The sequence below is a fragment of the Lithobates pipiens genome, unplaced genomic scaffold (assembly GCF_037356315.1).
Source record: "Lithobates pipiens isolate NorthernLeopardFrog02 unplaced genomic scaffold, aLitPip1_a1.2 Scaffold_27, whole genome shotgun sequence".
Taxonomy (NCBI): Eukaryota; Metazoa; Chordata; class Amphibia; order Anura; family Ranidae; genus Lithobates; species Lithobates pipiens.
Genome location: NW_027507788.1, coordinates 1,188,382 through 1,323,140, shown reverse-complemented (window position 1 = coordinate 1,323,140; position 134,759 = coordinate 1,188,382). Strand labels below are relative to the sequence as shown.

General features: G+C 51.4%; 3 protein-coding genes and 1 long non-coding RNA gene across 10 annotated transcripts in view; 2 read left to right on the top strand and 2 right to left on the bottom strand.

The window, feature by feature from the left end:
• Nucleotides 1-128, top strand: part of ZNF362 (zinc finger protein 362) — a 31,929-nt gene extending 31,801 nt beyond the window's left edge. For all 4 annotated transcript variants that reach the window (XM_077456006.1, XM_077456005.1, XM_077456003.1 and 1 more), the window contains exon 8: nucleotides 1-128. This exon is cut by the window's left edge and continues 620 nt beyond it. The gene's annotated coding sequence lies outside the window, so the exon portion shown is untranslated.
• Nucleotides 129-14,298: 14,170 nt separating this feature from the next.
• On the bottom strand, nucleotides 14,299-79,253 carry PHC2 (polyhomeotic homolog 2). Of its 4 annotated transcripts, none has more exons than XM_077455992.1 (16): nucleotides 79,063-79,253; nucleotides 74,530-74,632; nucleotides 49,873-50,037; nucleotides 47,094-47,165; nucleotides 44,348-44,509; nucleotides 43,990-44,082; nucleotides 43,647-43,881; nucleotides 33,305-33,645; nucleotides 32,127-32,256; nucleotides 25,870-26,078; nucleotides 25,756-25,782; nucleotides 22,617-22,752; nucleotides 22,272-22,386; nucleotides 17,509-17,644; nucleotides 15,972-16,248; nucleotides 14,299-15,076 (listed from the first exon to the last, which is right to left on the bottom strand). In XM_077455992.1, the coding sequence occupies exons 2-16, from the start codon at nucleotides 74,599-74,601 to the stop codon at nucleotides 14,922-14,924; spliced, it is 2,325 nt and encodes a 774-aa protein (XP_077312118.1). In that variant the 5' UTR covers nucleotides 74,602-74,632; nucleotides 79,063-79,253; the 3' UTR covers nucleotides 14,299-14,921. The 4 variants fall into 4 exon arrangements, with proteins under 4 accessions (XP_077312118.1, XP_077312119.1, XP_077312120.1 ...); XM_077455993.1 differs by having other exon boundaries at nucleotides 74,530-74,629; XM_077455994.1 differs by lacking the exons at nucleotides 74,530-74,632; nucleotides 79,063-79,253 and adding an exon at nucleotides 57,439-57,647.
• A 2,573-nt stretch (nucleotides 79,254-81,826) lies between these two features.
• LOC143933061 (uncharacterized) overlaps nucleotides 81,827-134,759 on the bottom strand; it is a 154,442-nt gene continuing 101,509 nt past the window's right edge. The window contains exon 3 of the long non-coding RNA XR_013262989.1: nucleotides 81,827-82,216. This is a non-coding gene — a long non-coding RNA (uncharacterized LOC143933061). The remainder of the gene's footprint in view (nucleotides 82,217-134,759) is intronic.
• The window catches only part of SLC2A1 (solute carrier family 2 member 1), a 131,089-nt gene continuing 81,714 nt past the window's right edge, over nucleotides 85,385-134,759 (top strand). Inside the window, exon 1 of the mRNA XM_077455998.1 lies at nucleotides 85,385-85,901. Coding sequence (XP_077312124.1) covers nucleotides 85,536-85,901 — 366 coding nt within the window. The 5' untranslated portion in view covers nucleotides 85,385-85,535. The remainder of the gene's footprint in view (nucleotides 85,902-134,759) is intronic.

The following is a 134,759-nucleotide window of genomic DNA, read 5'->3' as shown; positions in this document are numbered from 1 at the left end:
TGGCGTGCGAAGTCCCCAGCCTAGCACTTTGAATCTCTCGCATTTTATATTGGTTCGTGTTTAACTTTTTTATTCTCCATTTTTTTTACACATGAGAAAACAATAAAACCCTATTTATTGGCCAAGAATTTGGTGCTGCTAAAACAAAGCAAAACAAGCCGTGAACACATTAGAACTGCGTTTGCTGTTTTTTAATAAAGATGCTGCAGAATTCAGCACCCATCCTGGGAAGGAGACGGAGCGGCTGCCTAGATGAGGAGAAGTCGGGGGTTTCCCTGCTTGGCTGCGAGCGGAGTGTCAGGAGGAGGCACAGTTCCTCTACTTGTCTGGGGGTGGCTTGTTGGCCTAGATGAGGGCAGGATTCTTCTGTGGGTGTAGTGTTGGCCCAGATGAGGAGGTGGGGGTTTCTGTACCTGGCTGCAGTCACAGTGCTGGCCTGGAGTAGTAGGAGGGGTTCTTCTCCCTGGCTGCGGGCACAGTATTGGTCTAGATAAAGAGGTAAGGTCTATCACTATCTGGTTTTGGGGAGGGGAGTTTTGACCCCAGGGAGTAGGGTTCCTCTCCCTGTCTGTGAACCGTTTTGGTGTAGATGAGGACGTAGTGTTCCTCTCCCTGGCTGTAGGCAAAGTGTTGGCCTTGATGAGAAGGTAGGGTTTCCTTGCTTGTCAGGAGGAGGCACAGTTCTTCCCCATGTCTGGGGGTGGCATGTCGGCCTAGATGAGGAGGGTAGGATTCTTCTGTGGGTAGAGTGTTGGCCCAGATGAGAAGGTGGGGTGTCTATCCCTGGCTGTGGGCAGTGTCAGCTTAGACATGAAGGTGGGGTTCCTCTCCCTGGCTGGGGGCACAGTGCTGGCCTAGAGTAGTAGGAGGGGTTCCTCTCCCTGGCTGCGGGCACAGTGCTGGCCTAGAGTAGTAGGTGTGATTCCTCTCCCTGGCTGCGGGCACAGTGCTGGCCTAGAGTAGTAGGAGTTATTCCTCTGCCTGGCTGCGGGCACAGTGCTGGCCTAGAGTAGTAGGCGGGGTTCCTCTTCCTGGCAGCGGACGCAGTATTGGTCTAGATAAAGAGGTATGGTATCTGGCTTTGGGGGAGGGGAGGTTTGGCCTAGATTAGGAGGTAAGGCTTCTCTCCTTGGCTGTGGACAGTTTTGGTGCAGATGGGGTTCCTCTCCCTTGCTGTGGATAGGATGTTGGCGTAGATGTGGAGGTGGGGTTCTTCTCCCTGGCTGTGGATAGGATGTTGGTGTAGATGAGGAGGTGAGGTTCCTCTCCTTGGCTGTGGACATTGTTGATGTAGATGATGAAGTGGGGGTTCCTCTCCCTGGCTGTGGATGGAGTGTTGATGTAGATGAGGAGCTGGGGTTCCTCTTCTTGGCTGTGGACAGTGTTGGTGTAGATGAGGAGGTAGGGTTCTATTCCCTGTCTTTGGATGGGATGTTGGTGTAGATGGGGGTGGGTTTCCTCTCCATGGCTGTGGACAGTGCTGGTGTAGATGAGGAGGTGGGGTTCCTCTGCCTGGCTGTGGGTGGGATGTTGGTATAGAGGAGATGGGGTTCCTCTCCGGGGCTGTGGGTGGGATGTTGGTGTAGATGAGGAGATGGGGTTCCTCTGCCTGGCTTTGGATGGGATGTTGGTGTAGATGAGGAGATGGGGTTCCTCTGCCGGGCTGTGGGTGGGATGTTGGTGTAGATGAGGAGATGGGGTTCCTCTGCCGGGCTGTGGGGGGGATGTTGGTGTAGAGGAGATGGGGTTCCTCTGCCGGGCTGTGGGGGGGATGTTGGTGTAGATGAGGAGATGGGGTTCCTCTGCCGGGCTGTGGGGGGGATGTTGGTGTAGATGAGGAGATGGGGTTCCTCTCCCGGGCTGTGGGGGGATGTTGGTGTAGATGAGGAGATGGGGTTCCTCTCCCGGGCTGTGGGGGGGATGTTGGTGTAGATGAGGAGATGGGGTTCCTCTCCCGGGCTGTAGATGGGATGTTGGTGTAGATGAGGTTCCTCTGCCTGGCTGTGGGGGGGATGTTGGTGTAGATGAGGTTCCTCTGCCTGGCTGTAGATGGGATGTTGGTGTAGATGAGCAGATGGGGTTCCTCTGCCTGGCTGTGGGGGGGATGTTGGTGTAGATGAGGAGATGGGGTTCCTCTGCCGGGCTGTAGATGGGATGTTGGTGTAGATGGGGTTCCTCTGCCGGGCTGTGGGGGGGATGTTGGTGTAGATGAGGAGATGGGGTTCCTCTGCCGGGCTGTGGGGGGGATGTTGGTGTAGATGAGGAGATGGGGTTACTCTGCCGGGCTTTGGATGGGATGTTGGTGTAGATGAGGAGGTGGGGTTCCTCTGCCGGGCTGTAGATGGGATGTTGGTGTAGATGAGGAGATGGGGTTCCTCTGCCTGGCTGTGGGGGGGATGTTGGTGTAGATGAGGAGGTGGGGTCCCTCTCCATTGTTACAGGTGTGTGGGTGCAGTGACTCAATAACTGAGAAAATGGGGTTTATCTCAGCGGTAAGGTGGGGTGACAAGTCTACAGGAGCGTGACAATATTTTTCTGGTTCCAGTTGGACTGTCGGGGTGGGGGAGTGTTGTCTATCTGGCTGCAGACAGGACAGTGGCCTAGGTGGGGAGGTGGAGTTGATCTCTAGGGTGGTGTGACAGTGTACACGAGGAGGCAGTTTTGTCACGTCTCAGCAGATGACCTCTGTTAGAGATGGCAGTGATGGGAAGTCTGTAGAAGTGAAGATTGGGGTTTAGGAAGGGCTGTGCTCGTCTGGTCGATGTCTGGAGTGGAGATATAGGGGAGGAGCTGAGAAGATGAAGGAATAATCTTCTCCAATGAAGAGATTTCCAGCACTAATCCTGGTATCTGCCTGGTGCTCCATGTCCTGAGATCTGTAGGCAGGTTGGTGCTCCATGTCCTGAGATCTGTAGGCAGGTTGGTGCCCCATGTCCTGAGATCTGTAGGCAGGTTGGTGCTCCATGTCCTGAGATCTGTAGGCAGGTTGGTGCCCCATGTCCTGAGATCTGTAGGCATGTTGGTGCTCCATGTCCTGAGATCTGTAGGCAGGTTGGTGCTCCATGTCCTGAGATCTGTAGGCAGGTTGGTGCTCCATGTCCTGAGATCTGTATTCAGGTTGGTGCTCCATGTCCTGGGATCTGTAGGCAGGTTGGTGCTCCATGTCCTGAGATCTGTAGGCAGGTTGGTGCCCCATGTCCTGAGATCTGTAGGCAGGTTCTTCTGATCTTCACATCAGATGCCAACAAGCTTGATGGCTGAGCAGAGTGAGGGCCGCTGTCTCGGGCCCAACGAACGTGGGAAAATAAACTCAGTAAAGGATCTCGTTACATCCCACCTTGTCCCTGATAAGGATCTCATTACATCCCACCTTGTCCCTGATAAGGATCTCATTACATCCCACCTTGTCCCTGATAAGGATCTCGTTACACCCCACCTTGTCCCTGATAAGGATCTCATTACATCCCACCTTGTCCCTGATAAGGATCTCGTTACACCCCACCTTGTCCCTGATAAGGATCTCATTACATCCCACCTTGTCCCTGATAAGGATCTCGTTACATCCCACCTTGTCCCTGATAAGGATCTCGTTACATCCCACCTTGTCCCTGATAAGGATCTCGTTACATCCCACCTTGTCCCTGATAAGGATCTCATTACATCCCACCTTGTCCCTGATAAGGATCTCGTTACATCCCACCTTGTCCCTGATAAGGATCTCGTTACACCCCACCTTGTCCCTGATAAGGATCTCATTACATCCCACCTTGTCCCTGATAAGGATCTCGTTACATCCCACCTTGTCCCTGATAAGGATCTCATTACATCCCACCTTGTCCCTGATAAGGATCTCATTACATCCCACCTTGTCCCTGATAAGGATCTCGTTACATCCCACCTTGTCCCTGATAAGGATCTCATTACATCCCACCTTGTCCCTGATGAAGATCTCATTACATCCCACCTTGTCCCTGATGAAGATCTCATTACATCCCACCTTGTCCCTGATAAGGATCTCATTACATCCCACCTTGTCCCTGATAAGGATCTCGTTACATCCCACCTTGTCCCTGATAAGGATCTCGTTACATCCCACCTTGTCCCTGATAAGGATCTCATTACATCCCACCTTGTCCCTGATAAGGATCTCATTACATCCCACCTTGTCCCTGATAAGGATCTCGTTACATCCCACCTTGTCCCTGATAAGGATCTCGTTACATCCCACCTTGTCCCTGATAAGGATCTCATTACATCCCACCTTGTCCCTGATGAGGATCTCATTACATCCCACCTTGTCCCTGATAAGGATCTCGTTACATCCCAGCTTGTCCCTGATGAGGATCTCATTACATCCCACCTTGTCCCTGATAAGGATCTTATTACATCCCACCTTGTCCCTGATAAGGATCTCGTTACATCCCAGCTGTCAGCCATTAAAGTGTCAGTAAACCCGCATCATATAAAATGATGAATAAACGGTGTAATCCATGCTGGTCATCCTCACTCATCACTATGAGATTCCTGTTCTGTATTCTGAAAAAATCCTGGCTGATCCCGCTGCTCTCTATCTCCCCCCTCCCCCTCCTGTCCATGTCCCCAGTTCAGCTAAGGATTTTGCAGCTGTGGTGGCAGCTCTGCACATGCTCAGTTGTCAATGAGTTTCTATGCCGAGCATTTCCTCCCTATCACATATGAGCAGACCATGTGACTATAGAGTCACACATGTGGGCGTATACACAATAAACGGCCACCCCCCTTCCTCCTCCATGCCAACTAACCAGCTAAACACAATGGGGGAGGCGGGATATTTACATTGTAGCTTAATGGAGGCTTCACCTCCCTCTTATTCTTAGATACAGGCTGGAGGGAGCATGACACAGCCTGTGATTGGCAGAAATGTTATTGCCAAAAAATAATAAAGATTTTATTTCAAATATATATATATTTGTATGACAGTTTAAAACCGTTTATTGATATTATGTATTTATTTTTACTCTGTGTTCCAAAGGCTGTTATTTTTTTATATCGAACATGTGACCAGCGGCAGAGGACTAGAAGCTCCTCCTGCTTATGTTTCCCTGCAGGCAGGCTGGGAGAGAGCTGGGTCATGTGACAGCTGGATATCCAATAGACCCCTTTCACACTGAGGCGCTCTTTGTGTATTAAACCCGCCCCGCTAGTGGCTGAAAAACCCCACAAAAATGGCGGTAAAGCGCCGCTAAAAGTAGCTTTGCTTTACAGCCGATGCCCCGGTGTGAAAGGGGTCTTGGGGAAAAAGGGACTTGCATGTTTTTTTTATTATAATAATTCCAGTGATATCCACATACAGAGCTAGAAGGGAGAATGTACATTACACAACGTGTGTTTAGTATCACTAACGCTGAGTACATGGTGCTCTGCCTCCCTCTGCTGGTCATTCATAGTCAGTGATATTCTAAAGAAATGCTTACCCTAGACACAAAGGGATATCCTAATAGTCTTTTCCCATCATACAGTAACCGCAGTGAAACGTTTTTTTTCCTCTTTCTTTATAAATCACATTGGTTATCTCATTTTCAGTGGTGGAATCTTTAAAGTATCTATTGATGGGGGAAAATATACATTGCTAGAAGGATTGGAATATTTATTAGTGAAGGGCATCAGGGGATCCATTGGTGGAGAGGATTCCAATATTCATTGCTGGTGAGGATCTGGGGTATCCATAGGTGGTGAGGATCTGGGGTATCCATAGGTGGTGAGGATCTGGGGTATCCATAGGTGGTGAGGATCTGGGGTATCCATCGGAAGAGAAGATCCGGGGTATCCATTGGAGGAGAGGATCTTGAGTATCCAGCGGAGGAGAGGAGTTTGGGTATCCATCAGAGGAGAGGATCTGGGGTATCCATCAGAGGAGAGGAGTTTGGGTATCTAGCAGGGGAGAGGATCTGGGGTATCCATCGGTGGAGAGGATCTGGGGTATCCAGCGGAGGAGAGGAGTTTGGGTATCCAATTGGAGGAGAGAATCTGAAGTATCCATCAGTGGAGAGGATCTGGGGTATCCATCGGTGGAGAGGATCTGGGGTATCCATCGGTGGAGAGGATCTGGGGTATCCATCGGTGGAGAGGATCTGGGGTATCCGGCGGAGGAGAGGATCTGGGGTATCCGGCGGAGGAGAGGATCTGGGGTATCCGGCGGAGGAGAGGATCTGGGGTATCCGGCGGAGGAGAGGTTCTGGGGTATCCGGCGGAGGAGAGGTTCTGGGGTATCCGGCGGAGGAGAGGATCTGGGGTATCCGGCGGAGGAGAGGATCTGGGGTATCCGGCGGAGGAGAGGATCTGGGGTATCCGGCGGAGGAGAGGATCTGGGGTATCCGGCGGAGGAGAGGATCTGGGGTATCCAGCGGAGAGGATCTGGGGTCCATTGGTGGAGAGACAGTCTTTCTCAGCAATTTTCCCCCAGGGGAATCCCTAAAAATTTTAGGTGATGGGAAACCAATTGTTTGGGGGCCAGTGTCCAAAATGCCCCTTACATTAATGGTCAATAGGAAGAGTGGAGACCCCACAGTGAAAGCCAGAATTACACCCTTACAAATGGCTAAAAAATCTAAATTTGTATCTTGCGGCTGACTTTGTGAAGTACTTTGGTGCTTGAGCTACGCAGGCATCATTAAATGGGAGGCCGATCATTCATAGCTCAAGGATTCACTAGCAACCTCTTGAGGAACTCTAGGAGTTCTACAGATCCTTGATTGAGAATAGTTGATCTAGTGCAGTGACGGTGAACCTTGGCGCCCCAGATGTTTTGGAACTACATTTCCCATGATGCTCTGGCACTCTGCAGTGTAGTTGAGCATCATGGGAAATGTAGTTCCAAAACATCTGGGGTGCCGAGGTTCACTGTCACTGATCTAGGGTATCGTTGGAGAGGAATAGAGATGTCCACAGATATTCACTGGTGGGAAGGAATGGGGGTATCCATTGGTGTAGAGAATTTTGTGTAACCATCAGTGGAGGGAATTAAGATATCCATGGTGGGGGAAATGACTGGGGCTAGGGTATCCATTGGTAGAAAGGACTGGAGTATCCATGCATGGCAGAGAGGATCTGGGGTATCCATTGAAGGAGAGGATGTGGGGTGTCCATTGGTGGAGAGGATCTGGGGTATCCATTGAAAGGGGATGTGGGGTGTCCATTGGTGGAGAGGATCTGGGGTATCCATTGGTGGAGAGGATCTGGGGTATCCACTAGAGGAGAGGATCTGGGGTATCAATAGTGGAGAGAATGTGGGGTGTCCATTGGTGGAGAGAATCTGGGGTATATACTGATGGTGGAGAGGATTTGGGATATCCGTGATGGTGGCTTTGTCTCTTCTCTGCTGTAATAGTTGTGAATAGTGTGAGTCTTTTGTTAAGTTGTTTAAGTCAGGCACTTCGTTTTCTAATTCTTTCCTCAGGACGTATCACAAATTCTTGTTGCATGTGTGTCAGGCATGGCTGGGGTGAGGAGTTGGGGGCATGGTGGGATGCCAGTAGTTTTAATATTTGTATTTGGGGGAGTGCTGCCATGTATCATAATACACTGAGTCCTCAAAGTCTTTCAGTGGTAGGTCATTGCTTTTCGTGCAGGCAGTCTTCAGCATACTGTGGTGTATCTCTCCCATTCCCTCTATGGTGAGATGGGTTTGGCGTACCTCTCCCTCTCGCTCCATGGTGGGATGGGTTTGGCGTATCTCTCCATGGTGGGATGGGTTTGGCGTATCTCTCTATGGTGGGATGGGTTTGGCGTATCTCTCCATGGTGGGATGGGTTTGGCGTATCTCTCTATGGTGGGATGGGTTTGGCGTATCTCTCCATGGTGGGATGGGTTTGGCGTATCTCTCTATGGTGGGATGGGTTTGGCGTATCTCTCCATGGTGAGATGGGTTTGGCGTACCTCTCCCTCTCGCTCCATGGTGGGATGGGTTTGGCGTACCTCTCCCTCTCGCTCCATGGTGGGATGGGTTTGGCGTACCTCTCCCTCCATGGTGAGATGGGTTTGGCGTACCTCTCGCTCCATGGTGAGATGGGTTTGGCGTACCTCTCCCTCTCGCTCCATGGTGGGATGGGTTTGGTGTATCTCACCCTCTCGCTCCATGGTGGGATGGGTTTGGCGTACCTCTCCCTCTCGCTCCATGGTGGGATGGGTTTGGCGTACCTCTCCCTCTCGCTCCATGGTGAGATGGGTTTGGCGTACCTCTCCCTCTCGCTCCATGGTGAGATGGGTTTGGCGTACCTCTCCCTCTCGCTCCATGGTGGGATGGGTTTGGTGTATCTCACCCTCTCGCTCCATGGTGGGATGGGTTTGGCGTACCTCTCCCTCTCGCTCCATGGTGGGATGGGTTTGGCGTACCTCTCCCTCTCGCTCCATGGTGGGATGGGTTTGGCGTACCTCTCCCTCTCGCTCCATGGTGAGATGGGTTTGGCGTACCTCTCCCTCTCGCTCCATGGTGAGATGGGTTTGGCGTACCTCTCCCTCTCTCTCCATGGTGGGATGGGTTTGGCGTACCTCTCCCTCTCGCTCCATGGTGGGATGGGTTTGGCGTACCTCTCCCTCTCGCTCCATGGTGAGATGGGTTTGGCGTACCTCTCCCTCTCGCTCCATGGTGAGATGGGTTTGGCGTACCTCTCCCACTCGCTCCATGGTGGGATGGGTTTGGTGTATCTCACCCTCTCGCTCCATGGTGGGATGGGTTTGGTGTATCTCACCCTCTCGCTCCATGGTGGGATGGGTTTGGTGTATCTCACCCTCTCGCTCCATGGTGGGATGGGTTTGGCGTACCTCTCCCTCTCGCTCCATGGTGAGATGGGTGTGGCGTACCTCTCCCTCTCGCTCCATGGTGGGATGGGTTTGGTGTATCTCACCCTCTTGCTCTATGGTGGGATGGGTTTGGCCTCTCTCTCCATGGTGGGATGGGTTTGGCGTATCTCTCTATGGTGGGATGGGTTTGGCCTCTCTCTCCATGGTGGGATGGGTTTGGCGTATCTCTCTATGGTGGGATGGGTTTGGCCTCTCTCTCCATGGTGAGATGGGTTTGGCGTACCTCTCCCTCTCGCTCCATGGTGGGATGGGTTTGGCGTATCTCTCTATGGTGGGATGGGTTTGGCCTCTCTCTCCATGGTGGGGTGGGTTTGGCGTATCTCTCCATGGTGGGATGGTATTATGGTATTGGGGGGCCTAGATGGGGTCACCTATCATCCATTTGTAGAACCTGCTGGAGAGTTTTATGGAATTTGGTGTAAAGTTCTCGGATCGTATTCGGCCCCCTCCCCCTGATTCTGAGCAGTTCACCTCGTTTTCCCTTGGGAGGGGGGGGGGGGGTTGAAGTGGGAGTTTCCTTCCTCCTGACCAATCACTAGGCCAGCCGTCTCTGTACAGACTCTGTATACTGACCCTCGCTCTCCCTGTATACGCTCCTCAGATATCTCTGTATATTCTCCTCGAAGTGTACCTGTTATTTTTATACACATTTTTTATGCCTTAATTATATCTTTATTTTAGCAGTCGTTGTTTTCTTATGATTTGTTGTTAGGCTGAATATTGGCTGCCCCCCCCCCTCCCCCTCCCCCGCTTCTCATGTGTTGTGTAAGGGTCATGCAAGGACTGATCGTTCCCCGGGCATGTTAATAAAGTGTAAATATGCTAATAGACTTATTATTAACACTTTTCTTTTCTATATGAAATCCAAGCCACATGTATTTAGGGGCTAGATATCTCATTCAATAAAAGGGTGGGGGATGGGTTCTCCGTCTCTGCTCACACTTTGCATTATGTATAAAAACAAGGAAATGGGAAAAAAAGTCGCTATTTGTATCTGTTGTGAAAATAAACTTGTAAATGCAACCTTTGTAAAGAAGCGAGCCGCACTTCCTGTCTATTGTTGTCCTGGGATTGGTCCTGGCTCTGGTGGGTGTGTCGGGGGAGGGTGCTGATGTTTTTTTCTGGTGCTGCCAATTACTGGGGGGGAGGGGGGCTGGAAAGTCACATTTAATGAGCTCCTCCTCCTCCTTAAGGGCCAAATTACAGTATATGCGGAGCGCCCCAGGGGCACACCGAGAACACTTGTCCCGTTCACACTGCAACGCAGCCTAGCGATGCGCAACTATGCAGACGTTTTGTTTTACCGCAGAACTCTGCGCCGAATCGCACTGCAGTGTCACAGCACAACGCATCTCGCCACCCTGTATTGCAGTGTATCAAGTGTATGTTTTGTACACGTCACATAAAGCTCGTTTTAAACAAAACAAAAAAAAAAAACGGGAGGGTGCGGTTCACTGAATTGCGCATCACACGACCCCCTATCCAGCCGGCCTGGGAACTGAATCGCTCTGGCTGCTCTGCGATTTTAGCTGCGAGGAGTGTGAATTGGCCCTTAAATGTCTATTTACAAAGATCAAGGTTGAATGCTTTGTTAACGATAAATACCTTTCTTTCCAATCCATTGAGGGACACAGGAAGTCCAGTACTGCCGGGTTATCCTGCCGCTGTAGGGAAATTGGACGTCTTTTCCTCAACTCTACTGCAAGAAGTTTAACGCTTTCTTTTTTTCCTTCGATTCTTTAATTTTTCTTCGTTACACTTCTGCTTGAGCTTCTTGAGCCATTCGGATTGGCCTTTCCCCTGCCTAGCTTTGGTGTGTTGGACCCGACTGGACGTATGAGGATAGCCTGGAAGTCACCTGGAATGTCATCTGTTGACCTCCACACCTCGGCCAACGACATCTTACCATTTGACATTACAATCTCCACCTCAGCCAATCAGAGGAAGCCTCCTTGTAGTCATTTAAAAAAATGACACGGCTTCTCATGAGTGGCAGGGGGTGCAGGAGAAAGTAACTCTCTTTAATTCGTACACAGAGCGGACGTCTCTGGAGCCCCCATTGGAAAAGGAAGTTGCTTAAGTGTACAAAGCAATCCCATTGGGTTCTGGTAACATGTGGAGCACATCTCTCCACGAAGGGGCGGATCGGGCCGAGCTGTGGGAGCTACCTTATTATTGGCACCATTGGCTGTCTTTTGAATTTTATGGCCGTTTTTAATGGTGAAGGACTAAACGCAGACACCCTCCACTGAGTGTTTGTATGCACTCCCGTTCCTTCCATTCAGTGTGGGGCAATCATCACCTCCCTCCGGCTCTGCAAATGAGCCACCTGGAATGCCGAACTCTGCACCAATCCAGTGGCCTCGGTCAGCTACCAGCTTACTGGGGGTTGTAAAAACCTGAGACCGTGCCTCCTACCCTGAGCTTGACTCCATCTCCACCTTGCAACTGGACACAGAGAGGACAGCGCCTCTGCAGCAGGTGACCCCGAACTCATACTCTCGTGTCCATTCCGGCAACATTTTCTCTGCACCTTCCGAGGCCAGGTGTCCGCGTTCTGGAATCCTGCTCCGAAAGGTCCAAGACCCCAACTAAACTTGTGTTAAATCTATTCTTTGGGAGGAAATTTTGTTTAGACAGTGATCTATACTCACTATGGCTCTACTAGTGATCCACCCAACAGAGAAACCACTAGGCCAGCAAAAGGGTGTTCTTACTTTTAGGAAGTTCACTGAACAACAGCTAGAATCCCTCCTTACCAATGTCTTTGCTGGCGGGCCTTGCCATGTTCTGGCCTATTCTGGTTAAACCCCTTAAAAGGAATTTCTCCACCACCATGGTAGACCCTTTCCTCATAGACTGTGTGCTGCAGATGTTTGAACCCTATAAGCTTCAGTTTTGATGGCCTACTAGAAGCATCTAAGCTTGTCTCCTGTCCATACAGATGTGTGGCACACTGGTTAAGGTGCTGGGAACCAAATAGTGCATACAAGGAGTGCCCAACTTGCTTGGTTGCAATGCTGTCTCTTCGGACCTACCCATCAAGGGTATTACTGGGGATGCTTCCCATGCACTTTACCCATGTGTGACTTTCTGAGGTCCAAACCTGGGTGGAATTGGGGCTCACTTTTCAGGTTGTTGTTTCTATGATTTCTGGGTTCTTCCTTGGTAAACCTTACCTTGGTGAGGTGATTGCTTGTCACAACAATCACTCTTTTGGGGTCTGAGTAGAGGGCTATGGCCTTCCTTAGATTGGCATAGGTTCCTTTTCTAGTATCTGGTCCTACTAGGGGACCTGAGCCCTTTCCTATGTTGACCACATCAGGTTATAGGCTTTTCTTCCCTGACGGGAGTTTGTTTGTTGCACTCCTCTTTGGTGGGTTCACACTGACCAAGTTCTCGCTTGGTTCATGGTTTGATAACCCTTTTTTAGTGGGTCTTCTGCACCAGGTGCATTCTGTGTCCTTCCTCTGTTGGTGTAGACAGGTTCTCCTCTCAGGCAGAGGTTCGGCCTCGTCTCGGATTCAGGCACGGTCCTCCAGGCTGCAGGAGGTCTCTTGTTACATTTATTTTATTGTTTGGCCTGTAAACAGTTCTTGCTGTTGCCCACTCCTCAGATGGAATGTCCTAACCATGTCCTGTGTCCCTCCAAAAAAATAGGATTTTTGTATATACTGTAAAGTGCTTTCTTGGAGTCCATTGCGGTACCCCCCCCATGTGTTTTTATCATTACGCTATTGCTTGCCACAAAATTGAGGCACCCTGTGAGGAAGAGGGGTTCTCCTGGACTTCTGTACAATCCTCCAGTAGGTGGCAGTATAACGACTACCTGTGCCCCTCATTGGTCTACAAGAAAAGGGTTTTATGGTGAGTACAGAAATCATATTTGTTCTAATTCTCTATATAAATTCTGTTTGCTAGAAATTGGTAAATATCGCAGAATATCCAGCTTTAGACTTTCTGAAACTTTGTTCCCCTTAAACCTGTTTTAATTGGTTATTGTCCATGTTGGGATGAAATCCCCATTTATATAAACAGATCCGAGGACTGCCCTTCAGAGTGTTACAGAACGGCATTCCTGGGTCTGAAAGGGTTCATGCTGAGCACATGGGGGGGACATCACACCCCCAGAACCCCCCTGAAGATGTCTGCATAGGTGACAAAAGGAACTCCAATTCCACTGGACCTGCCCATGGTTGGGGGAGCTGCGTCTGGAGTGTTGTGGACCCCGTTATCACCCTCCCATCCCATTACACACATCGGATTTGGACTCCTACACCATCAGTACTAGAAATGTCTGGATCCTCCGCGCACTGTCTGTGACTGTATTCCCACCAGCACCCAGAATCCTTCACTTCCCCCCAAATGCCATCTTCTAGGCCCGCCATGGATCTATGTGGTGGTAAATCGGCTGGTTTTTATCACGCTGTGTTGGTGAGTAAAGCTCAGGAATGGAGTTATGAACTTTCATAAATGATAAATGTCTTTTCCTGTAACCGATTTCCAGTAATCATCACTCCAGGACAGAATAGCCGCTGCATAGTGGGGGGAGGGGATGGGGTATACCACACGCTTCACTCCCCTCAATGCTGCAATAATAGTACAGTCAATCCATCATTATTCAACTGCAAAATTTATTTATAAAACAAGAATAACACTTAAAAAAAAAAAGTCATCTAGCACCAACATAGCACCATGTGACCAGTTCCAGGCTGAACAGTAGACGCTGCATCAAAGGGGTCATCAGGTTATTGCACTTCATACATGTAGATGAGAAAGGACTGCGCCCGTCTCTGGTGTCCCCCCTCCACATCGACTGCGCCCGTCTCCAGTGTCCCCCCTCCACAACTACTGCGCCCGTCCCTGGTGTCCCCCCTCCACATCGACTGCGCCCGTCGCCGGTGTCCCCCCTCCACATCGACTGCGCCCGTCGCCGGTGTCCCCCCTCCACATCGACTGCGCCCGTCGCCGGTGTCCCCCCTCCACATCGACTGCGCCCGTCGCCGGTGTCCCCCCTCCACATCGACTGCGCCCGTCTCCAGCGTCCCCCCTCCACATCGACTGCGCCCGTCTCCAGTGTCCCCCCTCCACATCGACTGCGCCCGTCGCCGGTGTCCCCCCTCCACATCGACTGTGCCCGTCGCCGGTGTCCCCCTTCTCAGCGACTGCGCCCGACGCCGGTGTCCCCCTTCTCAGCGACTGCGCCCGACGCCGGTGTCCCCACTTCTCAGCGACTGCGCCAGTCTCCGGTGTCCCCCCTCCACATCGACTGCGCCCGTCGCCGGTGTCCTCCTTCTCAGCGACTGCTACCATCGCCAGTGTCCCCCTTCTCAGCGACTGCACCCGTCACCGGTGTTCCCCTTTTCAGCGACTGCGCCTGACACCGGTGTCCCCCTTCGCCGATGTCCCCCTTCTCACATTGCCGGTGTCCCCCCTTCTCAGCGATGTCGCCCCCCCCCCCCCCAGCGACTGCTACCATCGCCAGTGTCCCCCTCCTCAGCGACGGCGCAGTTGCCGACGCCCCCCCTCCTCAAAGAAGGCGCCTGTTTTGGGTCTCTCCTCTACAGTGACTTTGCCCATCGCCAGTCTCCCCCTCCTCAGTGACTGCGCCCGTTGTCTATTGTCCTCCTTGCCAACTGCACCCGCCATCTTTGTCTCCCTCTTCGGTGACCGCACACAATATTTCTGCTGTTTTGGGTACAGATTACAACAGCCGTATATTAGCTCTGAGAATACTGGGGGTGTTTTATGTCATCTTGTTCAGGGGTTTCCCGCCTTCGCCTAACATGGCGGATTTACAATGCGCTGCTTATTGCACAATGATTGGTGCTGAAAAGGATCCTAATAAAAAAGGACGATCTACAAAATCATTTCTGCTGAAAAGTGAGATGTTCTGGCAAAATAGAATTTCTTCATAAAAATACCAACAAAGTATAAAAGAAAAGGTCTATAAATAACGGCCCTCCAGGCTGGGGGGCTGGGGTGGGGGGTCGGGTGGATTCTGCTATGACCCGGATCCTTTGAAATGGAGTAGAAATGGCGGATCGGAGTGCGTAGTCTCTAGATTGGGGCGATCGCTGTGGTCAGGAGTCTTTCAGCATACTGATGCGGGCGTAGATCTTCAGGGCGGGACCCAGTTTAATGTTCATAGCACTCATCAAGTGGTCCTCTTTCAGAAGAAGCATAGCTTGGCCATCAATCTCCTGAGCCCGGAACTCCTCTGAGATTTCCTGGCAGCCTGGAAAAGCAGAGAAGGACGGGAGGAGATGAGGTGTGAAGAAAGATGGCGGAAGTCACCAACACCCCCCCCCCCCCCCCCACACACACATTTTTGTATTTATTGTTTTCAATCAATGGGTTTTAGTTTTGTGCCTCTTGGAGAATGTTGGGAACATTGAGGGATTATTGTCCCCAAACCATCTCTAGGGCCCCATGTTATTCACAACCTGGTGGGTAGCATCCAGGAAAAAGATGGGGGGGGGTGGCGTTGGGACAGAATGGCTATTGCTCCTTCATTGCACCAATCCCAGGCCACCCAACACAGGACTATTATATGTGAGCAGTGCAGGAGAATCCAATTAAAGGGCTATTTACAGGTTACATCAGGAGCCCACAGTGCGGGGGCCCAGAGTCTTCCCCGCACACAGTGCGGGGGCCCAGAGTCTTCAGAATCTCTATACACAGTGTTGGAGCCATCCTATCAGGAGCTCAGCGCCTCCCATACACGCAGGGCAGGAGCCGTCCTATCAGGAGCTCAGCGCCTCCCATACACGCGGGGCAGGAGCCGTCCTATCAGGAGCTCAGCGCCTCCCATACACGCGGGGCAGGAGCCGTCCTAGCAGGAGCTCAGCGCCTCCCATACACGCGGGGCAGGAGCCGTCCTAGCAGGAGCTCAGCGCCTCCCATACACGCGGGGCAGGAGCCGTCCTAGCAGGAGCTCAGCGCCTCCCATACACGTGGGGCAGGAGCCGTCCTAGCAGGAGCTCAGCGCCTCCCATACACGCGGGGCAGGAGCCGTCCTATCAGGAGCTCAGCGCCTCCCATACACGCGGGGCAGGAGCTCAGCGCCTCCCATACACGCGGGGCAGGAGCTCAGCGCCTCCCATACACGCGGGGCAGAAGATGTCACTCACCTGGCAAGGCGCGGATGAACTCGTACACGTCCTCCACGTTCCACTTGGTTGGGTCGCTGGGTAAGAAGGTGTGGTTCATGTGTGGGTGAAGACCTGTCATTTCCATGTCTCGTTGGCGCTGGCGGGAGAGGGAGGAGCTGGCAGAAATTGGAGACAACGGCTCCTCATAGCTGGAGTTGTCAGAGCAGCGACTGGAGTCCTCTTGGCTGTTGGTGTGTTTGAGGGTGGAGGAGACTGACAGAGGGGCGGGACTGGAGGGAGTGATGGATCCTGATACCTGTGAGAGAAAGCCAATCATAAATGCTCTTTTAGTCAGCAGCTTAGGGGGTGAGCAGGTAGGTGTATTTGGTTAGGTGTTGGCATGTGAAGGTAACGTGTTGTGGGGAGACTCCCTGTCCCAACTTCAATATTTTCTGAGGCACCAGCCTGCAGCAGTGCGCACACCTTCCTGGCTGGATGTTCCTTCCAGGTCAGTGAGGAAGAAGCTGGAGACAACTACAGGTCAGTGCAGGTTCCCTGCTTTTGTGTCCCCCCCCCCCCCCCCTCTAAGTACTAAGCGTTAGAGAGAGAGATTGGGCTGTGATTAGGGTTTGGTGAGGGGGACATATGTATGGGGTCAGCCCAGGGCTAAAGAAATCCTTCAGATTAAAGGTCCACCTAGGGACAAGGATAATCCCAGGGTTCAGGATCAGCCTAGGGACAAGGATATCCCCAGGGTTCAGGGTCATATCCCCAGTGTTCAGGGTCGGCCTAGGGATATCCCCAGGGTTCAGGGTCGGCCTAGGATATCCCCAGGGTTCAGGGTCGGCCTAGGGACAAGAATATCCCCAGGGTTCAGGGTCGGCCTAGGGACAAGGATATCTTCAGGGTCGGCCTAGGGACAAGAATATCCCCAGGGTTCAGGGTCGGCCTAGGGACAAGAATATCCCCAGGGTTCAGGATCAGCCTAGAGACAAGGATATCCCCAGGGTTCAGGGTCGGCCTAGGATATCCCCAGGGTTCAGGGTCGGCCTATGGACAAGGAAATCCCCAGGGTTCAAGGTCAGCCTAGAGACGAGAATATCCCCAGGGTTCAGGATCGGCCTAGGGTTGAGGATTTCCCCAGGGTTCAGGGTTGGCCTAGGATATCCCCAGGGTTCAGGATCGGCCTAGGGACGAGGATATCCCCAGGGTTCAGGACCGACCTAGGGACAAGGATATCCCCAGGGTTCAGGGTCATATCCCCAGTGTTCAGGGTCGGCCTAGGGATATCCCCAGGGTTCAGGGTCGGCCTAGGATATCCCCAGGGTTCAGGGTCGGCCTAGGGATATCCCCAGGGTTCAGGGTCGGCCTAGGGATATCCCCAGGGTTCAGGGTCGGCCTAGGGATATCCCCAGGGTTCAGGCTCGGCCTAGGGATATCCCCAGGGTTCAGGCTCGGCCTAGGGATATCCCCAGGGTTCAGGCTCGGCCTAGGGATATCCCCAGGGTTTAGGGTCGGCCTAGGAGTGAAAGGAGACGCAGTGACTGTCATGCACAGGGGGAGATCCGGGTCTCACCTGCTTTATGCAGTCAGTACTGAGATCGGTCAGACTGCCCTTCCGTGATCTCCTGCGAGTGTGATTCTGAGGTTTCTGCAGTTTGCTTCGGTCGGGATGGAAGAGGCCCACTCGCTTCGTGCAGCCAACGTTATACCTGCAGGAGATCGGAGAGAACGTCTCCATTATACCACGCGGGTGCGACACTCCTCTCCTACAGGCTATGTACAAAACGCATTACCTCCCGTCTCTCCCTCCCTGTACACAGCGCCCCCTCCCTCCCTCCCTCCTGTACACAGCGCCCCCTCCCTCCTGTACACAGTGCCCCCTCTCTCCCTCCCTCCTCTCCCTGTACACAGCGCCCCCTCTCTCCCTCCTCTCCCTGTACACAGCGCCCCCTCTCTCCCTCCCTGTACACAGCGCCCCCTCCCTCCCTCCCTCCTGTACACAGCGCCCCCTCCCTCCTGTACACAGTGCCCCCTCTCTCCCTCCCTCCTCTCCCTGTACACAGCGCCCCCTCTCTCCCTCCTCTCCCTGTACACAGCGCCCCCTCTCTCCCTCCCTGTACACAGCACCCCGTCTCTCCCTCCCTCCTCTCCCTGTACACAGCGCCCCGTCTCTCCCTCCCTGTACACAGCACCCCGTCTCTCCCTCCCTCCTCTCCCTGTACACAGTGCCCCCTCTCCCTCCCTGTACACAGCGCCCCCTCTCTCCCTCCCTCCTGTACACAGTGCCCCCTCTCTCCCTCCCTGTACACAGCGCCCCCTCTCTCCCTCCCTGTACACAGCGCCCCCTCTCTCCCTCCCTCCCTGTACACAGCGCCCCCTCTCTCCCTCCCTGTACACAGCGCCCCCTCTCTCCCTCCCTCCTGTACACAGCGCCCCCTCCCTCCTGTACACAGCGCCCCCTCTCTCCTGTACACAGCGCCCCCTCTCTCCCTCCCTCCTGTACACAGTGCCCCCTCTCTCCCTCCCTGTACACAGTGCCCCCTCTCTCCCTCCCTGTACACAGCACCCCGTCTCTCCCTCCCTCCTCTCCCTGTACACAGCGCCCCGTCTCTCCCTCCCTGTACACAGCACCCCCTCTCTCCCTCCCTCCTCTCCCTGTACACAGCGCCCCCTCTCTCCCTCCCTGTACACAGCGCCCCCTCTCTCCCTCCCTGTACACAGCGCCCCCTCTCTCCCTCCCTCCTGTACACAGCGCCCCCTCTCTCCCTCCCTCCTGTACACAGTGCCCCCTCTCTCCCTCCCTCCCTCCCTCCTCTCCCTGTACACAGCGCCCCCTCTCTCCCTCCCTGTACACAGCGCCCCCTCTCTCCCTCCCTCCTGTACACAGTGCCCCCTCTCTCCCTCCCTCCTGTACACAGTGCCCCCTCCTCTCCCTGTACACAGTGCCCCCTCCCTCCTGTACACAGCACCCCCTCTCTCCCTCCCTCCTGTACACAGCGCCCCCTCTCTCCCTCCCTCCTCTCCCTGTACACAGCACCCCCTCTCTCCCTCCCTGTACACAGCGCCCCCTCTCTCCCTCCCTCCTGTACACAGCACCCACGTCTCTCCCTCCCTCCTCTCCCTGTACACAGCGCCCCCTCTCTCCCTCCCTCCCTCCTGTACACAGCGCCCCCTCTCTCCCTCCCTGTACACAGCGCCTCCTCTCTCCCTCCCTCCCTGTACACAGCGCCCCGTCTCTCCCTCCCTCCTCTCCCTGTACACAGCGCCCCCTCTCTCCCTCCCTCCCTCCTGTACACAGCGCCCCCTCTCTCCCTCCCTCCCTCCTGTACACAGCGCCTCCTCTCTCCCTCCCTCCCTGTACACAGCGCCCCCTCTCTCCCTCCCTCCTGTACACAGCGCCCCCTCTCTCCCTCCCTCCTCTCCCTGTACACAGCGCCCCCTCTCTCCCTCCCTGTACACAGCGCCCCCTCTCTCCCTCCCTCCTGTACACAGCACCCACGTCTCTCCCTCCCTCCTCTCCCTGTACACAGCGCCCCGTCTCTCCCTCCCTCCTCTCCCTGTACACAGCGCCCCCTCTCTCCCTCCCTCCCTCCTGTACACAGCGCCCCCTCTCTCCCTCCCTCCCTCCTGTACACAGCGCCCCCTCTCTCCCTCCCTGTACACAGCGCCTCCTCTCTCCCTCCCTCCCTGTACACAGCGCCCCGTCTCTCCCTCCCTCCTCTCCCTGTACACAGCGCCCCCTCTCTCCCTCCCTCCCTCCTGTACACAGCGCCCCCTCTCTCCCTCCCTCCTGTACACAGCGCCTCCTCTCTCCCTCCCTCCCTGTACACAGCGCCCCGTCTCTCCCTCCCTCCTCTCCCTGTACACAGCGCCCCCTCTCTCCCTCCCTCTTCCTTCCTGTACACAGCACCCCCATACCCCCATCCTATACACAGCACCCTTGTTCCTCCGTCCTCCTCTTAACTGTACACAGCACCCTTGTTCCTCCATCCTCCTCCACACTGTACACAGCACCCCCATCCTATACACAGCACCCTTGTTCCTCCGTCCTCCTCTTAACTGTACACAGCACCCTTGTTCCTCCATCCTCCTCCACACTGTACACAGCACCCCCATTCCTCCATCCTCCATCCACACTTTACACAGCACCCCCATTCCTCCATCCACACTGTACACAGCACCCCCGTTCCTCCATCCTCCTCCACTCTGTACACAGTACACCCGTTCCTCCATCCACACTGTACACAGCACCCCCATTCCTCCATCCACACTGTACACAGCACCCCCGTTCCTCCATCCTCCTCCACCCTGTACACAGTACACCCGTTCCTCCATCCACACTGTACACAGCATCCCCGTTCCTCCATCCTCCTCCACCCTGTACACAGTACCCCCGTTCCTCCATCCTGTACACAGCGCCCCGTCTCTCCCTCCCTCCCTCCTGTACACAGCACTCCCTCCCTCCTCTCCCTGTACACAGCACCCCCTCCCTCCCTCCTCTCCCTGTACACAGCACCCACTTCTCTCCCTCCCTCTTCCTTCCTGTACACAGCACCCCCATTCCCCCATCCTGTACACAGCACTCCCTCTCCCTGTACACAGCACCCCCTCTTCTCCCTCCCTCCTGTACACAGCACCCCCTCTCTCCCTCCCTCCCTGTACACAGCGCCCCCTCTCTCCCTCCCTCCTCTACCTGTACACAGCACCCACTTCTCTCCCTCTTCCTTCCTGTACACAGCACCCCCATACCCCCATCCTATACACAGCACCCTTGTTCCTCCGTCCTCCTCTTAACTGTACACAGCACCCTTGTTCCTCCATCCTCCATCCACACTGTACACAGCACCCCCATTCCTCCATCCACACTGTACACAGCACCCCCGTTCCTCCATCCTCCTCCACCCTGTACACAGTACACCCGTTCCTCCATCCACACTGTACACAGTACCCCCGTTCCTCCATCCACACTGTACACAGCACCCCCATTCCTCCATCCACACTGTACACAGCACCCCCGTTCCTCCATCCACACTGTACACAGCACCCCCGTTCCTTCATCCTCCTCCACCCTGTACACAGTACACCCGTTCCTCCATCCTCCTCCACCCTGTACACAGTACCCCCGTTCCTCCATCCTCCTCCACCCTGTACACAGTACCCCCGTTCCTCCATCCTCCTCCACCCTGTACACATTACCCCCGTTCCTCCATCCTCCTCCACCCTGTACACAGTACCCCCGTTCCTCCATCCTCCTCCACCCTGTACACAGTACCCCCGTTCCTCCATCCTCCTCCACACTGTACACAGCACCCCCGTCCCTCCATCCTCCTCCACCCTGTACACAGCACCCCCGTCCCTCCATCCTCCTCCACCCGGTACACAGCACCCCGTCCCTCTTCCACCCGGTACACAGCACCCCGTCCCTCTTCCACCCTGTACACAGCACCCCGTCCCTCTTCCACCCTGTACACAGCACCCCGTCCCTCTTCCACCCAGTACACAGCACCCCGTCCCTCTTCCACCCAGTACACAGCACCCCGTCCCTCTTCCACCCTGTACACAGCACCCCGTCCCTCTTCCACCCTGTACACAGCACCCCGTCCCTCTTCCACCCTGTACACAGCACCCCGTCCCTCTTCCACCCTGTACACAGCACCCCGTCCCTCTTCCACCCTGTACACAGCACCCCGTCCCTCTTCCACCCTGTACACAGCACCCCGTCCCTCTTCCACCCTGTACACAGCACCCCGTCCCTCTTCCACCCTGTACACAGCACCCCGTCCCTCTTCCACCCTGTACACAGCACCCCGTCCCTCTTCCACCCAGTACACAGCACCCTGTCCCTCCTCCTCCACCCTGTACACAGTACCCCCATTCCTCCATCCTCCTCCACCCTGTACACAGTACCCCCGTTCCTCCATCCTCCTCCACCCTGTACACAGTACCCCCGTTCCTCCATCCTCCTCCACCCTGTACACAGTACCCCCGTTCCTCCATCCTCCTCCACCCTGTACACAGTACCCCCGTTCCTTCATCCTCCTCCACCCTGTACACAGTACCCCCATTCCTCCATCCTCCTCCACCCTGTACACAGTACCCCTGTTCCTCCATCCACACTGTACACAGCACCCCCGTCCCTCCATCCTCCTCCACCCGGTACACAGCACCCCGTCCCTCTTCCACCCGGTACACAGCACCCCGTCCCTCTTCCACCCTGTACACAGCACCCCGTCCCTCTTCCACCCTGTACACAGCACCCCGTCCCTCTTCCACCCGGTACACAGCACCCTGTCCCTCCTCCTTGCTGTACGCAGCAGCCCCCCTTCCCATACTCACCTCTTTGCACAAGCCATGGAACAAAACCTCTTTGAACGTTTAAATTTGTACTGAAGGTCCACTCGACCACAGAGCTCACACTTTAGTTTAGGAGGATCACCATCGCTCTTTGATTCTGGAAATAAAAAGCACAAAAATGGACATCTACAAAATACAAATATCTAAAAGCTGTGATCCATTTAATGTGACCTCACTGTCCAATGACACGGAAGGATACTAAACCAGGTAGTCCCTCTGACCAATCACAAGCCCAGACACTATGCAGATTAGATCACCTCACTGGCCAATCACATACCAAGACATTTCACTGAACGGGTAGCCTCATCGGCCAATCACATGCAGTACCTGGCACGCTGGGCTCTTCTATCTCCGAGTCGGTGGTGGTGGTTGTGGTGTTGTTGTCCTGCTGGGGCAGCTTCTCAGCCAGAAGCCCCTGTTGACACTTCTCCTGTGCCCCCGCCAGTAGAGAGGTGCGCCCCACCTGCTCACAGAAGGAACTGCAGTTAAGTATTGTTACAGCCTGCCATCGTAACTTTCCTGCTATAACCCTACTGAGGTCCTCCTCCCCCCCTCGTGTGTGTCTATCCTCTCACTCCTCCACTGAGGCCGGCATGGCTGAGCACCCCCAATACTGCCTCTTGCAGAGTATACATGGCTTCCAATGCAGATTTCCTCTCTGCTGCACTTCACTGTTCTGGTCAGTGAGTGAATCCTCTGATTGGCAGATGAGCTGCGAGCCGGCTCTCAGCAATCACTAATGTTGTCAGCTGGTGATACCCCCACAAGCTCCTCCCCCTGTGACACCCTCCTGCAAGCTGTCTAATCCTTTTTCTCTACAGTCACCAGTGCCTGAAACATGTCAGGGAAGGCAGGGCTGCACATAACCCTCCCCCGTTAAAAAGGTTACACTGCAAACAGATCTGAGACAATAAGAGTGAGATAAGAAGTGTCTGTGTCCTCCCGGACAATGGAAATCTATAATAAAGACGATCCGAGTCAGCAAAACAAAACTCGTCGTCTACTGCAGGCACTCCGACTCCAGAGCCACAATAATCGCCTCCCTGCACTGTCTGAGAATAAATCACCTCCCTGAACCGACTGAGAATAATCACCTCCCAGCACCGCCTGAGAAATAATCACTTCCCTGCACCGCCTGAGAAGTAATCACCTCCCTGCACCACCTTAGAAGTAATCATCTCCCTGCACCACCTGAGAAGTAATCATCTCCCTGCACTGCCTGAGAATAGTCACCTCCCTGCACTGCCTGGGAAATAATGATCTCCCTGCACCGCCTAAGAAATAATCACCTCCCTGCACCGCCTGAGAAATAATCACCTCCCTGCACCGCCTGGGAAATAATCACCTCCCTGCACCGCCTGGGAAATAATCACCTCCCTGCACCGCCTGGGAAATAATCATCTCCCTGCACCGCCTGAGAAATAATCACCTCCCTGCACTGCCTGAGAAATAATCATCTCCCTGCACCGCCTGAGAAATAATCATCTCCCTGCACCGCCTGAGAAATAATCATCTCCCTGCACCGCCTGAGCAATAATCATCTCCCTGCACCGCCTGAGAAATAATCATCTCCCTGCACCGCCTGAGAAATAATCATCTCCCTGCACCGCCTGAGAAATAATCATCTCCCTGCACCGCCTGAGAAATAATCATCTCCCTGCACCGCCTGAGAAATGATCACCTCCCTGCACCGCCTGAGAAATGATCACCTCCCTGCACTGCCTGGGAAATAATCACCTCCCTGCACTGCCTGAGAAATAAACAGCTCCCTGCACTGCCTGAGAAATGATCACCTCCCTGCACTGCCTGGGAAATAATCACCTCCCTGCACTGCCTGAGAAATAAACAGCTCCCTGCACTGCCTGAGAAATAATCACCTCCCTGCATTGCCTGAGAAATAATCACCTCCCTGCACTGCCTGAGAAATAATCACCTCCCTGCACTGCCTGGGAAATAATCACCTCCCTGCACCGCCTGAGAAATAATCACCTCCCTGCACTGCCTGAGAAATAAACAGCTCCCTGCACTGCCTGAGAAATAATCATCTCCCTGCAATTCATGAGAAATAATCACCCACCCTGCACTGCCTGAGAATAATCAAGTCTTTGCACCCGAGAAATAATTACCTCCCTGCACCACCATAGTCTCTGCTCACCTACCGTATATGAACTCAACTGTAGTGTACAGAAATTGCCATGTGTGATTATATACGACATCTACTTATATATATATTGTACTTGACAACATAAGATGGGGTGTATACATTATATACGATATAAGATGGGGTGTATACATTATATATACGATGGGGTGTATATACATTATATAAGATGGAGTGTATATACATTATATATGATATAAGATGGGGTGTATACATTATATACACGATGGGGTGTATATACATTATATAAGATGGAGTGTATATACATTATATATGATATAAGATGGGGTGTATACATTATATACACGATGGGGTGTATATACATTATATATGATATAGGATGGGGTGTATATACATTATATAAGATGGGGTGTATACATTATATATACAATGGGGTGTATATACATTATATAAGATGGAGTGTATATACATTATATATATATGATATAAGATGGAGTGTATATACATTATATATGATATAAGATGGGGTGTATACATTATATATACGATGGAGTGTATATACATTATATAAGATGGGGTGTATACATTATATACACGATGGGGTGTATATACATTATATATGATATAGGATGGGGTGTATATACACATTATATAAGATGGGGTGTATACATTATATATACGATGGAGTGTATATACATTATATAAGATGGGGTGTATATACATTATATATGATATAGGATGGGGTGTATATACACATTATATAAGATGGGGTGTATACATTATATATACGATGGGGTGTATATACATTATATAAGATGGAGTGTATACACATTATATATGATATAGGATGGGGTGTATATACACATTATATAAGATGGGGTGTATACATTATATATACGATGGGGTGTATATACATTATATAAGATGGAGTGTATACACATTATATATGATATAGGATGGGGTGTATATACACATTATATAAGATGGGGTGTATACATTATATATACGATGGGGTGTATATACATTATATAAGATGGAGTGTATATACATTATATATGATATAGGATGGGGTGTATATACATTATACAGGATAAGGTGTATATACATTATATAAAAGATAGATGTAGTATATATGATGTAGGATTGGTTGTAGTGTACAGGAATGCGGATGTGTGACATTTAGGTGAACGCTCTTATTGGGCTGTACAATGGGAATCTGTGTGTCTGTGGGAGAAGCGTACAATTGATATACAGATGACAGAAGAAGATTGGATGGTAAGGAAAGGTGGAGTGTGTGGACGTCACAGGAAGACGGCAGCTAATATAATAACAGTGCAAACCCACCTCTAGGGCAACTCTGCTCCTGTGTGACTGCAAAACAAGAGTGAAATCCATGAGAGGGGACAGACCTACAGTATACACAGCACCCCCCTCCCCTCCCCCCTTCACCCATCTTACCGGGAACGGCTGGGCCCCCTCCTGGATGACGAAGCCTTCGATGACATGAGTGAGGATTTGGGGTTTGACCACAGCCTGTGGCGGTTTGTTCTCACCGTTTTGGGGGGCGCTGCCCGTGGCGGCCGCAGGCAGAGGAGATGAGCCGTTTCCTGAGGTCATGTCCAGAGGAGGGGAAGGGATGGTCTTGGTCTGGATGTTATGGCCAGGATCTGGAGAAGAGACAGAAGAGGTCAGGGGGGCTCCAGACTACCGCTCAGGGAATACACCCCCCAATACCCGTGACAACACATCCCTCCTGCCGGTCCAGCTAAGGCCATTGTGAGACCTGGGAGGAACCACCGTATGGAAAGTCCCTTCCCGCCCATCTACCCCGGGGAGGGATTACTGGTCAACACACAGGCAGCGTGTCTATGTACGATGGTGGGACTCCCTGGAGAGCCAACTCTTCCCAACTCTACCAGCAATGAGAAGAAAAGTGTTATAAATACAGTAAGGAAACGATATCTCCCCAAAACCAGAGGGACCAGCTGGGGGACAGATCCTGGAAACACTCACACAGGAGGAGGAGGAGGGAAGACGTTTGTCTGCACACCCCACACTTCCTATCTGTGGAAATTACTAAAGACATGCTGATGGCTCCAGCACAATTTCCATATACAGAACCTCCAAACAGCCGGCCACACGAGGTCATCATCTCAGCATAGCCAGTCACATGACACAGGACAGACCCTACAGAGCCCCGAAATCTCCTCCACCAATCACACTACCACCCCGGACACGGAGGGCCTCGAAATCTCCTCCACCAATCACACTACCACCCTGGACACGGAGGGCCTCGAAATCTCCTCCACCAATCACACTACCACCCCGGACACGGAGGGCCTCGAAATCTCCTCCACCAATCACACTACCACCCCGGACACGGAGGGCCTCGAAATCTCCTCCACCAATCACACTACCACCCCGGACATGGAGGTCCCCGAAATCTCCTCCACCAATCAAACTACCACCCCGGCCACAGAGGTCCCCGAAATCTCCTCCACCAATCACACTACCACCCCGGCCACGGAGGTCCCCGATATCTCCTCCACCAATCACACTACCACCCCGGCCACGGAGGTCCCCGAAATCTCCTCCACCAATCACACTACCACCCCGGCCACAGAGGTCCCCGAAATCTCCTCCACCAATCACACTACCACCCCGGCCACAGAGGTCCCCGAAATCTCCTCCACCAATCACACTACCACCCCGGCCACGGAGGTCCCCGATATCTCCTCCACCAATCACACTACCACCCCGGCCACGGAGGTCCCCGATATCTCCTCCACCAATCACACTACCACCCCGGCCACGGAGGTCCCCGAAATCTCCTCCACCAATCACACTACCACCCCGGCCACAGAGGTCCCCGAAATCTCCTCCACCAATCACACTACCACCCCGGCCACGGAGGTCCCCGAAATCTCCTCCACCAATCACACTACCACCCTGGACACGGAGGGCCTCGAAATCTCCTCCACCAATCACACTACCACCCCAGACACGGAGGGCCTCGAAATCTCCTCCACCAATCACACTACCACCCCGGACACGGAGGGCCTCGAAATCTCCTCCACCAATCCACTACCACCCCGGACACTGAGGGCCTCAATCTCCACCAATCACACTACCACCCCGGACACCCACGGAACAATTTCTTCTTCACCTCACCCACCTGCTTTGCTATTCTTGTGTTTTCAGCAACTTCTCCACAGCCAGGAACCAATGTCATAAGAAGACAAAGTGAAGGCTGGACCTCCCAGGGGTCTGTATACCAGCCCTCTTTTAGCTTCACCACAGCGATCTCTGACTCTAGGCTTCTGGCGGAGCAAGGCAGGCCCTTACACCTGGCCTCCAATGGAGCGAGGCTGTCTCTTAAACCTGGCCTCCAATAGAGCGAGATTGTCTCTTACACCTGGCCTCCAATGGAGTGAGACCGTCTCCTACACCTGGCCTCCGATGGAGCGAGGAGATCTCTTACACCTGGCCTGTGATGGAGCAAGGCTGTCTTTGACTACTAGTCTCTACTGGAGGGAAGCTGTCTCTGTCCCCTGGCACTATGTTGCAGTATTCAGTTTCTCGGGCATCTGTATGTAGGTGGTCTGGTCTCTTGGTCCTGTGGTAGGAATGTTTAGGTCTTCTGGCCCTCTTGTGGGATTCCGGTTGTCCCAAGTTTTGGGAAGTAAAGCCGTCCCTAATTTCTCCGTTGACCTTCTGCTGTAGAATGAGGATGTTTGTAAGTCCTACGCTGAGACAGACGCTTGGTCTTTTGTTGGAGAGTTGAGCTAGTCAGAGTTGGGATGTCTCGAAGTAGACTGTCTCTTATTCCAGTTGTTTAAGACTCCGTCTCAGCTCTTTGTACCTAAATATCTTCTGCTTCAGTCCTCTGCTGGAACTGTGGCTGTTTTTGGATTATTTGGTGGGATTCAGGCAGTCTCAGTCCCCAGTTGTTCAGGCCGTCTCTCTTGGCCCTGTGTTGTGGTTCAGGCTGTCTCTCTTGGTCCTCAGTTGTGGTTCAGGCTGTCCTTAGACCTCAGGCACTCTCTAGGTCCTCAGTGGTGGTCCAGGCTGTCTCTCTCGGTCCTCAGTGGTGGTTCAGGCTGTCGCTCTCCGTCCCCAGTGGTGGACCAGGCTGTCTCTCTCGGTCCTCAGTGGTGGTTCAGGCTGTCGCTCTCCGTCCCCAGTGGTGGACCAGGCTGTCTCTCTCAGTCCTCAGTGGTGGTCCAGGCTGTCTCTCTCAGTCCTCAGTGGTGGTCCAGGCTGTCTCTCTCGGTCCTCAGTGGTGGTCCAGGCTGTCTCTCTCGGTCCTCAGTGGTGGTTCAGGCTGTCTCTCTCTGTCCTCAGTGGTGGTCCAGGCTGTCTCTCTCGGTCCTCAGTGGTGGTCCAGGCTGTCTCTCTCAGTCCTCAGTGGTGGTCCAGGCTGTCTCTCTCAGTCCTCAGTGGTGGTCCAGGCTGTCTCTCTCGGTCCTCAGTGGTGGTCCAGGCTGTCTCTCTCGGTCCTCAGTGGTGGTTCAGGCTGTCTCTCTCTGTCCTCAGTGGTGGTCCAGGCTGTCTCTCTCGGTCCTCAGTGGTGGTCCAGGCTGTCTCTCTCTGTCCCCAGTGGTGGTCCAGGCTGTCTCTCTCTGTCCTCAGTGGTGGTTTAGGCTGTCTCTCTCGGTCCTCAGTGGTGGTTCAGGCTGTCTCTGTCCCCCTTGTGGTCCAGGCTGTCTCTCTCAGTCCTCAGTGGTGGTTCAGGCTCCTCAGTTGTGTTGGGGCTCTCAGTCCTCCTGGTCTATTCCACAGGTATGATGTTGGGGGGGGGGAGTTTTATGTTCTGGAGGTTCTGAGGATCTTTGTGGTAAATCCGGCACAGACGTCGGGGACGTCTCAGCAGTTTCAGAAAGAGTTGCTCCAGGCCAGAGCCTCCTGTTGTTGAGGCAAGAAGCTCCACATTGTCCACACACAGCCCCCTCGCTCAGCCTCCATGCTGACTGTGAGCATCAACCAGACAATGAATGAAAGGCGAGTCTGCCTGGACGGCCCCCCTTCCCTCCTCCAATCCCAGAGTCCAGGCGGAGGCAGGGAGGGGGCAGGACAGGGTGGATCAGACACACAGCAGCTGCTGCTACATAAGAATGCCAGCTGTCTCTACTACACTGTGTGTACACAGGACAAGCTGAGGATCCCCAGCAACGCTACACTGTGTGTACACAGGACAAGCTGAGGATCCCCAGCAACGATACACTGTGTGTACACAGGACAAGCTGAGGATCCCCAGCAACGCTACACTGTGTGTACACAGGACAAGCTGAGGATCCCCAGCAACGCTACACTGTGTGTACACAGGACAAGCTGAGGATCCCCAGCAACGATACACTGTGTGTACACAGGACAAGCTGAGGATCCCCAGCAACGCTACACTGTGTGTACACAGGACAAGCTGAGGATCCCCAGCAACGCTACACTGTGTGTACACAGGACAAGCTGAGGATCCCCAGCAACGGTACACTGTGTGTACACGGGACAAGCTGAGGATCCCCAGCAACGCTACACTGTGTGTACACAGGACAAGCTGAGGATCCCCAGCAACGCTACACTGTGTGTACACAGGACAAGCTGAGGATCCCCAGCAACGCTACACTGTGTGTACACAGGACAAGCTGAGGATCCCCAGCAACGCTACACTGTGTGTACACAGGACAAGCTGAGGATCCCCAGCAACGGTACACTGTGTGTACACGGGACAAGCTGAGGATCCCCAGCAACGCTACACTGTGTGTACACGGGACAAGCTGAGGATCCCCAGCAACGCTACACTGTGTGTACACGGGACAAGCTGAGGATCCCCAGCAACGCTACACTGTGTACAGTCACTTGTGCAAAGCATGAAGTATACAATGTCCTCATTTGCACAACTAGAAGGCTGTACCCCGACCTATCACCCGTGCACACATGCACAGAGGGCACAACCCTGAAACACAAAAAGGACTGTACCACCCGTGCACAGAGGACGTGTATCACCCGCTCGCAGAGGACGTATATCACCCGCTCGCAGAGGACGTATATCACCCGCTCGCAGAGGACGTATATCACCCGCTCGCAGAGGACGTATATCACCCGCTCGCAGAGGACGTATATCACCCGCTCGCAGAGGACGTATATCACCCGCTCACAGAGGACGTATATCACCCGCTCACAAAGGACGTATATCACCCGCTCACAAAGGACGTATATCACCCGCTCACAGGGGACGTACCACCCTGGTGCACAGAGGACGTATATCACCCGCTCGCAGAGGACGTATATCACCCGCTCGCAGAGGACGTATATCACCCGCTCGCAGAGGACGTATATCACCCGCTCGCAGAGGACGTATATCACCCGCTCGCAGAGGACGTATATCACCCGCTCGCAGAGGACGTATATCACCCGCTCACAGAGGACGTATATCACCCGCTCACAAAGGACGTATATCACCCGCTCACAAAGGACGTATATCACCCGCTCACAGAGGACGTATATCACCCGCTCACAGAGGACGTATATCACCCGCTCACAGAGGACGTATATCACCCGCTCACAGAGGACGTATATCACCCGCTCACAGAGGACGTATATCACCCGCTCACAGAGGACGTACCACCCTGGTGCACAGAGGACGTATATCACCTGCGCATGCAGAGTGAGTACCACCCGCCCACCTGTATACACAGAAGGCCCCCCAACACATATTCCCCCAAATACAAAGAAGGTGGCACCCCCAAGTGTGCCATCCCAGCATACAGAGGTCGTATAACCTGAAAACACAGAGAGCTGGACCCGTCGGGTGACTTTCCATGCACACAAAGGGCTAATTCCCGTGAACTCACAGGGGTCGTAACGCTTGCCTACACAGGGGGCACACTCCCCACAGTAGTTGGCAATCTGTGTACGATGCCGCCTTCCCTGGCTGTAGGAAAACCTGGAGAACATTGCAGCAGTGTCTCCTCTCTCCTATCTGATTGTTATTTTATGTAAACATTGCTGGGACTCCGGGGGAGGGGGTTCCAATGTAACAAATGTGCGTTCAGTGTTTCTGCGTCTGGTGCTTCATATGCCTGCTACAACGAATGGTAACCAGGGCACCACCCAATGCAGGGTACACTGTGCGCCACCCATAGTGGGTACACTGGATGGTAACCAGGGCACCACAATGCAGAGTACACTGCGCGCCACCCATAGTGGGTACAACGAATGGTAACCAGGGCACCACCCAATGCAGGGTACACTGTGCGCCACCCATAGTGGGTACACTGGATGGTAACCAGGGCACCACAATGCAGAGTACACTGTGTGCCACCTATAGTGGGTACAACGAATGGTAACCAGGGCACCACCCAATGCAGGGTACACTGTGCGCCACCCATAGTGGGTACACTGGATGGTAACCAGGACACCACAATGCAGAGTACACTGTGCGCCACTCATAGTGGCGACAACGAATGGTAACCAGGACACCACAATGCAGAGTATACTGTGCGCCACCCATAGTGGGTACAACGAATGGTAACCAAGGCACCGCCCAATGCAGAGTACACTGTGCGGCACTCATAGTGGGTACAACAAATGGTAACCAGGGTACCACCTAATGCAGAGTACACTGTGCGCCACCTATAGTGGGTACACTGGATGGTAACCAGGGCACTGGGATGAAAAGGAATATTATTATACAGGATTTATTAGCGCGATATTCTCACCGTGCGGCGCGGTCTGATGGTGCTTGGCGGTGTGGTTGGTGGGGGTAGCGACTGGTAGTTGCGCTGAAGGCTGGAGTTGGGTTCTGTGCGGCTCGCAGGGTTTCCGTAGATTATCTTGCTGTGGGGGTGTCTGGGGCAAGAGAAATGGAAGATAAGTCTGACACCGACACCTCTACACACCCCATATGTAATGCCACCTCAACTATACACCCCGTGCCCTCCACACACTCTCATAGGTCACCCCCTTACCTCTGTGTCCTCTCATAGGTCACTCCTTACCTCTGTGTCCTCTCATAGGTCACCCCCTTACCTCTGTGTCCTCTCATAGGTCACCCCTTACCTCTGTGTCCTCTCATAGGTCACCCCCTTACCCCTGTGTCCTCTCATAGGTCACCCCCTTACCTCTGTGTCCTCTCATAGGTCACTCCTTACCTCTGTGTCCTCTCATAGGTCACCCCCTTACCTCTGTGTCCTCTCATAGGTCACCCCCTTACCTCTGTGTCCTCTCATAGGTCACCCCCTTACCCCTGTGTCCTCTCATAGGTCACCCCCTTACCCCTGTGTCCTCTCATAGGTCACCCCCTTACCCCTGTGTCCTCTCATAGGTCACCCCCTTACCTCTGTGTCCTCTCATAGGTCACCCCCTTACCTCTGTGTCCTCTCATAGGTCACTCCTTACCTCTGTGTCCTCTCATAGGTCACCCCCTTACCTCTGTGTCCTCTCATAGGTCACCCCCTTACCTCTGTGTCCTCTCATAGAACATGTCTTGCTTCTATACAGGAAGAAGGGTGGGAGCTGACTACACTACCACAGAGCGGCATCCATGGCTTGGCTGAGAGGAAGTCCTGCCGCACAGAGAAGACTGGCAGGATCACCGAGCATTATCTCAGAATACTTCATAGAATGAAGAGGAATGCACATGGTCCGTGTTCTGGGCGCTCGGTGGGGACATGCCACCTCCTGGTAGGTGTCTTATGCCCACCAATGACTGGTTCACATTCTGGACATAATGTGTTCATTGCAGACTGGAAAATGAACCCCCCTCCCCCATGAGCGTCTGTCACACCCCCTTCATGTACATGGAGATCTGTGCGTCCCATCAGCCTCAGGTCACATGTAGCTCCTGCCATGGCATTGTGCGTCATTGTGTCCCCACCCCCCCAACATTTGGACTCACCGATATCCGAGTATTCGGGATCTGAAAGATGACGGCTGAGCTGGATGGGAGAATCCTGCACTGGACCACGCCATCTTGTCTTCTGAAGCTTGGACCCTGTGGGGGCAGAGGGGGGATGGGGCTGGGTTTTTGCTTTCCTGATGATTCCACACATGAGGACGGAGGAACCAGCGGAGCCTGGGAGGTGATAGGTGGAGAGGAGAGACCCTGGGACACCTGCGGCTGGTGGGTGAGGGGCTGTGTAATGGGCAGCACCGGGCGAGGCTGAAGAGGAGGCGGATTCTGGATGACAATCTGATGCAGAACCGGCTTTGGTTCCGGGGCAAGCTGCGGAGAATAAGCTGTGAAGAGAACATGATATGTACATTATACATCTATACATGTATGTAGGACAACCACACCCTGCTCTGGGGTTCCCCCATCCCAGGGCCAAATGCTCGGGTTACCCCATTTCAGGGTGGAACCCACTTGCTCCTTCCATGTCAGGCCCATACATCTCCCTTCACTCTCCCTGCCCCCACCTCCATCAGTGTATAATTAGGTCGGGTCCGGTGGGGAAAGGGTTAGTGCACTGCTGATCATTTATTAATAAACCTGTGGGGTGAGGGTAGTTTCCATGGAAACGGCTGCCCCATCTCTGATAGAGACAGAAGTGAGATCAGATGCTACAGTCTGGTGACATGACGTGGCCAGTCCATTATTATGGGGTATTTACAGTGCCGTGAAAAAGTATTCATACCCCCTGACATTTCCCACGTTTTGTCACATTACACCCAAAAACTTAAATGTTAATATTTTATTGGGATTTTATGTGATGGACCAACACAAAGTGTCACATAATAGTGAAGTGGAAGGAAAATGATAAAATGATACAAATAAATATGTGAAAAGTGTGGGGGGGGGGAGGGGCATTTGTATTCAGCCCCCTTTGTTCTGATTGCCTTCAGAAGCCACCTAATTAGTAAATAGAGCACACCTGTGTGTCATTTAATCTCAGTATAAATACAGCTGTTCTGTGAAGCCCTCTGAGGTTTGTTAGAGAACCTTAGTGAACAAACAGCATCATGAAAGCCAAGGAACACACCAGACAGGTCAGGGATGAAGTTGTGGAGAAGTATAAAGCAGGGTTAGGGTATAATAAAATCTCCCAAGCTTTGATCATCTCACGGAGCTCTGTTCAATCCATCATCGGAAAATGGAAAGAGTATGGCACAACCGCAAACCTACCAAGACATGGCCGTCCACCTAAACTGACCGGGCCGGGCAAGGAGAGCATTCATCAGAGAAGAGCCAAGAGGTCCATGGTAACTCTGGAGGAGCTGCAGAGATCCACAGCTCAGGGGGGAGAATCTGTCCATAGGACAACTATTAGTCGTCTCTCCACAAATCTGCCCTTTATGGAGTAGAAGAAAACCTGTTATGCCATGTACACACGACCAGACTTTGACGGACTAGGTCCGACGGTCTTCCCGACTGACTTTTGGTGGAGTTCCGACGGACTTTCCAAATGAACGGACTTGGCCACACGCCATCACACCAAAGTCCGATGGATTGCAATGTGATGACGTACGACTGGACTAGAATAAGGAAGTTCATAGCTAGTATCCAATAACTGCCCTAGCGTTGGTTTTTGTCCGTCGGACTAGCATACACATGAGTGGATTTCGATAGGAACTGGGTCCGGTGGAAAAATTTGAAACATGTTCTATTTCTAAAGTCCGTCAGATTTTTGGACAGCAAAGGTCCGATGGAGCCCACACACCATCAAATTGTCCGACAAATTTGTTCCGTTGGACCTTTGCTGTGGAAAAGTCCAGTCGTGTGTATGGGGCTTTAGATTCTGCAAAAGACTTGAGAGCGGGGCGGAGGTTCCCCTTCCAGCAGGACAACGACCCGAAACATCCAGCCAGAGCTACAATGGAATGGTTTACATCAAAGCATATTCATGTGTTAGAATGGCCCAGTCACAGTCCAGACCTAAATCCCATTGAGAATCTGTGGCCAGACTTGAAAATTGCTGATTACAGACGCTCTCCATCCAATCTGACGGAGCTTGAGATATTCTACAAAGAAGAAGAATGGGCAGAAATGTCCTCTCTAGATGGGCAAAGCTGGTAGAGACACCCCCAAAAAGACTTGTAGAGAAAGGGGGTTCTACAAAGTATTGACTCCGGGGGGCGCCATACAAATGCCCCTCCCCCACACTTTTCACATATTTATTTGTATCGTTTTCCTTCCACTTCACAATTATGAGACACTTTGTGTTGGTCCATCACATAAAATCCCAATAAAATATGTTTAAGTTTTTGGTTGTAACAAAATGTGGGGAATGTCAGGGGTATTGGGGATATTTTTATTAATGTATGTTATCAGATGCCGGTGTCAGTTTTGCAGCAATAAGCTAACACGAGCGTATTCGCACAGACGTCGGTGGAGGACCATTGGCTGTGGAAACCTTCCCGTGGACACGGCAGATCTGTTCGCCCTTTAAGGGATGTTCATTTCTGCCGCACCAAGAGACTGGCCACCTCATGGCGACTGCATCCACGCTCCTAGCAAACAGATCTGCGTACATGGGAACCATAGTATACCCATACAAAATGACAGCTCACTGAGCCATGATAGAGTACGGCACGCGTCAGTGGTAGCGGTGGGGATGTCCACAGGGCCATTATCAGAGCCAAGATTGTAGTGTTCACATCAGAGGTACATTGCGTCTCCACAGGAAACTGCCCACATGGCTCTGCACACGTCACTACTGGAATCCTATGTGGATATAGACCTGCGTCTGGTTCTTTTGAAGCAATACAAATGTCTGATTGGCTGATTGTGAAGTCACCGCCTCCCTTTGTTATTCATGTTTTACACTATAAAGAAAGACAGCAGCTCCTAAAGAGGAAGATTTTGCTAAGCGCAATGTGATCCCAGCGTCTGCGTCACTTGGAGATCTAGAAGCGCACTTTCCCGGCATAATACAAGAGAGTTAGAACTGAGCTTTTCAGCACAACGGAATTAGTTGCTTATATGAGAAGTTTATCATTTTCCACTACAGTATGAATACTTTCGCAAGGCACTGTATATACTGTGGCACAATAATGGCTTCCCGTTCACCACGCGGCTTTCCCGAGTCCCATTTATTCTGGAGGATGAAAAGTCAACATGGGAACCTATCCCGGGATTTATACAGGGGCGGCGCCATGTTTCTCCTGTTTATGTCATGGATACAGATTTGTCACCAGCAAAATCATTTTTCTCCACTACCCCACCTGACACTCGTATTTCACTGAACTTCATATTCATAGTCAGTACGGCACTATGATGGAGTCATACAGATACGGGGATGGACGCGGTCAGTACTGCTCTGTGATGGAGTCATACAGATAAGGGGATGGACACGGTCAGTACGGCGCTATGATGGTGTCATACAGATAAGGGGATGGATGCGGTCAGTACGGCACTATGATGGAGACATACAGATAAGGGGATGGACGCGGTCTGTACGGCACTATGATGGAGTCATACAGATAAGGGGATGGACGCGGTCAGTACGGCACTATGATGGAGTCATACAGATAAGGGGATGGACGCGGTCAGTACGGCGCTATGATGGAGACATACAGATAAGGGGATGGACGCGGTCAGTACGGCACTATGATGGAGTCATACAGATAAGGGGATGGATGCGGTCAGTACGGCACTATGATGGAGACATACAGATAAGGGGATGGACGCGGTCTGTACGGCACTATGATGGAGTCATACAGATAAGGGGATGGACGCGGTCTGTACGGCACTATGATGGAGTCATACAGATAAGGGGATGGACGCGGTCTGTACGGCACTATGATGGTGTCATACAGATAAGGGGATGGATGCGGTCAGTACGGCACTATGATGGAGACATACAGATAAGGGGATGGACGCGGTCTGTACGGCACTATGATGGAGTCATACAGATAAGGGGATGGACGCGGTCTGTACGGCACTATGATGGAGTCATACAGATAAGGGGATGGACGCGGTCAGTACGGCGCTATGATGGAGACATACAGATAAGGGGATGGACGCGGTCAGTACGGCACTATGATGGAGTCATACAGATAAGGGGATGGACGCGGTCAGTACGGCACTATGATGGAGTCATACAGATAAGGGGATGGACGTGGTCAGTACTGCGCTATGATGGAGACATACAGATAAGGGGATGGACGCGGTCAGTACGGCACTATGATGGAGTCATACAGATAAGGGGATGGACGCGGTCAGTACGGCACTATGATGGAGTCATACAGATAAGGGGATGGACGCGGTCAGTACGGCACTATGATGGAGTCATACAGATAAGGGGATGGACGCGGTCAGTACTGCTCTGATGGAGTCATACAGATATGGCTGAATTTTGCACCGGTGACAGTGAACACAGACAAAACAAATTTGCTGGGTCCATTGAGGAACACAGGAAGCCTTCAAGGTTTGCTGCCACCTACAGGAGGATTGGACACTGGCAAGCGGCCTGGGAGGATGGTGGACATCTTCCGCTCTGATGCGTAAACTTCCATCCTGTTTTTCCCTCGCACGGCCTTTTCTTTAATCGGACTGTTCTCTGCACTGTTGCTGGTCTCTTGGATTGCATCTGTCTGGCTCAGCCATCCTCAGCCTGGAATCTTTAGTGCTGCATAACCCCTGGACATTGTGGGGATAGCCTGGAAGTGACCTTTGGGCACAGAGCACCTTGCAGTCTTTGTTCTGGTAAAAAGGTAATTGTGGAGAGATTTCCAGGTCCAGATTTGCTGGCATTGCATCAGCTCTCACCACATCTCTGAAGACCCAATTAGGGAATGACCATAGTACATAGGCTGCTGGGTGCCTACAATTTACAATTTGCTTGTGGATTTTCACCTCAGAAGGGGTACCGGTGTGATCACGGACATCATCTTCTGCATGGAGTGTCACACGTGTGCACTCTGCATTAAGAATGCATCACCTCTGCCGGGTCAGCCCCCCCAAATTAACATTTTTGAAAAAAATCTTATGCAGTTTGTTAGATCAGGGTACATCAACCGTTGCTTATGTTAGATCTCACACAGAAGAAGCAATATTAAAGGTTATTTGTTGGGGGGGGGGCAACTAGCCCCCCCACCACCACATACAATTTTCTGGCCAAAAAATCATTCAGGCTAATGGATATTCGTGTAGCGCCACCCCCGTAGGAGCCGCTCTAGTTTGTTCAGTCCGTTACTTTGCCCTTCAACCCCAAGAATCGTCCCAGGCCCCTACTGGCACACCTAGCAATAAGGTTAGTGTAATAGCACAATAAATGACACACAAAGTTCAAACTGTTTTAGCTCTCTCAGGTTTACTTAATCAAGAGAAGAGACTTATAAGGGAATCATTAGTCAGCCAGGTCTGGGATAAACAGCCAAGACTTGGATGAAAGAGTTCTTAAAGCAGTTAAATAACAATGAGCAACAACAAGTAAATGATACCAATGTACATAATAGCAGACAATCAGTAAATTGATTCCTGAGGAAGGCTATTGGTTGCTGTAAGTACTACCACTTCTAAAGAGGAGCCTCTGGCCAGCCTATAATACCTTTAATCCCAATGAGAGATGAGGTAATGTAGACACCAATAACATGTCCCCTTTAGGAGCAATAAGATAACAGTGTTCAGGAGTACAAGGCCTTGTAAATATCTTCACCAGCAGTTGGATCTCATAGAGGACAATAAATTATCCGAGTCTAACAAAAGGGAGTCATTAGTCGGCACAGAGGATTTGATATGGCAGTAACAAGTCCTCTTCGTACCTCCAAACTATAATGCCTGCCTGCAGGGGTCAAAAGTGGGTCATGCATCAGCAAAGTGGGCAAGTGCCCTCTCACCAGTCCTGCGACCAGCGCAGAAAAAGGATGTCTTAGCAGTTGGTTCTTCAGCAGCCTGCTTGGCCACCATGCGATTTGATTGCCTCTTGCCCTAAGATGCCTGCAGTCTTCAACGGAGGCCTCTCTCTGGTGGGACACCTTCCTTTAACCATTTCTGGATGGTCTCTGGAACCGTCTTTGGATGGTTCTTCAGTGGGTGCCTGTAGTCTCTCCTCGCACGTTCGTTCACCTCCCTGCCCCATGGTGATCTCTCCTCAGACCAACATGCTGGAGTCTTTACCTAGCCCCCCTTTCTTGCAAAGCAGGCTGGGTTTGGCAGTTCCACCCCCTGTAGAAATCAATGGGGCCATTTTGTGATGGGACTTCAAGCCCCATGGTCCTCTGCTCCTGCTTGATTGGCTCCCTCTCCCTGCCTATGGGGACACAGAGAGAGCAGAGCGAGCAGGTGCCTGTGAGTGAGCACCGCTAGTCACTCAAGGAAGAGCATCTGTGTCAGTGTATACTCAGTCTGGCAGTAGCCAGCGGAGATAGCAGGAGGTGCGGGGCACAGAGCAGACCCCGCTACACACTCCCCCCATCAAAGTACCTTTGATCTGCCAAAGAAGGTAAATAGTCTATGACCTGTTACATGCTTTTGATATATACGCAGAGAAAAAAAAACAGGTTAGTGTGCAAAGGAAACCATACAATTGACATCTGCATAAAACCCTGGCAGAGGAACCTCCCATCAATTAGCTTAGGAGGGGAGGCTGTCCTGCCTACAGGCCACCTTACCTGGAATGGCCCAGCTAGATGTGCCAGGGGGTGAGTTGGTATTCTCCACCACCAAATCTGCAGTGGAAGAGAGTCCTTTTTTGCAGTGAGAGCAACCTCAAGGGTGGGGGGGGGGGGGGGGGGTTGCAGGCCCTGGCATTTGAGACAGCCACAGACAATCTATTCCCATCTCTTCACCCTCGCTGTTTTCATCTTCTTCAGCAAGGGGTACAGGATCTGAGAGGCCGTGGGTGTGGACTGTGAATATGGCTGTGATGGCACACAAACTGCTTCTGATAGAGACAACAGATGATTGCAATGCCAAGTCTTCAGCGGGCCTGTTCTTCCTTCTGGCCAGATTTGATATACTGGAAGTCCTGGCAGCTTCTTACAAACAACATATGGCTGTGACTTCTAGTGGTTAGCCAACTTGTGCTTTCCAGGGCCACACAGGATTCTCAGCAGTACCTTGTCATCCAGCTGTAGGTCCCGTACTCGTACCCTGAGGTCAAATTTTATTATGTTTCTCTGTCCTCAGGCATATGAGGCAGCTCGAGCCTTATCATAGGCGGTCTTCAGACTTCTCCGCAGGCGATCCACATACCCTCTGTGATTAGTTGCTGAGGCATGGTCGAGGGATGTGCCGAAGGCCAAGTCTACTGGCAGCCGGGCCTCCTGTCCGAACATCAAAGAGTATCCTGTGGCATCATTGGCAGTGCTGTTATAAGCATGCACAATGGCCGCTTTATGCTTGCTCCAGCTTTAAGCTTGATATAGCACCCCACCTAACCCATCTCGACTGGTGTCAAAGTGTAGCTCGTATTGCTTGGTTGTATCTGGATAGGCCAAGACTGAAGCGGTTGTTAGGCTTCACTTCAGCTGCCTAAAAGCCTCATCACACTTGGGAGTCTATTGATCCTGAATGGACTCTCTGGGTTTTCTGGGCCCTCCAGCTGGTCTGACAGGCTTCACCAGATCTGGGTCATTGTCTTCCTCTTTGTCCTTCATCAGCTCATTAAGTGGGCGAGCTATCTTAGTGAATCTCTTGATGAATCTTGTGTAATATGAGCAGAATCTCAGAAATTACCTAAGCTCACATTAGTAGGCCTCGGCGGGGAGGTGACGGCTTCCAGCTTCTGGGGGTCAGGGGCTACTCCGTCGGTAGACACAATGTGGCCAAGGTAGTTGACTGAGGGTTGATGAAACTGGCACTTTTGCAGAGACAGCTTCAACCCCTCGTCATGGAGTCTCTTCAGGGCCTTCTCCAGATGCATTTCATTCTCTTCCAGGGTCTTGCCGAAAACAATGATGTCGTCTAAGTAGACCAACACCTCGAATAGGTTCATGTCACTCATGGTTTTCTCAATTAGCCTTTGGAAGGTGGCTGGGGCACCAGACAAACCTTGAGGCATTAAGTCGAATTCAAAGAACCCCACCGCGGTAACAAAAGCGGTCTTCTCCCGATTCTCATGGTGCATGGGGATTTGGTAATAACCACTCGTTAAATCCAGCACGCTGAACCACTGCGCTACTTAAAGGCTCTGCATGGCATCTTCTTCCTTGTGGTGGTATACTGGTCAGGAATGGTCCTTCGGGTTCATCATTTGGTAGTCAATACACAGCTTCAGCGACCCATTCTTCTCCCGTACCACCACTATCAGGGAAGCTTATGGATTCTGGGACTCTATGGTGATGCCTGCCCTCTTCAACTCTGCCAGTTGTTCATGCAGTTCCTCCAAGTCCCCTAAAGGAATCCGTGGAACTCTTTCCCTGAATGGCTTATGCACTAGAAGAGACGGATCTGGTGTTGGGCACTTTTTGCACACCACACATCAAATTCACTCTTGGAGAATGCAGCCTGCCACCTCAGGAGCTGAGTCCTGGCTCTTTCTTTCCATTCCGGTGAAAGAGAGTATTCTTGGCATAGATCTCCTCGATAGGGATTCCATCCTTTGCTCCTCCCACCAAATCAGAGAGTGGGACTGAGGTGGCCGGTTTCACTTGTACCAGCAACATCCGAGCCAGCATATTCACCTTGGCTGAAATCACCTTGGGAATTATCTCCACTCCCATGTCTTATTTCTATCCACTTCAAGGACAATAAAAGGGCCTGGTTGCTTCCAATTTAGCTTGAGAGATTCTCATAAACAGGCCATTTCACCAGGCTGTAACACCTCACACCAATCCAAGTGCCAGATCTTTCCCACTTCTTCAGCTGGGACCTTCTGTTCTTATACCAGGCACTGGTAGGCTTGTCCCAGCATGGAGTGCACACTTGTAATTGAAGTGCCTGGCTCCAGAACAAGAGGTGTCAACAGTCTTCTGACAAGATCAGTATTGGTCCCTATGATGAGAGAACTCCTACTAAAACCTGGTGGGCGAGGACAGACCACTGCCAGAGTGTCAAAAGTCTCAGCTTTCCCAGTCACGGAGGGATCAAAGGTCAGCTTGATCGGTAGATAGCCATCATAGGGGAGGTTCTGAGTCCCAATGCCCCATATCTCCAGTTCTTCCAACTTCTGTGATGACAAGGTGCTTGAGGTGCCTGTCATAGAAGTCTCTGTATAGAAGAGCCACTTGAGCTCCAGTATCCAGAAGGGCCTTGGTGTAGATTTCCTCTACTTGGATGTGAATAACAGGATAAGGTCCCCCCAACTTGTCAGGGAACATGGAGGAAGTGGTGGCCTTGCCCTGTTCGGTGGCTTGTATCCGTGCTCCTCTCTTGCAGATATTCTGATCTGGCTTAAGTCTATGCTGAGTTCTGGGAATCTGGTGCGTATTGACTCTATGATGCCGGGCACCATGTGTCAAAGGAAACTGGACACTCGGTTGCTTGGAGACATTGGGGGCCCTCTGCAAGGGTTATGGCTTCCTCTACTGTCTCTTCACGTCGCTGGTTTTAGAGTCAGCTACTGTAGATGGGCACCCAGTTGGCTCCTTCATTGGGGCCCTCTGAAGTTTCCCACTGGCTTTTGACGCTGTGCTTCAGGCTTCATTGGGCTTGGGCACACCCGGCAATAATGTACCACATCATTTCTGCATACCTCGTTATGCTCAATGGCACTGTTCACTGGTACATGTAAAATGCTCAGTATTGGCTCCGATATAGATACTAGTATGGTTATCCGTGCACCCCTACCAAATATCCATAATATCCCTCTAATTATGGATAATCAAATGTTAAAACCACTTGATCTTACCGGATCTAATGAATATTTATTGGCCTGGATGATTTGTGGCCACAAAATTGTGGAGGGACCAAACCGTTCTTATGCACCACCGAATATCTCTACTTTTATGTGGAATATCTCTGAACTGATGCGAGATCTAACGTTAAAACCACTTGATCTTACCAGATCCAACAACTAGATTCCAAAATAGATGCTGCAAACCTGCATGGAGGGAGTAGAAGGGATTATCCTGGGCTGGTCTACAGAGGTTTGTTGGCCTGCACTTAGTCCTCCTGTAGGTGGCAGTATAACTCAAAGGTTAAAGACTTCCCGTGTCCTTCAATGGACTCTATGAAAGGAACTTTTGTACAAATTGCTATTTTCCAATGAGATTTTCCTATAGATTCTGACATTTATGACGCCCCAGAAACTCAGAGCCATGAAAATGGTGACAACGAGTCAGCGATTGGAATGTTCAGCAATAGAAAGGAGATCACTACTAGTATGATTGGAGGACCCCATCCCCCGGAGCCTCACCTGGAGCAATGATGGCGTGTGTGGAGACTGTGGTCCGGCCGGTTGGAGCCTGGCTGTCGGTGCCCGGTGACTCCCCCCTCTTGTGGCTGTCTGTTGTATGGCTGCCTACACAGCCGGCAGGTTTGGTGATGGGATGGTGGCTGAGGGCAGCCGGCTTCATAGCCAGGGCAGGCAGCTGTGCCGTATTTACAGCTCCCGCCTCACCAGCTGTACCTCTCACAGTGAGATTCTGCACCTGCAACACAGACAGTAACATCTTCACCATGACGTCACACGAGGGAGCGTGGCGGCACAGGAACTGATACAACCTGGTGGAGAGCACCACGCTCCCCACCAAACTCACCTGAGTGCTGACTGGAGGAGGCTGGGAGGAGCTGGATGCAGAGCTGACATCGGATTGGATGCTGCTGACCGTGGCTGCCGGAGTGAATATAAGCTGCAGGGAGGCAATGGAGAGTGTTAGCCAGGTACAGTACAAAGGGGACCTATTTACCATCACACACCACAGGGGGCCCTACTGATCAAAGTATGAATTCTCTGCACCATCCCAGAAGGGGAAACACAGACTATGTGCAGTTCTCACAGATACCTCCTGTCTGCGTCCCGCCTGTAGTACCCCTCCTCCTCCCAAGTCTTGCATTAGTCTTCTACCAGGGAGGAGAACACACACACACAGTGCGCAGAGCTAGAGTGCCACCTACCATTTGTGCCCGCAAGTACATCTGTGCCTGGCTGGCACTCAGTGCTGGGGAAGAGGCATTTCCTAACAGAACGGCCTGCTGGGTAATTCCGGACGCCGGAGCCGGGGCGGAGCTGACAGTCTGTGGGCGCTGGATGATCTGAGGAGAGCTGGCCAGGTTAATCTGTAGAGGAGACATCAGTCAGACATATACACTGAACCAGGAACACTGTACAGAGGAGGGGGCACCCCGATACCCCAACACTGAACCAGGAACACTGTACAGAGGAGGGGGCACCCCGATACCCCAACACTGAACCAAGAACCCCCTCAGACCCGTACACAGGAGGGGGCACCCCGATACCCCAACACTGAACCAAGAACCCCCTCAGACCCGTACACAGGAGGGGGCACCCCGATACCCCAACACTGAACCAAGAACCCCCTCAGACCCGTACACAGGAGGGGGCACCCCGATACCCCAACACTGAACCAAGAACCCCCTCAGACCCGTACACAGGAGGGGGCACCCCGATACCCCAACACTGAACTAGGAACCCCTTCAGACCTGTACACAGGAGGGGGTACCCCGATACCCCAACACTAAACTAGAAACCCCCTCAGACCTGTACACAGGAGGGGGCACCCCGATACCCCAACACTGAACCAAGAACCCCCTCAGACCCGTACACAGGAGGGGGCACCCCGATACCCCAACACTGAACCAAGAACCCCCTCAGACCCGTACACAGGAGGGGGCACCCCGATACCCCAACACTGAACCAAGAACCCCCTCAGACCCGTACACAGGAGGGGGCACCCCGATACCCCAACACTGAACTAGGAACCCCTTCAGACCTGTACACAGGAGGGGGTACCCCGATACCCAAACTCTGAACTAGGAACCCCCTCAGACCTGTGCACAGGAGGGGGCACCCCGATACCCCAACACTGAACTAGGAACCCCCTCAGACCTGTACACAGGAGGGGGTACCCCGATACCCCAACACTGAACCAAAAACCCCCTCAGACCTGTACACAGGAGGGGCACCCCGATACCTCAACACTGAACTAGGAACCCCCTCAGACCTGTACACAGGAGGGGGGAACCCCCCGATACCCCAACACTGAACTAGGAACCCCCTCAGACCTGTGCACAGGAGGGGGTACCCCGATACCCCAACACTGAACCAAGAACCCCCTCAGACCCGTACACAGGAGGGGGCACCCCGATACCCCAACACTGAACCAAGAACCCCCTCAGACCCGTACACAGGAGGGGGCACCCCGATACCCCAACACTGAACCAAGAACCCCCTCAGACCCGTACACAGGAGGGGGTACCCCGATACCCCAACACTGAACCAAGAACCCCCTCAGACCCGTACACAGGAGGGGGCACCCCGATACCCCAACACTGAACCAAGAACCCCCTCAGACCCGTACACAGGAGGGGGCACCCCGATACCCCAACACTGAACCAAGAACCCCCTCAGACCCGTACACAGGAGGGGGCACCCCGATACCCCAACACTGAACCAAGAACTCCCTCAGACCTGTACACAGGAGGGGGCACCCCGATACCCAAACTCTGAACTAGGAACCCCCTCAGACCTGTGCACAGGAGGGGGCACCCCGATACCCCAACACTGAACTAGGAACCCCCTCAGACCTGTACACAGGAGGGGGCACCCCGATACCCCAACACTGAACCAAAAACCCCCTCAGACCTGTACACAGGAGGGGGTACCCCGATACCCCAACACTGAACCAAAAACCCCCTCAGACCTGTACACAGGAGGGGCACCCCGATACCTCAACACTGAACTAGGAACCCCCTCAGACCTGTACACAGGAGGGGGGAACCCCCCGATACCCCAACACTGAACTAGGAACCCCCTCAGACCTGTGCACAGGAGGGGGGTACCTCGATAATGAACACCAACGTGAACCCTGCCATACATTCACAGCACACCATTACTGTATATATCATTGTGTGAGCTGCAGTGACATCTGGTGGCCATAACGGGCATCTCCTGTATTTGCAATCCATGGACACCAAGCATCAGCCAGACTATTATCAGTATGTAGGAGAGAGGAGAGGAGAGGAGAGGAGAGGAGAGGACTGGACGGAGCGGTCTAGAACACCAGGGGCAGGGCCCCGCCCCATTTTCAGCGCGTTTTCTTTTTCAGCAAAGTGCCAAAAACGCAATTTTCGGCCGATATGTTTCAGCGGCCAAAATTTCGGTGCTACCCCAGTGGTATCCCATCCCCCACACCATTACACCCCCACCACCAGTCTGCCCATTCTCTGACACCAACAAGGCATTTTCCCCCACACAACTGACACACACTGGATATTTTCTCTTTTTCCCGCCATTCTCTGTAATCCTGAGAGGTGGTGTGTGAAAATCCCAGAAATCCTCAGACCGGCCGTCTGCCACCAACAACCACGCCACGTTCAACGTCACCCAGGTCACCTTCCTTCCCCATTCTGATGCAGCAAGTCGTCTTCACCACATCTAGAGGACTAAATGCATTGAGGTGCTGAAGTGTGATTGGCTAATCAGTAATTTGTGTTACCGAGCAACTGAAGAGGTGTACCTAATAAAGTGTCCGGGGAGTGTGTAGTGCGGTGCGGAGTGCAGGAAGAACTCTGAGAACTACCAGCTCTCTTCCTGTGGAAGTTTTATATGCTCATCATCAGGGGTGGGGGGAGGGGAGGGGAATGGTGGGAGGAGGGGAATGGTGGGGTGTCAAGGACTCACCGTTGTCACCTGGGACGGACTCTGCTGGGAGACGGTCACTGTGGGAGCGGCTCTGCTGACTGCCAGACCTGCCTGGGAAGAGAATGAGTATAATATTCAAAGACCGCCCTTTATACAATGGCCCACCCCCACAGAGACCCGCCCTTTATATACTGCTCCACCCCCACAGAGACCGCCCTTTATATACTGCTCCACCCCCAGAGACCCGCCCTTTATACAATGCCCCACCCCCACAGAGACCCGCCCCTTATATACTGCCCCACCCCCAGAAACCGCCCTTTATACAATGCCCCACCCCCACGGAGACCCGCCCTTTATATACTGCTCCACCCCCACAGAGACCGCCCCCTAAATATACTGCTCCACCCCCAGAGACCCGCCCTTTATACAATGCCCCACCCCCACAGAGACCCGCCCCTTATATACTGCCCCACCCCCAGAAACCGCCCTTTATATACTGCCCCACCCCCAGAGACCGGCCTTTATATACTGTTCCACCCCCAGAGACCCGCCCTTTATATACTGCTCCACCCCCAGAGACCCGCCCTTTATATACTGCTCCACCCTGTCAGAGGATCAACAGACTTCAACGTCGGTGCTTCCCTGTGCGCCTGCGGGGTAGACCAGCGCAGAGGCGCACACGGGTGCGCGATACGGCGGGTTTACACATCACCTGATCACTCTGGCAGGCCTATAAAAGGCAACCATTTGCTCTGTGTCTTTGCTGGTTTGTCTCCTCAGCTCACCTGTGTTCCTCTGCTTCCTGTTTACCACTTCCTGTTGTGACCCGGATTGCCTGAAGACTACTCTGATTCTCTCCTGACCTGACCCCTGGCTTGTTTAATGGACTTCCTGCTCTTAGCCTTGCTGGCTCCCAGACTGATACATGTGTTTGACCCTCGGCCTGCCTCTGGATTATCCTCTACATTCAGCCTTGCTGGCTTCTGGACTGATTACTTGCGTTTGACCCTCGTCCTGTTTCTGCACTTTTCTTACCTGTTTTACAGACTGGCTTGCTACTTACCTTCTGCTCCGGTCCATCCTGCACAAGCCCTCTTCCAGACCTTCACATAAGTCAGGTGTTAGAACCACTGCCAGGCGTTTTCTTCAAGTATATCCCAAGGCCATCTCTTCCTTCAGAAGACTTCCTGCATACCAGTCACCTGCTGGCAACCCATGCCCCTTCGTGCCCTGTACCCACTTTTCCACCCTCAGGGGTACTGTGCACCCAGTTGCAAGTGAAGCCACTCTCAGCACTTTGGCCCCTAGCTAGTACCTGACACACCCCCAGAGACCCACCCTTTATATACTGCTCCACCCCCACAGAGACCCGCTCCTTTATATACTGCTCCACCCCCACAGAGACCCGCTCCTTTATATACTGCCCCACCCCCACAGAGACCCGCCCTTTATATACTACTCCACCTCTCAGAGACCCGCCCTTTATATACTGCCCCACCCCACAGAGATCCACCCTTTATATACTACTCCACCCCCAGAGACCCGCCCTTTATATACTACTCCACCCCCACAGAGACCCGCTCCTTTATATACTGCCCCACCCCCACAGAGACCCGCCCTTTATATACTGCTCCACCCCCACAGAGACCCGCTCCTTTATATACTGCCCCACCCCCACAGAGACCCGCTCCTTTATATACTGCCCCACCCCCACAGAGACCCACCCTTTATATACTGCTCCACCCCCACAGAGACCCGCTCCTTTATATACTGCCCCACCCCCACAGAGACCCGCTCCTTTATATACTGCCCCACCCCCACAGAGACCCGCTCCTTTATATACTGCCCCACCCCCACAGAGACCCGCCCTTTATATACTACTCCACCTCTCAGAGACCCGCCCTTTATATACTGCCCCACCCCACAGAGATCCACCCTTTATATACTACTCCACCCCCAGAGACCCGCCCTTTATATACTACTCCACCCCTCCGAGACCCACCCTTTATATACTGCCCCACCCCCACAGAGACTTGCCCTTTATATACTGCTCCACCCCCACAGAGACCCGCCCTTTATATAATGCCCCACTCCCACAGAGACCCACCCTTTATATACTGCTCCACCCCCCAGAGACCCGCCCTTTATATACTGCCCCACCCCCACAGAGACCACCAACTAAATACTGCCCCACCCCCACGGAGATCCACTTGTGTACTGTCAGTGTCCATGTAGTGCACCCAGAGGCGGGGCCCTAGACAAAGAAGTAGCTTTGCCCTTCCCCCATTACTAGGATTGTCATTAATAATGTCTGCAATAAAGACCCGCCCTATTTGTATTCTCTTTACTGTCATGGCTCCTCCCCTAAGCACTGACCTACACCCAATCACCCTCACCCCCAGGGTTTGCTGCAGGAGTATGGGAGTTGTAGCTGGGCCCCCTGCACATCTTCCGGGGCCCCAGGCAAACACCCCCCTACTCTCACCTGCTGAGGGCCTCCCCTGCCTGTTCAAACCCCACCCCCTAAATCACAGCTCCACCTCCAAGTGCAATGTTTACTACTATCTGCCCTCCTCCTACCCTGACTGCAGTGTTCAGTACCATAGCCCCGCCTCCCTGAATAATGTTCCCTCCCCCTACCCTGACCACACAGTGTTCACTACCATAGCCCCGCCTCCCTGAATAATGTTCCCTCCCCCTACCCTGACCACACAGTGTTCACTACCATAGCCCCGCCTCCCTGAATAATGCTCCCTCCCCCTACTGTGACTGCACAGTGTTCACTACATTGGCCCCTCCCCCTGGTGTAAACACTAACCTGCTGTGCTGCGGCCAGGCTCTGGAGCTGAGCGCTGCTCAGGTGCTGCTGATGCTGTTGCAGAGCTGCGGTTTGCAGCATGAGGTGCTGCTGCTGGGCGGCGTACATCTGCTGCAGGTACTGCGCTGCCGTGCTGGGCTGCCGGCTCAGAGCTTGCTGAATCACCTGGGGAGGAAACAATCCGGTCACAGTCCGCTCCCCGCCCCGGTGTTGCCCATAGCAACCACATCACATTCACTACACATCTTCCTGGGAGAAGAGATACAATCTGATTGGCTGTTATATGCTGCACAGATATCCCCATTATTATAGAACCCCGCTGTACACACCTTGTGACCTAGGAAAGCTCTGTCCTGATTGGTTGCTAAGGGTTACCCCAAACTACAGCTTTCTGCAGGAGGCTGAATGTGTTTGAATAGAGAATAATTGTCCGTCCATCCTGTGAGGTCAGAGGTCGGGGGAGTCAATGCCGATGTCATCATCTCCACGCCTCATCCATCACCGGCCTCCCCTCCCCCTCCCTGACAGCTCTTCCATCATCCGACTGACCGGCCTGAGAGCATCCGACCAGAGGCCCCCACAACACATCCGACCAGATGCCTCCCGCAATACATCCGACCAGAGGACCCCCCCCCCCCCCCGCACAGAGACCCCCACAACACATCCGACCAGAGGCCCCCACAACATATCCGACCAGAGGCCCCCACAACACATCCGACCAGAGGCCCCCACAACACATCCGACCAGAGGCCCCCACAACACATCCGACCAGATGCCTCCCGCAATACATCCGACCAGAGGACCCCCCCCCCCCCCGCACAGAGACCCCCACAACACATCCGACCAGAGGCCCCCACAACACATCCGACCAGATGCCTCCCGCAATACATCCGACCAGAGGACCCCCCCCCCCCGCACAGAGACCCCCACAACACATCCGACCAGAGGCCCCCACAACACATCCGACCAGATGCCTCCCGCAATACATCCGACCAGAGGACCCCCCCCCCCCCCGCACAGAGACCCCCACAACACATCCGACCAGAGGCCCCCACAACACATCCGACCAGATGCCTCCCGCAATACATCCGACCAGAGGACCCCCCCCCCCCGCACAGAGACCCCCACAACACATCCGACCAGAGGCCCCCACAACACATCCGACCAGATGCCTCCCGCAATACATCCGACCAGAGGACCCCCCCCCCCCCCGCACAGAGACCCCCACAACACATCCGACCAGAGGCCCCCACAACACATCCGACCAGAGGCCCCCCGCAACATATCCGACCAGAGGCCCCCCGCAACACAGCCGACCAGAGGCCTCCCGCAACACATCCGACCAGAGGCCCCCACAACACATCCGACCAGAGGCCCCCACAAACACATCCGACCAGAGGCCCCCACAACATATCCGACCAGAGGCCCCCCGCAACACAGCCGACCAGAGGCCTCCCGCAACACAGCCGACCAGAGGCCCCCCCGCACAGAGACCCCCGCAACACATCCGACCAGAGGCCCCCCGCAACACATCCGACCAGAGGCCCCGCAACACATCCGACCAGAGGCCCCCCGCAACATATCCGACCAGAGGCCCCCCGCAACACATCCGACCAGAGGCCCCGCAACACATCCGACCAGAGGCCCCCCGCAACACATCCGACCAGAGGCCCCGCAACACATCCGACCAGAGGCCCCCCGCAACACATCCGACCAGAGGCCCCGCAACACATCCGACCAGAGGCCCCCCGCAACACATCCGACCAGAGGCCCCGCAACACATCCGACCAGAGGCCCCCCGCAACACATCCGACCAGAGGCCCCCCGCAACACATCCGACCAGAGGCCCCCCGCAACACATCCGACCAGAGGCCCCCCGCAACACATCCGACCAGAGGCCCCCCGCAACACATCCGACCAGAAGCCTCCCGCAACACAGCCGACCAGAGGCCCCCCCGCACAGAGACCCCCGCAACACATCCGACCAGAGGCCCCCCGCAACACATCCGACCAGAGGCCCCGCAACACATCCGACCAGAGGCCCCCCGCAACACATCCGACCAGAGGCCCCCCGCAACACATCCGACCAGAGGCCCCCCGCAACACATCCGACCAGAGGCCCCCCGCAACACATCCGACCAGAGGCCCCCCGCAACACATCCGACCAGAGGCCCCGCAACACATCCGACCAGAGGCCCCCCGCAACACATCCGACCAGAGGCCCCGCAACACATCCGACCAGAGGCCCCGCAACACATCCGACCAGAGGCCCCCCGCAACACATCCGACCAGAGGCCCCCCGCAACACATCCGACCAGAGGCCCCCCGCAACACATCCGACCAGAGGCCCCCCGCAACACATCCGACCAGAGGCCCCCCGCAACACATCCGACCAGATGCCTCCCGCAATACATCCGACCAGAGGACCCCCCCCCCCGCACAGAGACCCCCACAACACATCCGACCAGAGGCCCCCCGCAACATATCCGACCAGAGGCCCCCCGCAACACAGCCGACCAGAGGCCTCCCGCAACACAGCCGACCAGAGGCCCCCCCGCACAGAGACCCCCGCAACACATCCGACCAGAGGCCCCCCGCAACACATCCGACCAGAGGCCCCCCGCAACACATCCGACCAGAGGCCCCCCGCAACACATCCGACCAGAGGCCTCCCGCAATACATCCGACCAGAGGACCCCCCCCCGCACAGAGACCCCCACAACACATCCGACCAGAGGCCCCCACAACATATCCGACCAGAGGCCCCCCGCAACACATCCGACCAGAGGCCCCCCGCAACACATCCGACCAGAGGCCCCCCGCAACACATCCGACCAGAGGCCCCGCAACACATCCGACCAGAGGCCCCCCGCAACACATCCGACCAGATGCCTCCCGCAATACATCCGACCAGAGGACCCCCCCCCCCGCACAGAGACCCCCACAACACATCCGACCAGAGGCCCCCCGCAACATATCCGACCAGAGGCCCCCCGCAACACAGCCGACCAGAGGCCTCCCGCAACACAGCCGACCAGAGGCCCCCCCGCACAGAGACCCCCGCAACACATCCGACCAGAGGCCCCCCGCAACACATCCGACCAGAGGCCCCGCAACACATCCGACCAGAGGCCCCCCGCAACACATCCGACCAGAGGCCCCCCACAACACATCCGACCAGAGGCCCCCCGCAACACAGCCGACCAGAGGCCTCCCGCAACACAGCCGACCAGAGGCCCCCCCGCACAGAGACCCCCGCAACACATCCGACCAGAGGCCCCCCGCAACACATCCGACCAGAGGCCCCGCAACACATCCGACCAGAGGCCCCCCGCAACACATCCGACCAGAGGCCCCCCGCAACACATCCGACCAGAGGCCCCCCGCAACACATCCGACCAGAGGCCCCCCGCAACACATCCGACCAGAGGCCCCCCGCAACACATCCGACCAGAGGCCCCCCGCAACACATCCGACCAGATGCCTCCCGCAATACATCCGACCAGAGGACCCCCCCCCCCGCACAGAGACCCCCACAACACATCCGACCAGAGGCCCCCCGCAACATATCCGACCAGAGGCCCCCCGCAACACAGCCGACCAGAGGCCTCCCGCAACACAGCCGACCAGAGGCCCCCCCGCACAGAGACCCCCGCAACACATCCGACCAGAGGCCCCCCGCAACACATCCGACCAGAGGCCCCCCGCAACACATCCGACCAGAGGCCCCCCGCAACACATCCGACCAGAGGCCCCCCGCAACACATCCGACCAGAGGCCTCCCGCAATACATCCGACCAGAGGACCCCCCCCCGCACAGAGACCCCCACAACACATCCGACCAGAGGCCCCCACAACATATCCGACCAGAGGCCCCCACAACATATCCGACCAGAGGCCCCCCGCAACACAGCCGACCAGAGGCCTCCCGCAACACAGCCGACCAGAGGCCCCCCCGCACAGAGACCCCCGCAACACATCCGACCAGAGGCCCCCCGCAACACATCCGACCAGAGGCCCCGCAACACATCCGACCAGAGGCCCCCGCAACACATCCGACCAGAGGCCCCCGCAACACATCCGACCAGAGGCCCCCCGCAACACATCCGACCAGAGGCCCCGCAACACATCCGACCAGAGGCCCCCCGCAACACATCCGACCAGAGGCCCCCCGCAACACATCCGACCAGAGGCCCCCACAACACATCCGACCAGATGCCTCCCGCAATACATCCGACCAGAGGACCCCCCCCCCCGCACAGAGACCCCCACAACACAGCCGACCAGAGGCCTCCCGCAACACAGCCGACCAGAGGCCCCCCCGCACAGAGACCCCCGCAACACATCCGACCAGAGGCCCCCCGCAACACATCCGACCAGAGGCCCCGCAACACATCCGACCAGAGGCCCCCCGCAACACATCCGACCAGAGGCCCCCCGCAACACATCCGACCAGAGGCCCCCCGCAACACATCCGACCAGAGGCCCCCCCCGCACAGAGACACCCCGCAACACATCCGACCAGAGGCCCCCCGCAACACATCCGACCAGAGGCCCCCCGCAACACATCCGACCAGAGGCCCCCCGCAACACATCCGACCAGATGCCCCCCGCAACACATCCGACCAGATGCCCCCCGCAACACATCCGACCAGATGCCCCCCGCAACACATCCGACCAGATGCCCCCCGCAACACATCCGACCAGAGGCCCCCCGCAGCACATCCGACCAGAGGCCCCCGCAACACATCCAACCAGAGGCCCCCCCCCCCGCACAGAGGCCCCCCGCAACACATCCGACCAGATGCCCCCCGCAACACATCCGACCAGATGCCCCCCGCAACACATCCGACCAGAGGCCCCCCGCAGCACATCCGACCAGAGGCCCCCGCAACACATCCAACCAGAGGCCCCCCCCCCGCACAGAGACACCCCGCAACACATCCGACCAGAGGCCCCCCGCAACACATCCGACCAGAGGCCCCCCCGCAACACATCCGACCAGAGGCCCCCGCAACACATCCGACCAGAGGCCCCCGCAACACATCCGACCAGAGGCCCCCGCAACACATCCGACCAGAGGCCTCCCCCGCACAGAGACACCCCGCAACGCATCCGACCAGAAACACCCCGCGAGGTTTCCGGCCAGAGCCCACCCCCCGCAACACATCCGACCAGAGACCCCCGCAACACATCCGACCAGAGGCCCCGCGCAACACATCCGACCAGAGGCCCCCCGCAACACATCCGACCAGAGGCCCCCCGCAACACATCCGACCAGAGTCCCCCGCAACACACTTTCGACCAGAGTCCCCCGCAACACACTTTCGACCAGAGTCCCCCGCAACACACTTTCGACCAGAGGCCCCCCGCAACACATCCGACCAGAGGCCCCCCGCAACACATCCGACCAGAGGCCCCCCGCAACACATCCGACCAGAGGCCCCCCGCAACACATCCGACCAGAGGCCCCCACAACACATCCGACCAGAGGCCCCCCGCAACACATCCGACCAGAGGCCCCCCGCAACACATCCGACCAGAGGCCCCACCTGCACAGAGACACCCCGCAATGCATCCGACCAGAAACACCCTGCAAAGTTTCCGGCCAGAGCCCACCCCCCGCAACACATCCGACCAGAGGCCCCCCGCAACACATACGACCAGAGGCCCCCCACCCTGCACAGAGACACCCCGCAACGCATCTGACCAGAAACACCCCGCAAAGCTTCCGGACAGAGCCCACCCCCTGCAACACATCCACACACCGCAACACATCTGACCAGAGGCCCGCCGCCCGCAACGCATGCGACCAGAAACACCCCACAAAGCTTCCGGCCAGAGCCCCCTCCCCGCAACACATCCGACCAGAGGCCCCCCGCAACACATCCGACCAGAGGCCCCCCGCAACACATCCGACCAGAGGCCCCCCCCGCACAGAGACACCCCGCAACACATCCGACCAGAGGCCCCCCGCAACACATCCGACCAGAGGCCCCCCGCAACACATCCGACCAGATGCCCCCCGCAACACATCCGACCAGATGCACCCCGCAACACATCCGACCAGAGGCCCCCCGCAGCACATCCGACCAGAGGCCCCCGCAACACATCCAACCAGAGGCCCCCCCCCCCCCCGCACAGAGGCCCCCTGCAACACATCCGACCAGATGCCCCCCGCAACACATCCGACCAGATGCCCCCCGCAACACATCCGACCAGAGGCCCCCCGCAGCACATCCGACCAGAGGCCCCCGCAACACATCCAACCAGAGGCCCCCCCCCGCACAGAGACACCCCGCAACACATCCGACCAGAGGCCCCCCGCAACACATCCGACCAGAGGCCCCCCGCAACACATCCGACCAGAGGCCCCCCGCAACACATCCGACCAGAGGCCCCCCCGCAACACATCCGACCAGAGGCCCCCGCAACACATCCGACCAGAGGCCCCCGCAACACATCCGACCAGAGGCCCCCGCAACACATCCGACCAGAGGCCCCCGCAACACATCCGACCAGAGGCCTCCCCCGCACAGAGACACCCCGCAACGCATCCGACCAGAAACACCCCGCGAGGTTTCCGGCCAGAGCCCACCCCCCGCAACACATCTGACCAGAGACCCCCGCAACACATCCGACCAGAGGCCCCGCGCAACACATCCGACCAGAGGCCCCCCGCAACACATCCGACCAGAGGCCCCCCGCAACACATCCGACCAGAGTCCCCCGCAACACACTTTCGACCAGAGTCCCCCGCAACACATCCGACCAGAGGCCCCCCGCAACACATCCGACCAGAGGCCCCCCGCAACACATCCGACCAGAGGCCCCCCGCAACACATCCGACCAGAGGCCCCCCGCAACACATCCGACCAGAGGCCCCCCGCAACACATCCGACCAGAGGCCCCACCCGCACAGAGACACCCCGCAATGCATCCGACCAGAAACACCCCGCAAAGTTTCCGGCCAGAGCCCACCCCCCGCAACACATCCGACCAGAGGTCCCCCGCAACACATACGACCAGAGGCCCCCCACCCTGCACAGAGACACCCCGCAACGCATCTGACCAGAAACACCCCGCAAAGCTTCCGGACAGAGCCCACCCCCTGCAACACATCCACACACCGCAACACATCTGACCAGAGGCCCCCCGCCCGCAACGCATGCGACCAGAGGCACCCCGCTACGCATCCGACCAGAAACACCCCACAAAGCTTCCGGCCAGAGCCCCCTCCCCGCAACACATCCGACCAGATGCACCCCGCAACGCATCCGGCAATGCATCCGGCCAGAGGCACCCCGCAACACATCCAACAGAGACACCCCTGAACGTGCCTGGCCAGAGGCACCCCGCAACGCATCCGGCCAGAGGCACCAAGCACCTCGCAAACGTGCAGCCAGGAACACCCAGTGCCCCACAAAGCATCTAGCTAGGGACACCCACACTGCCCACTCTCCACCACACCCCATCTACCCCCATGCACTGTTCACACCCCACCTATCCCCCCCCACACTGTTCACACCCCTTATACCCCATCCCCCCTGCCCAGCATGTACTCACCTCTCCTGGACCTGGCAGTAGGTTGGGAAGCTTTGCCTAGCACTGACAGAGAATCCTGGAGACCTCTGACCTCCCCTTCTGACCAGACAAAGTGCCGAGAGGAAGAGGGTGGAGATCCCAGAGCAGCCCAGCAACTGCCAATCAGCATTGTCCATTCATGAAGGGGCCCCGTATGTGAATGAGCTGAGGACAAAAGTCCCAACAACTACAATGTGACCAGCCTCATGGTGTCATGTGACCAGCCCGGCCCCCAAATGTGTCCATTAGATCTGTAAACACCAAGTTTACAGAGACCCTCGGAGACACCCCACAATCTACAATCCGGGGTGTACACCAACCCGGCTATCCTTCCTCCTCATACATGATCCCTGGAGACACCCCATAATCTACAATCCGGGGTGTACACTGACCCGGCTATCCTTCCTCCTCATACATGATCCTTGGAGACACCCCACAATCTACAATCCAGGGTGTACACGGACCCGGCTATCCTTCCTCCTCATACATGACCCTCGGAGACACCCCACAATCTACAATCCGGGGTGTACACGGACCCGGCTATCCTTCCTCCTCATACATGATCCCTGGAGACACCCCACAATCTACAATCCGGGGTGTACACGGACCCGGCTATCCTTCCTCCTCATACAAGATCCCCGGAGACACCCCACAATCTACAATCCGGGGTGTACACGGACCCGGCTATCCTTCCTCCTCATACATGACCCTCGGAGACACCCCACAATCTACAATCCGGGGTGTACACTGACCCGGCTATCCTTTCTCCTCATACATGACCCTCGGAGACACCCCATAATCTACAATCTGGGGTGTACACCAACCCGGCTATCCTTCCTCCTCATACATGATCCCTGGAGACACCCCATAATCTACAATCCGGGGTGTACACGGACCCGGCTATCCTTCCTCCTCATACAAGATCCCCGGAGACACCCCACAATCTACAATCCGGGGTGTACACGGACCCGGCTATCCTTCCTCCTCATACATGACCCTCGGAGACACCCCATAATCTACAATCTGGGGTGTACACCAACCCGGCTATCCTTCCTCCTCATACATGACCCTCGGAGACACCCCATAATCTACAATCCAGGGTGTACACCAACCCGGCTATCCTTCCTCCTCATACATGACCCTCGGAGACACCCCACAATCTACAATCCGGGGTGTACACTGACCCGGCTATCCTTTCTCCTCATACATGACCCTCGGAGACACCCCATAATCTACAATCTGGGGTGTACACCAACCCGGCTATCCTTCCTCCTCATACATGACCCTCGGAGACACCCCATAATCTACAATCCGGGGTGTACACCAACCCGGCTATACTTCCTCCTCGTACATGACTCCCGGAGACACCCCACAATCTACAATCCGGGGTGTACACCAACCCGGCTATCCTTCCTCCTCATACATGACCCTCGGAAACACCCCATAATCTACAATCCGGGGTGTACACCAACCCGGCTATCCTTCCTCCTCATACATGATCCCTGGAGACACCCCATAATCTACAATCCGGGGTGTACACCAACCTGGCTATACTTCCTCCTCATACATGACTCCCGGAGACACCCCACAATCTACAATCCGGGGTGTACACCAACCCGGCTATCCTTCCTCCTCATACATGACCCTCGGAGACACCCCATAATCTACAATCCGGGGTGTTCACCAACCCGGCTATACTTCCTCCTCATACATGACCCTTGGAGACACCCCACAATCTACAATCCGGGGTGTACACCGATCCTGCTATCCTTCCTCCTCATACATGACTCATGGAGACACCCCGTAATCTACAATCTGGGGTATACACCAAATCTGCTATCCTCATACATGATCCCAGGAGACACCCCACAATCAACATTCCGGGGTGTACACCAACCCGGCTATACTTCCTCCTCATACATGATCCCCGGAGACACCCCACAATCTACAATCCGGGGTGTACACCAAACCTGCTATCCTTCCTCCTCATACATGATCCCAGGAGACACCCCACAATCTACAATCCGGGGTGTACACCAACCCGGCTATCCTTCCTCCTCATACATGATCCCTGGAGACACCCCATAATCTACAATATGGGGTGTACACCAACCCGGCTATACTTCCTCCTCATACATGATCCCTGGAGACACCCCACAATCTACAATCCGGGGTGTACACCAAATCTGCTATCCTTCCTCCTCATACATGATCCCAGGAGACACCCCATAATCTACAATCTGGGGTGTACACCAACCCGGCTATCCTTCCTCCTCATACATGACTCATGGAGACACCCCATAATCTACAATATGGGGTGTACACCAACCCGGCTATCCTTCCTCCTCATACATGATCCCTGGAGACACCCCATAATCTACAATATGGGGTGTACACCAACCCGGCTATCCTTCCTCCTCATACATGATCCCTGGAGACACCCCACAATCTACAATCCGGGGTGTACACCGATCCGGCTACCCTTCCTCCTCATACATGATCCCAGGAGACACCCTATAATCTACAATCCGGGGTGTACACCAAATCTGCTATCCTTCCTCCTCATACATGACTCATGGAGATACCCCATAATCTACAATCCGGGGTGTACACCAATCCGGCTATCCTTCCTCCTCATACATGATCCCTGGAGACACCCCACAATCTACAATCCGGGGTGTACACCGATCCGGCTACCCTTCCTCCTCATACATGATCCCAGGAGACACCCTATAATCTACAATCCGGGGTGTACACCAAATCTGCTATCCTTCCTCCTCATACATGACTCATGGAGATACCCCATAATCTACAATCTGGGGTGTACACCAACCCGGCTATCCTTCCTCCTCATACATGACTCATGGAGACACCCCATAATCTACAATCCGGGGTGTACACCAACCCGGCTATCCTTCCTCCTCATACATGATCCCAGGAGACACCCCATAATCTACAATCCGGGGTGTACACCAACCCGGCTATCCTTCTTCCTCATACATGATCCCAGGAGACACCCCATAATCTACAATCCGGGGTGTACACCAACCCGGCTATCCTTCCTCCTCATACATGACCCATGGAGACACCCCATAATCTACAATCCGGGGTGTACACCAACCCGGCTATACTTCCTCCTCATACATGATCCCAGGAGACACCCCATAATCTACAATCCGGGGTGTACACCAACCCGGCTATCCTTCCTCCTCATACATGATCCCAGGAGACACCCCATAATCTACAATCCGGGGTGTACACCAACCCGGCTATCCTTCTTCCTCATACATGATCCCAGGAGACACCCCATAATCTACAATCCGGGGTGTACACCAACCCGGCTATCCTTCCTCCTCATACATGACCCATGGAGACACCCCATAATCTACAATCCGGGGTGTACACCAACCCGGCTATACTTCCTCCTCATACATGATCCCAGGAGACACCCCACAATCTACAATCCGGGGTGTACACCAACCTGGCTATCCTTCCTCCTCATACATGATCCCTGGAGACACCCCATAATCTACAATATGGGGTGTACACCAACCCGGCTATCCTTCCTCCTCATACATGATCCCTGGAGACACCCCATAATCTACAATCCGGGGTGTACACCAACCCGGCTATCCTTGATCTTAATACATGATCCCAGGAGACACCCCATAATCTACAATCCGGGGTGTACACCAAATCTGCTATCCTTGCTCCTCATACATGATCCCAGGAGACACCCCATAATCTACAATCTGGGGTGTACACCAACCCGGCTACCCTTCCTTCTCATACATGATCCCAGGAGACACCCCATAATCTACAATATGGGGTGTACACCAACCCGGCTATCCTTCCTCCTCATACATGATCCCTGGAGACACCCCATAATCTACAATCCGGGGTGTACACCAACCCGGCTATCCTTCCTCCTCATACATGATCCCTGGAGACACCCCATAATCTACAATCCGGGGTGTACACCAAATCTGCTATCCTTCCTCCTCATACATGATCCCAGGAGACACCCCATAATCTACAATATGGGGTGTACACCAACCCGGCTATCCTTCCTCCTCATACATGATCCCTGGAGACACCCCATAATCTACAATCTGGGGTGTACACCAACCCGGCTATCCTTCCTCCTCATACATGACTCATGGAGACACTGCACAATCTACAACCCGGGGTGTACACCAACCCGGCTATCCTTCCTCCTCATACATGATCCCTGGAGACACCCCATAATCTACAATCTGGGGTGTACACTGACCCGGCTACCCTTCCTCCTCATACATGATCCCTGGAGACACCCCATAATCTACAATCCGGGGTGTACACCAACCCGGCTATCCTTCCTCCTCATACATGATCCCTGGAGACACCCCATAATCTACAATCCGGGGTGTACACCAACCCGGCTATCCTTCCTCCTCATACATGACTCACGGAGACACCCCATAATCTACAATCCGGGGTGTACACCAACCCGGCTATCCTTCCTCCTCATACATGACTCACGGAGACACCCCATAATCTACAATATGGGGTGTACACCAACCCGGCTATCCTTCCTCCTCATACATTATCCCAGGAGACACCCCATAATCTACAATCTGGGGTGTACACTGACCCGGCTACCCTTCCTCCTCATACATGATCCCTGGAGACACCCCATAATCTACAATCCGGGGTGTACACCAAATCTGCTATCCTTCCTCCTCATACATGACTCATGGAGACACCCCATAATCTACAATCTGGGGTGTACACCAACCCGGCTATCCTTCCTCCTCATACATGATCCCAGGAGACACCCCATAATCTACAATCCGGGGTGAACACCAACCCGGCTATCCTTCCTGCTCATACATGACTCACGGAGACACCCCACAATCTACAATCCGGGGTGTATAAAAAATGTTTTTGGCATTTTCCCAATTAATCTCCTATTTTTTTAACAACATGTCCTTCTCCTTCACAGTATTCCTGCCCCAGGTCTAGGGGGGTCACATTCTCACTCAAGCCCAACCAATGGTGGTCCACACCACCAACTTTGTCAAGTCCTGACCATTTCATTGGAGTCTTTGTGCTATTTTGAGGAACCATCTTTACTCACTTATGGGAATCAAACCTACAGCCCTCTGATTCAAACTTCAGGAGCTTCCATGCTGCGCCACAGAACCCACAGACAGCAGTAGTAGTTGCTAGTGCACCTATATCATGTATGTAGAGCAGCCTTTCTCAACCTTTTCAACACAGAGGAACCCTTGAAATAGTTCTCCGGTCTCGGGGAACCCCTGATAAAAATTACAAATCTACAACTCATGATACATTAGTGTGACGGTCAGTGGGAAGAATGGTCCTTATACTTGTGGTCAGTGGGAAGAATTACCCCCTTACAGGTAGCTAAGAAGATCAATGGTGTGACTGGGAACTTATCTGAGAGGCAGAAATTGCCTAATGCTGAAGGAACCCCTACAACCTCTGGAGGAACCCCTACAACCTCTGGAGGAACCCTAGGGTTCCACAGAACCCTGGTTGAGAATCAATGATCTAGACTCTCTAAGCCAGGGGTAGGCAACCTCGGCACTCCAGCTGTGGTGAAACTATAAATCCCATCATGCCTCATGTATGTGATTATCAGGGTCTTGCAATGTCTCATGGGATTTGTAGTTTCACCACACCTGGTGGGCCGAGGTTGCCTTTCCCTGCGAGCCTTTGAAACAAAGCTAGTACCACGTCCGAGAATGCAACTGAGAAATTCACAGCGTCCTACATTTAACAGCAGCACCCCAACACCACTACCCAGCCATACATCTTCTCTGTAGAACTATATACCAAATAGGAAATGATGAGAGTGATTGAAAAACATTTGGTGGCTCAAGAAACACAAAACTGGGTTTTCTGCATGCAGATTTGTACACACAACTTTTAAGCTACAAGACAAGCGCTCTACCGATTGAATTACGAGAGAGAGCGCACAGTCATCTGGAGACCTTTCTATATTCCGGGACGTCATAAATGCAGCACTCATTTTATTGGGCACATATCAGTGCTGGGTTAGAGATTCACTAAGGTAAGGGTTACAGCCTCCAAAACTAGACGCCAGTGGTGACCACCATTTCTTTTTATTCTGCCAGGTTATCTTTATGGGTACGGGATCAGTTAGAAGGCATCTACATGGACATTGGCTGCAAAGCACATCCAGAAGCTGAGTTGATTTTGGCCAACCAGACTGAGTTTCTATTGCTCCCCTGGCAGAAAGCTATTGGCACAAGTGCCGAGCCCAGGCCAATAAATGTACCGTATGTGACGTTCAGATGATCACAGCACTCTGCAATGTCTGAGGAACATATAGGCTATCCAATCTGACGCTCTGTGCTTTGCAAGCGCTGAGAAGTTAACTCCTTCAATAGCAGGCACTGATTGGCATCACAGGTGGGTACTTTTGGGCACTGGTGGGCATGACAGGTGGGCACCGCTAATGGGGGCTGCACTAATAATCACTACCAGGCCTCAACAAGGCATTTACCCTTCAACCTTTTCTCCCAGGCTTTGCATCAGAAGGTTACAAACGTGACTTATGATGCCTCCTCAGTTGGGCCTACAGACCTTTTAACATCATTACCTATATTCACAGGCATTAGCATATCGCACATTTATCTACATCCCTTTTAGGGATGGCCGAACTGTTCGCCCGGCGGTCGGTTCGCGGCAAATTTTGCGTGTTCGCGATTCGCCCGATCGGTGGACTATTGCCGCTGTTTGCCCAGCGGACTTCCGTGTTTACAGTGTGAAAAAACTTTGACCCATGACACATCCATCATGGGGTACAGGACAGCCAATTGAGACATTTCAGCACATGGAAAATTGGACATTCCCCCTACCTTATAAATAAACCTGATCTGGCGGCCATTTTACATTCTGTCTTATGTCAGTTTAGGGACAGGATGCTGTGTGGAGCAGGGAGAGACTGTAGTGACACAAATCACTAGCTATTAGGTCCACAAAAGTCCTTTTAAGGACTGGTATAAGTGTACAGTATATAGGGTTCAGTGCACTGCTGTGCTGGTGATTGCAGCAGCCTGTCTTTTGTCAGTGTAGGGGCAGGACGCTGTGTGCAGCAGGGATAGTCAGTTTAATCACTAGCTATTACTATTAGGTCCACAAAGGTCCTTTTAAGGACTGGTATAGGTGTACAGTATATAGGGTTCTGGTGCACTGCTGTGCTGGTGATGGCTGAGTGCACTACTGACTGATTCTGCAGCTGTCTTTCGTCAGTGTAGGGACAGGACGCTGTGAGGAGCAGGGACAGCAAGTTTAATCACTAGCTATAAGGCCGCGTACACACGGGCGGACTGTTCGCCCAACTTTGTCCGCTGAACAGTGTTTGGGCGGACAGTCCGCTCGTGTGTGGGCTTTCAGCGGACAGTTTCAGCGGACAGTTTGATGGACAAGGTTTTTCGGAAATTCCGAAAAACTGTCCGCTGAAACCTTGTTTCAGCGAACAGTCCGCTCGTGTGTAGGCTTGTTCGTCAAACAAAGTTGCGCGCATGCTCAGAAAGGATTTTCACGCCGAAAGTTATAATGCAGTGTATAGGACGTCGTATTTTTCGTCCCGACGTACGTGCCGTTCACGTCATCGCGCACGGTTTCAGCAAACTGTTCGTCCGTCGTGTGTGGCCATGTCCGTCCATGCTAATTTTGAGCGGACTGTTTGCCGAAACTGTTTGACGGACAAAGTTGGGCCAACAGTCCCCGCGTGTGTACGCGGCCTTACTATTAGGTCCACAAAGGTCCTTTTAACCACTTGAGACCCATGCTATAGCCGAATGACGGCTACAGCGCGGATCTCCATTGCCGGGACTACGTCTATTGACGTAGTCCCGTGCACGAGCAGCCTGCGCGCCCCCTGAGGGATGCGCGCGGCGCGCTCTGTGATCGGCGAGTCTATGAGACTCGCCTGATCACCGATCCCAGCAAGGGGTCGATCCCGACCCCTTATCATGTGATCAGCTGTCAGCCAATGACAGCTGATCATGTGATATAACGGAGCCGGTAATCGGCTATTATTCCTCCTCGCGCTGACAGCGCGAGGAGAAAAAAAAAGAGCCGATCACCATCAGTCCCGATCACGGCCAGCCCTGCCAGTGCCCACCTGCCCCCTCATCACTAAACACAATTAAAAAATAAGTGCCCCCCCAGCAGTGCCCATAGTGCCATCCAGCAGTGCCCACAGTTCCACCCAGCAGTGCCCACTGTGCCACCCAGCAGTGCCCACAGTGCCACCCAGAAGTGCCCACAATCTGCCTCAACAAAGGTGCTGCACCCCAGTGCCACATATCCGTGCCCATCAGTGTCATCTACCAGTGCCCAGCAGTGCCACCTATCAGTGCCCATCAGTCCCATCTATCAGTGGTACCTATCAGTGCCCCTTAGTGCCACCCATCTGTGCCACCCATCCGTGCCCATTTTTGCCCATCAGTGCCGCCTTATCTGTGCCCATCGGTGCCGCCTTATCTGTGCCTATTAGTGCCGCCTTAACTATGCCTATCAGTGCCCACCAGTGCAGCCTATCAGTGCCCACCAATGCAGCCTACCAGTGCCCATCAGTGCCGCCTCATCAGCGCACTTCAATGAAGGAGAAAAATGACCTGTTTGCAAAATTTTATAACAAACTATTAAACATGATTTTTTATTTTATTTTTTTGCATCTTTTTTTGTTTGTTTAGCAAAAAATAAAACTCCGAGCTGTAATTAAAGCGGAGGTCCACCCTAAAGTGGACCTTCCGCTCATCGGAACCCTCCCCCCCTCCGGTGCCACAATCGGCACCTTTCAGGGGGGAGGGGGTTGCAGTTACCTGGATAATCCAGGTAACTGCACCCACTTCCGGGATAGCTCTCTGCGGAAAGGGGCGTAAATTACGCCCCTTTCCGCAAGTGCCCGCCCCTTCCCGCAAGTGCCCCGCTGCCTGCTGGGAAACACACAGCTCCCAGAGGCAGCGGGGAGCGTCCTTATTGCGCAGCGCGATTCGCGCATGCGCAGTAGGGAACCGGGAAATGAAGCCGAAAGGCTCCATTTCCTGATTCCCATACCCAAGATGGCGGCGGCAGGACCCGACAGACGACCTAGCGATCGGCTTCGGGTGCCGACATCGCGGGCGCGCTGGGCGGGTAAGTGTCACTATTTTAAAAGTCAGCAGCTGCAGTATTTGTAGCTGCTGGCTTTTAAAAAAAAAAAAAAAACGCGGAGTCCCGGCGGACTCCCTCTTTAAATACCACCAAAAGAAAGCTCTATTTGTGGGAAAAAATGATAAAAATTTAATTTGGGTACAGTGTTGTATGACCGGGTAATTGTCATTCAAAGTGCATCAGCGCTGAAAGCTGAAAATTGGTCTGGGACTAAGGGGGGTTTAAGTGCCCAGTAAGCAAGTGGTTAAGGACTGGTATAGGTGTACAGTATATAGGGTTGTACACATATAATATACTTTCTTCCAAATATAGAAAGAATATTATACTTAACTGCTGCCCAATTCTGCAGCTGTCCTTTATCAGTGTAGGGACTGAGGGACAGTCTGCAAATCACTAGCTACTAGGTCCACAAAGGTCCTTTTAAGGACTGGTATAGGTGTACAATATATAGGGTGCTGGTGCAGGGCTGTGCTGCAGATTACTGCCCTATTCTGCAGCAGTCCTTTATCAGTGTAGGGACTGAGGGACAGTCTGTAAATCACTAGCTACTAGGTCCACAAAGGTCCTTGTAAGGACTGGTATAGGTGTACAATATATAGGGTTGTGGTGCACTGCTGCTGACCTATTCTGCAGCAGTCTTTTATCAGTGTAGGGACTGAGGGACAGTCTGCAAATCACTAGCTACTAGGTTTACAAAGGTCCTTGTAAGGACTGGTATAGGTGTACAATATATAGGGTGCTGGTGCAGGGCTGTGCAGCAGTTCTTTATCAGTGTAGGGACTGAGGGACAGTCTACAAATCACTAGCTACTAGGTCCACAAAGGTCCTTTTAAGGACTGGTATAGGTGTACTATTTGGTGTGCAGTACTTAGGGGTATAATACACGTATAAAATACTTGCACATATAGAAAGCTTAGTATAGTGCATTTCCACTGTGCAGCATTGTGACTGCTGAGCGGTTCTGCAGCGATACTACAAAGAGTGACAAACGCAATAAAAAAAGTATTATAACTGGTGTGATAGACCAGTGGCCCCCCAAAACGACCGATTGAAGCGGGTGTTATATACCTTCTTCCACATACATACTGCACTTCTCTAGAGACTTTTGTCACAGGGTCATTTAAAACAGGCTTGAGCCAAAGTGGGAAATTGCAGAAGGTGCGTTCGATTACGTCAAAGGACACACCAGACTTGGTTGAGTGGCTCGCTCAGCCTTACTCTTCTGCACCCTCCTCATCCTCTCGATCTGCACCCTCTTCTTCACTCTCTGCTATGTGCACCCCCAAAGACACTACCACCAACAACACCACCACCACCACATACCTTCCGCTTGAGTCACAGGAATTATTTTCCGATCCATATCAAGAGGACATTTCCGATGCGCAGCCACTCTTGGTATTGGATCAGGAAGAGGAGGCAGCAACAACCGCTACTCAGCAGTCTGACGACAGTACCCAGATCAGCCCAAGGAGGAGGTTGGTCCCCGGTGTTGCTGCCTACTCCGAGATCTCTACTTATAGCGGTGGGGAAGGTGACGTTGATGATGACGTGTCTAGTGATGCCATGTGGGTGCCCACAAGAGAGGAAGAGGAGAGGAGTTCAGAGGGAGATATGGACCAGCAGATAGGGAGGAGAAGCAGGAATAACTTACATTGCACAGGAAGGACAAAGCAGACTGCAAATGTATCAGGAGCGAGGCATCAACCATGTACGGTCACATCTGGCGCTCCCAGGACACCGGCACATGGCTCCGCAGTGTGGGCCTTTTTTAACGTGTCCGCTGCTGACAATAGCGTTACCATCTGCAATCTTTGCAGTCAACGCATTAGTCGCGGTAAGCCCAACACTCACCTAGGGACGACCGCCTTAAGAAGGCACATGGGCAGCCATCACCGAGCCGAGTGGGAGCAACGGAACACACAAAGCCACACTGCAGGCTCTCACCGTCCAGCCTCGTCTTCTACTTCTCCTTCTCCTCCCTCCTCACAATTGTCCTCCACTCCACCTTCCATCACGCCAAGCTCACGTTTTTCTGCAAAAAGGCAGGCTTCTGTGGGCCTAATGTTCGAGCGTAAAAAAATGATGACGCCGGATAACCCTCTTGCCCAACGGTTGACGGCTGGCTTGTCAGAACTCATAGCCCGCCAACTACTGCCATATAAACTGGTGGACTCGGAGGCCTTTCGCAAATTTGTGGCCATTTGAACACCACAATGGAAGGTCCCAGGAAGGAAGTATTTCTCAGAGCAGGGCATCCCAGAGCTATATGGCCATGTTCAGCGGCAAGTGAATGTATCTCTGGCACACAGTGGCGGTGCCATACTGCAGACTTGTAGGACTATGTGACCCTCAGCCAGGCATGTCTATCTCCAGGGTAGGACTATGTGCCCCTCAGTCAGGGATGTCTATCTCCAGGGTAGGACTATGTGACCCTCAGCCAGGGATGTCTATCTCCAGGGTAGGACTATGTGACCCTCAGCCAGGGATGTCTATTTCTAGGGTAGGACTATGTGACCCTCGGCCAGGGATGTCTATCTCCAGGGTAGGACTATGTGACCCTCGGCCAGGGATGTCTATCTCCAGGGTAGGACTATGTGACCCTCGGCCAGGGATGTCTATCTCTAGGGTAGGACTATGTGACCCTCTGCCAGGGATGTCTATCTCCAGGGTAGGACTATGTGACCCTCAGCCAGGGATGTCTATCTCTAGGGTAGGACTATGCGACCCTCGGCCAGGGATGTCTATCTCCAGGGTAGGACTATGTGACCCTCGGCCAGGGATGTCTATCTCTAGGGTAGGACTATGTGACCCTCTGCCAGGGATGTCTATCTCTAGGGTAGGACTATGTGACCCTCTGCCAGGGATGTCTATCTCCAGGGTAGGACTATGTGACCCTCAGCCAGGGATGTCTATCTCTAGGGTAGGACTATGCGACCCTCGGCCAGGGATGTCTATCTCCAGGGTAGGACTATGTGACCCTCGGCCAGGGATGTCTATCTCCAGGGTAGGACTATGTGACCCTCGGCCAGGGATGTCTATCTCTAGGGTAGGACTATGTGACCCTCGGCCAGGGATGTCTATCTCTAGGGTAGGACTATGCGACCCTCGGCCAGGGATGTCTATCTCTAGGGTAGGACTATGTGACCCGCGGCCAGGGATGTCTATCTCTAGGGTAGGACTATGTGACCCTCGGCCAGGGATGTCTATCTCTAGGGTAGGACTATGTGACCCGCGGCCAGGGATGTCTATCTCCAGGGTAGGACTATGTGACCCGCGGCCAGGGATGTCTATCTCTAGGGCAGGACTATGTGACCCTCGGCCAGGGATGTCTATCTCTAGGGTAGGACTATGTGACCCGCGGCCAGGGATGTCTATCTCTAGGGTAGGACTATGTGACCCTCGGCCAGGAATGTCTATCTCTAGGGTAGGACTATGTGACCCGCGGCCAGGGATGTCTATCTCTAGGGTAGGACTATGTGACCCTCGGCCAGGGATGTCTATCTCTAGGGTAGGACTATGTGACCCGCGGCCAGGGATGTCTATCTCTAGGGTAGGACTATGTGACCCTCGGCCAGGGATGTCTATTTCTAGGGCAGGACTATGTGACCCTCGGCCAGGGATGTCTATCTCTAGGGTAGGACTATGTGACCCGCGGCCAGGGATGTCTATCTCTAGGGTAGGACTATGTGACCCTCGGCCAGGGATGTCTATCTCTAGGGTAGGACTATGTGACCCGCGGCCAGGGATGTTTATCTCTAGGGTAGGACTATGCGACCCTCGGCCAGGGATGTCTATCTCTAGGGTAGGACTATGCGACCCTCGGCCAGGGATGTCTATCTCTAGGGTAGGACTATGTGACCCGCGGCCAGGGATGTCTATCTCTAGGGTAGGACTATGTGACCCTCGGCCAGGGATGTCTATCTCTAGGGTAGGACTATGTGACCCGCGGCCAGGGATGTCTATCTCCAGGGTAGGACTATGTGACCCGCGGCCAGGGATGTCTATCTCTAGGGTAGGACTATGTGACCCGCGGCCAGGGATGTCTATCTCTAGGGTAGGACTATGTGACCCGCGGCCAGGGATGTCTATCTCTAGGGTAGGACTATGTGACCCGCGGCCAGGGATGTCTATCTCTAGGGTAGGACTATGTGACCCTCGGCCAGGGATGTCTATCTCTAGGGTAGGACTATGTGACCCGCGGCCAGGGATGTCTATCTCCAGGGTAGGACTATGTGACCCGCGGCCAGGGATGTCTATCTCTAGGGTAGGACTATGTGACCCGCGGCCAGGGATGTCTATCTCCAGGGTAGGACTATGTGACCCGCGGCCAGGGATGTCTATCTCTAGGGTAGGACTATGTGACCCTCGGCCAGGGATGTCTATCTCTAGGGTAGGACTATGTGACCCTCGGCCAGGGATGTCTATCTCTAGGGTAGGACTATGTGACCCGCGGCCAGGGATGTCTATCTCCAGGGTAGGACTATGTGACCCGCGGCCAGGGATGTCTATCTCTAGGGCAGGACTATGTGACCCTCGGCCAGGGATGTCTATCTCTAGGGTAGGACTATGTGACCCGCGGCCAGGGATGTCTATCTCTAGGGTAGGACTATGTGACCCTCGGCCAGGGATGTCTATCTCTAGGGTAGGACTATGTGACCCGCGGCCAGGGATGTCTATCTCTAGGGTAGGACTATGTGACCCTCGGCCAGGGATGTCTATCTCTAGGGTAGGACTATGTGACCCGCGGCCAGGGATGTCTATCTCTAGGGTAGGACTATGTGACCCTCGGCCAGGGATGTCTATCTCTAGGGCAGGACTATGTGACCCTCGGCCAGGGATGTCTATCTCTAGGGTAGGACTATGTGACCCGCGGCCAGGGATGTCTATCTCTAGGGTAGGACTATGTGACCCTCGGCCAGGGATGTCTATCTCTAGGGTAGGACTATGTGACCCGCGGCCAGGGATGTTTATCTCTAGGGTAGGACTATGCGACCCTCGGCCAGGGATGTCTATCTCTAGGGTAGGACTATGCGACCCTCGGCCAGGGATGTCTATCTCTAGGGTAGGACTATGTGACCCGCGGCCAGGGATGTCTATCTCTAGGGTAGGACTATGTGACCCTCGGCCAGGGATGTCTATCTCTAGGGTAGGACTATGTGACCCGCGGCCAGGGATGTCTATCTCCAGGGTAGGACTATGTGACCCGCGGCCAGGGATGTCTATCTCTAGGGTAGGACTATGTGACCCGCGGCCAGGGATGTCTATCTCTAGGGTAGGACTATGTGACCCGCGGCCAGGGATGTCTATCTCTAGGGTAGGACTATGTGACCCGCGGCCAGGGATGTCTATCTCTAGGGTAGGACTATGTGACCCTCGGCCAGGGATGTCTATCTCTAGGGTAGGACTATGTGACCCGCGGCCAGGGATGTCTATCTCCAGGGTAGGACTATGTGACCCGCGGCCAGGGATGTCTATCTCTAGGGTAGGACTATGTGACCCGCGGCCAGGGATGTCTATCTCCAGGGTAGGACTATGTGACCCGCGGCCAGGGATGTCTATCTCTAGGGTAGGACTATGTGACCCTCGGCCAGGGATGTCTATCTCCAGGCTGTGTCTATGGTTTCATCATCATTCTCCATGTATGGGTTAGACTCTTCGTTGTGTCCTTACATTTGCTATCATATTTTACCCACTCCAGATACTTCTCTCTACTTATCCCATGTTGGCCATTTATGAATGGGTGGTCCTTGTGGTTATATGGTGGTCTAATCTATTGCCCACTCGCCCGGCACTGGGGGGGTGATGCACCTGTCAGCTCCATCTTCCCGGGGTCCCTCCACCGATCCATGCCACTTTGTGTCTGTTTTCTTTGATTTGTGTAAAATCCTCGATATTCCATTGTACACAAAATACCCCTTTATTTATATCCCACTCATTGAGGCACAATCGTATTCTCATTCTAGAAAGGATCTAGTACTCAAGTCCCTATAAACACGCCGAGTTCATGACAAAGAGCTGAATTTTGGGCTCATCTGACCACAACCCTTCCCCCGATCCTTCTCTGAATCATTCAGCTGTTCATTGGCAAAGAACACCATCCCTACAGTCACACACGGATGTGGGAATACGAACACCATCCCTACAGTCACACGAGGAGGTGGGAACATGAACACCATCCCTGCCTACAGTCACACACGGAGGCGGGAACATGAACACCATCCCTACAGTCACACACGGAGGTGGGAACATGAACACCATCCCTACAGTCACACACAGAGGTAGGAACATGAACACCATCCCTACAGTCACACACGGAGGTGGAAACATGAGCACCATCCCTACAGTCACACATGGAGGTGGAAACATGAACACCATCCCTACAGTCACACACAGAGGTAGGAACATGAACACCATCCCTACAGTCACACACAGAGGTGGAAACATGAGCACCATCCCTACAGTCACACATGGAGGTGGAAACATGAACACCATCCCTACAGTCACACACGGAGGGGGGAACATGAACACCATCCCTACAGTCACACACGGAGGTGGGAACATGAACACCATCCCTACAGTCACACACAGAGGTGGGAACATGAACACCATCCCTACAGTCACACATGGAGGTGGAAACATGAACACCATCCCTACAGTCACACACGGAGGTGGAAACATGAGCACCATCCCTACAGTCACACACGGAGGTGGGAACATGAACACTATCCCTACAGTCACACACGGAGGTGGGAACATGAACACTATCCCTACAGTCACACACGGAGGGGGGAACATGATGCTTTGGGGTTGTTTCTCTGATAAAGGTACAGGCCGACTTTGCCGCATTGGGGGGGCCAATGGGCGGGGTCATGTATTGTGAGATCTTGGAGGAGAACCTTCTTCCCTCAGCAAAACTGAAGATGGGTCATGGATGGGTCTTCCAGCATGACAATGACCCAAAACAACAAAGGAGTGGCTCAAGAAGGAGCACATTTTTTAAATAACAAACTTTTACAAACAAGTCATACCTCATCTGTGTAAGGGGGTTTTCACACAGCGGCCCCGATCCTCCTTTTCTGGGGTCCCTCTGCAACACTCCTGCTCCTCCTCTTAATCGAATTCCCCCACAGAGAGCCGCATTCCCTGGGGGCACTACATGCGGGTGTGTCCACTGACACAGCCAGCAGGACACAGCCCTTCCCCCAGATTTGATTGACAGCAGTGAGAGCCAATGGCAATCTATCCAATGAGGACCTGAGACAGCGGCTGGAGCTGGTGCGCTTGTCCCCATCGCTGCAACGATTGGCTCAAGTAAGAAAAAAAAGGTGGGGGGGGGGAGCTGCAGCACAGAATGTTTTTCACCTTAATGCATAGAATGCAAACCACAAGACTTAACACCCCCTTTAATATCATGGAGTGGCCAAGCCAGTCTCCAGACCTTAATCCTATAGAAAATTTATGGAGGAGATGAAACTTCGAGTTGCCAAGAAACCTTCAGGATTTAGAGAAGATCTGTAGAGAAGAGAGGAGAAAATCCCTCCTGAGATGTGGAAACCTCATCACCACCTACAAGAAACGTCTGACCTCTGTGATCACCAACAAGGGTTTCTCCACCGACTACTAAGGGGGTCAAATACTTATTTTACTCCATTTATAACATTTGTATTGTGTGTGTTTTCTGGATTTTTGGTTGCTCTTCTGTCTCCATCATATAAAATACAATGATAGACCCTTCATTTCTATGTAAGTGAGCAAAACTTACACCATCTGCAGGGGAGACGATCGTTATTTATACCCCACTGTATCTCTAGAGACACCCAACAATCTACTATCCACGGTGCACCCCAATCCCGCTATACTTCCTCCTCATACATGTACCTGGACTGTCTGACGATCGTTCGTTGTCTGACGATTGATGGTCGAGTTGGAGTTTGATGCCTCGTTCTCCATATTGGCACTGGGGGGGGAGGGGCAGTCCCTGCTGAGACACAAACAATATACACTGACAGATAACGAGAATTACACCCGACATACAGGACAGGAGAAGTAGTACTGTGCAGAGTCCATACATACAGAATAAGAACAGATACCGAGAATTACACCCGACATACAGGACAAGAGAAGTGGTACTGTGCAGAGTCCATACATACAGAATAAGAGGAGATACCGAGAATTACACCCGACATACAGGACAAGAGAAGTAGTACTGTGCAGAGTCCATACATGGAAGAGGTCCTGTGACTGTCATATACAGGTAGTGATGATGTGAAGTGTCAGACCAGGAATAGTTGTCACCTCATCTCTGCCTCCACAGGGCACCACTTATACCTGAGCCCCTCTACACAGCATCACCTGCACCTTCTTCTCTGGCCATCACATGTCAGTACAGGACATCTAAAATCATTACACATTAATAAGGAGCGAGGCAATGTGGTCATTGTGGTGTCAGTGCGATGATTGTGATGTCAGTGCGGTCATTGCAGTGTCAATGCGGTCGTTGCAGGCCTCAGTGCGGTCATTGCGGTGTCAGTCGGGCGTCAGTGCGGTCACTGCGGTGTCAGTGCGATGATTGTGATGTCAGTGCGGTCATTGCAGTGCCAATGCGGTCGTTGCGGTGTCAGTGCGATGATTGCAGTGTCAGTGCAGTCAGTGGGGTGTCAGTGCGGTCATTGTGGTATCAGTCGGGCGTCAGTGCGGTCACTGCGTTGTCAGTGTGGTCATTGCGGTGTCAGTGCGATGATTGTGATGTCAGTGCGGTGATTGCGGTGTCAGTGCGGTGATCGCGGTGTTGCAGTCAGTGCGGTGATTGCGGTGTCAGTGCGGTCGCAGTCAGTGCAGTGATCGTGGTGTCAGTGCGGTGATTGCGATGTTGCAGTCAGTGCGGTCATCGCAGTGTTGCAGTTGCAGTTAGTGCGGTGTCAGTACGGTGATCGCGGTGTTGCAGTTGCAGTCAGTGCGGTGATTGCCGTGTAAGTGCGGTTGCAGTCAGTGCGGTGATTGCCGTGTCAGTGCGGTGATTGCGGTTGCAGTCAGTGCGGTGATCGCAGTGTTGCAGTTGCAGTCAGTGCGGTGATTGCCGTGTAAGTGCGGTTGCAGTCAGTGCGGTGATTGCGGTGTCAGTGCGGTGATTGCGGTTGCAGTCAGTGCGGTGATCGCGGTATTGCGGTTGCAGTCAGTGTGGTGATTGCGGTGTCAGTGTGGTGATTGCGGTTGCAGTCAGTGCGGTGATCGTGGTTGCAGTCAGTGCGGTGATCGCGGTGTCAGTGCGGTGATCGCGGTGTTGCGGTTGCAGTCAGTGCGGTGATTGCGGTTGCAGTCAGTATGGTTATCGCGGTGTTGCGGTTGCAGTCAGTGCAGTGATCGCTGCGTCAGTGCGGTGATCGTGGTGTTGCGCTTTGCAGTCAGTGCGGTGATCGCGGTGTTGCGGTTGCAGTCAGTACGGTGATCGCGGTTGCAGTGCGGTGAGCGAGGTGTTGCGGTTGCAGTCAGTGCGGTGATCACAGTGTCAGTGCGGTGATCGCGGTGTTGCGGTTGCAGTCAGTGCGGTGATCGCAGTGTCAGTGCGGTGATTGCGGTGTCAGTGTGGTTGCAGTCAGTGCGGTGATCGCGGTGTCAGTGCGGTGATAGCGGTTGCAGTCAGTGCGGTGATCACGGTGTCAGTGCGGTGATTGCGGTTGCAGTCAGTGCGGTGATAGTGCGGAGAATGCGATGTTACAGTTGTAGTCAGTGTGGTGATCGCGGTGTCAGTGCGGTGATAGCGGTTGCAGTCAGTGCGGTGATCACGGTGTCAGTGCGGTTGCAGTCAGTGCGGTGATTGCGGTGTAAGTGCGGTGTTACGGTTGCAGTCAGTGCGGTTGTAGTCAGTGCGGTGATTGCGGTCTAAGTGCGGTGTTACGGTTGCAGTCAGTGCGGTTGTAGTTAGTGCGGTGATCGCGGTGTCAGTGCAGTGATTGCGGTTGCAGTCAGTGCGGTGATCGCGGTGTTGCAGTTGCAGTCAATGCGGTGATTGCGGTTGCAGTCAGTGCGGTGATTGCGGTTGCAGTCAGTGCGGTGATAGTGCGGAGAATGCGATGTTACAGTTGTAGTCAGTGTGGTGATCGCGGTGTCAGTGCGGTGATAGCGGTTGCAGTCAGTGCGGTGATCACGGTGTCAGTGCGGTTGCAGTCAGTGCGGTGATTGCGGTGTAAGTGCGGTGTTACGGTTGCAGTCAGTGCGGTTGTAGTCAGTGCGGTGATTGCGGTCTAAGTGCGGTGTTACGGTTGCAGTCAGTGCGGTTGTAGTTAGTGCGGTGATCGCGGTGTCAGTGCAGTGATTGCGGTTGCAGTCAGTGCGGTGATCGCGGTGTTGCAGTTGCAGTCAATGCGGTGATTGCGGTTGCAGTCAGTGCGGTGATTGCGGTTGCAGTCAGTGCGGTGATTGCGGTTGCAGTCAGTGCGGTGATCGCGGTGTCAGTGCGGTGATAGCGGTTGCAGTCAGTGCGGTGATCACGGTGTCAGTGCGGTTGCAGTCAGTGCGGTGATTGCGCTCTAAGTGCGGTGTTACGTTGCAGTCAGTGTGGTTGTAGTCAGTGCGGTGATCGCGGTGTCAGTGCAGTGATTGCAGTGTTGCGGGTGCAGTCAGTGCGGTGATCGCGGTGTTGCGGGTGCAGTCAGTGCGGTGATCGCGGTTGCAGTGCGGTGAGCGAGGTGTTGCGGTTGCAGTCAGTGCAGTGATAGCGGTGTTGCGGTTGCAGTCAGTGCGGTGATCGCAGTGTCAGTGCGGTGATTGCGGTGTCAGTGCGGTTGCAGTCAGTGTGGTGATTGCGGTGTAAGTGCGGTGTTGCGGTTGCAGTCAGTGCGATGATCGCGGTGTCAGTGCGGTGATAGCAGTTGCAGTCAGTGCGGTGATCACGGTGTCAGTGCGGTGATTGCGGTTGCAGTCAGTGCGGTGATCACGGTGTCAGTGCGGTGATTGCGGTTGCAGTCAGTGCGGTGATAGTGCGGAGAACGCGGTGTTGCAGTTTTAGTCAGTGTGGTGATCGCGGTGTCAGTGTGGTGATCGCGGTGTCAGTGCGGTGATCGCGGTGTCAGTGCGGTGATAGCGGTTGCAGTCAGTGCGGTGATCACGGTGTCAGTGCGGTTGCAGTCAGTGCGGTGATTGCGGTCTAAGTGCGGTGTTACGGTTGCAGTCAGTGCGGTTGTAGTCAGTGCGGTGATTGCGGTCTAAGTGTGGTGTTACGGTTGCAGTCAATGCGGTTGTAGTCAGTGCGGTGATCGCGGTGTCAGTGCAGTGATTGCGGTTGCAGTCAATGCGGTGATTGCGGTTGCAGTCAGTGCGGTGATCGCGGTGTTGCAGTTGCAGTCAATGCGGTGATTGCGGTTGCAGTCAGTGCGGTGATTGCGGTATCAGTGCGGTTGCAGTCAGTGCGGTGATCGCGGTGTTGCAGTTGCAGTCAATGCGGTGATTGCGGTTGCAGTCAGTGCGGTGATAGCGGTTGCAGTCAGTGCGGTGATCACGGTGTCAGTGCGGTTGCAGTCAGTGCGGTGATTGCGGTCTAAGTGCGGTGTTACGGTTGCAGTCAGTGTGGTTGTAGTCAGTGCGGTGATCGCGGTGTCAGTGCAGTGATTGCGGTGTTGCGGGTGCAGTCAGTGCGGTGATCGCGGTGTTGCAGTTGCAGTCAATGCAGTGATTGCGGTTGCAGTCAGTGCGGTGATTGCGGTGTCAGTGCGGTTGCAGTCAGTGCGGTGTAAGTGCGGTGTTGCGGTTGCAGTCAGTGTGGTGATCGCAGTGTCAGTGCTTTGATTGCGGTTGCAGTCAGTGCGGTGATTGCAGTTGCAGTCAGTGCGGTGATAGTGCAGTGATTGCTGTGTTGCGGTTGCAGTCAGTGCGGTGATAGTGCAGTGATTGCTGTGTAAGTGCGGTGATTGCGGTTGCAGTCAGTGCGGTGATTGTGGTGTTGCGGTTGCAGTCAGTGCGGTGATTGTGGTGTTGCGGTTGCAGTCAGTGCGGTGATCGCGGCGTCAGTGCGGTGACTGCGGTGTCAGTGCGGTTAGTCAGTGCAGTGATGCGGTTGCAGTCAGTGCGGTGATCGCGGTGTTGCGGTTGCAGTCAGTGCGGTGACTGCGGTGTCAGTGCGGTTACAGTCAGTGCAGTGATGCTGTTGCAGTCAGTGCGGTGATCGCGGTGTCAGTGCGGTGTTTCGGTTGCAGTCACTGCGGTCACACATCTTGTAGATGTGGGGAATCTCGGTGTGGGGAATGTATTTGTGTCTCTCTGACACTTCCCTGCGCTGCTCTGCTGATGGGAAGGGAGTGGAGTGCCGGCAGGAGAGGTTTGGTGTGCCGGGGGTTGCCTAGCCCTGTAGTAGAATGATCAGACAGTAAGGTGGAGGAGGGGGAGGGGGCGCAGCACAGGATAAATGGCGGGTCTTACCAGTCAGAGGATCTCCAGGCATCCCACCTCCAGCAGCCTTTTGTTCGGCTCCCCTTCCTCCGCCGACATGCCTCCTGCAATCACATATATACACACTGCAAGGAAAAGATCAGCCTCACTTCCACATGATTATGATGTTGCTTGGCAACAGCCAATCAGGGTGCGCTGTGTATATCAGAGATTGCCTGTCATTGCTTTCATCCTCCATCATGTAACTGCAGAGAGACAGAGGAAGCCGACCCCCCCCCCCCCATCAATACATATCACCTGTACCAATCACATCCCAGATATTACATCGACACTCCTTACATCTGATTGGTTCCTATGCACAACACGACCTCTTTTCCATCACTTTACATTCATCCTTCTCCTTCACAGCTCAGTAGGGATCAGCATGCCAGTGATATCCTCCTTCCCCACTGTCTCTCTGTGTCCTGTACAGATGACCCACACAGCAAACATCAGCGCGGAGGTCACCGGAAAACCAATCCTGGTGCTGGAGATGGTCCTCTCTTCTAAACATTGGTCCTGGACATAGTCCTCTCCTCCAAACACTGTTGCTGGTAATAGTCCTCTCCTCCAAACATTGGTCATGACAATAGTCCTCTCCATAAAACATTGGTCCTGGAGATGGTCCTCTCCTCCAAACATTGGTCCTGGAGATGGTCCTCTCCTCCAAACACTGGTGCTGGCGGTAGTCCCCTCCTCCGAAAATTGGTCTTGGCAAAGGTCCTCTCCTCTAAACATTGTTGCTGGCGGTAGTCCTCTCCTCCTATATTGGTCTTGGCAAAGGTCCTCTCCTCCTAAATTGGTCTTGGCAAAGGTCCTCTCCTCCAAACATTGGTCCTGGAGATGGTCCTCTCCTCCAAACACTGGTGCTGGCGATAGTCCTCTCCTCCAAACATTCATCCTGGTGATGTTCCTCTCCTCCAAACATTCGTCCTAGCAATGTTCCTCTCCTCCAAACATTGGTCCTGGCGATGGTCCTCTCCTCCAAACATTGGTCCTGGCGATGGTCCTCTCCTCCAAACATTGGTCCTGGCGATGGTCCTCTCCTCCAAACATTGGTCCTGGCGATGGTCCTCTCCTCCAAACACTTGCTGGTAATAGTCCTCTCCTCCAAACATTGGTCCTGGAGATTGTCCTCTCCTCCAAAATTGGTCCTGGAGATTATCCTCTCCTCCAAACACTGGTCATGACAATAGTCCTCTCCTGCAAACATCGGTCCTGGCGATAGTCCTCTCCCCAAACATTGGTCCTGGCAAAGGTCCTCTCCTCCAAACATTGGTCCTGGCAAAGGTCCTCTCCTCCAAACATTGGTCCTGGAGATAGTCCTCTCCTCCAAACACTGGTGCTGGCGGTAGTCCCCTCCTCCGAAAATTGGTCTTGGCAAAGGTCCTCTCCTCCAAACATTGGTGCTGGCGGTAGTCCTCTCCTCCTAAATTGGTCTTGGCAAAGGTCCTCTCTTCCTAAATTGGTCTTGGCAAATGTCCTCTCCTCCAAACATTGGTCCTGGAGATGGTCCTCTCCTCCAAACACTGGTGCTGGCGATAGTCCTCTCCTCCAAACATTCATCCTGGTGATGTTCCTCTCCTCCAAACATTGGTCCTGGCGATGGTCCTCTCCTCCACCTGGCGATGGTCCTCTCCTCCAAACATTGGTCCTGGCGATGGTCCTCTCCTCCAAACATTGGTCCTGGCGATGGTCCTCTCCTCCAAACATTGGTCCTGGCGATGTTCCTCTCCTCCAAACATTGGTCCTGGCGATGGTCTTCTCCTCCAAACATTGGTCCTGGCAAAGGTCCTCTCCTCCAAACATTGGTCCTGCCGATAGTCCATAATCCATGTCTGCTTGTCTTCAGCAAACTGTTTGTGGTCTTTCTTGCGCATCATCTTTAGAAGAGGCTTCCTTCTGGGATGACAGCCATGCAGACCAATTTGATGCAATGTGTGGCGTATGGTCTGAGCACTGACAGGCTGACCCCCCCCCCCACCCTTTCAACCTCTGCAGCAATGCTGGCAGCACTCATACGTCTATTTCCCAATAACAAACTTTGGATATGACGCTGAGCACGTGACCTCAACTTCTTTGGTGGACCATGGCGAGGCCTGTTCTGAGGGGAACCTGTCCTGTTATACCTCTGTATGGTCTTGGCCACCGTGCTGCAGCTCAGTTTCAGGGTCTTGGCAATCTTCTTATAGCCTAGGCCATCTTTATGTAGAGCAACAATTATTTTTTTCAGATACTCAGAGAGTTCTTTGCCATGAGGTGCCATGTTGAACTTCCAGTGACCAGTATGAGAGAGTAAATTAATGACTTGTATAGAGCTACAACTGCGAACTGAATCGCCTCAAGGCGCTTGATCTGTCCCGTGCTTCCTGCTTCTTAGAAGAGATGGGTCTTGAGTTTTTTTGTAGATTTTAACTTAGGGGTGTACTGACTTTTGTTGCCAGCGGTTTAGACATTAATGGCTGTGTGTTGAGTTATTTTGAGGGGACAGGAAATTTACACTGTTATACAAGCTGTACACTCACTACTTTACATTGTAGACAAGTGTCATTTCTTCAGTGTTGTCACATGGAAAGAGAGAAGAAAAGATTTACACAAATGTGAGTGAGGGGTGTACTTACTTCTGTGAGATACTGTATATCCAGACTAAACTCAGAGGGGTTCTGGGACCCCCATACATGAGGACGAGGTACCGTCGGACCCCTATATTTCATATATAGTGTGAGCACAAAAACACTCTGTGATTTCCAACAGATATAGAATGTAACTTTATTTTAATATTTTTACACATTGATGGCTACAGTTGCATAAACTTATACACATGTGGTATCACACTCTCTCAATATGCGCCCCATCCATTACTCTGCAAACATCGATATGTGTTGACTTCTTGGGCCTGAGCAAAAAGGCTTCTCTGATGGGATCAAAAACTTGCTTGGAGACAAATGGTCGGCCTGAATGTCCCTTTCTCTGATCACAGATTCATCCTTTCTCCATTGTTGTACCTCTTCATAATGGACTTGTTAGCAGGGAGATCCACATTAAATTTGGGCTTGAAAGCACGCTGCACCAGCTGTACCGTTGTGCGGTGAGCACCATGTTGGATTTCGCTGCCCTCTGGCGATGGGAGGCGTGCAGAGAGATTCTGCAGGAGAAAAAAATTAATATTTTTAGTTATTGTATCTGCGGTCACCATACAGTGGGGCAAAAAAGTATTTAGTCAGCCACCAATTGTGCAAGTTCTCCCACTGAAAAAGATGAGAGAGGCCTGGAATTGTCCTCATAGATATACCTCAACTATGAGAGACACAATGTGGAAACAAATCCAGACAATCACATTGTCTGATATGGAAAGAATTTATTTGAAAATTATGGTGGAAAATAAGTATTTTGTGAATATGAAAAGTTCATCTCAATACTTTCTTATATCTCCTTTGTTGGTGGTGACAGAGGTCAGACGTTTTCTGTAAAGCCGCGTACACACGGGCGGACTGTCTGTCCAACTTAGTCCGCTGAAACACATTTCAGCGGACAGTCCGCTCGTGTGTGGGCTTCAGCGGACAGTCTGGCGGACTAAGTATTTCGGAATTTCCGTAATATTGTCCGTCCAACTTTGGTTTCAGCGGACAGTCCGCTCGTGAGTAGGCAAGTTGGACGGACTAAGTATGGCGCATGCTCAGAAAGGATTTACACGGCCGAAGGTTGCATTGCAGTGTATTGGACGTCGTAATTCTAGTCCCGTCGTACGTGCTGTACACGTCATCGCGCAAGCTTTCAACGGACTGTCTGTTCATCGTGTGTGGTCAAGTCCGTTCATTCAAAAGTAGGACGGACTGTCCGTCGGATTGTCTGATGGACTTAGTTGGCCAGACAGTCCGCCCGTGTGTACGCGGCTTTAGTCTTCACAAGGTTGTCACACACTGTTGCCGGTATGGTGGCCTCCATGCAGATCTCCTCTAGAGCAGTGATGTTTTGGGGCTGTCGCTGGGCAACGCTGACTTTCAGCTCCCTCCAAAGGTTTTCTATGAGGTGGAGATCTGGAGACTGGCTAGGCCACTCCAGGACCTTGAAATGCTTCTTATAAAGCCACTCCTTCGTTGCCCCGGGCGCTGTGTTTAGGATCATTGTCATGCTGAAAGACCCAGCCATGTTTCATCTTCAATGCCCTTGCTGATTGGAGGAGGTTTGCACTCAAAATCTCACGATACATGGCCCCCATTCATTCTTTCATGTACACGGATCAGTCGTCCTGTTCCCTTTGCAGAGAAACAGCCCCAAAGCATGATGTTGCCACCCCCATGCTTCACAGTCGGTATGGTGTTCTTTGGTTGCAACTCAGCATTCTCTCTTCTCCAAAAATGATGAGTTGTGTTTCTACCAAACAGTTGTACTTTGGTTTCATCTGACCATATGACCTTCTCCCAATCCTCTTCTGGATCATCCGAATTCTCTCTAGCAAACCTCAGACGGGCCCGGACATGTACTGGCTTAAGTAGGGGGAAATGTCTGGCACTGCAGGATCTGAGTCCCTAGCGGCCTAGTGTGTTACTGATAGTAGCCTTTGTTACGTTGGTCCCAGCTCTCTGCAGGTCATTCATTAGGTCCCCCCCCCCCCCCCGTGTGGTTCTCGGATTTTTGCTCACCGTTCTTGTGATCATTTTGACCCCACAGGGTGAGATCTTGTGTGGAGCCCCAGATCGAGGGAGATTATTGGTGGTCTTCTATGTCTTCCATTTTCTAATTATTGCTCCCACAGTTCATTTCTTCATACCAAGCTGCTTGCCTATTGCAGATTCAATCTTCCCAGCCTGGTGCAGCTCTACAATCTTGTTTATGGTGTCCTTCGACAGCTCTTTGGTCTTCCCCATAGTGGAGTTTGCAGTGTGACTGTTTGCAGTTGTGGACAGGTGACTTTTATACTGATAACAGGTTCAAACAAGTGCCATTAATACAGGTAATGAGTGTAGGAGAGAGGAGCCTCTTATAGAAGACAATACGGGTCTGTGAGAGACAGAAATCTTGCTTGTTTGTAGGAGACCAAATACTTATTTTCCACCATAATGTGCAAATAAATTCTTTCAAAAATCAGACAATGTGATTGGATTTGTTTCCACATTGTGTCTCTCATAGTTGAGGTGACACCTATGATGACAATTACAGGCCTCTATCATCTGGGAGAACTCCCACAATTGGTGGCTGACTAAATACTTTTTTGCCCCACTGTATCTGTAATGATATTACGATAAGTTTTGGTTTTATAACTACTTAAAATCAAGGAGTGTTTTTGGGCTCTCTTTGTATATCCAGACTAAATACGAGGACTCTGAGACCCTCATATAGGAGGAGATACAGCCGGGACCCTCATACTTCAGATATCTATCAGACTAAACACAAATGGGCTCTGAGACCCCCATACCCGTTGGCAGGATAATCTCCTTAGAGTGATAAGCTGGTGGCAAAAGTTCTGTCCATCCGCCTGGAGGGAGTAGAAGTAAAGATGTGAGTGGCAGAAGGGCAGAGATCTCCCTCTTCATTGATGAAAGGAGAGATTTTCCTGGCAGAATCACAGCCAGCAATTCCGTATGGTAGCCATGTGACTGTCACCATACCGCAATCCTCCGACAACGCCTTCATTCTGCACAATTCCCGGGGGGTAGACCTGAAAAGCAACGTGGGTGTGTTGGGGACATTCAGGGGCCACAGTTAGGGGTAGACAATGTTCTATGGAGGAGACCACACTCTGATAAATTTTATGTCGTCTCCAACAGCAATTTCCACCCCGACTGCAGCAATCCTAATGTGCTCCTCACCCGATCCCTACAGAGGAGTGTCTTCCCTCCTCTATCATTACTGCAACAACAAATCTGCCATAAGACATCATTTAGGGTGGAAGTGCGGTCTGGCTGTGCTGTAGTATTAGGAGGTGACCACATTTAAATACTACACACCATAAGAGATCCAATATATTGCTTGTCAGCAGGATGGGGGTCACATATATGTTTTCTTCAGGGGGGACTGATAACAAGACCACCTGCCAGTGAAAACTGCAACTATGAAAGCAAAAGATGTTTCCCGGATTCTGGAAAAGACATATCTACCTCTAAATGAGGAGAAACGATAGACAGACATACTGACATACAGTATTGATGGGTGGAGGAAGAAGGGCGGGAGCAGGTTATTTACCTGTATCCTGCCATACATGACTGACGGAAGCATGGGAGACACACTGCCGGGGAGGGAGGAGGAGGAGGAGGAGGAGGAGAGATAAGGAAGGACCACTGAATGCTGGAGGACGACATCACACTGCACACAGATACAACGTAATAGAGAGAGAGAGAGAGAGAGGGAGGTACAACGTATATATATATATATCTATAGAGAAAGAGATACACTGTATACACAGAAGGACACTTGGGTGAAGACAGGACTTGGCTGCACTTGGACCCCCATTGTTACCCAACACCATGGAGCCCGAGGAGAACGAGAAGGAAAAGGAAGAGAAGCTGAAAGAGATGGAGAAGGAAAAGGAGAAGGAAAAGGAAAAGGAAAAAGAGAAGGAAAAAGAGAAGGAAAAGGAGAAAGAGAAGGAAAAAGAGAAGGAAAAGGAAAAAGAGAAGGAAAAGGAAAAAGAGAAGGAAAAGGAGAAGGAAAAGGAGAAAGAGAAGGAAAAGGAAAAAGAGAAGGAAAAGGAGAAGGAAAAGGAGAAAGAGAAGGAAAAAGAGAAGGAGAAGGAAAAGGAGAAGGAAAAGGAGAAAGAGAAGGAAGAAGCCCCCCTGAAGCCCCCTGCCAATGAGAGCACCAGCCTGGTCCATGGACCTGCCGAGAAGAAGGTAGGAGACCCCTGACTCTGTTCTATTCCATCTACATAATGTTACTAACATATACCTGGCACCAGAGGGGGGCAGAACTGCTGTCCAATCACATGCTAGCTGTCATTTTTGCATTGTGGTGGGAAGATGAAAGGTGAAATATAACTGGGGGTTGCCGGTGACCGATAACGGCGCACACTACTCGCCTTATTCATGAGAAAAGTGCATTGCCCATAGCAAACAACTAAATGACCTTCTACTGACGTAAGACCAGCACAAGATAGACTCTGATTGGCTGAATGGGCACTTAGCACTTCCTTCACTGCTTTTTGTAATAATTGTGTATAGGTCAGTCGTTGTCTCTAGAAAGTCACTATATATAGGAAAGCATCTTGAGTGAGAACCAATCCCAGCCCCCCCCCGCCCCCTCCCCCCCATTTCTGAGATAATCTGATTGCATGGAGCCACCTAGTAACTGGAATACAGTGAGGAGGTTCACCCGCGTGTCACTGCTGTATACTGCCTGGTACACCAGGGCGGGGTACACTGGGGGGGGTCACATTTAGGGGATAGGAAAACCGGAGGGGGTGGGAATCAGACGTGAAATATACATTAGCCCAATCCGAAGCCTCTTCCATACAAATCTTCCTCCTGGCTGATTATAATTCATCCGCCGCTTACACCTCCACTGTCACCAATACAACACCCACATCATACCCTGCACTCAACATATACACCCGACATAGTGTCCTCCTCACAGAGATATACACCCGACATAGTGTCCTCCTCACAGAGATATACACCCGACATAGTGTTCTACTCACAGAGATATACACCCGACATAGTGTTCCCCTCACAGAGATATACACCCGACATAGTGTCCTCCTCACAGAGATCTACACCCGACATAGTGTCCTCCTCACAGAGATATACACCCGACATAGTGTCCTCCTCACAGAGATCTACACCCGACATAATGTCCTCCTCACAGAGATATACACCCGACATAGTGTCCTCCTCACAGAGATCTACACCCGACATAGTGTCCTCCACACAGAGATATACACCCGACATAGTGTCCTCCTCACAGAGATCTACACCCGACATAGTGTCCTCCTCACAGAGATCTACACCCGACATAGTGTCCTCCACACAGAGATATACACCCGACATAGTGTCCTACTCACAGAGATATACACCCGACATAATGTCCTCCTCACAGAGATATACACCCGACATAGTGTCCTCCTCACAGAGATCTACACCCGACATAGTGTCCTCCTCACAGAGATATACACCCGACATAGTGTCCTCCTCACAGAGATATACACCCGACATAGTGTCCTCCTCACAGAGATATACACCCGACATAGTGTCCTCCTCACAGAGATATACACCCGACATAGTGTCCTCCTCACAGAGATATACACCCGACATAGTGTCCTCCTCACAGAGATATACACCCGACATAGTGTCCTCCTCACAGAGATATACACCCGACATAGTGTCCTCCTCACAGAGATATACACCCGACATAGTGTTCCCCCTCACAGAGATATACACCCGACATAGTGTCCTCATCACAGAGATATACACCCGACATAGTGTTCCCCTCACAGAGATATACACCCGACATAGTGTCCCCCTCACAGAGATATACACCCGACATAGTGTCCTCCTCACAGAGATATACACCCGACATAGTGTTCCCCTCACAGAGATATACACCCGACATAGTGTCCTCCTCACAGAGATATACACCCGACATAGTGTCCTCCTCACAGAGATATACACCCGACATAGTGTCCTCCTCACAGAGATCTACACCCGACATAGTGTCCTCCTCACAGAGATATACACCCAACATAGTGTCCCCCTCACAGAGATCTACACCCGACATAGTGTCCTCCTCACAGAGATATACACCCGTCATAGTGTCCTCCTCACAGAGATACACCCGACATAGTGTTCTCCTCACAGAGATCTACACCCGACATAGTGTCCTCCTCACAGAGATATACACCCGTCATAGTGTCCTCCTCACAGAGATATACACCCGACATAGTGTCCCCCTCACAGAGATCTACACCCGACATAGTGTCCTCCTCACAGAGATATACACCCGACATAGTGTCCTCCTCACAGGGATATACACCCGACATAGTGTCCCCCTCACAGAGATATACACCCGACATAGTGTCCTCCTCACAGATATATACACCCGACATAGTGTCCTCCTCACAGAGATATACACCCAACATAGTTTCCTCCTCACAGAGATCTACACCCGACATAGTGTCCTCCTCACAGAGATCTACACCCGACATAGTGTCCCCCTCACAGAGATCTACACCCGACATAGTGTCCTCCTCACAGAGATATACACCCGACATAGTGTCCTCCTCACAGAGATATACACCCGACATAGTGTCCTCCTCACAGAGATATACACCCGACATAGTGTCCTCACAGAGATATACACCCGACATAGTGTCCTCCTCACAGAGATATGCACCCGACATAGTGTCCTCCTCACAGAGATATACACCCGACATAGTGTCCTCCTCACAGAGATACACACCCGACATAGTGTCCTCCTCACAGAGATATGCACCCGACATAGTGTCCTCCTCACAGAGATATACACCCGACATAGTGTCCACACAGAGATATACACCCGACATAGTGTCCACACAGAGATATACACCCAGCATAATGTCCTCCTCACAGAGATATACACCCGACATAGTGTCCTCCTCACAGAGATATACACCCGACATAGTGTCCTCCTCACAGAGATATACACCCGACATAGTGTCCTCCTCACAGAGATATACACCCGACATAGTGTCCTCCTCACAGAGATATACACCCGACATAGTGTCCTCCTCACAGAGATATACACCCGACATAGTGTTCCCCCTCACATAGATATACACCCGACATAGTGTCCCCCTCACAGAAATACACACCCGACATAGTGTCCTCCTCACAGAGATATACACCCGACATAGTGTCCTCCTCACAGAGATAGGCACCCGACATAGTGTCCTCCTCACAGAGATATACACCCGACATAGTGTCCTCCTCACAGAGATATACACCCGACATAGTGTCCTCCTCACAGAGATATACACCCGACATAGTGTCCACACAGAGATATACACCCAACATAGTGTCCTCCTCACAGAGATACACACGCGACATAGTGTCCTCCTCACAGAGATATACACCCGACATAGTATCCTCCTCACAGAGATATACACCCAACATAGTGTCCTCCTCACAGAGATACACACGGGACATAGTGTCCTCCTCACAGAGATATACACCCGACATAGTATCCTCCTCACAGAGATATACACCCAACATAATGTCCTCCTCACAGAGATACGCACCTGACATAGTGTCCTCCTCACAGAGATATACACCCGACATAGTGTCCTCCTCACAGAGATACACACCCGACATAGTGTCCTTCTCACAGAGATACGCACCCAACATAGTGTCCTCCTCACAGAGATACGCACCCGACATAGTGTCCTCCTCACAGAGATATGCACCCGACATAGTGTCCTCCTCACAGAGATATACACCCGACATAGTATCCTCCTCACAGAGATATACACCCAACATAATGTCCTCCTCACAGAGATACGCACCCGACATAGTGTCCTCCTCACAGAGATATACACCCGACATAGTGTCCTCCTCACAGAGATATACACCCGACATAGTGTCCTCCTCACAGAGATATGCACCCAACATAGTGTCCTCCTCACAGAGATATACACCCGACATAGTGTCCTCCTCACAGAGATATACACCTGACATAGTGTCCTCCTCACAGAGATATACACCCGACATAGTGTCCTCCCCACAGAGATATACACCTGACATAGTGTCCTCCTCACAGAGATATACACCCGACATAGTTTCCTCCCCACAGAGATATACACCCGACATAGTGTCCTCCTCACAGAGATATGCACCCAACATAGTGTCCTCCTCACAGAGATATACACCGACATAGTGTCCCCCCCCCAACATAGCGTGTAACAGACTTAACCAGGACAGGGGCTTTTGGAGTAAACTGCAGGGTGGCCTCTTGCTTACTGACTACGGGCCCTGACTTTTAAGGGAACACTACTCTTTGGGAGGGGTTTGCCTGGGGGACCCTTGAAGTGGTCCTGATTTGGATCCATGTCTCCCCAAAACACACAGACTCTGGAGACTGGAGGTTCCATATACATATTTGGGGCCTCTATGCCCCAATCAGCAATGACTGTAGATGTTAATGTAATCGGCTCAAACCACTGGAGTCCCCATCCATAATGTGTTTATTGTAAGAAGAACTCTCCCATAGGGCGCCTCCTAATGCCGCGTACACACGAGCGGACTTTTCAACATCCAAAGTCCGACGGACTGATTCCGTCAGACTATTCGATCGTGTGTGGGCTGCAACGGACTTTTGATTCGCCAAAGTCTGACGGACTTTAGAATATGGAACATGCTTCAAATTTTTCCGAAGGAACTCCGCCGGACCCGGTCCCTTCGAAAAATTTGCTCGTGTGTATGCTATTCCGACGGACTAAAACCGACGCTAGGGCAGCTATTGGCTACTGGCTATGAACTTCCTTATTCGAGTCCAGTCGTACGTCATCACGTTCGAATCCGTCGGAGTTTAGTGTGATTGTGTGTGGTCAAGTCCGCTCAGCCGAAAAGTCCGTCAGAACTCTGTCGGGAACTCCGGCAGAACTCCTTCGGAAGTCTGTCGGACATAAGTCCTCTCGTGTGTACGGGGCTTTAGTTTCTTCCTCCCATTGTTAATTGGATCACCTATTGTTTTTGTCTGTCTTCTCATTTATGTTTTTATACTTGTAATAATGTGTATTGCACAGTACTTTGTATGTAGGGTTGTAGGTGCCGAACGGTCTGGTCACCTAGGCTGGTTTAGGCGCATAGGTGATGCACCGTCAATTTTGGCAGCCAAAAATTGTGTTTTTGGCATATTGCTGAAAGAAGAAAAATGCAGATAATTGTGCTGATAATTGCACATGCACAGTGGCGGTCACCACGGCACCGGGTGCTGCCCATTGTGGAGTGTCATCCTGGCAGCTCATGGTCCTGTCCTCCCCTCCCTCACAGAGCAGTGCTCTCCCTGTGTAAGGGAGTTTAATTGCCCGGGCTGTAGTAACAATGTCCCGCCTCCTGTGATAGCACACTCATCCAATGCCGAGACATCGAATCAGTGTGACATGATCACCGGAGATGGGACATTGTTACTGCAGCTGGGAAATTCAAATCCAGCTCCCTGACACAGCATGAGATCACTGCTCTGATCTGGCAGGCTGCATCTGACAGACACTGGTGAGGCTGCATTGATCTCTTGTATCATGTCTGCAGTCTATGACCATCTCCTGTGTCATGTCTGCTAGAGGTGCACCAAATGGAAATGTTGCTAATACTATTAGCAGTGTGTTTAAGTTTAAGTAATAGATTGCAGACATGATACAAGAGATGGTCAGAGACTGAGGACATGATACAAGAGATGGTTAGAGACTGAGGACATGGCACAAAAGATAGTTAAGCCGCGTACACACGGGCGGACTGTCTGTCCAACTTAGTCCGCTGAAACACATTTCAGCGGACAGTCCGCTCGTGTGTGGGCTTCAGCGGACTTTTTCAGCGGACAGTCTGGCGGACTAAGTCTTTCGGAATTTCCGTAATATTGTCCGTCCAACATTGGTTTCAGCGGACAGTCCGCTCGTGAGTAGGCAAGTTGGACGGACTAAGTATGGCGCATGCTCAGAAAGGATTTACACGGCCGAAGGTTGCATTGCAGTGTATTGGATGTCGTATTTCTAGTCCCGTCGTACGTGCTGTACACGTCATCGCGCAAGCTTACAACGGACTGTCTGTTCGTCGTGTGTGGTCAAGTCCGTTCATTCAAAAGTAGGACGGACTGTCTGTCGGATTGTCTGACGGACTTAGTTGGACAGACAGTCCGCCCGTGTGTACGCGGCCTTAGACACTGAGGACATGATACAAAACATAGTTAGAGACTGAGGACATGATACAAGAGATGGTCAGACAGAGGATGTGATACAAGAGATGGTCAGACAGAGGATGTGATACAAGAGATGGTCAGAGACTGAGGACATGATACAAGAGATGGTTAGAGACTGAGGACATGATACAAAAGATAGTTAGAGACTGAGGATATGATACAAGAGATGGTCAGACAGAGGATGTAATACAGGAGATGGTTAGAGACTGTGGACATGATACAAGAGATGCTTAGAGACTGAGGACATGATACAAAAGATGGTTAGTGACTAATGACATGATACAAGAGATGGTTAGACACTGAGGACATGATACAAGAGATGGTTAGAGACTGAGGACATGGCACAAAAGATAGTTAGACACTGAGGACATGATACAAAAGATAGTTAGAGACTGAGGACATGATACAAGAGATGGTCAGACAGAGGATGTGATACAAGAGATGGTCAGAGACTGAGGACATAATACAAGAGATGGTTAGAGACTGAGGACATGGCACAAAAGATAGTTAGACACTGAGGACATGATACATAAGCTAGTTAGAGACTGAGGACATGATACAAGAGATGGTCAGACAGAGGATGTGATACAAGAGATGGTCAGAGACTGAGGACATGATACAAGAGATGGTTAGAGACTGAGGACATGATACAAAAGATAGTTAGAGACTGATGACATGATACAAGAGATGGTCAGACAGAGGATACAAGAGATGGTCAGACAGAGGATGGTTAGAGACTGTGGACATGATACAAGAGATGCTTAGAGACTGAGGACATGATACAAAAGATGGTTAGTGACTGATGACATGGTACAAGAGATGGTTAGACACTGAGGACATGATACAAAAGACGGTTAGAGACTGATGACATGATACAAGAGATGGTTAGAGACTGCTGATATGATAATGATGAAGAGGCGTTGCACAAAACACGTCAACAAGGATATTAGAGGTTGGTCTTGGAGTGAAGCACAGCTAGACAGATGAGATGTTCCTTCATATGAGAAGCATGTCTTTATACTTTGTGCAAAATGTTTTAACCCATGAAAGGTTTTCGTAGGATCTCATGCCATACTAGTACTCTCTCCGATTAATTTCCAGTTTTCAGAGTCTCCCCGACCTGCAGAGAGCTACAAAATACAGATTTTTATGCTGCAGAAAGAGGCTCTGTGCAATCATTAGAATATTGGTAGATATAAACGTGCCTTTGCTGACATCAGTTTATGATGTAAAATTCTATAATAGAAGCCCTCTGCTTTCTCCATCTCATTTGGTCAGAGGCAATCCTGTATCTCACCAGCGATCGATCTTCTGCCAGGAACTGCGTCAATTCATATTTCAGACATTTAATTACTGCGAGTGAGCAGCTGACAAGGTACAATGAGAGCCAAACCCGGAGGGTGACTCACAGGCCTTGTGCTGGTGGAGTGTTCAGACTGGGACCGCCCGAGTGTTTCTGTGACGTTCTCCCCCCATGGTCTATAAATCTGCATCTAATGACTAATCGTCCAATAAGGTCTGAAGCACCGATGTCCCCCTACCTGGCACAGCTGTGCCTGAATGACACAAACACTGGCTTCATCATACGGAGCAATATGGGGTTCAGCCAGGACAGAGGAATCAGGAACAATATGAGGGGCAGGCAGGACAGAGGAATCAGGAACAATATGAGGGTCAGGCAGGACAGAGGAATCGGGAACAATATGAGGGTCAGACAGGAAAGAGGAACCAGGAATAATATGAGGGTCAGGCAGGACAGAGGAATCAGGAACAATATGAGGGTCAGGCAGGACAGAGGAACCAGGAACAATATGAGGGGCAGGCAGGACAGAGGAATCAAGAACAATATGAGGGTCAGGCAGGACAGAGGAATCAGGAACAATATGAGGGGCAGGCAGGACAGAGGAATCAGGAACAATATGAGGGGCAGGCAGGACAGAGGAATCAGGAACAATATGAGGGTCAGGCAGGAAAGAGGAACCAGGAACAATATGAGGGTCAGGCAGGACAGAGGAATCAGGAACAATATGAGGGGCAGGCAGGACAGAAAAACCGGGAACAATATGAGGGTCAGGCGGGACAGAGGAATCAGGAACAATATGAGGGTCAGGCAGGACAGAGGAATTGGGAGCAATATGAGGGTCAGGCAGGACAGAGGAATCAGGAACAATATGAGGTTTAGGCAGGACAGGGGAATCAGGAACAATATAAGGGTCAGGCAGGACAGAGGAATCAGGAACAATATGAGGGTCAGGCAGGACAGAGGAATCGGGAGCAATATGAGGGTCAGGCAGGACAGAGGAATCAGGAACAATATGAGGTTCAGGCAGGACAGGGGAATCAGGAACAATATGAGGGTCAGGCAGGACAGAGGAATCAGGAACAATACGAGGGTCAGGCAGGACAGAAGAGTCAGGAACAATATGAGGGTCAGGCATGACAGAGGAATCATGAACAATATGAGGTTCAGGCAGGACAGAGGAACCAGGAACAATATGAGGGGCAGGCAGGACAGAGGAATCAGGAACAATATGAGGGTCAGGCAGGACAGAGGAATCAGGAACAATATGAGGTTCAGGCAGGACAGGGGAATCAGGAACAATATGAGGGTCAGGCAGGACAGAGGAATCGGGAGCAATATGAGGGTCAGGCAGGACAGATGAATCAGGAACAATATGAGGTTCAGGCAGGACAGGGGAATCAGGAACAATATGAGGGTCAGGCAGGACAGAGGAATCAGGAACAATACGAGGGTCAGGCAGGACAGAGGAGTCAGGAACAATATGAGGGTCAGGCAGGACAGAGTAATCAGGAACAATATGAGGGGCAGGCAGGACAGAAGAACCAGGAACAATATGAGGGTGAGGCAGGACAGAGGAATCAGGAACAATATGAGGGTCAGGCAGGACAGAGGAATCAGGAACAATATGAGGGTCAGGCAGGACAGAGGAGTCAAGAACAATATGAGGGTCAGGCATGACAGAGGAATTGGGAACAATACGAGGGTCAGGCAGGACAGAGGAGTCAGGAACAATGAGGGTCAAGCAGGACAGAGGAATCAGGAACAATATGAGGTTTAGGCAGGACAGAGGATCCAGGAATAATATGAGGGTCAGGCAGGACAGAAGAATCAGGAACAATATGAGGGTCACGCAGGACAGAGGAATCGGGAACAATATGAGGGTCAGGCAGGACAGAGGAATCAGGGACAATATGAGGGTCAGGCAGGACAGATTAATCGGGAACAATGTGAGGGTCAGGCAGGACAGAGTAATCAGGAACAATATGAGGGTCAGGCAGGACAGAGGAGTCAGGAACAATATGAGGGTCAGGCATGACAGAGGAATCTGGAACAATATGAGGGTCAGGCATGACAGAGGAATCAGGAACAATATGAGGGTCAGGCAGGACAGAGGAGTCAGGAACAATATGAGGGTCAGGCAGGACAGAGTAATCAGGAACAATATGAGGGGCAGGCAGGACAGAAGAACCAGGAACAATATGAGGGTGAGGCAGGACAGAGGAACCAGGAACAATATGAGGGTCAGGCAGGACAGAGGAATCAGGAACAATATGAGGGTCAGGCAGGACAGAGTAATCAGGAACAATATGAGGGGCAGGCAGGACAGAAGAACCAGGAACAATATGAGGGTCAGGCAGGACAGAGGAATCAGGAACAATATGAGGGTCAGGCAGGACAGAGGAATCGGGAGCAATATGAGGGTCAGGCAGGACAGAGGAATCAGGAACAATATGAGGTTCAGGCAGGACAGGGGAATCAGGAACAATACGAGGGTCAGGCAGGACAGAGGAATCAGGAACAATACGAGGGTCAGGCAGGACAGAGGAGTCAGGAACAATATGAGTGTCAGGCATGACAGAGGAATTGGGAACAATACGAGGGTCAGGCAGGACAGAGGAGTCAGGAACAATATGAGGGTCAAGCAGGACAGAGGAATCAGGAACAATATGAGGTTTAGGCAGGACAGAGGATCCAGGAATAATATGAGGGTCAGGCAGGACAGAAGAATCAGGAACAATATGAGGGTCACGCAGGACAGAGGAATCGGGAACAATATGAGGGTCAGGCAGGACAGAGGAATCAGGAACAATATGAGGGTCAGGCAGGACAGATTAATCGGGAACAATGTGAGGGTCAGGCAGGACAGAGTAATCAGGAACAATATGAGGGTCAGGCAGGACAGAGGAGTCAGGAACAATATGAGGGTCAGGCATGACAGAGGAATCTGGAACAATATGAGGGTCAGGCATGACAGAGGAATCTGGAACAATATGAGGGTCAGGCATGACAGAGGAATCAGGAACAATATGAGGGTCAAGCAGGACAGAGGATAAAGGGAGCAATATTATGTTCCGGCAGGACAGAGGAATCAGGAATAATATGAGGGTCAGGCAGGACAGAGGAATCAGGAACAATATGAGGGTCAGGCAGGACAGAGGAATCGGGAAAAATATGAGGGTCAGGCAGGACAGAGGAATCAGGAACAATATGAGGGTCAGGCAGGACAGAGGAACCAGGAACAATATGAGGTTCAGGCAGAACAGGGGAATCAGGAACAATATGAGGGTAAGGCAGGACAGAGGAATCAGGAACAATACGAGGGTCAGGCAGGACAGAGGAATCGGGAACAATATGAGGGTCAGGCAGGACAGAGGAATCAGGAACAATATGATGTTCAGGCAGGACAGAGGAATCGGGAACAATATGAGGTTCAGGCAGGACAGAGAAGCCAGGAAAAATATGAGGGTCAGGCATGACAGAGGAATCGGAAACAATATGAGGGTCAGGCATGACAGAGGAATCAGGAACAATATGAGGTTCAGGCAGGAAAGAGGAATCAGGAACAATATGAGGGTCAGGCAGGACAGAGATTAATCAGGAACAATATGAGGTTCAGGCAGGACAGAGGAATCAGAAACAATATGAGGGTCAGGCAGGACAGAGGAATCAGGAACAATATGAGGGTCAGGCAGGAAAGAGGAACCAGCGACAATATGAGGGTCAGGCAGGACAGAGTAATCAGGAACAATATGAGGGGCAGGCAGGACAGAAGAACCAGGAACAATATGAGGGTCAGGCAGGACAGAGGAATCAGGAACAATATGAGGGTCAGGCAGGACAGAGGAATTGGGAGCAATATGAGGGTCAGGCAGGACAGAGGAATCAGGAACAATATGAGGTTCAGGCAGGACATAGGAGTCAGGAACAATATGAGGGTCAGGCATGACAGAGGAATCGGGAACAATACGAGGGTCAGGCAGGACAGAGGAATCGGGAGCAATATGAGGGTCAGGCAGGACAGAGGAATCAGGAACAATATGAGGTTCAGGCAGGACAGGGGAGTCAGGAACAATATGAGGGTCAGGCATGACAGAGGAATCGGGAACAATACGAGGGTCAGGCAGGACAGAGGAGTCAGGAACAATATGAGGGTCAAGCAGGACAGAAGAATCAGGAACAATATGAGGGTCACGCAGGACAGAGGAATCAGGAACAATATGAGGTTTAGGCAGGACAGAGGATCCAGGAATAATATGAGGGTCAGGCAGGACAGAAGAATCAGGAACAATATGAGGGTCACGCAGGACAGAGGAATCGGGAACAATATGAGGGTCAGGCAGGACATAGGAATCAGGAACAATATGAGGGTCAGGCAGGACAGATTAATCGGGAACAATGTGAGGGTCAGGCAGGACAGAGTAATCAGGAGCAATATGAGGGTCAGGCAGGACAGAGGAATCAGGAACAATATGAGGGTCGGGTAGGACAGAGGAATCAGGAACAATATGAGGGTCAGGCAGGACAGAGGAATCAGGAACAATATGAGGGTCAGGCAGGACAGAGGAACCAGAAACAATATGAGGTTCAGGCAGAACAGGGGAATCAGGAACAATATGAGGGTCAGGCAGGACAGAGGAATCAGGAACAATACGAGGGTCAGGCAGGACAGAGGAATCGGGAACAATATGAGGGTCAGGCAGGACAGAGGAATCAGGAACAATATGATGTTCAGGCAGGACAGAGGAATCAGGAACAATATGAGGTCAGGCAGGACAGAGAATCCAGGAACAATATGAGGGTCAGGCATGACAGAGGAATCGGGAACAATATGAGGGTCAGGCATGACAGAGGAATCAGGAACAATATGAGGTTCAGGCAGGACAGAGGAATCAGGAACAATATGAGGGTCAGGCAGGACAGAGTAATCAGGAACAATATGAGGGGCAGGCAGGACAGAGGAATAAGGGAACAATATGAGGTTATAGCAGGACAGAGGAATCGGGAACAATATGAGGGTCAGGCAGGACAGAGGAATCAGGAACAATATGAGGGTCAGGCAGGACAGAGGAATCTGGAACAATATGAGGGTCAGGCATGACAGAGGAATCAGGAATAATATGAGGGTCAGGCAGGACAGAGGAATCGGGAACAATATGAGGTTATAGCAGGACAGAGGAATCAGGAACAATATGAGGGTCAGGCAGGACAGAGGAATAAGGGAACAATATTATGTTCAGGCAGGACAGAGGATCCAGGAACAATATGATTTTCAGGCAGGACAGAGGAATCAGGAACAATATGATTTTCAGGCAGGACAGAGGAATCAGGAACAATATGAGGGTCAGGCAGGACAGAGGAATCAGGAACAATATGAGGGTCAGGCAGGACAGAGGAATCAGGAACAATATGAGGGTCAGGCATGACAGAGGAATCAGGAACAATATGAGGGTCAGGCAGGACAGAGGAATAAGGGAACAATATTATGTTCAGGCAGGACAGAGGATCCAGGAACAATATGAGGGTCAGGCAGGACAGAGGAATCAGGAACAATATGATGTTCAGGCAGGACAGAGGAATCAGGAACAATATGATGTTCAGGCAGGACAGAGGATGCAGGAACAATATGAGGGTCAGGCAGGACAGAGGATGCAGGAACAATATGAGGGTCAGGCAGGACAGAGGATCCAGGAACAATATGATGTTCAGGCAGGACAGGGGATCCAGGAACAATATGAGGGTCAGGCAGGACAGAGGATCCAGGAACAATATGAGGGTCAGGCAGGACAGAGGAATCGGGAACAATATGAGGTTATAGCAGGACAGGGGAATCAGGAACAATATGAGGGTCAGGCAGGACAGAGGAATCGGGAACAATATGAGGTCAGGCAGGACAGAGGAATCGGGAACAATATGAGGATCAGGCAGGACAGAGGAATCGGGAACAATATGAGGATCAGGCAGGACAGAGGAATCGGGAACAATATGAGGATCAGGCAGGACAGAGGAATCAGGAACAATATGAGGGTCAGGCAGGACAGAGGAATCGGGAACAATATGAGGATCAGGCAGGACAGAGGAATCAGGAACAATATGAGGGTCAGGCAGGACAGAGGAATCAGGAACAATATGTGGGTCAGGCAGGACAGAGGATCCAGGAACAATATGAGGGTCAGGCAGGACAGAGGAATCAGGAACAATATGAGGGTCAGGCAGGACAGAGGAATCGGGCCTCATTATACAGAACAATATGGGGCTGATAACATGGCGGCAGTCTCTCATTTCTAGGACAGGAAGTGTGTTACTGGCAGGATCACCAGGTGAAAATAAAGGAAAATGAGCCTGAAAAAATAAAAGCAATGCAGTGACACAGGTAAGGAGGGGTAATGTGCAGTAGATGACATGGTTGGGTGTAGAAGAACAGCAGGTCACAGTATGCGTAGGATTCAGCGGGAACACGGAATGACATATCTGTGTGCGTCATACATGTGCCATAGTGGCTCCTCATGATTCATGAGTAAAGGATCAGAGCAGACTGGGGGCCGTTCTCCTATGTGATGTATGGGATGCAGGCACGTAGGCACCTAGCAGTTTCCATGGAAACAGTGACGAGTCCGGAAACCACGGTAATGCTGAATTACATCCGTGCCAAGCTCCGTCTGATTGGCTGCAGTGATAGCTGATTAGTGCTCTCAGTCTTCAATCTATTATTCAGCATCTCAGGGGGGTTGTGGATTTCTACTCTCTACAAGATACAACGTCACATGTCCCAAGGTCATCCACACACATATGACTGGAGTCTCCAACCAATACATCCAACCCCCCCCCCCCTCCCCATGTGACCTCCAGGCCAGGGAATAGAGGAGGTCACACTGGCTGCAGGACATCTTCCTATGTGCACACTCTCCATATGAGGAAGGACGACGGTCACATGGCATGCAATTCTGCTACGGAGATCGGGGGGCAAGCCCCGGATTTGGATGTTATACATCACTGACTCCCCCAGCTCCAAATTCAGATGAAATTTCCAATTTTCACAACAGGGTGGTTGAACGCAGTTGATCGGTAGATTGATTTCTGCTCAACCACATTGGCCTAACATGGATCAAAATTGGGCCAGTCTGCTGAACCAGCAAATATCAATCCATGTAATCAATCCATGTAATCAATCCATGTATGACCGGCATAAATCTAACAGAGAAGATGGCGATGCGAAAAGCCACATTGTGAGATAGAGTAGACAAGGGGATATCTCTAATGCTGCGTACACAGGACCGGAATTCTCCTCGGAAAAAGCCCTGATGGTTTCGGTTTTCCCGCCGGCATTCCGATGGAATTGCGTTCAAACCGTCTTGCCTACACACGGTCACACCAAATTCTGACGGACAATAACACCGCGACATAGTAACACATTCGATGGCACTATAAAAGGGAAGTTTAATGCTTCCGAGCATGCGTCAAATTATTTCAGAGCATGCATCGGAATTTTGCGTGTCGGAATTGCATACACACAATCTAATAATCCGATAGAAAGGTTTTCAGTCGGAAAAATTAAGAACAGGCTCTCATTCTAAAGACCGTCGGAAATGCCGACAGAAAAAGACCAATGGGCATACACACGGTCAGAAAATCCGATGAAAAGCTCCCATCGGACTGTTTCCATCGGAAATTCTGACCGCGTGTATGCGGCATAATAGGTTTAAATGGAGGTCTCTGAAGAGCCGAGAGAACCAAACTGAGACCCCAGAGTCACTGGAGGCTTATGGGGGGACTACCTCAGACTATACATCATACAAAGGCTTTGACAAGGAAAAGCAAAGCTATAGGTCTTTGAAATGAAATTATCAGAGCTGGAATTTGTCCCTTGATGGGACTTGAAGCCAGATGTTAATCCAGTCTGGATTGTAGAAAGGTCAGGATCCATGCAGGGAAGTATTTCTTGAGATTAAATTTTGGACATCAGGTTGTACTGATCCCATGAAGTCACCAGAGGAGCCACTGATCCCATTAGGGGAGCCACTGATCCCATTAGGGGAGCCACTGATCCCATTAGGGGAGCCACTGATTCCATTAGGGGAGCCACTAATCCCATTAGGGGAGCCACTGATTCCATTAGGGGAGCCACTGATCCCATTAGGGGAGCCACTGATCCCATTAGGGGAGCCACTGATTCCATTAGGGGAGCCACTGATTCCATTAGGGGAGCCACTGATTCCATTAGGGGGGCCACTGATCCCATTAGGGGAGCCACTGATTCCATTAGGGGAGCCACTAATCCCATAAGGGGAGCCACTGATTCCATTAGGGGAGCCACTGATCCCATTAGGGGAGCCACTGATTCCATTAGGGGAGCCACTGATTCCATTAGGGGAGCCACTGATTCCATTAGGGGAGCCCTGCATCTGGAGATTAACCTGTCTAGTTTGTCACTGAATCTGGAGACCAGGAGATCCACTCCCAGCATCTCCCAACCAAGGTCCTAGAACTCCTCTATCACCAAGACTTCTGGTTCCTGACTAACGTATGCCACTGTCGTAGTATTGTCTGAGTCACCTGACTGTGCGGTTAAGAAGTCCAGCAGTGAAGAAACAAGGAAGACAAGTTTCCGATGCCAACCAAGTTTGATGCATTGTAAGGGTGCCCAGAATTCCTCCCCATCCCATCAGGCTGCCTCTGTTGTAAGTGTAGTGGCACCCCCACGAGTCGCTGTGTGTTTCAACGTCCGCACATTTCACCCTGCTGGTCAGACATCCATTTCGGCACACTTTTTCAGACAATGAATAGTCTCTTGCTTGTTTTTGTTGTTTTTATTAGGGGATTAAACTTGGATAGGGAAAAGGAACATGGGATGCCCACATAATGAACACTTCTCCAAGAAACCAAAGTTGGTTGAGATCTGACAGTCTCTTCCTCTGCACACCTCCTCCAGCACACTGCTTGAGTTCACTTGCTTCACGTCACTGTCCAAATCTAGGTTCCTGTCACCGTTAGCACATGGCTAGGCCTCACTCTGAATAAGTCCTCACATTTACCTAGTAGCCCTTTACAGGCAGAGGTCTGCAGCCCCCTTTGTGGTAGCAACTGTTTTATTATAGAAGAGAAAATGTACTGACACTTGGTTGACTACTGATCCCAGCACGTCCGATGTAAATCCTGCCAACCCTCCTGGCTGCAACAACTTGACTCCAAAACAACCAGTCTCTCCCTCTGGCTCCACATCCAAATCCTGGCATGTCTCTCCCAGAGCTTCTCACTCACCGACCCCGGCATAGATCCCTCCCGAATGACATGCCTGGCAGTGCTCCTAACTGTCCCCTTCCTGCTCCTGTTCCAGTACACTGCTCAATCACCGTATAGAGGCTCCCTTCCAGCTCCTGACCAGAGGTACAACCCCCCCCCCCCCACCAGAAAGAGGGTTCCCTCATACCACGACAGTCTAACACTCATTCTTCCACCCAACAACTCCTCCCACAGCAGGCTGACCATGGCTATATATAGGAGGTCTGCCCCATGTCAATCCTAGTTGGGGATTGGCCAGGGCTCCCACATACACCCCATGTCACTCCAGCTCTCTGCCCTGCCTCATTTGCAGAACCTTCTGAAAAACAGAGGAGGCGCCCAAGAGCTGAAGTACATGTCAATCACCTTCTGCTACACTAAACCACCCCACCCCCCCCACTACTCTAGCACCTACCTATCTAAGGTAGAGGGCGCTACATAAGGATCTCCCAGGGCAGTGGGAGAAAGGGTTTTCCTGACTCCAGGGCTGGATTGATGACCCACCAGGCCAGAGACAACCTGATCCTGGGTGTCAGGTGCATTAATAGATCAAGCAACTAAACCTTCTTGTCCTGGATTGTAGGCTTTTGTTATCAAGTCCTCTCTGAGAAATGATTCTCTGCAACGGCTAGAGGACTGCGGGCTGAGTAGGGCTGCCGGATGGCTCACTTTGCATTCAGGATGCGATATACTGCAATAAAATGAAAAGTAAAACATGCCAAAAGCACCTGGGGATTCAACTGCAGAATTTGGCCAGGAGGGACAAAGCTACTAATAGGCAGCAGCATGGACAAACCAAGGTAAACCCGTGACCCGTTTAAGGGGAACAGTGGACAAACCCTTGTGAGAAGAGTGGACAAAACTGTGTCCTCTGTGAGGAGAAGAGAGGATAAACCTATGACCCCTATGAGAAGAAGAGTGCACTAACTTGTGACCCCTGTAAGGAGAGCAGTGCACAAACTCATGCCCCTATGTTAGGAGATGAGTGGACAAACCAATGACCTTTGTGAGGAGAAGAGTGGACAAACCCGTGACCCTTGTGAAGAGAAGAGTGGACAACCCCGTGACCCTTGTGAAGAGAAGAGTGGACAAACCATGACCTTTGTGAGGAGAAGAGTGGACAAACCATGACCTTTGTGAGGAGAAGAGTGGACAAACCATGACCTTTGTGAGGAGAAGAGTGGACAAACCCATGACCTTTGTGAGAAGAGTGGACAAACCATGACCTTTGTGAGAAGAGTGGACAAACCATGACCTTTGTGAGGAGAAGAGTGGACAAACCCATGACTCTTGTGATGAGAAGAGTGTACAAATCCGTGACCCCTTTGAGAAGGAGAGTGGACAAACCCGTGACCCTTGTGAGGAGAAGAAAGGACAAACCCGTGACCCTTGTGATGAGAAGAAAGGACAAACCCGTGAAACTTGTGAGGAGAAGAGTGGACATATCTGTGACCCTTGTGAGGAGAAGAGTGCACAAACCCGTGACCCTTGTGAGGAGAAGAAAGGACAAACCCGTGAAACTTGTGAGGAGAAGAGTGGACATATCTGTGACCCTTGTGAGGAGAAGAGTGGACATATCTGTGACCCTTGTGAGGAGAAGAGTGGACATATCTGTGACCCTTGTGAGGAGAAGAGTGGACATATCTGTGACCCTTGTGAAGAGAAGAGTGGACAAACCCGTGACCCTTGTGAGGAGAAGAGTGGACATATCTGTGACCCTTGTGAGGAGAAGAGTGGACATATCTGTGACCCTTGTGAGGAGAAGAGTGGACATATCTGTGACCCTTGTGAGGAGAAGAGTGGACATATCTGTGACCCTTGTGAAGAGAAGAGTGGACAAACCCGTGACCCTTGTGAGGAGAAGAGTGGACATATCTGTGACCCTTGTGAAGAGAAGAGTGGACAAACCCGTGACACTTGTGAGGAGAAGAGTGGACATATCTGTGACCCTTGTGAAGAGAAGAGTGGACAAACCCGTGACACTTGTGAGGAAAACATGCCCCGGATTTACCACATTCTGAAGCTAACAAGCATAATAACAAAGTACCAGAAGACACCCATACAGAACCCAGTGAACATGTCACAATCCTGGCAATCTTCACCTCATGGGTGCGGACACTTTCCCTAGGGAGTCTTCAGGAAAGAAATCTATAGGTGTATGTCCAGCTTTGCAGGCAGGTTGCAGTGACTATACTTCACTGATGTACCAGCAGGGGGCAGTGTAGCATAGATAACCATCTGACACGCAGGACGGTTGTAGCGACGATCCCATTCACTGATGTACCAGCAGGGGGCAGTGTAGCACAGATAACCATCTGACACGCAGGACGTTGCAGCGATGATCCCATTCACTGATGTACCAGCAGGGGGCAGTGTAGCACAGATAACCTTCTGACATGCAGGATGGTTGCAGTGACGATCCCATTCACTGATGTACCAGCAGGGGGCAGTGTAGCATAGATAACCATCTGACACGCAGAACGGTTGTAGCGACGATCCCATTCACTGATGTACCAGCAGGGGGCAGTGTAGCACAGCTCTGAGGATAACCACAATACACAGGTCCTATTATACAAGAGTTCAGCTTATAAAACGTTCTGTCAGCTCATAAAACACACATATATAACTTTGCTGCCGCACCAACGCCCCTTGTGTAATGAAAGGAGGTTTGTCCAATGGTGCCCAATGTCCCCTCCCCCAGGCTGGTTAGGGTGATGGATCAAAAAAAGACCCCCCCCCCCATGGTTTCTGTGTGACCTCCAATAATGGGGGTACAAAGATAAATGGTGGAAGGTGATTGGGCGCACTGGGGACAGAATATCTCACACATCACATCTACTTCATTAACCCTTTCATGCCTAAGCCTATTTCTGACATTTGCTGCTTACAAACTAAAATCCAGATTTTTTTTCTAGAAAATTACTTAGAATCCCCAAAAATTACATATTTATTTTAGCAGAGACCATAGGGAATAAAATGGTGATTGCTGCAATATTTTATGTCACACGGTATTTGCGGAGAAGACTTTCAAACACAATTTTTTTGGGAAAAAAAGACACTTTCATGAATAAAAAAAAAAAAGCCCAAATTTTTTTTATAATGCGAAAGATGATGTTACGCCGTGTAAACAGATACCCGACATGTCACACTCTGAAATTGTGCACACTTGTGGAATGGCGACAAACTACGATACTTCAAAATCTCCATAGGTGACGCTTTAAAAAAATGTAATGGTTACCAGGTTAGAGCTACAGAGGAGATATTGTGATAGAATTATTGCTCTCGCTCTGACAATCTCGGAGATACCGCTCATGTGTGATTTGAACACCCTTTACATTTGCCGGCGTGATTTGTGTATGCATTTTCTTTGCTGCATGAGCATGCGGGAATGGAGGCACTTTAAACATTTTTTTCCCATATTGTCCCTTTAAAAGAAAAAAAAGAATCTGATGACTTTTATTACTGTCACACGGAATGTAAACATCCCATGTGACATTAATAGGGGGTGACGGGTCCTCTTTATGGAGAGATACGGGGTCTATAATGAATGTAAACATCCCATGTGACAGTAATAGGGGGTGACGGGTCCTCTTTATGGAGATCCGGGGTCTATAATGAATGTAAACATCCCATGTGACAGTAATAGGAGGTGACGGGTCCTCTTTATGGAGGGATCCGGGGTCTATAATGAATCTAAACATCTTTATGGAGAGATTCGGGGTCTATAATGAATGTAAACATCCCATGTGACAGTAATAGGGGGTGACGGGTCCTCTTTATGGAGAGATCCGGGGTCTATAATGAATGTAAACATCTCATGTGACAGTAATAGGTGACGGGTCCTCTTTATGGAGAGATCCGGGGTCTATAATGAATGTAAACATCCCATGTGACAGTAATAGGAGGTGACGGGTCCTCTTTATGGAGAGATCCGGGGTCTATAATGAATGTAAACATCTCATGTGACAGTAATAGGAGGTGACGGGTCCTCTTTATGGAGAGATCCGGGGTCTATAATGAATGTAAACATCCCATGTGACAGTAATAGGAGGTGACGGGTCCTCTTTATGGAGAGATCCGGGGTCTATAATGAATGTAAACATCCCATGTGACAGTAATAGGAGGTGACGGGTCCTCTTTATGGAGAGATCCGGGGTCTATAATGAATGTAAACATCTCATGTGACAGTAATAGGAGGTGACGGGTCCTCTTTATGGAGAGATCCGGGGTCTATAATGAATGTAAACATCCCATGTGATAGGGGGTGACGGGTCCTCTTTATGGATAGATCCGAGGTCTATAATGAATGTAAACATCCCATGTGACAGTAATAGGAGGTGACGGGTCCTCTTTATGGATAGATCCGAGGTCTATAATGAATGTAAACATCCCATGTGACAATAATAGGAGGTGACGGGTCCTTTTTATGGAGAGATCCGGGGTCTATAATGAATGTAAACATCCCGGGTGACAGTAATGGGGGTGACGGGTCCTCTTTATGGAGAGATCCGAGGTCTATAATGAATGTAAACATCCCATGTGACAGTAATAGGAGGTGACGGGTCCTCTTTATGGAGAGATCTGGGGTCTATAATGAATGTAAACATCCCGTGTGACAGTAATAGGGGGTGACGGGTCCTCTTTATGGAGAGATCCGGGGTCTATAATGAATGTAAACATCCCGGGTGACAGTAATGGGGGTGACGGGTCCTCTTTATGGAGAGATCCGAGGTCTATAATGAATGTAAACATCCCATGTGACAGTAATAGGAGGTGATGGGTCCTCTTTATGGAGAGATCCGGGGTCTATAATGAATGTAAACGTCCCATGTGACAGTAATAGGAGGTGTCGGGTCCTCTTTATGAAGAGATCCGGGGTCTATAATGAATGTAAACATCCCATGTGACAGTAATAGGGGGTGACGGATCCTCTTTATGGAGAGATCCGAGGTCTATAATGAATGTAAACATCCCATGTGACAGTAATAGGAGGTGACGGGTCCTCTTTATGGAGAGATCCGGGGTCTATAATGAATGTAAACATCCCATGTGACAGTAATAGGAGGTGACGGGTCCTCTTTATGGAGAGATCCGGGGTCTATAATGAATGTAAACATCCCGTGTGACAGTAATAGGAGGTGTTGGGTCCTCTTTATGGAGAGATCCGGGGTCTATAATGAATGTAAACATCCCGTGTGACAGTAATAGGGGGTGACGGGTCCTCTTTATGGAGAGATCCGGGGTCTATAATGAATGTAAACATCCCATGTGACAGTAATAGGAGGTGACGGGTCCCCTTTATGGAGAGATCCGGGGTCTATAATGAATGTAAACATCCCATGTGACAGTAATAGGAGGTGTCGGGTCCTCTTTATGAAGAGATCCGGGGTCTATAATGAATGTAAACATCCCATGTGACAGTAATAGGGGGTGACGGATCCTCTTTATGGAGAGATCCGAGGTCTATAATGAATGTAAACATCCCAAGTGACAGTAATAGGAGGTGATGGGTCCTCTTTATGGAGAGATCCGGGGTCTATAATGAATGTAAACATCCCATGTGACGGTAATAGGAGGTGACGGGTCCTCTTTATGGAGAGATCCGGGGTCTATAATGAATGTAAACATCCCATGTGACGGTAATAGGAGGTGACGGGTCCTCTTTATGGAGAGATCAGGGGTCTATAATGAATGTAAACATCCCATGTGACGGTAATAGGGGGTGACGGGTCCTCTTTATGGAGAGATCCGGGGTCTATAATGAATGTAAACATCCCATGTGACAGTAATAGGAGGTGACGGGTCCTCTTTATGGAGAGATCAGGGGTCTATAATGAATGTAAACATCCCATGTGACAGTAATAGGGGGTGACGGGTCCTCTTTATGGAGAGATCCGGGGTCTATAATGAATGTAAACATCCCATGTGACAGTAATAGGGGGTGACGGGTCCTCTTTATGGAGAGATCCGGGGTCTATAATGAATGTAAACATCCCATGTGACAGTAATAGGTGGTGACGGGTCCTCTTTATGGAGAGATCCGGGGTCTATAATGAATGTAAACATCCCATGTGACAGTAATAGGTGGTGACGGGTCCTCTTTATGGAGAGATCCGGGGTCTATAATGAATGTAAACATCCCATGTGACAGTAATAGGAGGTGACGGGTCCTCTTTATGGAGAGATCCGGGGTCTATAATGAATGTAAACATTCCATGTGACAGTAATAGGAGGTGACGGGTCCTCTTTATGGAGAGATCCGGGGTCTATAATGAATGTAAACATTCCATGTGACAGTAATAGGGGGTGACGGGTCCTCTTTATGGAGAGATCAGGGGTCTATAATGAATGTAAACATCCCATGTGACAGTAATAGGGGGTGACGGGTCCTCTTTATGGAGAGATTTAGATACATTTAGGGAATCTGATTGCAATGTACAGACCATAGCCTGTGTGTGATGTATGATATATATACCGTATATACTCGAGTATAAGCCAAAATTTTCAGCCTCTTTTTTGAGGCTGAAAGTGCCCCCCTCGGCTTATACTCGAGTCATCGCTGTCTGCCTGCTCGATCAGCGTGTCGAGCAGACAGACAGCGGACATTCTACCCTTCAAACGCCGCGCCTCCGCCTTCGCCTGTGATAGGCGGAACACTGAATTTCCCAGCAGCCTGTGTTCCGCCTATCACGGACATCGTCTCATCCTCGTACTACGGACGAGGATGAGACGATGTCCGTGATAGGCGGAACACAGGCTGCTGGGAAATTCAGTGTTCCGCCTATCACAGGCGAAGATGAGACGATGTCCGTGATAGGCGGAACACAGGCTGCTGGGAAATTCAGTGTTCCGCCTATCACAGGCGAAGGCGGAGGCGCGGCTTTTGAATTTTAGAATGGGCGCCGACGAAGAGCGGCGATCCTGGCAAGGCACGGGACGGAGGCAAGGCAAGGCACGGCACGGGACGGGACGGAGGCAAGGCAAGGCACGACACGGGACGGAGGCAAGGAGGCAAGGCACGGCACGGGACGGAGGCAAGGAGGCAAGGCACGGGACGGAGGCTCGGGACACAGGCTCGGGACACAGGTAGGCTGGACACACACACACACACACACACACACACACACACATGGACACACACACACAGGGATGGATGGATGGAGACACACACACACAGGGATGGATGGATACACACACACACAGGGATGGATGGATGGATGGAGACACACACACACACAGGGATGGATGGATGGAGACACACACACACAGGGATGGATGGATGGAGACACACACACACAGGGATGGATGGACACACACACACACAGGGATGGATGGATGGATGGACACACACACACACACAGGGATGGATGGATGGATGGACACACACACACACAGGGATGGATGGACGGACACACAGGGATGGACGGACACACAGGGATGGACGGACACACACACAGGGATGGACAGGCATGTCTCACCCTCGGCTTATACACGAGTCAATAAGTTTGCCAGTTTTTTTGGGGGTAAATTGGGGGCCTCGGCTTATATTCGGGTCGGCCTATACTCGAGTATATACGGTATATATGTGATGTGTATGGACAGCCCGGGTATTACAGAAGAGTGCAGGAATCCATGCACACGCGGCCTGTACATACAAGGCTTATCTGATCACTATCAGGATCTGCTGCTCGGCTTTTTATGTCATTGTGTATAAAGGAGGAAGAGGGGAATGGTCAGACGTCATACAGCACTCCGCCGTACCCGTGTGTGCAAACAAAGCACCATAATGTACAGGTGTCACCCCGCCAACCCTGACATTACACAACACACACCAGGAACTGTCCCATCTCCACCTCCTCACCCCACGCTGGGACTCCCTTCCATGACCTCTGAGGAATGATACACACTGATCTGGATTCCTCTACAGACACAACATTAGTGTTAGGGTTACAGTTAGGATTTACTTTGAACTGTGTCAGGGGTCGGTGTTGGGGATTTTGGGTTACAGTTAGTGTTAGAAAATTGGTAGGGTTATGATTAATTTTAGTAGTGTCAAGGGTCAGTGTTGGGGTTTAGGTAAGGTTAGTGTTAGGGGGTGTCAGGGGTCAATGTTGGGGGTTTAGGGTTAAGGTTAGTGTTAGGGGGTTTAGAGTAAGGTTAGTGTTAGGGGGCGTCAGGGGTCAGGTTTAGGGTAAGGTTAGGGGGTGTCAGGGGTCAGTGTTGGGGGTTTAGGGTAAGGTTAGTGTTAGGGGGTGTCAGGGGTCAGTGTTGGGGGTTTAGGGTAAGGTTAGGGGGCGTCAGGAGTCAGGTTTAGGATAAGGTTAGGGGGTGTCAGGGGTCAGTGTTGGGGGTTTAGAGTAAGGTTAGTGTTAGGGGGTGTCAGGTTTAGGGTAAGGTTAGGGGGTGTCAGGGGTCAGTGTTGGGGGTTTAGAGTAAGGTTAGTGTTAGGGGGTGTCAGTGTTGGGGGTTTAGGGTAAGGTTAGTGTTAGGGGGTGTCAGTGTTGGGGGTTTAGGGTAAGGTTAGGGGGTGCCAGGGGTCAGTGTTGGGGGTTAAGGTTAGTGTTAGGGGGTGTCAGGGGTCTGTGTTGGGGTTGTTAGTGTTAGGGGTGTCAGGGGTCAGTCTTGGGGGTTAAGGTTAGTGTTAGGGGGTGTCAGGAGTCAGGTTTAGGGTAAGGTTAGGGGGTGTCAGGGGTCAGTGTTGGGGGTTTAGAGTAAGGTTAGTGTTAGGGGGTGTCAGGGGTCAGTGTTGGGGGTTTAGGGTAAGGTTAGTGTTAGGGGGTGTCAGTGTTGGGGGTTTAGGGTAAGGTTAGGGGGTGCCAGGGGTCAGTGTTGGGGGTTAAGGTTAGTGTTAGGGGGTGTCAGGGGTCTGTGTTGGGGTTGTTAGTGTTAGGGGTGTCAGGGGTCAGTCTTGGGGGTTAAGGTTAGTGTTAGGGGGTGTCAGGGATCAATGTTGGGGGTTTAGGGTAAGGTTAGTGTTAGGGGGTGTCAGGGGTCAATGTTGGGGGTTTAGGGTAAGGTTAGTGTTAGGGGGTGTCAGTGTTGGGGGTTTAGGATAATGTTAGGGGGTTCCAGGGGTCAGTGTTGGGGGTTAAGGTTAGTGTTAGGGGGTAGTGTTGAGGGTTGTTAGTGTTAGGGGTCAGTGTTGGGGGTTAAGGTTAGGGGGTGTCAGGGGTCAGCGTTGGGGGTGTCAGGGGTCAATGTTGGGGGTTAAGGGGTGTCAGGGGTCAGTGTTGGGGGTGTCAGGGATCAGTGTTGAGGGTTAAGGTTAGTGTGTCAGGGGTCAGTGTTAGGGTTTAGGGCAGTGATGGCGAACCTTGGCACCCCAGATGTTTTGGAACTACATTTCCCATGATGCTCATGCAGTCTGCAGTGTAGTTGAGCATCATGGAAAATGTAGTTCCAAAACATCTGGGGTGCCAAGGTTCGCCATCACTGGTTTAGGGTAAGGTTAGTGTTAGGGGCATCAGGGGTCAGTGTTGGAGGTTTAGGGTAAGGTTAGGGGGTGTCAGGGGTCAGAGTTGGGTGTTTAGGGTAAGGTTAGGGGGTGTCAGGGGTCAGAGTTGGGTGTTTAGGGTAAGGTTAGTGTCAGGGGTCAGTGTTGGGGGTTTAGGGTAAGGTTAGTGTTAAGGGGTGTCAGGGGTCAATGTTGGGGGTTAAGGTTAGTGTTAGGGGGCGTCAGGGGTCAGTGATGGATGTTTAGGGTAAGGTTAGGGGGTGTCAGGGGTCAGTGTTGGGGGTTTAGGGTATGGTTAGTGTTAGGGGGTGTCAGGGGTCAGTGTTGGGGGTTTAGGGTAAGGTTAGTGTTAGGGGGTGTCAGGGGTCAGTGTTGGGGGTTAAGGTTAGTGTTAGGGGGTAGTGTTGAGGGTTGTTAGTGTTAGGGGTGTCAGGGGTCTGTGTTGGGGGTTAAGGTTAGGGGGTGTCAGGGGCCGGGTTTGGGGGTGTCAGGGGTCAGTGTTGAGGGTTAAGGTTAGTGTGTCAGAGGTCAGTGTTGGGGGTTTAGGGTAAGGTTAGTGTTAGGGGGTGCCAGGGGTCAGTGTTGGGGGTTAAGGTTAGTGTTAGGGGGTAGTGTTGAGGGTTGTTAGTGTTAGGGGTATCAGGGGTCAGTGTTGGGGGTTAAGGTTAGGGGGTGTCAGGGGTCAGTGTTGGGGGTGTCAGGGATCAGTGTTGAGGGTTAAGGTTAGTGTGTCAGGGGTCAGTGTTAGGGTTTAGGGTAAGGTTAGTGTTAGGGGGCATCAGGGGTCAGTGTTGGAGGTTTAGGGTAAGGTTAGGGGGTGTCAGGGGTCAGAGTTGGGTGTTTAGGGTAAGGTTAGTGTCAGGGGTCAGTGTTGGGGGTTTAGGGTAAGGTTAGTGTTAGGGGGTGTCAGGGGTCAATGTTGGGGGTTAAGGTTAGTGTTAGGGGGCGTCAGGGGTCAGTGTTGGATGTTTAGGGTAAGGTTAGGGGGTGTCAGGGGTCAGTGTTGGGGGTTTAGGGTAAGGTTAGTGTTGGGGGTTTCAGGGGTCAGTGTTGGGGGTTTAGGGTAAGGTTAGGGGGTGCCAGGGGTCAGTGTTGGGGGTTAAGGTTAGTGTTAGGGGGTGTCAGGGGTCAGTGTTGGGGGTGTCAGGGGTCAATGTTGGGGGTTAAGATTAGTATTAGGGGGTGTCAGGGGTCAGTGTTAGGGGTGTCAGTGTTGTGGGCTGTTAGTGGGTGCCTGGGGTAAGAAGTAACAAAATCCCAGGACTGTACATGTATGTAGGAACACACGGTGACACGCACAGTGTTCTGTAATATGAATTCCCCGCCTGTGTAGTCACCAGAGGATCACAGACCACATTTCTGACAGATTGCGCCCTCTTCTGGTCAGGGGTGGCACAGCACATATAACATTTCTCAATACTTAGATGTTTATAGAAGAGATAAATGGGCCTTATAGGGGAAGGGAATATTGAAGGGAATATTGCTGAGTAGACCTCTCCTGTGTCTACGTTCCAGTGTGAGACGTGTCTGGTGTGTCCAGTGCTGACCATGGAGGGCCCGTCTGCATGCTGGACATCGGCTACAAAACATGAGGTCAGGGAGTCCCTTGGCTGTTACCCGGTGGTGAGCTCCGTCCAGACATTGTCCAACTGCCCCTGACCTTCTTTAGTTCCGTGCTTGGTACACTCATCCTGACAGGTCCTCTTTAATCAGCATTGATGAAAAGAATCCGGACCTGAGAGGAGCACCAGAGGTTCTGAAGAACGGCCTTTTCTCCGGTGACACGTCAGAGGAGACAACACTTGACATTTACAGCCCCTGGATTAGGAAGAGCTCAGCAAAGGGTTGTGGCCATGATTGGAGGAGTAGCCGGAAAAGAAGACATGGCGCCTCTGATGAGGCGGGTGTAGCCTGGCACTGGGCACACACCGTCTCCTCAGATCACACACAGGGCCTCACCCAGCACAGCGTCTCAGGCGGACGGTCCCTTTAATTTCAGCCCATTTGGTACTTTTCTATGGGGAATTGCAGGCTGGAGGACAGAACTTCTCTCCATAAAAGGGAAAGATAATTTGTGTTTACTACGACATCTCATCAAAGCTTCCTTTTCAGGCGATAAGTGTGGAGGAGGGATAGCGGCTGAAAACATAAAACTCACACTACACAGCCCATCCGCACCTCTTATCACAGACAGAAGTCTCTTTTCCTGCCACCATATTGCCCTCAATGCTGCAGCCAGCACAGAGTAAGGAAGTGTCCCGGCAGCCAGAGCCCCAACATCGCAGACATGAATAGACTGACTTCTGTATTGGTGGTCACAGACACGAAAAGGGTGTTGTATGAACAGGCTGACTTCCTCTGGATTGGTGGTCACAGACATGAGAGGGGTGTTGTATGAACAGGCTGACTTCCTTTGGATTGGTGGTCACAAACACGAGAGGGGTGTTGTATGAACAGGCTGACTTCCTCTGGATTGGTGGTCACAGACATGAGATGGGTGTCATATGAACAGACTGACTTCCTCTGGATTGGTGGTCACAGACACGAGAAGGGTGTTGTATGAACAGGCTAATTTCCTCTGGATTGGTGGTCACAGACACGAGGGGTGTTGTATGAACAGGCTGACTTCCTCTGGATTGGTGGTCACAAACACGAAAAGGGTGTTGTATGAACAAGCTGACTTCCTCTGGATTGGTGGTCACAGACATGAGAGGGGTGTCGTATGAACAGGCTGACTTCCTTTGGATTGGTGGTCATAGGCACGAGAGGGGTGTCGTATGAACAGGCTGACTTACTCTGGATTGGTGGTCACAGACACGAGAGGGGTGTCGTATGAACAAGCTGACTTCCTTTGGATTGGTGGTCATAGGCACGAGAGGGGTGTTGTATGAACAGGCTGACTTTCTCTGGATTGGTGGTCACAGACACGAGAGGGGTGTCGTATGAACAAGCTGACTTCCTTTGGATTGGTGGTCACAGACATGAGAGTGGTGTCGTATGAACAGGCTGACTTCCTCTGGATTGGTGGTCACAAACACGAAAAGGGTGTTGTATGAACAAGCTGACTTCCTCTGGATTGGTGGTCACAGACACGAGAGGGGTGTTGTATGAACAGGCTGACTTCCTCTGGATTGGTGGTCACAGACACGAGAGGGGTGTCGTATGAACAGGCTGACTTCCTTTGGATTGGTGGTCATAGGCACGAGAGGGGTGTTGTATGAACAGGCTGACTTACTCTGGATTGGTGGTCACAGACACGAGAGGGGTGTCGTATGAACAAGCTGACTTCCTTTGGATTGGTGGTCATAGGCACGAGAGGGGTGTTGTATGAACAGGCTGACTTTCTCTGGATTGGTGGTCACAGACACGAGAGGGGTGTCGTATGAACAAGCTGACTTCCTTTGGATTGGTGGTCATAGGCACGAGAGGGGTGTTGTATGAACAGGCTGACTTCCTCTGGATTGGTGGTCACAGACACGAGAGGGGTGTCGTATGAACAGGCTGACTTCCTTTGGATTGGTGGTCATAGGCACGAGAGGGGTGTTGTATGAACAGGCTGACTTCCTCTGGATTGGTGGTCACAGACATGAGATGGGTGTCATATGAACAGACTGACTTCCTCTGGATTGGTGGTCACAGACACGAGAAGGGTGTTGTATGAACAGGCTAATTTCCTCTGGATTGGTGGTCACAGACACGAGAGGGGTGTCGTATGAACAGGCTGACTTCCTCTGGATTGGTGGTCATAGACACGAGAAGGGTGTTGTATAAAAAGGGTAATTTCCTCTGGATTGGTGGTCACAGACACGAAGGGTGTCGTATGAACAGGCTGACTTCCTCTGGATTGGTGGTCACAGTCAGGAGAGGGGTGTCGTATGAACAGGCTGACTTCTGGATTGGTGGTCACAGACATGACTGTCATATTGGGAGAAGGGACTGTATCTGTGTAGTCGATGCGTCTCATTTGGGAATAGCCTGTATGGGGGGGCAGGGCACACCTGTACATCCCCGCACGGGCAAACACTGCACCCACCTAGGTGTACGCTGTGCTAGGTCTGAGTAAAGGAGGACCTGTCTCATACTGGAAGGGTTTATATTTTATATCAGTCTATTGTACCCAGGCGTGGGCTTCCACCACAGCCCAGGATCACAGAACAAACCACAGCGAAGGCGACAACACACTACAAGATTTGAATTGCAAATGTTACCAGCCAATGTGAAGCAGGCAGATCCAACATTATGACTTCCGAGGAACCGACCGGTGAAACATTTCTGGTGATGAAATACAGATTTGTGGGACAATACAGGGATAAATATATAGGTGAAGGGTGACCTCCCCCCTCCCCGCCAGACACACCCTCCCCCACATCCTACCAGAAGAAATGTCCGTGCAAAATGTGAAGTGCCAAGACGTCACAGCAAACACTACGAGTTCCGGAAAACTCACAGGAGATGCAGCAGACTCACTGTTACTGGAACCTTCCTCTTCTGAGGGCGATTACTCATCTATATACAGCTGTTCTATTCACACTTTACTAGGAAGAGTAGAGAAATAAATGTTTAATCTCATAATGATGAGATTTCTTGTCGTAGTTTGTGTCTCCGCCCCTCCCACAATGGGGAGATTTTCAGCAGTAGTTTGTGTCTCTGCCCCTCCCACAATGGGGAGATTTCCAGCAGTAGTTTGTGTCTCTGCCCCTCCCACAATGGGGAGATTTGCCGCAGTAGTTTGTGTCTCTGCCCCTCCCACAATGGGGAGATTTCCCTGCAGTAGTTTGTGTCTCTGCCCCTCCCACAATGGGGAGATTTCCCTGCAGTAGTTTGTGTCTCTGCCCCTCCCACAATGAGGAGATTTTCCGCAGTAGTTTGTGTCTCCGCCCCTCCCACAATGAGATTTCCCCCAGTAGTTTGTGTCTCTGCCCCTCCCACAATGATGAGATTTCCCCCAGTAGTTTGTGTCTCTGCCCCTCCCACAATAAGATTTCCTGCAGTAGTTTGTGTCTCTGCCCCTCCCACATTGGGGAGATTTCCCTGCAGTAGTTTGTGTCTCTGCCCCTCCCACAATGGGGAGATTTCCTGCAGTAGTTTGTGTCTCTGCCCCTCCCACAATGAGGAGATTTCCCACAGTAGTTTGTGTCTCTGCCCCTCCCACAATGGGGAGATTTACCGCAGTAGTTTGTGTCTCTGCCCCTCCCACAATGGGGAGATTTCCTGCAGTAGTCTGTGTCTCTGCCCCTCCCACAATGAGGAGATTTCCCACAGTAGTTTGTGTCTCTGCCCCTCCCACAATGGGGAGATTTCCCGCAGTAGTTTGTGTCTCTGCCCCTCCCACAATGGGGAGATTTCCCTGCAGTAGTTTGTGTCTCTGCCCCTCCCACATTGAGGAGATTTTCCGCAGTAGTTTGTGTCTCCGCCCCTCCCACAATGAGATTTCCCCCAGTAGTTTGTGTCTCTGCCCCTCCCACAATGATGAGATTTCCCCCAGTAGTTTGTGTCTCTGCCCCTCCCACATTGGGGAGATTTCCCTGCAGTAGTTTGTGTCTCTGCCCCTCCCACAATGAGGAGATTTCCCACAGTAGTTTGTGTCTCTGCCCCTCCCACAATGGGGAGATTTACCGCAGTAGTTTGTGTCTCTGCCCCTCCCACAATGGGGAGATTTCCTGCAGTAGTCTGTGTCTCTGCCCCTCCCACAATGAGGAGATTTCCCACAGTAGTTTGTGTCTCTGCCCCTCCCACAATGGGGAGATTTACCGCAGTAGTTTGTTTCTCTGCCTCTCCCACAATGGGGAGATTTCCCCCAGTAGTTTGTGTCTCTGCCCCTCCCACAATGGGGAGATTTCCTGCAGTAGTCTGTGTCTCTGCCCCTCCCACAATCGGGAGATATCCTGCAGTAGTTTGTGTCTCTGCCCCTCCCACAATGGGGAGATTTCCCGCAGTAGTTTGTGTTTCTGCCCCTCCCACAATGGGGAGATTTCCCCCAGTAGTTTGTGTCTGCCCCTCCCACAATGGGGAGATATCCTGCAGTAGTTTGTGTCTCTGCCCCTCCCACAATGGGGAGATTTCCCGCAGTAGTTTGTGTCTCTGCCCCTCCCACAATGGGGAGATTTCCTGCAGTAGTTTGTGTCTCTGCAACTCCCACAATGGGGAGATTTCCCTTCAGTAGTTTGCGTCTCTGCCCCTCCCACATTGGGGAGATTTCCCTGCAGTAGTTTGTGTCTCTGCAACTCCCACAATGGGGAGATTTCCCTTCAGTAGTTTGCGTCTCTGCCCCTCCCACATTGGGGAGATTTCCCTGCAGTAGTTTGTGTCTCTGCCCCTCCCACATTGGGGAGATTTCCCTGCAATAGTTTGTGTCTCTGCCCCTCCCACAATGAGATTTCCCCCAGTAGTTTGTGTCTCTGCCCCTCCCACAATGATGAAATTTCCCCCAGTAGTTTGTGTCTCTGCCCCTCCCACAATAAGATTTCCTGCAGTAGTTTGTGTCTCTGCCCCTCCCACATTGGGGAGATTTCCCTGCAGTAGTTTGTGTCTCTGCCCCTCCCACATTGGGGAGATTTCCCTGCAGTAGTTTGTGTCTCTGCCCCTCCCACAATGGGGAGATTTCCCGCAGTAGTTTGTGTCTCTGCCCCTCCCACATTGGGGAGATTTCCCTGCAGTAGTTTGTGTCTCTGCCCCTCCCACAATGGGGAGATTTCCCCCAGTAGTTTGTGTCTCTGCCCCTCCCACAATGGGGAGATTTCCTGCCGTAGTTTGTGTCTCTGCCCCTCCCACATTGGAGAGATTCCCCCCACCCCCTGTAGTTTGTGTCTCTGCCCCTCCCACAATGGGGAGATTTCCCCCAGTAGTTTGTGTCTCTGCCCCTCCCACAATGGGGAGATTTCCCCCAGTAGTTTGTGTCTCTGCCCCTCCCACATTGGAGAGATTCCCCCCACCCCCTGTAGTTTGTGTCTCTGCCCCTCCCACAATGGGGAGATTTCCTGCACTAGTTTGTGTCTCTGCCCCTCCCACATTGGGGAGACCCCCCTCAGTAATTTGTGTTTCTCTTCCTCATATGTGGACTGCACTGTAATCAATGTCTTGTAGATTATTGATGAACTCCTATGGATTGTGTCTGCAGGCCCCGCCCTCCTCCTGTTCCTTATCACTGGAATGTGATGCGATGTGAACTCTTATAGTCGGTGGTACCGGTACTTACCTCCCTTGTGAGATCTAGGAGTTGGTAGAGCAGCATTGGAGATGACAACACAATGATGTATAAATAATAATACAGGAACTCTGGTCTGGGGGCACGGAGGAAGGGCACGGCCCATATAATGGGGTATCTGGGCCCGGTGGGAAATGACACTGTTGTCCTGATTTATTGCGTGGCATTTCTTGGTAAGTAGGAGATAGAATCGGACCAGACGGATCCTATTGGTGGACCTTATTTGTCATGGGCCAAGGCACAGGTGTATTCCTCACAATGAAGGCTCAGTATAGACAGATAACGGGCCTCTTCTCAGGTCCACGCATGGCTGACCCTGTCTCCGCTAGGATTAGATCCCAGCCGCTCGGCGGTTCTGCTAGCTCAGCAGCTTGTATTCACAATCAGTCACGCACAATGAAGAATCGCAGATGAATGAGGGGGAGCAGGAGGAGTACCAGCCGACATGACCAGAACAGACTACATGCCCCCTGCCCAGTCTACAGAACTCCTCACCATGGAGGGAGGCTGTGCTAGAAAACAAAGTCGTCTGTATGATGTGGAACACAGACAGGAAGGTTGGTGTCCATCAACAGGTGACATCGGCTCGCTGTGGCTTTTCCCTTCATAATTATTAGTGTTGGAGAGAAGGGGGTCCAGACGAGGAAGAGAACCAGGCCTCATGTACACTGCTGCCGGGAAACAGACCTTTAGGAGCAGTTGGGCATTTTATTGCTGCCCCTGAGCTCTCCTCTATGTTATCTTATCAGTAGATGTACGCGGGGTCGGGTCCTTTACAGTCCTTTCTAGGCAGTTGAGTTTAGAAGCCTTTTTTGGAAAGCAAAAAAATAGGGTTCAGACGGATGTTCAGAGGCATTTGAAATGCCAAATGCCCAAAACTGCTTGTAAACGCTGCTAAACACGTTCATTTGCATTTGGCAACGTTTCATATACAGTCATTTCAACAAAATGTTGCTGCTAGACACAAACGCGGCATGTAAACGCAGCTAAACTGACGTTTTTAGGCACCGGTTTCTAACTGTCAAGTGAAATCGTTCAGGAGAGGTTAAATAACGTCCCGTGTACATGAAGCCTAAGGGTGAAGAAGGGCCAATCATTTTTGGGGTTGGGAATCCAGCCCTGCTGACAATTATTCTTCTCCCATTCTCCAAATGGAATAATGCCCATCCCAATAGAGTCCTGGAAAGGCTCAGGTTACTGTTGGGTTGACCAATCAACCCGGCCACGTTGTTGTGCTTTTTAACCACTTGCCGCCCGCCCTATAGGCAATTGACGGCGGCAAAGTGGTTTCATAATCCTGACCGGACGTCATATGATGTGATCAGGATTATGAGCCGCTGCGCACCCCCGGGGGCGCGCATCGCGGCGATCGTTGTTGCGGGGTGTCAGTCTGACACCCGGCAACTACGATCTCGGTAAAGAGTCTCCGACGGAGACTCTTTACCATGTGATCAGCCGTGTCCAATCACGGCTGATCACAGTGTAAATGGGAAGAGCCGGTGATCGGCTTTCCCTCACTCGCGTCTGTCAGACGCGAGTAGAGGAGAGCCGATCGGCTGCTCCTCTGACAGAGGGGGGGGTCTGTGCTGATCGATTATCAGCACAGCCCCCCCGAGGATGCCCACACTGGACCACCAGGGAAAAGGTAATAAAGGTCATAATCCTCCCTAGACCACCAGGGATGCCAGTCAGCACAATGGGTGCCAATCAGTGCCCATAATGGATGCCAATCAGTGCCCACAATGGGCATCACTGATTGGCATGCATTATTGTTTGGCACTGATTGGCATCCATTACTATAGTATAACACCGATGCCGCCTATGAGTGCCCACCTGTGCCGCCTATGAGTGCCCACCTGTGCCGCCTGAGTGCCCACCTGTGCCGCCTATGAGTGCCCACCTGTGCCGCCTATCCATGCCCACCTGTGCCGCCTATCCATGCCAATCCGTGCCCATCCGTGCCGCCCATCCGTGCCAGCTATCAGTGCCAATTTGTGCCACCTATCAGTGTCTGTCCGTGTCGCCCATCCGTGTCGCCCATCAGTGCCGCCTACCAGTGCCACTTCATTGGTGCCACATTGGTGCCCATCAGTGCCGCCTTATCAGTGCCCATCAGTGTAACCCCATCAGTGCCCATCAGTGAAGGAGAAAACGTGCTTATTTACAAAGTTTTGAAACTGAAACAAAAAAAACATTTTTTTTTTCAAAATTTTCGGTATTTTTTTATTTGTAGCGCAAAAAATAAAAACCGTAGAGGTGATCAAATACCACCAAAAGAAAGCTCTATTTGTGGGAAAAAAAGGATAAAAATTTCATTTGGGTACAGTGTAGCACGACCGTGCAATTGTCATTCAAAGTGCGACAGCGCTGAAAGCTCAAAATTGGTCTGGACAGGAAGGTGTTTAAGTGCCCCCCGGTATTGAAGTGGTTAAGGACAATTTTCCCGCACAATATTTCCTAAGAACGAAGATATTTTTAAGATACAGAATCAGTCTATATGACACGGTCTATATAGGTGAAACTTATTCACGGAGACGAGTGATCATACAAAATAGTTACATTTATTGGTTGACAGAAAACAAATATTTACATGAAATATTAAAATACAGATTACATTACTTGATCATTTTGACAATTACTGGAAACCCCCTCAGACTGGGCGTAGTCGTACCTTGGACACAATTATCACCATTATCATTTCTCGGTAGAATCAATAACCTTTTGATAATTGACAATTAAACAGAATGTCTGTATTTCACACATCCAACCGTTACTATACTGCAGGTAAGTAAGTGGTTAACAATGTAAAATAAATTAGACATTTGTTTGTCAACAAAATTGGCATCTATGCAAAAAGAAATTTATAATGAAAAATTTAATTTAGAGAAAAATCTAAAAGGCGGTTATTGATTCGGGAGAAATATTTTCAATAATAGAACATTCAAAAAAATCAATATTTAAGAGAACAGAATAGATGATAAACATATATTTACACATTTCCAATATGGCAATTAGTGTGGAGTGTTGGTTACCAGGAATTTTAAGATGGCGGCCGTGGCTTTCAACATGGATTCTCTTACAGAGGAATTACTTGGTGTGACCTCCGAGTTCCGAGGAGCAGGGATCTTCATGAATGTAAAAATATGTATTCATGCATGTCTTCCAGTGTCCCTTCTCAGGGGGGGGGGTCCCTAAGCTTCCCCTTGACTCTCTCCCCCCAGCTCTCCCCGAGCTTTCACCTCCTATCTGGCCATCTTTCTAGTTTCTTAAATATCCTCTTAAACAAAAAGATCATAAAATTATACTAAGTTCTGCCCAGAGGGTATGTGTTCCCTCCTCATTGGCCGGCAACATGTAATGGTTAGCTTTCCCGCGAGTCTCGTGATTTTAAGGTAATAGCACCTTCAACCACCAGGTGTCTCACCTGTGTTTGGTGTTTTTTTTCTTTAAGTTAATATTTTTCTATTTCTGTAATATGCGTTCGTTGTTTATATATGTTCTAACGAATATATTTCGAGTGTTCAAGAATTATAGCATAATATAAAATACGCTTTAACATAAATTTCAATAATCACTTGCATAAAATGGTGATATATATGTATATCAATGTATATCGGTTAATCTTTAGTCCATTTAGAAAGGACACAGGTTAGATATATATCAAACAATATCACATACAATTATTATCTATATGGATCCATGTATAATTCGGGTATCCAATCAATATTTGTTTATCTAAACATAGGTTAAATTCTTATACAATTCTAATCATGATTATATGTTTTTCATAATACTAATTTGTTGCTAAAACACTTCTACTTATGATCACATTTTCATATATAATCTCTCCATGACAAAGTTCCCCAGATCATTAGATACCAAACCACAATATCTCCTTTTTGTGACCTATATATATAATTTGAATGGCTTAGAAAAATATTGATGTTACTGGTATATGAATCTCCAACATTGTGACACAACACCCCAGATATACGCACCCGTCATTCCACTCTCGGTTTTTATAGATGTTATCATCCTAGCGTGTGAATCTCTCCTGCCATTGTCTCATGAGAAGCAAGGACAACACTGACTACTTGGCTTATTGATCTCTCACTTTCTGAGACAATGGGATATTTGTTTTGGTCATTCAGGTTTAATGGCTGTTGGTCACAGGTACTCCTGAGTATAGCCCAAACCTTGCCATATATATTTGCATGGCCTTCCTTGGCCATTTAAGGATGTAGATAAGATTTCCTCTGGTGTTTGTGACCAAACATCCCTTTTGTTCAGGCCACACATTTCTCAGTACAGACTTGTAAAATTTTAAAACATAGCTAATCCCTTTTAACATTTAGAAAACCTGTGAGATCTTGTACTTTGCTTTTTAAAGTTCTCCAAGAGGTCATAGTTCAATAATAGCAAAATCGTGGTTCATCTGTTCCTGAGGCCTAAACAATCTCACCTCTCTGACAGTAAATATGAAATGTATTATTATTTTTTTCTTAATGAATTCACAACAACGTGTTGGGTTGACCAATTAACCTGGCCACGTGTTGGGTTGTCCAATCAATCTGGCCACGTGTTGGGCTGACCAATCAACCAGGCCACGTGTTGGGTTGACCAATCAACCAGGCCACGTGTTGGGTTGACCAATCAACCTGGCCACGTGTTGGGTTGTCCAATCAATCTGGCCACGTGTTGGGCTGACCAATCAACCAGGCCACGTGTTGGGTTGACCAATCAATTTGGCCACGTGTTGGGTTGACCAATCAATCTGGCCACGTGTTCGGTTGTCCAATCAATCTGGCCACGTGTTGAGTTGACCAATCAACCTGGCCACGTGTTGGGTTGACCAATCAATCTGGCCACGTGTTGGGTTGACCAATCAATCTGGCCACGTGTTGGGTTGACCAAGCTTGGCTTTTATTAGAGTGCAGTCATCCATCCAAGTCCAACTGTTGGGTTGCGGAACAATAACTTTACAGACAAATTTAGATCCTGAGGGTGGTCTGGAAAGACCTCAACGAAGGGTGTGCATAGAGCCAAAATCTTCATCCGTTTTTGGGTGGAGTGGTGAGGAGTCAGACCATTGTCTGGTTTATATTTCTATTATTCATTAAAGTGAAGAAAATCCTCCTCAGAACAGGAACTGAGGGGAAATCTGACTTTGTGGACACGTCTCCTCTTCACTATGACAATATTTTGTATCACTTTCTGTTGTGAAGTGTTACCTGCCTCTGTTTCCTAGGATTAGTTATGTGACATCACAAGTGACAAGACCGAGAGAAATATCATCACCTGACTATAAGAGACAGACACCATGCTCATAGCGGTCTCCCTGTACCTCAGCGGTATCCTCCAGTGTCTCTGTAGTATGGCTCCTCTCTGGTAACACAAGGTTCAGGTACCCGAGGCCTTGTTGGTGGGTGGAATGTCACAGGTCTGAAGAGACAAACACTTGCAGGTCTCTTCTCTTATGCTCTCTCTCGTACTCGTGACTCATCACAAACATGGCAGCCCTTTCTCTGAATACTCTGTGTACGTTTTTTTCACACGCTCACCTGTGGAGGGAGCCCTCTCTCATCTCCCTCTGCCTGCCATCTATTAGGATAATTAAATTCTTCTGCCCCACTGAAGTTCTGGATGGGGCTTTTTCTCTTTGATCAGTGAAGCACAAATTGTGTTTTTCTGCTGGAGCAATCATGAGAGGGGCGACAACTTTTATGTTGCCAGACATTGGGGGATATAAACAGACAGGCCTCACTGATGAGGGGAAGGGGGCACCTGCTGGGCATGTGGAGCACAGGACATGAGCTACAACAGGTTGCACCTGAGGATTCAGACTCTGCTGGAAAAAACACCGTCTTACGGAACAGATGACAGGGTTTTATGATTTACAATCTTTATTGGTAGTGAGATAAAAGTTTCCAGACACAACAATAAAAAGGTGTTAGGAGGGAAGTGAAGCAGAGAAATGTGCAGGCCGCTACGGCGGATCTCATGCAGAAAATGCGATTTGGCTCGACTGTCTTTTCAATCCAATAAACTTTCTTTTCCCTGACTTTCTAATCTCATTCCGAATCAGAAAATTCTGCCAGGCGTTCTCTATAATTCCCACATTACAGGTACAATGACCAGCTTCCACCGAGGCCTCTCAGAGATCTCATTACAGAACTGTTCCCATCTCAGAATTACCATTTGTATACCTTTACTGCCCATCTACTGTGTAGAACATAATAAAGGAAAGAATATATGGCTGGGATTTCCTGGGTCACATTGTGGAGGTGATCGGAGCTGAAAAGAAGCTGTGAACTAAGGAGAAGAGACTGGCGGAGGAGGAGAACAGAACAGGATAGGAGAGGCAGATGAAGAACCCAATATAAATGAAAACTTCCATGAAAAATACATTGTAGAATGGTGACCGGGCATTTATCTGATGCATCATGGGAGGTTACCGTGTGTTTTCACAAGCATTTTCTAGGTATGGGGGTGGGAAGGCAACCTTGACATAAAAAAAACATGACATATGAAATGCTTCATCTTTATTCCCAACACAATTTTGGCAAAACACAAGAAAAATGTTTCTTGCTAGACTTCCCCATGATGAAAGTGAACACATTGGATATAATGGCCCAGCTTTGTGTGTATATATAACTGTACCAAAAAAACAGGAAGACCCATATGTATTTATCTCCACTGAATGAATGAATGAATGAATGAATTAAATACTTGTATAGCGCACAATGCAAACTGAATCGCCTCTAGGCGCTGTGGCGAGGCCCGATCATCTGCTAAAAGAGGAAGGTCTTGAGTTTTTTCCTAAAAGCCAGGTGATTTTCTTCCAGGCGGATGTTGATTGGTAGAGCACTGTAACAGTCTCAGCTCATCGCCAGGACGTCACCACCATCTCTACAATTCTGTCTCCTCGGGACGTCACCACCATCTCTACAATTCTGTCTCCTCAGGACGTCACCACCATCTCTACAATTCTGTCTCCTCAGGACGTCACCACCATCTCTACAATTCTGTCTCCTCAGGACGTCACCACCATCTCTACAATTCTGTCTCTTCGGGACGTCACCACCATCTCTACAATTCTGTCTCCTCGGGACGTCACCACCATCTCTACAATTCTGTCTCCTCAGGACATCTCCACCATCTCTACAATTCTGTCTCCTCAGGACGTCACCACCATCTCTACAATTCTGTCTCCTCGGGACGTCACCACCATCTCTACAATTCTGTCTCCTCAGGACGTCACCACCATCTCTACAATTCTGTCTCCTCAGGACGTCACCACCATCTCTACAATTCTGTCTCCTCAGGACGTCACCAACCATCTCTACAATTCTGTCTCCTCAGGACGTCACCACCATCTCTACAATTCTGTCTCCTCAGGACGTCACCACCATCTCTACAATTCTGTCTCTTCGGGACGTCACCACCATCTCTACAATTCTGTCTCCTCGGGACGTCACCACCATCTCTACAATTCTGTCTCCTCAGGACATCTCCACCATCTCTACAATTCTGTCTCCTCAGGACGTCACCACCATCTCTACAATTCTGTCTCCTCGGGACGTCACCACCATCTCTACAATTCTGTCTCCTCAGGACGTCACCACCATCTCTACAATTCTGTCTCCTCAGGACGTCACCACCATCTCTACAATTCTGTCTCCTCAGGACGTCACCAACCATCTCTACAATTCTGTCTCCTCAGGACGTCACCACCATCTCTACAATTCTGTCTCCTCAGGACGTCACCACCATCTCTACAATTCTGTCACCTCGGGATATCTCCACCATCTCTACAATTCTGTCTCCTCGGGACGTCACCACCATCTCTACAATTCTGTCTCCTCAGGACGTCACCACCATCTCTACAATTCTGTCTCCTCAGGACGTCACCACCATCTCTACAATTCTGTCTCTGTCTCCACTGGACATGTTTCCCATCTCTACAATTCTGTCTCCACTGGACATGTCCACCATCTCTACAATTCTGTCTCCACTGGACATGTCCACCATCTCTACAATTCTGTCTCCTCTGGACATCTCCACCATCTCTACAATTCTGTCTCCACTGGACATGTCCACCATCTCTACAATTCTGTCTCCACTGGACATGTCTCCCATCTCTACAATTCTGTCTCTGTCTCCACTGGACATGTCCACCATCTCTACAATTCTGTCTCCACTGGACATCGCCACCATCTCTACAATTCTGTCTTCTCAGGACGTCACCACCATCTCTACAATTCTGTCTCCACTGGACATTACCACCATCCCTACAATTCCTCCTCGTCTGGACATGTCCACCATCTCTACAATTCTGTCTCCTCTGGACATCCCCACCATCTCTACAATTCCTTCTCCTCTGGACAACACTACCATCTCTACAATTCCTTCTCTGGACATTACCACCACCCCTACAATTCCGTCTCCTCTGGAAATCAGCACATCTCTAGACATCACCACCATCTTTATACAATTCTGTCATCTTTGGACATCTCCACAGTCTCTACAATTCCTTCTCTAAGCATCACCACCATCTCTACAATTCTGTCTTCCCTGGACACCTACACCATCTCCACAATTCCTTCTCCACTGGAAATCACCACCATCTCTACAATTCTAACAAAAAAAAGCATGAACCACGTGCATGATCACAGAATGATACTGTGGATACACAAGTAGTGCCGCGTACACACGACCGGACTTTTCAACATCAAAAGTCAGACGGAACAATTCCGGCAGACCATTCGATTGTGTGTGGGCTGCAGCAGACTTTTGATTTGCAAAAGTCTGACAGACTTTAGAAATGGAACATGTTTCAAATTTTTCCGCCAGAACTCCGCCGGACCCAGTTCCTACCGAGAAATCCGCTCGTGTGTATGCTAGTCCGACGGACAAAAACTGATGCTAGGGCAGCTATTGGCTACTGGCTATGAACTTCCTTATTCTAGTCCGGTCGTACGTCATCACGTTCGAATCCGTCGGTTGGTGTGATTGTGTGTGGCCAAGTCCGTTCATTCGGAAAGTCCGTCAGAACTCTGTCAGAACTCCGTCGAAAGTCTGTCGGTCCTAAGTCCGGTCGTGTGTGCGCGGCATAACAGTGTGCCAATGTTCTGATATTATTTGGTATAAATTGGAGTAGAGACATGGATTTTATAAGCACAGGTGTATATTGGGCAAAAAAATTTAAAGTTTTTAATAGGGTAAAGTTAAACCTTTGTATACAAACACATTAAAAAACATAATTGAGTGACCTCAAGGACACTCATATCACCTCTAATACATGTATATATCACACTCCGTGTGTGATTTGAGGCTAGGCCGGAGGTTCACCTTCCAGCAGGACTGTGACAGGAGTCACTTTGGGTGGGGGGCTTGTGCAACTCAGCTTACCTTGGAGAGCTCTGGAAACTTTGTGTCCAGCTTCGCCAGGCCCCCTTATGTGTAAATAGCACAAATCATAGTGGGGTTCTTAGGCACCCTGTGTCCCTAATGGACACAGGGTGACTGAGAACCCCACTATGATCTGTGCTATTTAGACACACTGTACAACCACACTGGAATGTTGTATATATTGTGTGTTGTCTCTTTCTGTTGTGGACTCTTTGCTGTGATCGTTTGGGGTGGGGTTGTATTCCAATGTTCTATTGTGTCTGCCTGCCTTGGATATTATGGGATGTGTATGTAGATTAGCTGTGAGATTGATGGGGGGGATTCCTCCAACAGCTATCCCTGCTAATAAGACTGTTAACTGATGAGAAATTTGAATGCACCTGACCTGTGTGTCTATTGTGATTGGGCAGTTAACCCCGCCCTGAATCCAAGGGTGGGGGGGGGGGTCTCTGAGTTGTATATCTGTGGTAACATGTGATGGAATAAAGGATTTTGATGTAGTTGTTCACCCTACACTGAGTTACGACTGGTGACTGGGTGGGCTAAGGGGTCCTGGATAGTGCTGGTTCTGGACAAAAGAAGCATTTATGGCGGACATAGTCCTGTTGAGGACAGGGGTTCCTCACAACTGGTTGGCAGCAACAGGATCGTGCTTCGTGGCTGTGAACACGTCCAAACTACCACCTGGATCCAAGATCAGGATAGCAGACTTCGTTCACCGCAGCAGAGATATGGACCTGGCATCAGAGTTCCCGGGTCTGTTGCAGATCGTCCTTTCATCAATCTCCAGGACTGTGTCTGCAGATGAACACCTAGAGCTTAGGCAGCAGATTTGGGTATTCGGGTTCTGGATTAGAGCCCTCCAGGTTGCTGGTATGCCACAGGGCAAGTGCTTTCCAACCCCAGAACAATAGGCCGCTGAACAACAGGAGTTAGGGATGCAATTCCTGGGAAAGCGGCCCCAGGAGCAATGGTGACTGAGTTGGACAGGCTGGTCCAGCAGGAGATAGAACTGGACAATCGTTATCAGGCTCTGCAATGGCACGCAGAGGAGGAATATTTAGTGGAGACAACAGCATGCTTTCAGGAGGGATATGACTTTGGCAGCCCTGGATTGCTGTGGGAAAGCCTTACAGATTGTTTTGTGTTTGGCGATGAAGGGGAACCTACCCTTGAAGACTTGCGAGAATACAGAGAGGCTATGCTCGGTCTTGCAGGGGTCTCAGAGCTTAAACCTGATCTGGACCATTTGCTAAGGAAGGAACAGCATCTGGAAAGGGCATACAGGAAACTGCTAGAACACGTTCAGCAGCATGCCAGAGAATCGGCAGTGGAAACTCCAGAGATTGCCATCTCCAAAGCTGAAGTGCTGACAACAGGGCAGAGATCTGCTAACCTCTGCCCAGCACCCACAGCAGCTTCAGCATTCCTGAGAGAAGAGGCAGTTGGCCTTTCTCCCACAATACTGTCAGAGACATGAGATTTTCTGCTAGCAGCATCAATGGAGTTACCAGAAACTTCTGCAGCTGAAGTGCTGGCCACCGGACAAAGGGTCCAAGACCTCTGCACCACACCCGTGGCAGTTTCAAAGGCCCGAGGTGAGAAGGTGATGGTTTCTCTTCCCCATTGGATTTCAGAGATGCAGGGAGGGGAAGCAGCCTTTCCCCCTCCCCAACAAAGGTTCGTGCACCTGGGAGACAATACCAGTGAAAGGGAGTTCCAGCAGCAGACCGCGCCCCAGAATGACACCAACCCAGCTGAAGTGCTGGCAACCGGAAAGAGGGTCCAAGACCTCTGCCCCACATGTGCGGCAGTTCTGTAGGCCCAGAGTAAGGAGGTGGTGATCACTCCCAAGCAGCAGATCAGGACCCAAGGAGAGAATGCAATCAGCACCTCACAACTGCAGCTTGATCTGGTGTCGGTGGTTGGGCCTGCGGTCTCCACTATCATAAACCCAGCAGAAGTTCTGGAAACCAGGCAGAGTGCTACCAACCTCCGCCAAGCACCGGCAACAACTACAGAGTTTCAGGGAGCCGGGGCAGTCAGTCTCTCTCCCCAACAGTTAGCCGGAGCAGATGGTGTGGGATTCCCAGCAGAAGTGCTGGCATCAGGGCAGAGTGCTTCTGGCCTCTACCCTCAACTAACAGAAGATGGAGTTCCTGTGGTAGTGGATGGCACTTTGGTCTCCACTGACACAACCCCAGAAATTGGTGCAACACTGAGACAGGAGGACGTAAGCCATGCTTTGCAAGCACTGGGGGATTTTCACCTACCAAAAGTGGATGCGACTTCAGTCTCCACTTGTATACCCCAGGGATGCTGGGCAGTCAGCCCAGATCCCCAACAGCATGATGGAGTGAGCCCAGTCACCCCCGTCTTCTCTCCAGTGGCGGGCATATGCTCTGGGAGAGGTAGAATGAATGAATGAATGAATGAAATACTTGTATAGCGCACAATGCGAACTGAATCGCCTCAAGGTGGAGGTTGGCTGGGCGAGTAATGATATGTTTGGGGCAATTTATTTTGGGGTACTGTGGGGATACCAGCATTGGGGGACTGGAACTACTGACTTGCTTCGGAGTCAACACGTCTAGGGTCTGCTCCTGTGTTAGTCTGCTGCCGAAAGGGGAGATGTATGACTGGAGTCACTTTGGGTGGGGGGCTTGTGCAACTCAGCTTACCTTGGAGAACTCTGGAAACTCAGTGTCCAGCTTCCCCAGGCCCTCTTATGTGTAAATCACCCTGTGTCCATTAGGGGCACAGGGTCGCTGAGAACCCCACTATGATCTGTGCTATTTAGACACAATGTACAGCCACACTGGAATGTTGTATATATTGTGTGATGTCTCATGCTGTTGTGGACTCTTTGCTGTGATCATTTGGGGTAGGGTTGTATTCCAATGTTCTATTGTGCTTGTCTCCCTTGGATATTATGGGATGTGTATGTAGATTAGCTGTGAGATTGGTGGAGGGGGGGGGGGGGGGTTCCTCCAACAGCTCTCCCTGCTGATAGGACTGTTTACTGATGAGAAATTTGAATGCACCTGACCTGTGTGTCTATTGTGATTGGACATTTTACCCCACCCTGAATCCAAGGGTGGGGGGGAGTGTCTGTGAGTTGTATATCTGTGGTAACATGTGCTGGAATAAAGGAGTTTTGATGTTGTTGTTCGCCCTACACTGAGTTACGGCTGGTGACTGGGTGGGCTAAAGGGTCTTGGATAGTGCTGGTTCTGGACAAAGGAAGCATTTATGGCAGACATGTTGAGGACAAGGGTTTGTCACAAGGACAATGACCCCAAACACACTGCTAAAGAAACATGTAAATGTGTTGAAATGGCCTAGTCAAAGCCCAGACCTCTATCCAATAGAAAATCTGTGGTCAGACTTAAAAATTGCTGCTCACAAGCGCAAACCATCCAACTCGAGGAGCTGGAACAGTGTTGCATAGAGGAATGGGGAAAAATCCCAGTGGTAAGATGTGGCAAGCTCATAGAGACTCATCCAAAGTGACTTAGAGCTGTGATAGCTGCAAAAGGGGGCTCTACAAAGTGTTGACTTTAGGAGGGTGCATAGTTATGCACTTTGACTTTTTTCTGAAAACATCTTCATAGTTGTGGGCATTTTCTGCAAATTAAATGAAGCAAATCCTCAGCAATCCATGTTAATTCCAGGTTGTCCTTGAGGTCACTCAATTTATATGTTTTTTAATGCGTTTGTATACAGCGGTTTTACCTAATATATACGTGTGCCTACAAAGTCCATGTTTCTACTCCAATTTCTTCCAAGTCTCGACATTTCTGTCTTCTCTAGACATCGCCACCATCTGTACTAGAGGTCGATCGATATTTGGCATTTTTTAATTAATCGGCATCGGCCGATTGTGCTGATAAAAAGGCCGATTATATGTTCAGCGGACCTACAAATGATTTCTGTAATAGAAGTCAATGTAAGTTGCCTGAAGTTAATCAGAGAGGCGACTTTCCTCCTCTCTGGGCATCTGCCAAGAAAAGATCAAAGTGATACAATGTTTCTTCTTCAATGAACTGAACTCCCTGTGTAAAGTTCTCAGTTTAACCATTTAAAGACTAAATCTTTTCTGACACTTGTTGCTTACAAGTAAAAATCCTGTATTTTCTGCTCGAAAATCACTTGGAACCCCCCAAAATTATATATATTTTTTAAGCAGAGACCCTAGGGCATAAAATAGCGGTTGTTACAATATTTTATGTGACGCGGTATTTGTGCAGAGGTCTTTCAAACGCAAGTTTTTGGGAAAAAATACACAGATTGAAAAAAAAAAAAAGAACTGTAAAGTTAGCCCTTTTTTTTTTCGTCCAAAAGCTTTGAGTACCTGTTTTTGTGTATTTAATATATAGTTGTTTTTTTTTTTTAATCTAAATTATACATACAAGTGAACTGATTGGAGGTTTGTTTTGTTTAATAAATGTTTAAATGTAAGAAATTTTCTGTATCACTTTAAGGCCGCTTTCACACTGGAGCGGGCAGGCGTTGACAGTAAAACGCTGCTAGTTTTAGCGGCGATTTACCGTCATTTTAGCGGTGATATTCGGCTGCTAGCGGGGCACTTATAACCTAGCTAGTGGCCGAGAAAGGGGTTAAATGCGCTTGTGAAGCGCTGCTGCCAAATCGCATTGCATGCACTTCGGCAGCGGTGCCCATTCATTTCAATGGGCAGGAGTGGTGGGGGAGGGGTTTACATCACTCCAAAGATGCTGCTTGCAGGACTTTTTTTTAATGTCCTGCCAGCGCATCTCCTCATTGTGAAAGCACCCGGGGCTTCCACACAGACTGCAGGGGAGCCGTTTTGAAGGTAATTTACAGGTGCTATTTTTAGCCCAAAAGCGCCTGAAAAACACCCCAGTGTGAAAGGTGTCTAACTTAGATTTTATGAGATGAAGGGGAAAAAAAATAAAATAAAATGGCATCATATATCGGCCGTCGCGATTTTCTAAATATCGGCATCATCCAGAGAAAAACCCATATCGGTCAACCTCTAATCTGTACAATTTTGTTTCCTCTTCCAAATCTCTACAATTCTGTCATCTTTGGACATCCCCACCATCTCTACAATTCTGTCTCCACTGGACATCTCCACCATCCCTACAATTCCTCCTCGTCTGGACATCTCCACCATCTCTACAATTCAGTCACCTCGGGACATCTCCACCATCTCTACAATTCTGTCTCCTCTTCCAAATCTCTACAATTCTGTCATCTTTGGACATCTCCACCATCTCTACAATTCTGTCTCCACTGGACATTACCACCATCTCTACAATTCAGTCACCTCGGGATATCTCCACCATCCCTACAATTCCTCCTCGTCTGGACATCACCACCATCTCTACAATTCCTCCTCGTCTGGACATCTCCACCATCTCTACAATTCAGTCACCTCGGGACATCTCCACCATCTCTACAATTCTGTCTCCTCTTCCAAATCTCTACAATTCTGTCATCTTTGGACATCTCCACCATCTCTACAATTCTGTCTCCACTGGACATTACCACCATCTCTACAATTCAGTCACCTCGGGATATCTCCACCATCCCTACAATTCCTCCTCGTCTGGACATCACCACCATCTCTACAATTCCTCCTCGTCTGGACATCACCACCATCTCTACAATTCTGTCTCCACTGGACATTACCACCATCTCTACAATTCCTCCTCGTCTGGACATCTCCACCATCCCTACAATTCCTCCTCGTCTGGACATCACCACCATCTCTACAATTCTGTCTCCACTGGACATTACCACCATCTCTACAATTCCTCCTCGTCTGGACATCTCCACCATCCCTACAATTCCTCCTCGTCTGGACATCACCACCATCTCTACAATTCTGTCTCCACTGGACATTACCACCATCTCTACAATTCCTCCTCGTCTGGACATCTCCACCATCCCTACAATTCCTCCTCGTCTGGACATCACCACCATCTCTACAATTCTGTCTCCACTGGACATTACCACCATCTCTACAATTCAGTCACCTCGGGATATCTCCACCATCCCTACAATTCCTCCTCGTCTGGACATCACCACCATCTCTACAATTCCTCCTCGTCTGGACATCTCCACCATCTCTACAATTCTGTCTCCACTGGACATTACCACCATCTCTACAATTC

Coding starts and splice junctions, on each gene's coding strand:
- PHC2 (XM_077455992.1), bottom strand. CDS start 74,601: ATGGAGAACGAGGCATCAAACTCCAACTCGACCATCAATCGTCAGACA. Junction 25,783..25,869: donor AGGGGGCCCAGCCGTTCCCG/GTAAGATGGGTG, acceptor CTTGTTTTGCAG/TCACACAGGAGCAGAGTTGC. Junction 17,645..22,271: donor TCCATGGCTTGTGCAAAGAG/GTGAGTATGGGA, acceptor GATCTCCTGCAG/GTATAACGTTGGCTGCACGA.